This window comes from Leucopleurus acutus (assembly GCF_964270905.1).
Source record: "Leucopleurus acutus genome assembly, chromosome: 18".
Lineage (NCBI taxonomy): Eukaryota > Metazoa > Chordata > Mammalia > Artiodactyla > Delphinidae > Leucopleurus > Leucopleurus acutus.
Genome location: NC_139160.1, coordinates 78,511,278 through 78,651,007, shown reverse-complemented (window position 1 = coordinate 78,651,007; position 139,730 = coordinate 78,511,278). Strand labels below are relative to the sequence as shown.

The window sequence follows — 139,730 nt, the reverse complement described above, 5'->3', positions numbered from 1 at the left end:
TTGGGCTTTATCCGTTTCCTGTTTTGTAAAAGGGGGATTTCAAGAGAGTCAAAGTAAATAAATGAAGGATGGATTTGAAGCACAGATTCCAGGCATTTTCATGACATTTGCTAAAGAAAACAATAAATGGGGAAAAAAAGTAAGGAAAGAAAAATAAGCAGAAAACTAGAAATGAGAGCAAACATGATATGATACTTAGGTCAATAAATATAAATGGATACAACTGGGGAAAAAGGCCTCTCAGACTAGATTATGAAACAAAATTACAGCGTTCTGCTCAGAAGACACAAACCTGAAATAAAAAGACACAGAAATATTAAAATTACAGTGTTCTGCTTAGAAGACACAAACCTGAAATAAAAAGACACAGAAATATTAGAAATAAAATTGTGTCGAAAAACAAATCAGATAGATATAAACCAAAGGAGGGCTTCAGAGGAATAAACACATGAGATCCCAATAGAAAAGGGCCCTAGGACCCAGGGAAGTCAGTGAGAGACCCCATGTGATGGGCACATTCCTCGCTCTATCAGGGAGGACCTAGGAGAAGCCTTTTGTGCTGCTGGGGGTGTGAGCCACTGTAAACCTCTGGAAAGCAGTTTGTATCAAGTGTAAAGAATAGGAAAAGCTTTTGATATTACAAACTGGTGCTTTTTAAGCAATAAATTTGGGGAAAATGAACTCATATCTCAGACTTACACAACGTACAAAAATCCCATATTTATTAAATTCTATATTAATTAAAGATTTAAAGTGAATCAAGAAAACTATGAGAGAATTAAGGGAAAATATAAGAGAATATTTTTCTAATATTAGCTTGAGAGCCCTTCCTCTGTATGTCACAAGAACCAGATGCCATAAGGGAAAATAGTGACAGATTTGACGACCTAAAAATAAACTAGGTGAAATGATAAATAATAACGTGGGAAAAATATTTGTGACATTGATAATAGGAAAAAGTAAATACTAACAATACATACTAAAAACTAAAATAGACACACCAGTAGGAAATTGATCAAAGGTATGAACAGTTAATCCATAGAAGAGATCGGAAGGAAAGAGTGTGAGGAAACGGATTTCAGGTGAAGCCATTGCACGGGGACGTGCAAATTGCTGGACCCTTTTCGAGGGCAGTGTGGTAGCGTCGGAAAATTACATGCACACCTTTGGAGGGAACAGTTTCGCTTCTAGGAATATAAGTTGCAGAAATAATGTGTAAAGGTCCCTACGGGCTAGGGTGATTATCATAGTTTCATGAGGAATAGTGAAAAACTGGAAACAACCTAAATTTCTGTAGTTAGGGGGCTGATTACACAAATTAGGGCACATCTGAGAACAAATACTCTGTAACGGCTAAAAAGGAATGGAAAAGATCTTTATATACTGACACGAAACTCTTTCCATGACACGTTATTGAATGAAATGAGCAACTTACAGAAAACTGTGTAGAATGTGATCCCATTTTTGTTTAAACAAGCGAATCTATGTAAGGAGAAAAGTCAGAGCTCACAGGCAAGTTGTTGGCAGTGATCACTTCCAGGGGGTCCAGACCAAGAGAAGCGTGCCCCTTACGCACTCTGTACTGTTTTATATTTTGTTTTTTACAATAAACAAATATTTGTTTTATAATTAAAAATAAAGATTTGTGGGCTTCCCTGGTGACGCAGTGGTTGAGAGTCCGCCTGCCGATGCAGGGGACACGGGTTTGTACCCCGGTCCGGGAGGATCCCACATGCCGCGGAGCGGCTGGGCCCATGAGCCATGGCCGCTGAGCCTGCGCGTCTGGAGCCTGTGCTCTGCAACGGGAGAGGCCACAGCAGTGAGAGGCCCGCATACCGCAAAAAAATTTAAAATAAAATAAAGATTTGTAACGAATTGTTCAAGTTTTCAATGTAATTTGCAAACTAGATCTTCTGAATGCCTCAGCACCTTGTTTTATTGTACTCCACAGACACTGCGTTTTTTTACAGATTGAAGGTTTGGGGCAACTCTGCATGAAGCGAGTCCATTGGCTCCATTTTTCCAACAGCATTTGCTCACTTCGTGTCTCTGTGTCACATTTTGGTAATTCTCGCAATATTTCCAACTTTGTCGTTATTATCATATCTGTTAGGTGATCTCTGGTGTTACTACTATGACTCACTGAAGGCTTAGACGGTGGTTAGCATTTTCTAGCAATGAAGTGTTTTTTTTATTAAGGAATGTACTTTTTAAAGACATGATGCTACTGCACACTTAATAGACTACAGTATAGTGGAAACATAACTTTTAGATGTGCTGGGAAACCAAAACATTGGGTCCGTCTCGGGGTGAGGGTTGGGCACCGAGCGTTTATTCAAACTTTGATGTCTCTGCATTGTTGCCTGTGATGGACTAGATTTCAAGGGAAAGCAAGTCCCTGAAGCATAATGGCTGATATGCATACAGATCGGGGCGGTGGTGAGTGAAGATTTTACAGCTCTTCAGTCTGACTCATCGGGACAGTCATAAACAGGATAATTAATGACAAAATGAAAGTATCTTTTTTTTTCATTCGGAATTATTGTTTTTCCAGCAACAAGGACAAGATGAAGAGGGAGAGTTTAGAGTTTAAATTATCTGCTACACATGTTCAGATTATTTTCTTTGCCTTTCTGGACACAGTGTGTGACTGCCATTTCAGGATTATCACATAATTTCCCGCTGAGGTTTATCTATCCTACTCAGAAAGGTTTTCACCAAATCTTTCTCCTACGACCTATAATCAATCAGCTGAGCTCATTTTTATCTCCTTAAATCTTTTCTGGTGAGGAAATAGCGGATGAATTCATGAGTTGAGTCATTGTTCTGTGTCTTCTGTTATTAGGGTACGACCACTTGGCACACGCTTGCTGACAATAGAATAAAGTGTCCTAAAATAGCAAAGAATCAGTAAGTCCATGTGTTTGATGAATCTGATGAAGGGAATGGAAGTCTCAAACAACTGTGGGTTGGAAAGAAAAAGGAATGTGCAGCACCTTCTCGGGCGGCGGGTCTGCCCTCCTAGGGCGCCTGGCGACAGTGTCCTGGCTCTGAGCTCGACAGGATGGCCCTGAGTTTGTGATCCTCTCCAGAATGATTTTGTTTGCTCTCTGCACTCTACGAAGCTCTTGTTCTCCTTTCTCCCTGTTTAGACTCCAAAGAACAGCGTTGACGTTGAAACATGCAGAGGGTTATAGCCTGCGACAGAGTCCTCATTTCAAGAGAATGAGCTGAATGCCATCTGGGCAGGAAGCGTTCCCAGAGTGGGAGTGTCCCCCTCGTTCCTTTGTTTCACAAACATTTGGAAGCCCACCCCTCTCTAGGTGCCTGGTTGGGAGGTGCTGGGCTTTGGAGATGAACAAACGCAGCCCTGGACTCGGGGACCTTGTGGCCCCATTGGGGAGGTGACGTGTAGAGGAGACCATGCAGACGGTGGTGCTGATGCACTGGGGGCCGAGGCGGGGGACACTCAGAGCCTCCTGAGGGCAGTGGGAGGAGGCGGTGACCAGGGCAAGCGATGCTGGGACAGAGCCTGAAGGCAGAGCAGTTGTCACAGGCCAGACGGAGAGGAAGGATGTTTCAGGTGGCCTGGCGAGTCTGGAGAGGTGAGCGGGAGGTCCACAGAGGCAGGACTTGGGGTACATGCAGCTCAAGGAGTTCTGACTTGTCCTGAAGGCAGTGGCGAGCCGTCAATGGTTTCAAATCACACTCACACGTGCCTAAGAAAGATGGCTGGAGAGAGGGCGGAGGAGGAACCAGAGTGACACCGGAGGGGCACCGACTGGGAGCCCACTGCTGCAGTCCAGGTGAGAATACGAGGGCCAGAGTCAGGCGGCTGCACCCTGATGCGGGGGGTGGGGGTGCTGCCCAAGAGGAGGAACCAGGAACAGCTGGCCCTGGCTGGCTGGGGGAAGGCGGAGGAGAGGGGGTTAGGGCTGCACAGGTCCTGGGACAGGGTGACCGGCTGAACACGGGGAGAGTTGCTGACGTAGGGAGTGACAGTGGGGTGCTACGCGCACCACCGTCAGAACGTTTACTGAGTACCATCCTAAATACTTCAGACACACCGTTCCATTGACGACAGATGCCATTCACTGCTGTATGTACCACCAGAAAGAAAATTGCAGCCAGAGAAACCATGCCGTGCTCTGTAAGACGTATTCCGTCTCCAGAGCTGTTACAGAGTGTGTGTGTGTGTGTGTGTGTGTGTGTGTGTGCGTGTGCGTGTGTGTGCGTGTGCGTGTGTGCGTGCGCGTGTGCGCGCGTGTGCGTGTGTGTGTGTGTGTGTAGGGGGCGCGAGTGTGTCTTAGAATCTGTGAAATGGGATTATCTCACTCAACCCTTAGAAGCAGGCACTATCGTTAGCCCTGCTGAGGTGGAAGACGTGTCCGGGGTCACCGAGCGAATCGGTGGTGGAGCTGCAGCGCATGCCCCCGTGGGTGTGAGTCGTGTGGAACGTCGAGATGGAGTCACCTGTTCAGCTGAAGCTGTGGGTGTGAAAGGATGGGCAGCTTGGAGTGGCACTGACGTGGAGGCAGAAAGGGCACCGCTGCGTGGGGAGGTTAGGGAGACCGGAGGGCAAACCAGGGCAGATGAAGATGATGAGGCAGAAAGGAGCTGTAAGACGGGAGAAAGAGCTGGAGCTAGCAGGGAGAGGGCACTGATGTTAAACTGACATTTTTGTAGGTCAAACACAATGAAAAATCAGCAATTTCATTCAACACACACAGAGTAGAGCTGAAAAGAGTCTGCATGAAAATTTGTGCATAAAGACGTCCATTTCCACATCACTTATGACAGAGGAAATTCTCAGTTAATCTAGTGGCCTAATAAGAAGGAACTGATCGAGCAAATAAATGATGCCATTGTATTAGAACATGTGACAAACCCTCTAAATAATGTTCAAGAAAACATTTTAGAGGCTACAGGTTATAAAACGATTGAGCACTTCTGAAAAAAGCCGCCTTCATTACAATAATCCGTCACGGTCACCACGTTAAAGGACTGTGATGGAGCCAGTGAGCACATTCTGGGGTGTGTAGGGTGCAGGGCACAGAGGTTATTTACCTTGGAAAGACGGGCTTTTAGGATTCGCGACTGTCTCTAAGCATTTGCAGGGTGATTTGAAAGACTGTGGCGGCCTGCCGTCCTCCATGTCCACAGAGAACTCTGCTTTGGGTACAAACTCGGGGCTCCTAGAAGGCAGCAGCACCTGGCTGGGGGTGTGACCAGCAGAAGCAGAGGATGCAGGACACAGGAGGACATGACCCTCCAGGCTCTTCCCAGACCCTGGGCCCAGGGGTCTGCCAGCAGAAAAACGAAGCCCTACCCTGGAAAGCCTCCTGGAAATGGGACTTTCGAGAACCGCCTGGCGCAGGCCCTGGGGCACGGCCACTCCGCCAGGAGGCTGTGCTCCCCCGCCTTCTAGCTGCCGCCCCGCCGCGTTCTGTGGCTGCTGGGCCTCAGTTTCCTCATCTGTAAACCGGGAATGCAGTGGTCTCTCCGCCTCTGGGTCACTGTGAGGATTAAAGAGTCCCGGCTTTAACAGGCTCGTAAGGGTCCATGTGGACCGGCAACCCCTGGCCACAAGACCTATTGCTCGGGTCCCGGGTTTGCCATAGGAGGGGAAACAGCCCGGGTCCGGGTAAGACCTCGATTCACAGACAGGGTGCAGGTCTCTCTGGAGAGGGCAGAGGCGCCTGGCTCTGGCTCGTGGGCAGAACCTGCTCGCCCTGCACCCAGGCTCTGTGCCCACCCGGCTCTGGTGCTGCCTGTGGATGGGGGCCCCGATCTCCCGTGCACGCAGGCATCTCTGCCACAGGTCTGCACCCCAGTCCTCATGCTGCAGGAGCCCCTCCACAGCAGCAGACGGTTGTCCCTGTCGATGGCGGGCAGCCGGCCCTCCTCCAGCTGTGCAGACCCACGGGGGCTGTGCCGGGGCCACCCTGTGCACAGGTCTATCTGGAGGATCCCTTCGACCCCACCGTTCCTGGGCCTTAGGCCGCCTCCTCACGCGCCAGCCAGCGCTGCCGCAGCAGCTTCCTGTGTGATGCCGTGGGTTCCTGTGTTTCGGAACTGGGACCCATTAGGTTGGGGCCAAACTCCACATGCTCGGAGTGGAAGTAACAGTGAGGATGACGTGATTCTTCGTGAAATTAGGTCATCCTCAAAAACTCTGAGCTGTGTCAGTGAAATATAAAGGAAATCACTTTGTATTTTAAGAGATAGATTTTACACTGTCCAGAAGAAGAGATTTGAGGCCAGAGGAACCAAATGTCCTCTTGCTCTAGGGTTTAAACTGATTGATCTGTTGGTCTCCTTCTCTTTTGTTCTGCCCAGTTAGGCGGGCACCCGGCGGCACATAAAGAACACACAGCATTCTGCTTCTGGAGGCTTGACCACCAGTACAACCATGTGATTCCTGCTCTCATCAGATGGCTTACACGTCAAGAAATAAATATTCGGAGGTGGGCACAGAATGGTCTGGTTTAACGGAACGACGCTAATTAATTACTCGAGATCTGCACTGAATACCTTGCCACGCCTCCTGTTCCCGGCTTCCTGCCAGGTCAGCAGGGAGACTAGAGAAGATTTCTGGTGCAGTTACCACCACTCCTTTCCAGGCGAGACAGGCTTAACTGGTTACTTAGAGGTATTTTATTTTTGATACGTGACTTGTTTCTTCCTTACGAGAAACCTGCCTTTTCCATTTTCCTGGGTTTTAAGCTGACGTCTTCGGTGTTGTGTTAGTTATACCCGTAACAGTAACTGGAGCAGAACTGAAAGTTACCTTGACTTCCCGAGTTTCAGGCGAAGGTGGCTAAGGGTCCACGGGGCGCAGGGGTCCACCAGCGGCCGGGCCTCCTGCACCTGTGCCGAGCAGGCAGTGTGACCCAGGCACACTCTTACCAGGCAATTAACCTAGCTTTGATCGGGCAGCTCCTTGGCGGCAGGCACTGGAACGTGTATAGATCGTCATTCACGGCACCAGAGATTTCAAGTTGGCCTGGGCAGAAAGTTCTGAATGAGGCTCAGGCCTTGATTCAGAACCTGAGCAGCCCCTGGAGGCAGCCGGGCAGCCCTCGGGAACGAGCCTACGTGGTCATTTTCAAGTAGAGAATCAGGTGCATGTGGAGGGAGAGCTCATAAAACATAACTGCAGCTGACCTTCTGCTCTGCACTCTGTGGCCAAAGCGCGTTGAGACAGTGCATCATGTCCCTGAATCCACCTGACTCCAATTTCTGAGCCTCTGGCAGTGTTTTCAGAATGAGAACCTTAGCCATTAAGTGCAAAACGATCCATGCAGAGTTTCCCATCAGAAAGTGTACAAACAAGGGAAGAATTTATACTGTAAAATGTGATGGACCAAACGCACAAGGGCTGTAGGTATTACCGCTTCCAATAAGAAGGCGCCCCCACATTCTAGACACGAGCTCCCAAATCACCGGCTGACCTGGAAGCGGCAGCTCCCGCCGCGTCTGTCCAACGTGCCGGCTGAGTACCAGGCACCCGGGACCCGAGCCCACAGAGCCGCGTGGCGACGGAGCAGGCACGTGCACAGAGAGCCAGGAGATGGCCAGAGGGAAGCAGCACTTGTGTCCTGAAGTAAGGGGGCCCCTGGAGAGCAGAGGCAAGGGAGAGGTCCTCTGCCACTGCTGCGGAGCGGGACAAGACCTCACGCCGCGCGGTCACCGTGGGGACCAGGGGAGTGACCCAGGCTCCGGGCGCGAGCCTGCTGGGGGGGGGGAGGGGGAGGGGAGGGGTGGAGACGGCCCCAGGCTTACGTTAAGGAAACATCAATAGCAATTTCTGTTTTGTTATTTATTGTTTATCTTTGGCATGAATGGGTGTTGAGGTTCCGAGGCTGAGGCCCTGCTGAGACGCGGGGCTGGGGGAGGGGTCTGAATCTGCAGGTGCTGTGGGCGCAGCCCTCCTACAAGCTGCACCGAAGTCCCTTCCATCCCCATCCATGCTGATATGGAAGAAGAACCGGGGAGATATCAGGTGGTGAACCCTTCCCCACCGGCAGCTCTCTGCTGAGCGCGCACGACATGCTCTGGGGGACAGGACCAGGCCACCGCCCTCCCAGACTGGGGGACACAAACAAGAGAACCGAGCGAACGCTTTCCATCCGCTACGCAGCGACGCGAAGCAGGAGAGCAAGATGCAGAGTGAGAGGCTGCGCGCCCGTCCCTGTTCTCAGAGAGCTGGCGGGGAGGCTGCAGAACCGGAGGCCGCAGGAAGGGCAGTGAGCCCAGGACGTGGCCAAGAGGCTCCACGGGGCTCCCATTGGGACACGGGTGCAGGGCCACGTGAGGGGGCCCTGGGCCAGCCTTGCACCCAGGCGCGCAGCACCCCGGGAGGAGCGGGAATCTTGGGTTCACTCCTGGGGGGCCCCCCAGATCACCCCAGGGCACCCCGGTTCCCAGAACGGCCGCTTCTTCAGAGCGTTTCTCAGCCCTGACGGCCAGCCAGCACCCTGCACTTGGACGACTCCGCGAGGTCTCGGGGGCAGAAGACCGCCGGGCTGTTTGGGACCACAGAGCCACCTTCTCAAACGAGTTCCAAGTTTGCATCAGGTAAGTGGAAAGAATAACATGTGTCCTAACAGAGACAAAAGTCAGCTTGCAGTCCCCACTGGGGTGTGCTGTTTGGATAGGGGAAAGGGTCCCTGGGATCTCTTTGCCTTTTGGGTCATTTAGGAAAAGCTAAGTACTTTATAAACACGTGCCACGTTTGAGAAAGGATGGTCCTAAAACGTAGCACTTGAAAACCGTAGTCTGTTTAATGGAATTTTTATTGTATGGCAACATACATGACCAAGCTTTTAAGGAAATGCCATTTCAACTATTCCATCTCTGAAAAGAAAATTCGCCTTTGGCTTCCAGGGGAGCCCTGGCATCCGGGGTCCTGCTCTGCGCACCTGGCCCCTACCTTCCTCCTGAGATCCGGGTAGGCTTTCTCCCACGTGCCCTGAAGGCAGCCCCTGCCATGGGGAAGAGTCAGCCGGGGGGCTCTGGGTATCTCCCACAGCAGAGAGGAGCCCCCGGCCGTGCAGCCCTGGAGGGACTGTGTTTGCTGGGTCACATGACAGTCGTCATGGCTTCCAAGCTCTGGGGAGGGCAAGAGAGCAGAGGGTGGCCTGTGCACTTGGCAGGAAGAGCTGAACGTCCTTCCCTCCAGTGGGCATTTTCTCAGAGATGCCATTTTGAGGAGCGCCCCTCACCACCGCACACTCACGAATAAGGTAAAGAATTTCTCCCCCAGCTAACCTCTCCCCACCCCATCTCTTCCTCCCCTCCTTCCCCACATTATCCTCCCCTTCCTTAGCCCCTTCCTCTTCTGTCTTTGAATTTGATAATAATTTGGACAACTCCAGATATTTTTATTTGCAGCTTGGGTGGCAGATCTTCATTAAATTTGTTTGTTTGTTTTTATTTTTGGCTGTGTTGGGTCTTCGTTGCTGTGCGTGGGCTTTCTCTAGTTGCGGCGAGCGGAGGCTACTCCTCATTGCGGTGCGCGGGCTTCTCATTGTCGTGGCTTCTCTTGTTGCAGAGCACGGGCTCTAGGCACGCAGGTTTCAGTAGTTGTGGCTCGCGGGCTCAGTTACTCCGCGGCATGTGGGATCTTCCCGCATCAGGGATTGAACCCGTGTCCCCTGCGTTGGCAGACGGATTCTTAACCACCGCGCCACCAGGGAAGCCCCTTCGTTAAACGTTTTGGCAATGGACTTGAAGATTAGCTATAGAAAGCTTTAGCCGTTTGAGGCCATTCCTCTCTCCCTGGCTTTTTTCTGGTTGGGGTGGGTTTTCCGTGAGACAAATGAAGTAAAGTGATGATAGCATATCTGTTGAGCCATTCATCTTTGTCAAAATCATATGCTTCATTTTGGAGATGGCATGATTAGAGGAATTGGTTAATGACAAAGTAGCAGTATCGTTTTCAGAATTCTGGTCTTCATTACATTACAGAATCCATTACAAACACTTCGCAATGTGGCATTAGCGAATGGGAGCTCACTGTTCAGCTATGTGTAAGTAAAGTGTCGAAAAGAGGCATTTTATGAGGAATCGAGTTCTGCATATCAACACGACTCAGCGGCTGTCAGTCTGTGAGAGAATTAGCCAAGCTTAAGTTGAATCAGATTTGGGAAAAGTAAGATGAGAATAAAATCTGAATATGACTCTCTCCTGTCCTGCTCCAGGCGCCTGAGCTGCAACGTACTTAATTGGTTCTAATGATCTCGACATTTTGGTAGAAGACTTGGCCGGTTGGTAGAAGTGTTGATATGTGGAAAGTTTAAAAGTTATCTGAGTAGAATAAGTTATGAAAAGAACTAATTTATTTTAGTTCAGGATGGTTCACAAGTATTAACTTTAGAAAACTATACACATACAGTAGAAGACAGATGTAAGAATTACTGCCTAAAAAATACAGGCGGCACCTTAAGACATAGGCTTCGTTAAGATTTCTTAGCCTATAAAACCTGCACGTCACAGTCAGAGGAATTCTGTTAAAGTAGTTCATTGTCTTTACCCAGTTACAGTCATCGATCAAACCCGGTATCTGCCATTAATGATGATGGAAGATGGGACCGACGTTAGTCACTGAGTCCCCAGTTGGGAAGCCGAGACTTCTTGTTCCACCGTGGGTCTGGGTCTACACCACTCTTGCCTTTCGTTTCCTGAAGCCCATTGGCCTCACAGGCTGAGAGATTTTTGACGACCTCAGAGTCCTGCCAGGTGCCTGGGGGCGGAGGCCACTCTGTCCAGTTTGCTCGAGGTCGTGTGGACAGCCTGGGGATTGAGGACAAAGCAGAAACGGGACAGGATAAAGGATGTTTGAGGGCTTTTGAATATGTGCTCTTGCTGCGCACGTTGGTATGGATTCGCCCGTCCAGCTGTGTGCTGACCGTCCACCTGGGCTGGCTCTCGACTGACCAGCCACTCGATTCACGTTTGCTGTTTGATTTGACTGGAAGGCGGGACCCAGGGCAGAGGACCTGGAGAGAGTAGATGTGCCCCATGAACCAGAAAGGCCCCCATCAAGCTACCTGGCCTGGCTCCCATGTGCCTGCCCACCCAGGCTCGAGCTAAGGTTTAGTTTTCAACACGTTTTCAACAAGATCAGACAGAAAAGACAGTTAGCCAGGAGCCCCTTGGGGTTTGTCCTGAGGAAAGACTCTGAAACACTGACAAGCATTTACACACATCAAAGAATTACTCATAAAAGTGGAAGATTAGAAGGCCTGGAGTTTAATTAGTTGCAAGAGACCACGTTAGCTTCCACTGATGTTCCTTTTCTGCCCAAGACCCAATCCGTGACACCACTTTGCATTTTGTGAACTTTTAAGTAGAGAATTTTTTTTATATGGTCCTAGGTTTGAATGTTGAATATTATACAGTTTCCTCCTCTGCTCTGCAGAAAATGAACACCAAAGCCTGATTTCGACTTGATTTTTCACATGACACCTGTGTGTTCGGCTCAGCCGTAATCAGCGTTTTGGCCCAATATTGACCTGAAAATTGAGTTAATTAATAATGCCTTGAAACGTTACCCAGTGACACGATGACTGCGTGAAGCCCTTGCACGTGATTGGTTATGATGTATACACGGGGTCAAGCATTTGTGCGATAATATGTGTTACTTAAAGCCTCAAGAGTCAGAATTCCTTGTTTGTGTCCTATGACTGTAATTGGTTTTTCTGCTCCTTTACCCTCCCACGGGGGCGGCGAGAGCCACGCAGAGCAACGGGCTTCGTTCTTATTTCACAGGACACAGCAGTTTAAGAACAATCTCAAATTGCCTCAGACTCATTCACTTTTGGAGGGAAACTGGCCCACAGATGTTTGTTCTCAGAAACAAGGAGGTGGCCCCAGTGGCCACTGATGAGTGCGGGTCACTGGGAGGCTTTGGTGAAGCCACTGGGCACCTACATCCAGTAAGGGGTTGGCTGTTCCCCCAGCACTGAGAACACCTGAAAACATGGACAGTGTCTTAAATGCACCAAGGAGCTGACTTAGGGGTCAGGAGTTTCGAGGCTACAGTCAAAGAAACCAGAGTCCTGAGCCAGCCCATGGGGAGCTCTTCCTGGGGGCACTCACGGTCCCCAAAATTGGGGTCTCTGCAAGTGAGAGACATGGGGAGCCCAATAGGAGACCACGGCTGCACCCTTGGGAAAAGGTGAATCAGAAACAATCTCCAGGACTTCCCTGGTGGCACAGTGGTTAAGAATCCGCCTGCCAGTGCAGGGGACATGGGTTCAATCCCTGGTCCAGGAAGATCCCACATGCCACAGAGCGACTAAGCCCGTGCGCCACAACTACTGAGCCCGCGAGCCACGACTACTGAAGCCCCACGCCCTAGAGCCCATGCTCCGCAACAAGAGAAGGCACCACAATGAGAAGCCCGCGCCCCGCAACGAAGAGTAGCCCCCACTCGCCGCAACTAGAGAGACCCCGCGTGCAGCAACAAAGACCCAACGCAGCCAAAAAACAAAAGAAACAATCTCCAAAAGCAACTGTCAGGATCCTGCAGAGCAGGCCAGAGAGGGGGAGACCCTGCAGCCCATCTCGAGTGCCTGGCAGCCACACACCCTCACCTGGGGCACGGGCTGAAACAGCCCTGGACGGAGACGTCCCAAGATGCCGAGAAAAAGCGATGGCCTCCCTCCAAGGCCCCGAACTTTCCCAGTGTCTCCAGGGCACGACCGTCTTACAAAGTGAGTCGATGTGAGTAGATCCAGCAGAAGCCTCAGAACCGACGCCCAGAGATGACAGCTACCGAAATCATGAGACGATTATGGGACAACGGCGCTTACTGTGTTTTAAGGGGGAGAAAAAGCCGAAATTTGAAATACCTGCAGGATACAGGAAACCACAAAACTTTTCAATACAGGAGGACCATTTACAGAATTTGCAAAATTTGACCATATGCTGAGCTATAAAAATATCTCCACAAGTTTCAAAGGACCACAATCATACAGATAACATTAAAGTGAGATTGAGCTAAGAATTAACAACAGAGATCGCTAGGAATCGCGTGTATTTGGATGAGCTCTAAGGTCAGGAACAGGGGTGTTCCTGTGACCTTCGTGTGCTTTTAGGATAAACTGGATGTATTTGTTGGGTGTTTTGAAACCAAGGAATTTTAGTTGCCAGTAATTAGTGATGTTGGGCTCATTTGTAGCCTCAGTTATGCAACCACTTCTCAAGAATGTTAGTCCCAGAAAGATTCACTTAGGTCTGTTAATCCTACTCTGAAGATGGTCTTATAGGGAGTTAATCCAGAAAAAAAAGAAAAGCTAAATATACACGGACGACGAACTTCAGTGTTTCTAATTTTACTGCTAGCGGAGCGATGCGCCTGCAGTGTCCTCTGCGGGGGAAGGTCACCTGTGCACATCACATGATGGGATATAGTGCAGCCGAACTACTACGATTACAAAGATTGTAAACCCACTAAAGCAGATACACAATTGTTCCTCTTCCAGCACATAGGCGTCAGGAGAGCTCACAGAGCCTAGAGGACGTCCTGGAAAGGCTGATTTGTTATAGCTGGGAATGAAGCGAGGGTTGATATTTAAAATGGACCTATCATATGGGTGTGAGTACTTCAAAAGTCTCCTTGGGGTGCAGAGTGGGCCTTGTTGACACCATCTGCAGCCCACCCGGCTCCCTAACCCCTGCTCTCATCCACTGAGCCTGGAGAGTTCCAACCGCGGGCCACCCCCCATGACAGAGCCTCTGGTGAAGCGCACAGAATCCCCGGGGCCTCCCATCTGAACAGGGCCTCCCACCTGAACAGGGCCTCCCGTCTGAACAGGGCCTCCCTGGGGTCTCCTGTTTTCTGGTCACGCGGCCTCCCGCTGCTTTCAGGGCATTCGGCTGCCCCAGGCCCTGCAGCGGGGAGCCCACGTATGGAGGAAGAACCAAACACGGAGAAGTTTTCAGGCCACAGAGCATTCCCGGGAAGAGTGTCTGGAAGGATGTGAGGGGCACCTCCCTTCTGTGCCTTCCTGCCTCTTCCAAGCCAGGCTGAGTGAGAGTGGATTTGAATTTTCAGGCAACTGGGAAACAGGCAAAGAAGTGACGCCATGAGCGGCTCCCAGTGGGCTCCTCCAAGGCCAGGCCGGGTGCCCGGGTTTGCACCAGGAACCAGTCCTGCAGGGCCTCTACCCCGGTTCACTTTTCCATCTGGCTCGAGAGGGCTTTTGTGCAGCTAGATAATTTTGCCGCCAGTTATGGGTCCTGCGTTGTGGCCTCTGGCAAAGCCCTGCCTCTGCAGGGCAGGGATGCGGATGCTGGCGGGACCTGCAGAGCATCTGGTCCCCAGAGGACCCGTAGGACCACCTGCCGGGAGGCCCCCGGGAGAGCCTTTGACCCACCGGCGGCCGCAGACACTGTCTCAATAGCCCTGAAGTTCGGGCTCTGCAGGGGCGCAGGCTGAACAGGACGTGTGTGTTCTGGGCCCCAGGGCTGCGTCCAGGGGACCCTCCAGATGCTCGTGAGCTCGTCGGGAGCCCAGGGAAGGAGCGGGTCCCAGGTCTCAATCCCACTGTCCCTTGCTGCCATTTTAACGTAGATGCCACTGTACGATAAGAAGCCATTTCCTCCCTCATGGAAACAAGGAGACAAGGAAGCGGCTCACCAGTAGTCTTGGCAGCACGTTGAGGAAAAGGAGAAAATGCACCTGGAAAGAAAACTGCACCCCCCCCCCCCACCAACTAGGAAAGAAAACTGCACCCCCCCAACAAGAAGAAAAAGGAGACGTGAGAAGAGTGCCGTTCACCCACGCCGTAACGAAGGGCCTCGGCCTCCGTGTGGGAAAGCAGTGCTGGGGGCATCTGCTGCCCCATCCGCACCTCTGTGCGGCCACCCTGGGGGGCGGCGGGCTCGGCACACTATCAGGTGACCGGGGGAGGCCGCATCTCAGCGCAGCTGGCGAAGCCAGTTTAAGTAGTTATGTGTATGGTCTCCCTCCTTCCACACTCTCCCCCAACAGTGAGTGGATGAGTTCTTAAAGCTTGTTTCTTCTAGGACAAAATTGAGGTTAAATGCCAGAAAAGTGTCGTGTTGTCATCTTGTCCTTGGGCCAGAGGCACTCGTGAGCTACTCAATTTTTAAAAATGGAAGTGATTGCTGTCAAAATGGCAGCAGATCCAGTTAGCAGTAACAACAAGGGTTCCAACCTTACACAGTAGGCCCGGCTCCGGTGGAGACAGAGCTGGGCCCAGGGGCTCTGACTCTTGGTCCAGTGATGTCTCCTTCTGCCTAGACCTCGGTGTCTGTCGTGTCTTGGTGAAATAAGCCAGATGTGTCACTGGTAATAGCTTACCTTCTTCTACAGACATCACAGTAGCTATCTTGGTGTCAAGGACATACAAGTTAGAAGGTCTGACCAGGTCTCTCGTTGAAGATGAGCTGTTGCTTTCCTTGAGGCCACGATGTGCAGGCGAAGTGTTTTCACTCTGCAGTGTCACTGACAGTGGCCTGGAAAGGGGAGGGCAGGGGCTGGGCTGTGGTTTCCCCCGCTCCTTCCCCTGGCTCACCAGCTGCTACAAGCTGTTTCCTCTGCTGTGTGAGCTTCCAGGGCCCTTTCAATCAGGCTCCTGACCGTGAGTCTCCATGGAGACCACACCAATTAAAATCTCCAAAATCTGACCTGCTCACTGCCCAGCCCGAAGGTTCCTGTCCCGCCCCTGACCTCGCCTTGCTTCTCTCCCACCTGCTTCTGTACCACTGGTCCCTCCGCAGGAAAAATGCAAGTTCACCCTGAAGCTGCAGAAGCTGACGTCCAGAGCCTACACTGCACCCCCCGACCCCAACCCCGAGGCCTTGGGAAGAGGCTGCCATTTTCTCTTTGTAACTTTAACCCCTTTTCTTTTTGACAGACAACCTCTCCCAATGTCAAATCACATCGGCTTCAGGATCTGCCCCTACCTTTTCCTTCTCTGCAAAATGCTTCCTGTTCCCGTGTTCTCTGCCGGGTAGACGTCTCCTGAGGTGGCCCCTGAGCCACCAGAGGGGGTGAGGCTGGGAGGGCAGGACCCCGAGCGCCTTCCAAACCCAAGCAGAGCAGCTCTTCCTGAACACGCTTAAATATGTTGGTTCTGTGCTTTTGTTGGAAGAAAACGTCCTGACGCTCACAGGAACTATGAGAAACTAAAGTGATCCGTAGCTGGAATATTAAGTGTTCAAGCTAATAACTGGTGCGCGTGGCATGTGAGATTTGCCCATAAACAAGGGACAGTAATTTGCTGTGAGGTCTAATTTTAAAAGATGTCAGTGAATTGGGCAATGAATCAGCACGGTTCTTCCCAATTCAGTGGAGCTGCTGAGGTGACACACGCAGGTAAGTAGGAGACACGGTCGTAGATACTGTTTTCCCCCCTCTGTCCTCGAGTATAGGGATTTGGCCTATTAGTGAGGCCAGGAGATTTTTACCCATGCCACAAGGCACCCTCACAGAGATGAGTGGCACAGGGAGGGTTGATGGGGCCTGCGACATCCTGCAGGCCGTCCAGGAGAGCGTGACGGGTCTTCTGGGAGCGCCACACAGACCAATTCAGAACAGAGCAGGCAGAGCCCTTCCCCGTAACCCCACAGGTATGGTAGGCCCCCCTCTCCCAGCCTGGCCTTTACTAGAAAACCGATTCACCCAAAAGGTCGACATTCAATAGTGACAGAGCAGCGTCTGAAGACCCAAGTGTCCAAGCACTTCCGCACAAGCTGAACCTTAATGACCAGACAACAGGACAAAGGAAAGACGAGCGAGGGTCCTACTGTGTTGAAGGCGGATCAGCAACAGAGGTGATTCTGAAAAGATGATAACCTGCTGCAGAGTGCTGTTTCCAGGGAAAGACTAGAGACAGTAACTACCCCGTCTCAGCACTTCTCGAGCTCCTAGAAGAGTGACAGGTCAGTTTCGCTCCGCACCGGGGGTCGTGAAGTGGCAGGACGCCCCCAGACATCTGGGCCTCCCCCCGCCTCAGGCCTCACCAGCGGGGAAGGAGACACACGCAGGCAGGATGACCCCAGCGCTGCGGCGGCTGCGCTCACCCGTGGGAGGGGCCCTAGGCCCGAGGTGTGGGCGTCAAGGGGCGTGGTTTTGTGCACGAGCTCCCACGCCTGCCCCCTGCCCCCCCCAGCCCCTCGGCTCGCCCGTGGGGCAGACACCAGAGGGCCCTCCTTCAAAGACCTGGGTTGGGCTGCAGCTTCTAACCGTGTCTGTGGCCCCCCGAGTAAAGGCTTCCTTATTCCGGCTTGGGTTGGGATATGTTGGGGGTGGGGGAGGGGGATGGCCCGCCTACTGCCCAGCTGACTCCTCGCCCATCTACCCAACTAAAGCAGCAAAACCCATCTGTGGACGCACAACCCCAGCTAACCTCTCCACTTTGAGGACCCAGGGGAGCCCACAGCTGCTCTCCAGAAACAGCCTGATTCTTAACCTAGAGCCTTCCAGAAGAAAGTCAGCACAGAGGAGAGACATGAATCTCCACAGAGACGCTGACCTTGGAGCAGACAGCTAAGTAGAAAACAAAAGAGAATTAAAAGTCAAATTATTGTCCTCAGAAACGTTCCAGAAAATATTGCATGTCCATAACGTAAGAACAGGATGCTCTTTTCAAACAGGCAGAGAACAGGAAAGAAATTAAAGAATGACTGCTGAACTTAAATCCCACGGAAAAGCTGGCGGCCAGGATGGAGCTCAAATGGGGAGAGATGGGGAAACACACAAGGAGAGGAAGGGCGATCGATGATCAGCCTGGGAGCGATACGCCTGACTACTAGGGTGTCAGAGAGAAAAAAGAAGGGTGAGTACTCACTAGCACGTAACAGAGAAAACTTCCCAAGCAGGAAGAAGCCGTGGCTAAGGAGACTGACCCCACGGAGGCTGAGGACGTCAGGAGTGGGACGGGCTACCCAGACCCAGCCCGAGGGGCTCTGGGGACACCGGACCCGTCAACGCCAGTTCACAGGACGCGAGCCATCAAGCCACACAGGGTGAAACAGCAGAGGGGAGGTGATGTCCACCCCCACTTCTGGGAACAAAAATACACACAGAAAAGGAGAAGAAGAAACACATTCCACCTCCAGCGAGACAAGGAGCCAGCCGAGAGTCTGAACTACGCGGACTGGAGACATGCGAGGGGCAGGAGACTGCGGGCCACGAACCTTCGGAGTCAACGCCAGGCCCCCAGCGAGGAACAGAGCGTGGGCGTCAGGGCTCGCGGCGCGAAAAAGCAGCGGTTAGAGCCACCAGACCAGGCCTCGCGCCTCGTGCCTGCCAGCGGGCTGGGGGGTCACCCGGGCCCAGCCCTGGTCTGTGGGGGGTGCTGCCAGCTGGACAGGCCCCACCCCCGATGGAGCCCCTGTAAATAGCTGATCCAGGGAGGACTTGCTACGCACAGGTGAGTCATCATCAGAAAGGAACCAGCACAGGACCTGTGCAGAGACACGGTGAGAATAAAACACACAAAATAAAGGGAAGAGAGCAAAAGCAACACACAGCAGAAGGAGCAGAAAGAATGGCCATGAGGGGGGAGAACTGAGCAGACAGCCCCCTGGGAATAAAAAGATTGCCCTTGCAAACGAGAGCGCGCAGCAAATGAGAGGCACAGAGTGAAGTTTCTTACGGAGAGTCAATTATAACCAGAAGCTATAACAAGAAATATGATGACAAAACTAGGACCAACCGTGTCCTTGATATCAACAAATGTCCTTAGTTCAGCTCAGCTCGCCTTTTAAAAGCAGAAGGCCGTCAGGTCGAATCACAAAGCAGGAACCTGCCTAAAGCAGAGGGATTCAGGGTGTGCAATGAGAGGACGGGCAGAGGCATGCCAGGCAAGTGATCCCGAAAAGAACATCAGAACGGGGTTGCATATTTTTTAAACTATAGACAAGGTAAGGAACCAAAGATAGCCGCAAAAAATATGTGAGGAAAAAGAATCATGGTGGTGGGGTGGTGCTAGTCTATAAATGGACCAATTAACAAATTAGAAAACCCAGAACTACCCTCAAGTTTATACAAGAATCTACTGATAAAAATGGCATTTCAAATAATCAGGGAAAGGATTAGTCCTCATGTGGTCCTGAGACAAGTAAATAGCCGTCTGAAAAATTAACTTCAATCCACACCAGAATCAATCCTAGAGGAATCAGAACTTAACTGGAGGAAATGAAAGCATGAAAGTAGCAAATGAAAACATGAATGACTTTTAAAATAATATGAGAGGGGAATTTCTTTAAAGTATGATACAAAACTCCAGAAGATAAAGATTAATAAAAATAATTTTAAAAATAAAATATCAATAAATTTTATCACATAAAAATAAAATATATCTTCAACAAAACACAAGCCAAAGACAAAAATTGCAACCTATAAGCATAAACAAAAGGTTAATTTCTTTAACAAATGAGGATACCAACAAATGAGTACAAAAGACCACAGACCCAGCAGAAAAGTGAGCAGTAATTACGAACAGACATCTCACAGCAGGAAATGGGCCGGCCTTAACACTGTGAAAAGATTCACGACCCCAAGAAACACACACACGTTGCGAGGAGTGTGGGGCGGGGTCTGCTGTGGTCCTGCTGGGCGTGTGGCTGAGTGCCTCTGTGCCCCCGTTCCTCAAAGCATTTTTACACTTCTTCAGAGCCAGCCGTGCCTTCTTTGGAGTATCCTTATACATGGCAAATCTCTGTCATTGAAGGTAAGTGTGAATTTTATTTTTCAACACAGACCACAGTAATTTGGAATCATGACTTTAAGTGACGCAAGTGTCGAGGACAAGGCAGCAGCACTTCCCAGAGCTGAAGGTGCCGCGCAGTGGTTCCAGGAGATGCCGTGGCGGCTACGGCTCTGGGCTCCGCCGCTGGACGGGTCCAGACTCAGCCTGTGGCTTACTCACAAGAGCATCTGGGACAATCCCTTCGTGCCCCCAGGCCCCGTTTCCTCCCCTGCAAGATGGGGTAGCAGTGGGTGGGAGTCACGGGGTGATTACAGGGTGACTGCTGTCTCAGTTTGCCCAGGCTGAGGGGTGTCCTTGGACACTAGATGGGGGCTGTGCTGGGGGACTGTCTGATCGGCCCCAAGGAACTAGAACTGGACGTGCCTCTCGGCACGGATTTGGGGGGCACTCTGCTGGTGAGTGCCCTGCTGGTGAGTGCTCTGCTGGTTAGAGCTCTGCTGGTTAGAGCCCTGCTGGTTAGAGCCCTGCTGGTGAGCCTCTCCTTTCTCACAAGTTGCTTTGAAAGGCAATTCAGAAACCATGAAGTTTTTGTTCAGAGACTGTGGCAAACTGCTTAAGGGTTTGTGGCTGAGCACAGGTGGTCCCTTTCCATGCTGCTTCTGGGCTCGGCCAGGTGACTTGGTTCGACCGATGGGACAAAAGCAGATGCTTGAAACGTGCATGGATCTTGGGGTTGGCCACCTGTGCTGTGGGGAGCCCCTTGGTACCGAGTTAGCAAGCCCACTTTGCTGGCCTGAGAACGAGTGACCAGATGGTGGGGCCGGCCCTGCACTGGTGAGTGAGGCCCTCCTAGGCCACCAGCCTGGCCACCAGGAGAACTGCCCACCAACCCCAGAACAAGAGAGCGATGCCACTTTAAGCCACGAGATGTGTGGCGGTTGTTTTATAACCGGCGGAGAGATTTTGTTAAAAATTTAGTGGTTGAAGCTAAAGTTGCTTAGTGCATAAAATGAAGATGTGGAATGATTCTACGCGTGGACATTAGAAAAGAACATAACACTTTATAAAGTGCAGAGCTAAGACCTAAAGAAGTGAAGGATATAAAATACATCTTTAGCTTAGATGCACAATGGTCTCTGAAAGGTTTTGTACCCCCGTTTGAATGGTTACCTCTTTCAAAGTTCCTCTTTGTAAGAGAAACTTTCTTGTAAACAAATGCAGATTAGGCGTTGGGGCTTGTTCTGCTGTCTTCCTGGTGCGTTTATATCTCAGGAGAATGTCTGCCATGAACGCAACAACGTTCTGGACGATTCATTGGTACTAGAGGTAGAACTCCATCACTGGGGTGGGTGCTTAGGTCAGGGTCCCAAAGTGCCCTCCCAGGTTTGCCCCAGGATGCTCCAGTTTTAAAACTGAAGTCCCATGTCCTGAGAGCCCCCTTTGTCCCTGGCAGACCGGGACTGCTGGTTATACCTTTCCAGGAACAACAGTGAAGAATCCTTTGGGATCTGACAGAAATGCCAATTCTGGGCCTGCCTTGGACCTGCTGAGTCAGAACCTCAGGCCGTGCTGTGCAGCTAAGGGTTGTGCGCTGGCTCCAGGGGGGGCTGGGGTCCAGGTGCGTCTGGCAGGGGCCCAGGGAGGGCTGGAGTTTAGCAGAAGCACCTCAGGAGCCCAGTGGCTGGGCAAGCCGGCCGACCTGTGGTCTGACCACCGGCTCTCAGCCCTAACCTGCCAAGACTCAGGAAGCTGGGTTTTCCCGGCTGGCTCCAGGCCACCTTCCAGGCTTCCTTTTCACGTGGGGACATTGTCAATGTTTCCAGCAGGTGGCCCATGCTAATCACCCCGTCAGAAATCTGAGTAAACCCAGTGGTTGACTTGGTTGCTGAAGCATCAGGTGTCTCTATTGGCAAAGCACACGCGGTCAATCGCGCCATCAGCGGTGATGAAGAGAAACGTATAATTGGCGTAATTAGCACTGCAGCGCGGTCGTGTGTAATTACAAAGAACTCTCTCCGGCTCCAGTCAGGCTGAAACTGGTAAGCACAGATTTTTGAGGAAAAAGAATAAAGGAGGGTATTCTGAAATTCAGCCCATTTGCTCAATCACATTTTAGCTTTTACTTTGCTTTGGAGGCGATGCGCCAATGTTGCCCGGTCCTGGTAGAAACCTATGGGGCACCTTCACCAGGACAGAGAAGAAAGTAAGATGGTTTAGTGATGAGTGTGGCCAAAAATGCAATCTCTTTTTTATTTCTTAAGGAGGAAATTGGAGACAAGGTAAAGACAGTAGCTGTATAAATTTTTGTAGTGTTCCCATTACTTCACAGTTGGCTTAAAATAAAACACACATAGTATAGGTTATTTCTGTTACCTGAGAAATTGCCCCACATCACAGCGACTTCTGGTGACTGACTTCCACGAGTGACTGTCTACTGTCTTGGCGTTGGAATCTCTTGCAATGGCAGCAGAGGACGTGATCATGGGGCTGCTCTGAGCAGGACGTGAGCTGAGAGCAGCAGAGCTGATGCAACGCGATACCTGAGCTCCTAGCCCGGCCACGGCTGGTGCGGAAAACTTGGCAGGTCCCAGTAGCCCGTCGGGGCCACAGTGGAGACATAGCTGAGAACCGCAGCAACAGGTGTGCACAGAGCCTCGGCTGCCCTCATCACTGGCCAGATTTTGGGAGAAAAGTTCGCTTTGAGATCAGCAGTGACATGGGCCTCTCTGAGTTTTGAATAGAGAGTCTTGTAACTTAACCAGGGATTAAGCATTTCAGCACAGTGTCGAGTAGGTGAATATGGCTGGTTATCCTTGACGCTCTGGGTTGAGCTTTGCCAACTAGCTCTGAAAGTCTCATACAGAGATCAAGCCGTTAAGGGCACTATGAACATGGTTGGGAGTTTTTAAAAAATCTGTTAGTACAAAAGCCTTTGAATATCTAAGTCCATCTTAGGAGAGTCTCATACTGGTAATTACACAATGATGCCTATCTATATATAGTTTAGATGTTGGCGTTTAGTTTAGAGCACACAAAAAAATGAAAACAAAGATGAAACAGAAGTACCAGATCCTCTCCAAAATGAACCAAATACAGCCCTTTTGAATAAGAATTTCAAAATACCATGCAACCACCTTTTTTGTATTTCTGATTATTTTATGGGGAGACTGAGACACAGATGACGCTAACACACACCAGCAGCTGAGGATAGAGCCAGGAGTGGCTTATGTCAATGCCAGATTCTCATCTCGAGCTGGAGCAGTTGTTTCTGCTTCCTTTGCTCAGTTCTCGCTTAACCCCACTTAAGAGTTAAAGAAATTAAATCTGTATGTGTTTCCGGCCCTGGGACTTCTCAGTTGCCTTTTTAAACTCAGCACTGAGGGCTAGAAAGGAATTCGGGGAAATCCGCCAGCGAGGTGCTCTGGTTTGCTTAGCGGTCCAGAAATCATGCCGGGGGTTTCCCATCTCGACACCTGATGGGACCCACCAAACCTTAACTCCTGGCTGCTTGGGGGTCAGACAGCTGCTAAATCAGAAAACATCGTCAATCGCAACGACAAAGACGATGATGCCACACATTTTGATCCACCGTTTAAATTCCCTGTGGGCTGAGTACCACGTGTGTGGAGGGAGGTCAGACCAGGGCACAGGCCACGCACACAGTGGGAGACCTGCTCGCAGGCTTCTGGGGCCACGGGAGGCCGGGGCGGCAATGCTTCTCGTCTCCCTGGCAGGAAGCCCTCCTCCAGGGAGCAGGAAGGAAGTGACTGGAGGGCCGTGAGTCACCGACGCTGGCTGAGAATCCTCCGGTGTGGGCATGCGGAATGTTCAGGCCCTGATTAGCTCTGTAGGCCAGACGGCTGCGAGCATCCCTGAGGCTCAGTCCCTCCCGTCTTCAGATGTACACTCACCACGGTTTAGAGACGGAATGCCTGACATAAACATGGGGGGCAGATTAACTGACGCCTGGGGGTGCGGCCTGGCCCTCTTCCGACTGGGACATCACCTTTGAAGTAAACACGCGAGTCTCAGGAGGGGCCTCCGTGTCACTGTGGTAGACTTTTCAAAGTAAATTTCTATTTCACTGGCTTAGAAATTTGGGATGAATTAGAGCACGGTCACTGCGACCCAGCCAGCACAGGGATACATATCTTTTCCTCGCCTCGCAGCGAGAAAGCGACCCTCAGGAACCTGACAGCCACTGCCACTCTGTGCAGACCCCAGGCCGGCGGCCTCCGTCGAGTCTCAGGCCCTGTGTGACCAGGCACTGCTCTGGCCACCGGCCTCCGGCTCTTCCATCCAGCAGACTCATACATTTACGTCTGAGTCCCGTCCACTGTGTGAGCTGGAATTACAAAGACAATTCAGCTGGGAGCCATGAGGCTTCCTGCTACCCCGGCCCCCAAACCCGGCACCTCAGCCCGGAGGCCCCGTCTGGCCCCCTCTGGCCCCGTCTATCCCGGGGCTCCTCCAGGGGCCTCTCCCTCCTTCTGCTTCAGGAAGCTGCTCTACACGATGGGGGTGGGCGCGGGACACTGAAGGCGGGACCTTTGGGGACCTTTGGGTGGTTGGGGTCCAGGGTCATGATCTCGTTAGGGGCACACGGCGTTTGCCGCTTTCTTCGTCCAGAGGAAAAGAGGCCCCGCTAATTGCATCTGTCCTTAATCAAAGTTGGAAAAGGCAGGGAGAGAGTTGTGGTGGGAGAGGGAAATCGTGGCCTCACTTACCTCATCCCCTTCCAACGCGCAGAGCCCAGTTTCGCCGTCCATGCCAGGGAAACCCTCAGGCCGTAGTGCGCGCTCCACTGGCGTGGTGCAGGGGTCCGGTGGTCCAGGACCTTGTGAAAATACAGGCGCTCAGGGACAGGACTGCTGGAGACGGGAGGGGGGCACGTGTGGGCTCTCAGGTTTCCCGTAGCACTGCTCGTACAGCAACCGGCAGCGGACACGCAGAGAAGTGCTCTGGGCGCTGGAGTTGGACGGAGTGCGTAAGCAACACACAGCCACATGCAGCTCCCGCCGTGTGCTGTCCAGAGGGGCGGCTTGGAGGACGACCCTCCGGAAGGCTGGGCGTTCTCACTTGGTCACTGGCCTCTCCCCACGCCTCCTCCGCCAGGTGTCTTGACAGGGACAGTGAAGACGCTCCCCGAGTCAGCAGGATGGCAGGAAGCCAGGGCCCACACCTCCCCGAAGCTGATGCCCGGTCTCCACGGCAGGATTGTGGGTGTGACAGCACTGCACCCCCATCTCAAACACCAGCCAGTCCTGGGCGCCAGGCCCTCCCACACCCCTGTCAGTCCCTTCACATAAAACAGAGCTGGGCAGGCGAGGGGACCTGCCTGGAATAGGGCGTTTCAAGCAGTGGGTCATGGCCAGCGATGGGCAGGTAAGAGCTCGACAGCTGCCGGGGAGCGGGGAGAGGGGTGCGTGCAGGGCTTGTCCATTTCCATGGCATCAACCCTCTGGCCGGGAAGAGACGCAAAGGGCCCATCATATGCGGTGTTTCCACCGTGTAACAGCCAGTGAGGACTTTAAGAGCAGGGGTTTGTACAGTTTTATAAACTTATAAAGCTTCTATAATTTAACTTAAAATAATGGTCCTGTTTAACAACAAGCTGGCAGAACTCCCGAAAATGTAGCGGTTGATCTCGCGAGCTGCTCCCTCCAGGCCACCAGTGGCTCGCTGGCTCATTGAGGTCCTGAAAGCAATTTCAAACTTGTGTAAACCAGACGAGGTTAAGTGAAGCTGGAATAGAATATGAAATTTTAGAGCAGATTATATCTAGTCAGGATGTCAAGTACTTGTGTAAGTGTGTCAGGTTGTGACCTAAAGTGTATTTACTTTTGTGGGTCTTTTAACAAGAAGTGTGAGCAGTTCTGGAATCGGGACTCCAGCTGCCTTTCCGTCCAGCTTCAGAGTGACCGTCGGGAGGGCCGTGCCCATGACCTGCTGCCTGAGGGAGATGCCCCGAGAGCTTGAGGAGACAGACTCTGCGAAAGGAGACCCTGGAGGGGAAAGAAGGTGCAGAGCCGGGTTTGTCCTCGGGCGCCTGAGCCGCGGGCGCCAGTCGCCGTCCTAGGTGTAGACAGGGACCCACACGTCACCGTCTCGTGACACCAAGGGCAAGGTGAGCGGTCGTGAGGGGACCCCTCCCGGGGCGCCAGGTCTCAGACTCCCCGCAGGAGGGACCTGGGTCCTGCGGGGCTGCAGCAGGAGCACAGGAGGGACGGTGAGTGCTCACCTACCACTGTCTTGTCCTTTGCAGGAAAATTATTTGGGGCTTCCCTGGTGGCGCAGTGGTTGAGAGTCCGCCTGCCGATGCAGGGGATGCGGGTTCGTGCCCCGGTCTGGGAGGATCCCGCGTGCCGTGGAGTGGCTGGGCCCTTGAGCCATGGCCGCTGAGCCTGCGCGTCCGGAGCCTGTGCTCCACAACGGGAGAGGCCGCGGCAGTGAGAGGCCCACGTACCGCAAAGAAAAAAATTTTTGTTATTTTGAGGTCATCGTAGGTTCACGTGCGATTATAAGGCGTAGGACAGAGACCCCGTATCGCCGTCCCCAAGGCCTCGTGTGGTGACGTCCTGCGTGACCATGGTGATTGCACAGATCTCAGCAGGAGCTGGGAGAGATACAGCCCGCTGCCCGCTCGGGGTGCACTGGGGCACAAGCACGTGCGCATGTGTGTGTGTAGATCTGTGTGATTCTGTCACACGTGTACACGCGTGTGGCCACCACCACTGTCAGGGCACAGAACGCGTCCACCCCACGGGGTCCCTCCTGCTGCCTTGTTATGTCCGCAGCCGTCGCCTCCCCCTTCCCTGGGCCCTGACCCCCACTGTCCCTTCCCCGACTCTGCAGTTTGTCATTCTAAGAAATTTGTGTAGGAAGTTCCTGGTGGCCTAGTGGTTAGGATTCCAGACTCTCACTGCCAGGGCCCAGGTTCAATCCCCGGTCGGGGAACTGAGATCCCGCAAGCCTCGCGGCCAAAAAAAAGAAGAAAGAAAAGAAGTTGTGTAAGTGGCATCACGCATGAGCGCGGCAGGCTCTCCTCGGCCTCGAGGTCGCCGGGGTTACTGCGTCAGTCATCCGTTCCTTTCTGTTGCAGAGCAGAGTCAGCTTCGGCTCCTACCTGCGGAAGGGTGGGTGGAGGTCGCCTCTGGTTTGCGGCGTCAGTGAGCAGCGTGGTTTTGTGAGTGTCCTGTCTTTCGAAGGAGACTTTCTTCCTCCAGGCGGAGGGTCTGGGGAGAGCGTAAGGCCTCCCTCTGCACTGGCTACAGGCTCACCGGGGGCGGGCGGGGGGGACTGACTCCTGGGAGGAGGTGGAGGTCTGGAGGGACCTGCGGGGACCGCATCCCAAGGTCCCAGGGCAGAGTCGCCGTCGCCCACCCCCCAGCGTCTCCCAGGCCCAGCACAGGTGCTGCAGGACAGCCAGTGTCTCCTGGGCACTGGCGGGGGGGAAGCACCCCGCCCTCACCCTGGGGCTGATGAAACCGCCAAGCCGGCCCGGGTGCTGAGCGCCGCACAGCAGCACACGGGCCCCACGGCAGCCGGGTGGGTGGGCACTGCTGCTGGCCCATTTCATAGGCCAAGACACTTAGAGACAATCAGGGGGGAAGAGTTCTGTTCACCTCAAACCATGTGGAAGGAAGAGAGGTAATTTAAGTGGGGTGTCGTGGGCTACGTCTGTAGTAAAAGCAGTGTCAGCCCCTCACTTTCACACTCAAAGTTGATTGCCACGTGTTCACACCCCCAGGTGCTGTGCTCGTACAGTCTGCCAGCTGCCACCGTCCACTCCCTCCTGTGCCACCCACGGCCCTGAAGCTGGGAGTGATGGCCACATAGCTCCCGTGAAGGGGTGAGGGGAAGTCCCGGCCAGGCCGTCCCGAGGCAGCTCCCCCATCCCCAGAGTCAGCACAACCTCAGAAATGGGCTTTCCCACCATTGCAAAGCAATTATACTCCAATAAAGACGTAACAACAAAAAAGAAAGAAATGGTCTTTCCATTCTTCCTCAGTGCTGCCACTGCGTTCATAGCTTCGAGACCACGTCGGCTTCTGGGGTTGTCTCCTCTGTTTGTTTCCCTGCACCATTCCAGGTGGAACTAACTGCAGGCTGTGGGGTAGACAGTGATTTCCTGCTCTTCCCACGGGGTCTCGCGGCTTCTGGACATGTGCCCCGTGCTCAGTAAATGAATTGCTAAACAAGAGTACACACTCATTCAAACACCTTGTCCGGCCACTGTGCAAGATTGTCTATAGATATTAATAAAACCCTGAAGGAAATACAATGTAATGGTGGGCGCACAGGTATCATTTTGCCCTTTTCCAGTTTCTTTACTATTACATTGCATCTCCCAACCTAATGTTTCACAAAAGCAGCAGCTCCTACTGGCCACTGATAGAATCTGCTGCGTGGTTGTAACAGCCTGCTGAGCAGTTTGCCACCACGGCTGCCTTTGTCGCTGGGTCTCTGGAGCCTGACTCCCTGGACAGGAAGTGTCTGCGGTCAGAGCTCCTGGGTTTTCTCCTTTGCAGCTTGTGTTGTGATCCTGTTGTGAGGACTGACTGACAGCAAATCCTCGTCTCCCGTGGTGGGGATCAGTTACCTCCTCCGCTCCTTTTAGCTTCTGGGATCCTTCGATGGAGATTTTAGAAGAAAAAACACACACCATCCGTCCGTAGCTAAGAAGGCAAGACTTGGAGGCTAGTTAATTGCTGATTTCAGGGGTGTCTTCAAGGAGCTACTTGATATTTGGCTAATTATGGTCAAAAATAACAAGTTAAACTTTACTATGATGAAAACGTAGATATTTTGAGCAAATGTTCTTGATAATAAGCGATCAAGGCATTATGCGAGTGTATTCAGCAGGTGACGCCATTAGGTACCTGGGGTTATGTTTCACTATTAACTCAACCTGACAGGTATTCTGATACGGATCAATGGTGTCGCACATCAGCGGTTAGGGCTCCTGTTAGTGAGGCCGGGCCAGGCGTGGGCTGGGCCCAGGATCCCTACATCTCGTTGGCTTTACACAACAGGGGCCATTTCTCACGTTTGTTCATCAAGACGGTTCCAGGGCAGCTGTCTCTCCACAGGGACTCAGGGGTCCACTTAGCTCTGAACTTTGAAGCGAGGCCTCCCAGTCGCCGTCGATGGAGAAGAGAGAAACGAAGCTACACGGTGGCTTTTCCTAGCTTCCAACCAGATGCACTCACTTCCTAGGCACCCGGTCCCTCGGCGAGCTGCCAGGAGGGAGGCGGCGTGGTCCCTGCTCCCCCCCGCCCCCCAGCCCATCCCAGGAGGAGCTCCTGGTGCTGGCAGTGGCTCTGGCGCTGTCTCCTTGTAGGCGGGCCGAGCCGGGCCTCCTTTCCACCAGCAGCACAGAACATCTGGGCTTCGAGCATCCAACGGGAACTTCAGTGCAGGCGTCTCCCCTCTATGGCTTTTCTCCCCAGTGTGGCCCAAACGACAAATATTGGAGAAAGATTATTTGAGGGTGTTATTACTCATCTCTCTGGATTCTCCAAATGCTTTCTCTCCTAGACTCTCAGGTCACCAGAGCCACATTCCTTGACTCCTAAGGGCCTGAGTAAACTATCAGAGAATTAGGACTGAACGTTACGTTCCCAACTTTTCCATGTGACAGTAGGAGAAGCCACTATGTTCATTCAGAGAATATTAGTTGGACTTTTACCATGTGCCAGGCAGTGTTGTGAGCAGAGCAGCAGGGGTCAGTCATCTGAGAGGGAAATACCCTTCCCTGACTTGGTGAATATCCATATGAAAAATCTGTCTAAAAAATTCCTCCTGTTGCTTAGTTGGCCGAAATATTCTTTTCTGAAAAAATGGATACACTTCCTTTTATGAAGTAATATATAACATATATGGAAATATGGAAACGTGTTTCCATATTTCCCTTTTCACCTTGACTATCAGGAAACTCAGAGCTGAGCTCTACATTCATTGCAGTAGCTGTTTTCACTGCAGATGTTTGATACAATAATTTCTTCCTTCAAAAATTTTTTGAGTTCATTGTATACTGGTCATTTATTTTATGTCACTTCAGATCCTTTGAAAGTAGACTGAACAGATATGAATAATAAACTATCTAATTATGCTGTTTTAGCCAATACATAAATATCCACTGGTTGATAGATTGACGCTTCTCAATAAATATTCTTTGGGGGGGGTTGCAGAAGAGGATTCTATCAGAGAGAAAAAGACAACAGCGAGTTATAAACAAAGAGAGTATAGATCACCTTTTCCTTTAATCCCTCAGTATCTTCCTGTCTCTTATAACCACAACTCTAAGGGAACAGATTCTAATTTAGAAAAGAAGGATCAGTCCCTTTGGGCAGAACACAGATTTAAGACGGCATGGTGCCCGCACAGGGCTATAGAGGTGAGTCTTCTTAGGGAAGGAACAGAGGAAGGACGCTGTGTGGGTCTCCGTGTTGCGTGGGGGGAAAGCGAGGTGCTCACCCACATCTGGCCCCACTGATGTGTGGCCCCGCATCCTCATAAACTTATTTCCTACCCTCTGAGCACACGTATCTTATCAAACCCTCTGATGAGCTGCCAACCTCGTGCTCATTTGGTCTGATTAAAATGATGTCATCGATACGGCAAACCAGACTGATGCTTGCAGACTGTCCAGACTGTCCAGGTCTCTTTGGGCTGCATTATAACAGAGGGCAGGAAAGCCTAAGGGTGCAGTGAGATTCCAAGTGTGTGCTAGAGTCTATGCCATGTGATGTAAACGGCTTCTGCTTCTCCTCCTTATTCGGGACGGAGCAGAGGGCATTTCCCAGTTCCATGGCCATATACCATGGATCAGAGGCCACGCTGGTGTGGCCTGGAAGTGGCACTACCTCTGGCGTGGCAGCTGCGATGGGGGCTACCATGTGGTTGCGTTTTTGGTGGTTCAGTGTCATCCTCCAGAACCTATCCGGCATCAGACATGGGACTGGCGAATTATATGATCCTTTAGGTCCTTAAGGGAGGTCTTGATCTCCATGGTTCCTCCAGGATGTGTCATTGCTTTTGAGCCTTCCCTGCTGGTATGGCTGTTAACCCACATACCAAGGAACCAAGGTGGGTGTTTTGACAACTGTCACATGCATCCCTACCGGTCCCTCACCTGTAGTGCAAGGAGAAATGATCACTTGGGGGTTCCCTGTGAGCCGCTCCTAGCAGAGTTCCATGTGTTTCTTGGGCCTCACAAGTTTTGCTTTAACAGGGGCGTGACGAGCCCTCGACTCAGACCTCAGCCCAGCAGCCCTTCAAACGTCTAGGTGTTTCCCTTTCCATGTGGAATTACATGAGTAAATGGCCACAGGCCCCTCTGGGGACATCCCAGGGGCATCCTCACTGTCAACACGTGCAGTCGGGTCCTCTCCTCCAGTCAGCAGGCTCCAGGGCTGAGAACTGGCTCCCGCCTGGAAACTGGGTAAAGGGTTGTGACGTTTTATTGAAGCAACTTTCTTCAGCACCCCCGACCCCATCTACGATTTCCTTTGGCAGCATAAACTGACTTATACTGCTGCCGGCCGGCTCTCTGTCCTGCCCTGACACTGTGCTCGACTGACCATCACTACAGCCTCTGCAGGTCAGGGCGCCGGGGCTGCCGCTGCAGCCTTGCTGCACAGTAACTGCCCCTGCCTGGCTTCTGATGTTAAGTGTCACCTCTGGCCTCTATCATGTCACCACCCCATCATCCTCACGCTCTTAGGAGGCCCAGCGCTCCTTGTGACAGCGTCTCCACCCTCGGCCCAGTCCTGCATGTCCAGCCGTGGTCGAGCTCTCTCCGGCACATTCTTCATCCTAGGCACTGACTAGGTTTCCTGGTCTCGTGGAGCGTATTTACTCTCCCGTGCCATCTCTAAGCACTGGGATGCCTTCCTTGCTGTCTGCTGTGACCACAGGGCATTTCCACTTCACTTAGTGTGGGATGATGCTTTTTACAAGCTTTCAAAGGCCATACTAGGGGCCTGGGGTCCTGGCCAGTGTGCCAGATCCTGCATCGTGGTTGAATGATGCCGTACCAGTGAACTCTAACCTGGTCCCCCTTGCGTGCTGCCTCTCCTGGGTCCAGCATTCTCTGGCTCTGCTTCTGCCTTTGCTCACCCACCCCCACTGGCATGCTTCCCGGGTCTGTTTGCAGACCCAGCGCTTCCCTGGCTGGGAGTGGAGCTGGACACAGCGCTGGTGCCGTCCCGCAATCATCTCCAAGCACAGGGCAAGGGGGACACCTCTTCCGGTCCAGAAGGTTTACAGAAAGCCGCGAGTCAAGGTTTTGAGTGCATTAATTCAGATGATGCCCCCCCCCAAGCTGCTGGGCTACAGCAACCTTCCTCGCGTTGAGCCTGCAGGCAGCCCTGGAGCACCACTACCTTCATGATTAAGTTCTCGCTCTGATCTGCACCTGTTTTGGTTCTCTGGGATCGGAGATGAGGCTGTCTTTATATGGTAGCAAGAAAACCTTTTTGTCACACTTTTCTTTAAATGGGTGATCTTTTCACTGCCTTGCCCTCAGCAAGAACCACCTGATTCCAAAGTCGAGGTGATTCCTGCTTCCCAGCCTCCCCATGCCTGAGACGCTGCACCCCACTGTGTGCCCCCCACGCTCAGCACTGCTGCGTCCACCAGCCGGTGTCCTGCTCTCAAACGGAGGCTGCTCCTAGAACACTCCCGGCCCCAACCATCTTATGCCGGGTTCCTCTGGAAACAGACTCCGAAGAGACGTCTGTGTGCGGGCCTTTACTGGCAGTGTTCTCAGAAGGGAAGCCCTGTGAGGGTGTCAGGGAAGGTGGGCTGGACAGAGAAGCAGCTTGACAACAAGGCTGCTGCTACCGGGGCTCCGGCCGATCCTCTGAGAAGCTCGGGAGCTGGGGGTGCTTTTCAGTTACGTTGACGGAGGCAAAGCCTTGGTCATGCAGAGGGATGACGGCACTCGCTACAGAAGCCGCCTGAGGTCCAGGCTTGGAGACGGCAGCTCTAACTGGCTGCTTTCCTACCCTCCGTGTTAAACCTGAGTAAACACCTCCTATGAAGGTCTCGAGAAGATAAACTCAGAGGACTGAGGACCTGGAAGGAGGCGCGGGTAGTCTGGGTGAAGAAGGGTCATTAAGCTTTTTTAACACGTACCTAAGCATTTTTTTTAGGAAGTGAGGTAAAGCAATGAGAAGAACAGGCCTTTCTCTTTATTAAGCTTGTAGTCTGGTCTACACGTGCTGTGTGTGTGTGTGTGTGTGTGTGTGTGTGTGTGTGTGTGTGAGAGAGAGAGAGAGAGAGAGAGAGAGGGAGTGTGGTGTTGGGCGCTATGAAGCCAGAGGAGTAGGAAGTGGACAGGAAATCAGGAGACACAGAAAATGAGCTGAGGTTGGTGGCCTGAGGGTCAGCAAGGGCAGACAAGAGTGCACTTGGCCTGTGTGAGAAGCTAGGAGCCAGGGTGGCCCGAGGGAGGCCCGGAGACAGCAGAGGGGCAGGAGAGACTGGACAGCTTTGGAGCCTGGTCAGGATCTCACCCGGACTGCGCACCCCCCCTGACCCCAGGTGGCCGGCAGCCCCTACTCTGAGGGGGCTGAGCTGGGCCAGGGAATTCTTTTCCTTTGATACCTGTAGGTCTGAGTTTCTTAAAATCCTGTGCATGTGCCCCCCTCCCAAGCCTCCCGGCCAGGTTCCACCGCCCCCGCCTGGCCCCCACCACCACCAACCCTAGCCCGGTCGCCCCCCCCAGCAAATCTCGCCCGGTCGCCCCCGCCGCCCGACTAGGTACACAGGCACTCCCGGCCGGATCCTCCCCGTGGGGCGAGACGCCCCCTCCGGGTCCCTTCGATGCCTCCTCGGAGGCCAACCCCGCCCCGCTGCGGGCCTTGGGATGTGGGCGGAGCCGTCTTGCTCCCGCCTCCTAGCCCTCAGCCAATGGGCAGTTGGGGACGCGCTGTTGGCGGAACCGTAAGGCTCCCGCCCCTCTGCGGGCCTTGGACAATCGGGAACTGGGCAGGGCCGTGGGCGGAGCCTCCCCGCCCCCACCCGCGTCCTCGGCCAATGAGCGGGCGTGTGGGCGGAGCCGGAGGTGGAGGTACAGCGGACGCGCGGGCACGGGGTAGGGCACAGAGCTCCGGGACTGCGCCGACGCTCGGGCTCTGCTGCTCCGCGGGGCTCGGCGCGCGAATTCCGGGCAGACCCAGCATGGCGGTGGAGGAAGAGGGGCTCCGGGTTTTCCAGAGCGTGAAGATCAAGATCGGTGAGCTCTCGGGAGCTGGCGGGGGCGCTGGGGTCTTCGAGGGGGCTCGCGGTGGGCGCCCCCAGGCCCCCGACCCCTTCCCTGGGGGCCAAGGCCCTGACGCCTCCTGGCCATGTGTGCTCCCCGGTTGCGGCCCCTCCCCACCCCCTGGAGATCCCCAGCCGCGGCCCCTCCCCACCACCCCGGAGGCCGCGGGCCTCGGCCCCCTCCCCATCACAGGGAGATGATGGGCCGCGGCTCCCTCCCCATCTCCAGGAGATGCCCGGCCGCTGCCCTCTCCCCACCTCCCCCGAGGACGGACTGGGCCGAGCCGGGCTGGCGGCTCCGGGGGACGCAGCTCCCTGCGCTGCCTCCACGCCACTAGCGGCCCCAGGTCCCCGGAGGTGGGGTCGCCTGCAGCAGAGGGAGGTGCGGTGCCGGTCTTGGGTCGGGTCCCCGCTGGGAGTGTGTATCTGCGTGTGCATGAGCGCGCGCGCGGGTGCTCTCCGGATGAGTGCACTTCAGGTGCCAAAAAGACCAACCCCGGGGTTCCGAGCCTCGCTGAGTGCGGTACCCAGACGCTTCCTTCGCTGGGGACGTGGAAGCTCTTTCACATTCCCCCAGGGGCGAGGGGCCGAGCGGGCGGCTGAATAGAGCCTGGGTGTGCACGCGACTGTGTAGGTGGATGTGTGGGCATGTGTGTGTTCCTGCGTGTTTGTGTGTGTGTGTATCTGCCTGTGACTCTGTGGAACGTTCTGGCCCAGGGCTCCCTCCGGGCAGGTCGCCACAAGAGCCACCCCTCCCCCTTCCATTGAGAACTGGCTGCGGGAGCTTTTGGCCACCAGGGCCTGCCATTCAGGTCGTGTCCCCAGAGCAGTCCGCCTTTCTCACTGGACCCAGGAGCTGGGGGAGGGAAGTGCAGACTCTGGAGTGGCTGGAAAAGGCTGTATCAGGACTTCCTGGGTTCGGTTTTAACTTGGGAGGGTGATGTGCAAGTTTCTTCCCCCCAAAACAAGATCGGTTCCTGGAGTGACTGTTGCACGTTAATGCCGTAAATGCGCCAGCTGAGGGGACAGCTCCCCTTGGAGAGGGCTGCTGAGACCCTGGTGTGTTGCCCGTCCTCGGGGCCCTTCTTGCCCACTGAATGCCTGGGTCCTCCACACTCCCATGTGAAAAAGGGGCTCCGGGAACCAAGCCAGGCGCCCAGTGACTGCTGGAGTGTCAGTTGCTGGTGACATTCGATGCTGCTTAGGAATTCCAGCTACCCCAAGTCAGCGTGTTGTTTCCCGTCCGCTTTATTTTGGTTTATGGATCATCGCTGAGACGCTGTTGATATTTGGCTCAGAAGCGCTGCAGATAGGATGTGGTCGCGCTTCACCTTGAGGAGCCTGCCTGGAGAGGGTCTCTCTTGTTCACTTGGTTGAAATCTGCTGCCACTTCTGCTGAGAGGTTCAACATGGCACTCCACCTGAAGGCACAGGGAAAGTGCCTCTCAGTGCCAGGGTCCAGTGAGCATGAGGGGGATGCCAACCCAGAGGCCTTGAGGTGCTTCCTTAATCGGGGTACAGGAAGGGGTGGGGCACGGCTGTGAGGCCTGGGCCAGGCTTCTGGGTGCAGCAGGCAGGAAGGGGTCTGGGGACTTCGGGGCTCAGGCCCCGCACGGCCAGCCTGGACTCCACTCAGGAGGGCTCTGGAACGGGGGTCTGTTAAGCAGAGCGGATTGACTTCTTGCGAGAATGGCACTGAGATCTGCTGGCCTGGCGGGGCGCCCTCACGGGAGGTTCTGGACCTCACACAGGGGCCACGTGTGGAAGGAAGGGCTTTGAAGATGCTGCTCGGTTAGGCTTTCCCTCTTTTGTGCTTCAGTTTAAACAAGTGAGAGAAATGCCCAGCTCAGCTGAGGATTAGTGCAGCGACTGAACATCTGCTGGTCTAACTCCATGTGGGCACGGGGTATTATTAGAACCTTTGGAGCCCCGCCCCCACGTCTGGGGGCTGTGGCAGAGCAGATGAGCAGCAACGTCTGTGCGCAGTGGTCCACCTCCCTGGACGCGGCTCCAGCTCTCAGAAGCCCCTGTCTTCTCCCCTCTCCAAGGGTCTTCGCCTGCAGCTCGGGGCTGCAGGAGGGAGACATCTGTGTCCCACCCTGGCTGCTGGGGCTTGCAGGGAGCAAGGGCCTGCGCACAGCACAGGCATTGGAGCAAAGAGGTGTCCTGGGCTGTGCTGCCGACTTAGAGCCGGGGCCGGCCCCAGAGGTGAGCTGTGGGGACTGGCCTGGGGCTTCATCTTGTTCCGCTGTGAGTAGACAGGGCCTGGTGGGTGGTGCCCCGAGCTCTCCGTTTCTCTCCTTAGTCCTCTGCTGTGGCCAGTCTTGCCTCTGACTTGCCTGAGTGCCCCAGCCGTGAAGGTACAATGACGAGGAAGGACACCAGAGATGACCTGGAGGAGGGGCGGCTGTGCAGGAATCACAGGCATGCTCGTCTCCTTGTTCCGGGAGACCCTGGCTGGCTGGCCATTCACGCTGAGCCCTGTCTCTGGGCGGCTGGCAGCGTGCCCGTGTCTGCTGGTGGCCTGCCGGCCTGCCGGCTGGAAGACCCAGGGCAGGCGCCCCCGCCCCCCGCCCCCCTTTCATGGCCTCGTTTTTCCATTTGCGAAATGCCAGCAGTCATTGTCTGCAGCATCCGGTGGGAGCCCCTCATCCCAGAAAGAGACAGAGAGAAATTCTCCCTCCAGTTATACCCTCAGCAGTGTCACCATTCCTGTTGCTGAGGGGAAATGCGGAACATTTTGGGGGTCTGAAGAGTTTTTAGTGGGGGGGCCTTGGCCGTTAAGTCCTTAGAAAGTCTGGAACGTGTGGTGGTAGTACGTGGTCACTGAGAGGCTAACGCTGGGGAAAATGAGAAGAATCTCTTCCTTTTTTCCCTCTTCTCCTTCTTCCTTGCACCTTAAGTGCCAAATAAAAGGGGGGTATTTTTATTGTAACCATTTCAAGTCCTCGTCCTGAAGAGCTTGTGTCTTTCCCCACTTAAATCTCGCAGTTATTTTGGGCCGTTCTGCTGCACACTTGAAAATCTTACCCGCGGTCTATCTTTGGTAACAGCAGTATCTCATGTCACGTAAGACTGAACACACTTCCTGTGAGGCTGCTTGAGGAAGTGTGCTCCTCTGGCTTTCCATGAGTCAGGGCTTCAGCCCTGGAAGGGAAGCAACGTGAAGATTTGTAGGCGGCGACGGGTGAAGACTCCCGGCGAGAGCGCCTCTGCCCAGCAGGGTCGTTTTGGACTCAGCACTCCTGTAGGCCTTGCAACGTAGCTTTACTTTCTGGTGATGTTTCCCTTTTCCATGATAGTTACTCCTTGTTTTTAAAAGTGTCACCTTGATAAATATATCCAGTTAAGAGCAATGTACAAAGGTATTTCTCTCAGCCTAAAAAAAGAGAAAATCCTGGCCTTGCCCTTGAGGGTGAGAAAAGCCCTCTTGGGCTGTGAGTGGGTCTCGTCGTTGTCAGGTTCGAGGGCAGCTTGGGGATGCGTGGCGAGGCCACAGGGCAGACCTTCCTTCTTGGGCCCAGAGCAGCGGCCCCCCTGCTCTCCCCGGGCTCAGAGCACCCACTCCTGTCCCTTCTCATTCAGATTAGAACCCGTCACCAAGAAGGGCCAGGGCGGTCTGGGTGCAGCGCGAGCACAGGGGAAGCGGCGCGCCCCCATTCAGCCAGACGTGGCCACGCAGCAGCAGCTGGCTGTCGGCCCGTCTGCCCCCCAAACGTCACCCCCACGGAAGCAGGAGGCCCCTCAGGTCGGGGAAGCGGGGAGCAGGGAGGGCCCCTGGGCGGCCTGGAGAAGAAGCCCCAGACCACAGGGGCTGGGAGCTCAGGGTTCTAGGGCCATGCTGCCGAGACTGTGATATTTTTAATCCCATGTCCAATGTGGGAGGCAGTGGCGCACCAGTTCCGGGGTCTGTAAGGCTCAGGCGGGGCGGTCCAGCGTATAAGTGGCAGTGGTTGTCAGCAGCCGCGCGTCACAGGCTCCGTTAGAGGACACGCTCTGTGCACACGATGGCCGACGTCTGCGCAAGGCTGCGCGTGAGTCGGGGAGTGGGGAGCTGCGCCGGCCACGCACGGTTCTTGGTATCAGGGGCTGCGTGTTCTCCGGAGCTCTCTGATGCTAAAATTAGCCTGGATACCCTATTAACCTGGGAGCGCAGCTCGTGAGCTATTTTTGGCCCCTGAGGACCGGTGTGCAGACTGGCGCTGCCCACGGGGCCGCGAGGTCGGCCACCTGGCCGCAGCCCGCGGATCTGGGCTCCTCCGGGCAGCAGCGTGTGCTGACGTGTGAGGTGGGGAGGGTGCAGACTTAAGGGTCTGGTGTGCGCCTTCTCTCATTGCACCTAAGCTCTCACAAGCCCGCGTGGAGTCACCTGCCCAGGGTCTTGGCCTGCAGGGGGCGGGAGCTCGCCTCGCGTGCTGCCTCCTGCCCGGTAACGCACATGGACAGGAGGGGCCACCGGTGCCCCTGAGGGGAGGGCCCGGGCCACTGGCGCCTGTGGGAGGACCGGGGCGTGCGCACACGGCCCGTAGTGCAGGTGCTGGCCGGAAGCTGGAGGGGACAGAACTTGTGAAGGTGCGATTGAACAGGGCACGAGATCCAGAGGCGACCCCTCGAGCGGGGCCACCTGCAGCCCACGGAGCCCCGGGCACGCAGGGAAAAGGGTCTGCAGGTGGTGGGGCCCCGTGGACGGGTCATGGGGCTGCAAAACACCATTTGGCAGAAAACGTCTGGGTTTGTTTCTCTGAAGCTAACGAGGCACTTGTGTGTGTCAACATTCACACCTTCCGGAGAGTATTTGGGAAATCAGGACATCGGAGCATCACGCTTTAGAAACAACCACAGTGGGAGCAGCTAAGCCTGAGAAGTGAGGTTTGCAAGTCACACTGGAAGGTGGAGGCTGCAGGTGCCCCAGCTGCTTCCGAGCGAGGAGGGTCCATGCTGGGCCCAGGCGGCTCAGGAGGGGAGGCTGGGACCTGAGACTGAGTCCCGGCCACCTTTCTCGCTAACTCTGCAACTTCAGGTTCATCTGAGCCCACTCTGCTTCAGTTTCTTCCTCTGCAATAGAGGAGAGTAAGGCCCTTTCTGTGCAGCTCAGCGAGCTTGTGTGGACACAGGCAGTTGCATTGCTCCGGTCCTGATGGCAAGGTGTGACTGCTGGTACAGTTTGAAGCTACTTGTTCTCTTAATCTTGTAACGGGTTAGAGATCAGCTCAGCAAGTCGGGAGGAGTTGGTGAGGCAGCAGTGGGGAGGGCTCGCCGGTTGTTTGTCCCCTGCACCCAGTGTCAGCATGGGGGTCTGTGTTCCAGCTGTGCCCAGTCGGTGGGACGTTCAGATAGCAAAATGTGGAGACAGAGTATTGATAAACGCCAGATGAAGGGGCAGTTACATTATGGAGCTTCCACAGCCTGGAATACTATGCAGCTTTCAGAGAAATAAGTTGGAGCCCGGCCCGGCCATGTGACATGCAGGAAGCCCGTGGGGTGTGACTGGAAAGAAAGCAGCATGCGGAGCGTGTCTCCAAAGGTCCCGGAGAAGCGCAAGGCAACAGCTACGGGTGTGCAGGTGTGGGGACGAGACCCACACACGTCTGTCACTTGGACCCCGGGGCTGGGGAGAGTGGAAATGGTTTAGTAGGAAGAGGGAATAAAAGGTCTGTTTGAAAAAGCAAGAATATTACTAGGCTGTATAAGATAGGTCAGTAAAGAGTTTAGAAATCACAATCACTTAAAAAATGGAATGAACAAGTTCTGTAGGGGACACTGAGGCCCAGAAAGATAAAATGATCTCCTAGACACACACAAGGCTCACTCAGTGCAGGAGAAGTGCGGGGCTGCCGTCAGGTCCAGGAGCGAGTGAGTAGCGGGCTGAGGGCTGGCCCGGGAGGGGACCTCGAACGGACCCAGACGCGCGGGCGGCGCGGGCTGCAGCCCTGTGTTCAGGAAACGCTGACCCGGATGAGAGGGGATTTAAAGTCCCACCATCCACACAAATGACCCTGTGCTTCTCTTTAGGTGTGAGGCAACTTCCAAAATTAACAGTGAACACATTCGAGTTGCGGTGTAAATGCACGTTTCGTGACCCTCCTTAGAGATAAGCGGACGAGTGTCCCCGACCGCGCGTCCCAGCTCTCGCCGTGGGCCGGGACCCACGTGTCGTTTCCGCACGATGGCTCTTGGGTCAGACTCAGAGCTGCTCGTTATCGGAAGCTTCTTTGCCGGAAGTGAGGGATCAACTAGTGGACCGTGGGACCACAGGTCGTGACCCCAGTCCTCCGAGCGTCTGCAAACACGGGTTGTGTTTCTGCACGCAGGGCAGATCCCGGGCCAGCCCGGCCTGTCCTGAGATTTGGCCTCGCTCGTTTGCATTTTCAAATAAGCCTGCAGCCCGTGGCAGGGCCAGTCAGCATCTGGGCAAGGGCCCTGTTGGTGAGGCCACGTGTCTACGCCTGAGACCTGCCGTGGAGGCCTGGGGGAGGCTGGACCGCCCCCGCTCAGGGTTGGAGCCGAACGCTGTGCCCTTCACTCCTAAGTCAGACCAGTGCCTGTTTCCCTCTTCGCGTAGTTTCTCTTCCTGTTGTCTGAATAATTTCCAAAGTGTGAAGGAGTGCTCTGTCTCGGCCCCCATTGCCAACGGGATGAAATCCAGAGGCCGGCAAAGTCGCCGCGTCTCTCTCGGACTCAGGGTGACTCAGAGCCTGGAGCCTCGGTCGGCGGCCGCTTCCCCAGCCAGGCCGCCCCGTTGGTGCTCCGGACACAGCCTCGCTCTCGGCTTGGCGGCCACCAGCGCCGTTGGGGCCTGCGGCAGCGCCACAACCAGGGCCTGGTCGCCGGCCTCTCCTGGGACCGGCTCCCCCTTCGCGCCCCCCAGGGCTGACGGGAGCCCAGGAGTGGGCCTGGGCTTCTGGGTTTTCGGGACGTTTAACCGACTAGGGGGCTGGTAACTAGCCCGCCTTTGTCTGGAGCTTTGATTTGGACTCGACAGTGGGTCCCGTCGGGTGTGACCCGTGTGTGGAGTCAGGCCTGTCTCTCCTTCCTGTGACGCCCCTTGGCCCTCCCAGGAGCCCCCGTGGCCAGGTCCCCCGTGGTTGAGGGCAGCTACGCGTGCCCCTGGATCTTCTCTGGGGCTTTGTCTTGTGTGGTTTTTCCTCTGAGGAAAAAGTTGTCGTTTTCCTTTTTTGCTCTGTGGCACTGGTCTGATTTTGTGCACTCTGTCCGTTTCCACGACGCCGGATCCGTCGTTGCCCGCAGAGCCCTGGACACGCCGGGGAGCAGCAGGTGCCCCTGCAGAACGTGGTCCTGTCAGAGTCTGGCAACGACTCTGTGCCTTGTGCAGGCACGTGTCTTAACTGCCCCCCACCCCCCCGAGGCCTAGAGAAGCCAGGTCACTTTCCCGAAGTCACACAGCAGGAGAGGTTGTGACTGCCTCAGTTGTCCTGTAATGAACTCGAAATTACCAAGGCCCAGGCACTCCTCCTGTGGTCAGTGAGGAACGGCCTTCTTGGGTATGTTATCAAGTCACTTCCTCAGTAGACAGCTCACTTCCCACCAAGGCCTCTCCTTCCCTGAGAATCTCTGAACGAGCATTTATGGGAGAGTCTCAGGAGAGTGACACCTGCGCCTGAACCTGTGGTCCTGAGAGGCCAGGACACCCGGGGCTCAGGGCCTGCTGACCACCTCCCCGCTGAGTGTCTTGAGCTGCTGGACACCTGAGCAATTTCACCTGAGACCATGCTTTCCACAGGGGGCCAGCCTCCGAGTGGACAGACTGCAGGCTGCCCTGGGGGCGGGAGCAGCCCTGTTTCTTCCTGACGCTGCCGTCTGGCTTCTGACCATCTCTTCCTCCTGCTGGGGTGGGACCCAGGCCCAGAGGTTGCCTTACGCAGGAAAAGCCCCCGGGCCAGGCAGGCAACAGCGGGGAGGGGTGAAGTGGGGCAGTTAAACTCCAGCCGGAGGTGGTTCAGCCCCAGGCCCGGAGCCTCTGGGCCTTTGCTTGTTTGGACCCAGCCAACTGGGGACTTCCCAGAGCCGGGCTCAGATGGTGGTACAGAGCTGTCTGCAGAGATCCTGGAACCCGAGCTGGTTCCAGAAATCCCATCGGTGTGCAGATCCCAGGGGACCTGGCCAAGTGCCTTGTTGCAGAGGTCTGCAGTGGGCTGCTGTGCCGGGGCTGCTTTTCCCATGGCCTTTGGGGTGAGGGCGGACTGGGGAATTCCAGATTGTTCTGGGCTGCAGCTTGGCGAGCTCACCCTTCTCAGGGGGCCCTGCTGGCCCGTCCTGGGGCTGACGGCCACAAGCAATTTTTAGCTTAGGATCTGACGACTGGGTGTTTTATCTACTTTTTTTTATCTACTAGGAGTGAGTTTCAAGGGCAGAAGACACCGTGTATGCGATGTTCCCATGGAGGGCACACCCCACCCGTGTGTGGTGTGTCCAGGACCTTCTGGAGGAGCGAGGTGTCCCCGGGCTCCCCTGAGAAAGGCCTGCACCCCATGAGGCAGAGCGTTCAGTTGAGGGAGGGGTGGTTCGCCCTGACCTTCTCACGGGGGCGCCTCACGTCCTAGTACGGGTGTGCGCGCACACGCACACACACGCCCCCGGCCTGTCTCGGGGCAGAGGTGCGTGGTGTCGTGTCACCGCGCGGTGATGGCGGGGGAGGCCGGGAGGCCCACGGCGGCTCCTGCTGGCTCTTTCCCGTTGGCGGGACCCGTGGTGCCAGGGAACCGGCCTCGTCTGCACAGCAAGGCGCGCGGAGTTTAGAAGAGCTTCCTGTGTCTCAGGCATTCTTGCTGTCCTTTCTTCTGCCCGTCGTGGCGGAGGCTGCAGAGTCACGTGGCCCGCGTGGGCCTGACCCCGGGGGTCTGGGGGTGTGTGTTGGCGGCACCTGCCGTCTGAGAGCCCTGAGGGCGGCTTGGCCGGGTCCCCGCCCCGCCCTGGGGCCTCGCTGCTGGGACGCCTGCCTTTGCGCTTTCTGTGATTCCAGCGTCTTTTCTGCGCTTTTTGATTCTTTAATATTTTGTGCGTGCATCAGACACCTTTCACATTTTAGGCCCACAGCCGGGTTTTTCCTGTAGCTTCTTTTCCTGTGCGTCTCTGGCCCGTTCTCTCTCCTGGCTGCGCTCAGGTGGGAGCCCCCAGACTTTGAGAAGCTCCGAGGACCCCGGGCAGGGCAGGGCTGCCTGGGATCGAGCGAGAGGACGTGAAGGTGAACAGGGAAGTACTGCAAACGGGGGTGCATGAGCCATAGGGGGTGGGGGCTGCCGGGGGGCCTCCTCGCCCCCCGAGGTGTGAGGCTCTTGTTTCCTGCCCGGCTGTACGGGTGAGAGAGCCCAGCTCCCTGGAAGTGGGCGCCCTGCCTGGTGGGACCCGAGCCGCCCGAGCCAGGTGGGCTGCAGATGCCCCATGGCCCCCTGGCTCTCCTGGCCGAGCTCCCGGAGACCTTGTAGCTCCTGGGCGATGCTTCCTGGGGCGTTGGGAGGGGAAGGGCAGAGGACCCTGTGCTTCCTGAGCCCCAGCTGGCCCCGTCCATCTGGAGACCGTGGCGTTCCTTTCTCTGTTCATCATTTCCTGCTCCACTCAGCTCCGCCTCCGTATTTGGAGAAAGGATTTCTCAGCGTTTGGACCCGAGGATGTGTTTGTGCACATCCTGACCGGAAGGAAGGGTCTCGGGGACAGAAAACCCCTGGTCGCTACGGTGTTGCTCAGTCTCCTGACTTTCTGTTTATTGGTTTTGCAGAGGGTGTTCTGGCCTTCTCTTCGAGGGCTTTCCCTCGCTGCCGGTGTCCTTCCCGGACGGGCAGGCTGTCCAGTCAGGAGGGCAGAGCCTGGGTCCTGAACGAGACGCTTCCACCTCTTTTTCGCCCACACAGGATTCACTATAGTTAGTAGCAATGTAGTTCTAATTGTTACTAGACCTCCTCCTGCCTCTCCCCAGCCCAGCCCGCTTCCCTATCAGTATCTGTGTGACGACCCACCAGTTTGGTGAATAATATAAGAGTGTTGGGTTTTCTTTTTCTTTTTTTTTTTTTTTGCGGTACGCAGTCCTCTCACTGCTGTGGCCTCTCCCATTGCGGAGCACAGGCTCCGGACGCGCAGGCTCAGCGGCCACGGCTCACGGGCCCAGCCGCTCCACAGCACGTGGGATCCTCCCGGACCGGGGCACGAACCCGTGTCACCTGCATCGGCAGGCGGACTCTCAACCACTGCGCCACCAGGGAAGCCCCGAGTGTTGGGTTTTCTTAAGCAGGAATTTCTGTGGCCGGAAGGAGCTGGCTGGGGGCAGTGGGTGTTGGCCCCCAGCACACAGATCTCTTCAGCCCTTCACGTGCAGGAGGCCAGTCCAGGTTTCCTGTCACCGGGGCCTGAAAGCGGTGGAGCCACCCTTTTCGGACAGAATATTTCTGAAGAGTGTGGGAGGGCTCTGTGCATCTGACTTGGGACGTGTTGGGGGCGTGTACACACGTGCTGATTTTGTGTATCAGGGCCCGTGGAGGCCAGTGTAAGGGCCACCCTGAGGCAGCGACAGGAACTCTGAGCCTGACCTAACGTGTGAATCACAAAGACCGTTTGGGAAAAGCTAGTTTCCAAAAGCTCTCCTCCTTGCAAAAAGTGCTCCGGCGTCGTCTGGGGGGCGATTCTGCATCGCATGGGCTGACCTTTAGGTGAAGTCGGCCCGGGGGTGGGGTGGGGGGTGACCTTTGCCTCCCTGGTTGTCCCACGGCAGTTGGACGCCACCTGCAGATGCTGCACGGGGGCCCGTGGGGCCATAAATTGGGCATTTCACAGGATGCATGGGAAACGTTGGCCTTGCCTTCCAAGACTACAGATCAAAGGCTAAATAAGACAAACGATCAACATAGTCACGCTTTTATGGGAATAATAATAACTGAGATTTTCAGGTCTTGGGGAGGCGCTAAGGAAGACTGGAAGGGGTCCCCTGCTCTCTTCCTGTTCTCCCAGGAACGGGAACCTATGTGTGCACACGTGTGCACAAACATACATGCACACGCGTGCAGACGTGCGCACGCACACACTCTGCACACAATGTATTTTCCAAACCTAGAGAATTCTTAGAAGTAATAAAAACTGTATGTGCAGAATTAATTTCTGAATATGTAAAGTGACCCCCATTGAACAAGGGCAGCACTTACTCTTATCATTAAAACTAAACTAAACATTAACTTACCGTTTTCTACTCTAAGGCTTAGTCTGTCCCAGGGTGTACCTGCGCCCTGGTTAACAGCTCTGGGGAGGGGACGCCTCTACAGCGGCCCCTTGATGGTCACTGCTTCCCGCTTTTAGTAGCAGACGACAATAGTTTGTCTTGTTATGAAGGCGTCTTGGGGTCCTTGAAACATGCCGTCTTCCTTGGAAAGCAGAGGCCGGGAGGGTGGCGGACAGGACACTGTACGTCTGTTTTAGTGTGTCTGAATTTCTGGGTCGCAAACCACCTTAGGTAAAGCAGGGCCCTGGGCAGGGCGGGCCTGCTCCGGGGACCTGGCCGCCCCCTTGGGCCAGGCTCTTGGGCTGTGCCCCAGCTCGTGGTTTGGTCCGCTGTCTCTTCCTTTTCAGGGTTTTTGTAACCTGTGGGGTCCCTGTAGAGAAGGTGCAGAGCAGGGCACAGAGGAGAAGCACCATTGAGAACATGAGTTGCAGGTGAAGTGAGGGTGCAGCAGGCCCCCTTCTGCAAGGTCCCCCTGGCCCCGGGGTCTCCTGGCTCCGGGGAGCTTGCTGGGCTCTGCCCCCGAGGAGCAGAGCGGAAAACAGCAGGACGGCCCGTGGGTTCTCTAAGATGCGCTTGTTCCTGGGTGACCAGTGAGCGTAGTTCCTGCCTTGAGAGCAGACGTCCTGCGGGGGGGACAGTCTCCCCATCGGGCTCCGAAAGACCCGTCCTGAGCTCCCTGCCGCTGCGGAAGGCGTCTCCACTTTCCTCCAGTGCCCCGGTTCTAGCCAGGGAACCGCCCCCCGGGGATAGGTGGCCCTGCTCTGGGACTTGTTGTTTGTCACGCTGGGGGTGGGGAGTGCGGACCTAGTGGGCGGACCCCCCCCCCCCCCCCCCCGCCGCAGCTCAGTGCCTGACTGTGCACGGGGCGTGCCCGGGAGAGGGGGCAGCATCGGACCCCGGTGAGAACCGCGCGTGTGTCCTCTGTGCTCTCTGCCTCTCCTCAGGAGCGTGCGGGCAGGGAGCAGCTAGACCCCATGCTCGCCTGGGGGAGAGACGCGTGCGGTGTGGACCCACCATACTGCCTGACGGTTTAGGGCGTGGACGGGCCGGCAGGACCCTGGGGCAGCGGCACGGTGGCCAGCCCGCTGGCGACGCTCCCGCTCTGCAGCTAGCTTGTGGCAAGTCACTTAACCTCTCTGTGCCTTAGTTTCAGTGTCTGTAAAGTGAGGATACTGATAGCTGCTTCGCAGGGCTGTTAGAGGGCTGAGTGCAACTGTCACCGTCCTGCCAGCTCTCACTTCACGCTGGAGGAGAGTGAGCCTCAGAGGGTCTGGACCTGCTGGGGTCGCCAGGTTGGGTCCGTGAGCCGAAGCTGCTTTCGCGAGCGGTGGGAAGCAGGACCGGGTCGCGGACTCCCGGGGAGGATGTGTCTGTGCGGAAGGGCTGGGCTGGGAGGGCGTGGGCTTGTGTGGCCGCCCCTGGGGTCTGGCGGCACCCTCCCTGGCCGTGTGGTCTGAGCTGCGCTACCCGACCCCACGAGGGGACCCCGGGATGGTACCAGCTCCGCCGCGGGCTGCTTCCGAGCCCGTTCTCTTCGGAGTGTCGGTGCTCCTCTGGGCAGCCGCCGATGACTTAAAGGTGAAGTGTTAACCAAGAAGCATAATCTCGCATTCGGGTGTGGCTTTGCGGGAGCAGGGACCTGTAGCAGCGTAATTAGGGGCTGTGTTCCCCGAGAGAGGCAGGGAGGGGGGGAGCGGCAGGTGCTTCTGGCTCCCGGGCTAGCACAGAGCACTTAGCCCGGCTAAAAAGCTCACACAGGGCTGCATGGGTCTGGGAAGAAATGGGAAGAGCAGTCCCCCTTTAGATACTGTGGACGTCAGGTGACAGTTGCTTATTTACCATGTTTTGAATTCTGTAACTTTTTTCTGGATCATTCTGTGGTTTTATCTCTATGGCACAATGCTTTTATGACAGGAGGTGCATATTAATGAATCAGTTAACTATTTTGTAAATCTAGGGTGCTGTCTTGTGATGTCTTTGTAGCCCCCAAACACGGGCGCCACAGGCAGGACTTGCACAGGTGGGTAGGGACAGCTGCCCTGACCCCCCTGTGCTAACCTCACCCGGGAGATGCTTGGGGAAACTGCTCAACCTGTCACAGTGGGACAAGGGTGTAAATATTTACCCACCTCTGTGGGCTGGGAATACTGCACTGTCGCCGTGCCCCCCTGCAGCGGTGACCTCTCCATGGGCCGGGGGTGCTCTCTGCACGCAGACATTAGCCGGGGGGGGGTGGTGGGGGGAGAATCTAGCTCCCGTGTCCCCTGCTCGGGTGACGTGGATCATTTCACCATTGGTTTAGAGAGTCTGCTTCTCCCCACACATGGAAATGAGGCTGCTGAGAAACCAACACCAAACAAGTTTGGAGGATGTGTTTAACCCACTCTCAGGCTCATCCAAAAAACTTGTCCCAATTTTATTAATGGATAAGAGTGAACAAAGGTTCGGAACTTCCCTGGTGGTCCAGTGGTAAAGAATCCGCCTTCCAATGCAGGGGACGCGGGTTCGATCTCTGGTCATGGAACTAAGATCCCACATGTCGAGGGCAACTAAGCCCGCGAGCCACAACTACTGAGCTCCCGCGCCCGACTAGAGAGCCTTCGTGCTGCAAACTACAGAGCCCATGCGCTCCGGGACCCGCGCCACAGCTGCAGGCCCACACGCTGCAGTGAAGAGCCCGTATGCCACAACAAAAGATCCCGCATGCCTCAACAAAGGTCCTGCGTGCCGCAACTAAGACCCAACGCAGCCAAAAAAAAAAAAAAAAGTAAACAAAGGTTCGTGAAGAAAGACACGTTGCTTTTATAAGTAAAATCATACACATAATAATGTTCCACTCACTTTGGCCCATGCACTGTGAAGACCAGCCAAGAATAAGGCATTTTTAAAGGCAGGATGAGGTGCTGGCCCTTTGGCAGCGTGAGCAGTGTTGTGGCTGGTCCCTGAGGGCCCCAGAGCAGGGATGCGCCCACTTCCACGCCCCTCCGCAGGTTAACTGTCCTCCTCACCCCCTTACAAGTGCGAGGCCGACATGACCCAGAGTCCCTTCTGAGATAGACTTGGACTCAAGGCTAATAAAGGAAACCCCAGGAAGTCCAGAATACACAGTAGCACGTGACAGGGGAAGTTCACTTTTAAGCTCTGCAGATAAATGCGGTTTGGCCTCCTCACATCACGGCACAGGGCAGGGGCGCCGGGGCCCTCGGCGTAAACTGGGGTAAATTAAGGAACCGTGTGCGAGCTAACACGTCTCAGTCCTGAGTTCGGGTAACAAAGGCTACCGGACTGGTTTCCTTACTCGCGCGTTTCTCTCCTTCTTAGAAGTTTGCTGAAAGCAATGGTGGTTATTCCCTGTGGGGTGACGGGGATCCGCAGAGCCTTTTCACATATGTTTCTTTGATGTTTCTTTTGTTTGTTCGGAGGTTGCAGGAACGCCCGGAGCCACAGCTGCTGGTTAGGGTGTGGTGTGCAGGGGGCGGGGCCTGTCCTGGGGGAGACTCTCGGGACCAGAGGCCTGACGATGAATAAGCTTGATGAAGAGGCTGCCAGGCCCACCTGGACGTGGGAGAGGACAGGACCCTCCCCCTCCTGAGTTTCTCCCCCTCGACCCGCTGAGGGCTCTCCCTGGGGGGTCCTCTGGGGCGGGGCCTGGTGGTCTTGCTTAAGCGTCCCACGCGAAGGGGGTCCGAGGGCCCAGGTCCAAGGTCTGCTCCCTTACAGCTGAGCTGGGCACCCGCGTGCTTCCTGCGTTGTCATCCTGCACTGTCATCGGCAAGGCTGCGCTTGGCCCTGGGCCCGGCTTTCCCGGCGGGCGGGGAAATCCTCCCTGCCCTGCGGCCAGGTTCCGGCTCCCACGGGGGCCAGCGGGTTTGGCAGCTCCGGACGGACGCCCCCCCTCCCCCGCCCCCCACGTCTGCAGGAGAGGGTGGGACCCCACGGTCTGATCTGCTTTTGACTTCTGCTGCTTCCACTAAAATCCACCCCCTCCCCCGTTCTTTGGAATTAGACGGAGGGTGGAACCTGTCAGCGGGGCAGGTTTAGGATGGTGCATTCTGTGCGTGGTGACCCCGGCCACAGCTCGGGGGCGGACAGCCCCCGGAAGCGCCGGTTTCGCTCAGGTTGCACCAGGGAGGCCCCGATCGCCGGCCGTGCACGGAGACTCCACACGCTCTGCTCTCACTTCTGAGCTGCTCTGAGCAGCTTGTGTGGCTAGAGACTGTTCTGGAAGGCGATTGTCACGAATGTACTTGGAGCACCGAGGCTTTTCGTGGTGCTGTTGAGAGGCTGGCCCTGCGTGCGAGCATGGGGTATGGGACCTGGTGCTTCTTCCCTGGAGCCGCCAGCCCCCTGGAACTTTCTTTCTGCTCGTTGGTGGCATCAGCAGTGTTCTGTTCTGTAGTTCTACCTGGTTCACCTGGAGCAGCCCTGAGTGGCGGCGGTGCTGGTCCCACGTCCTCTGGGCTGACATGCCGGCAGCTTGCAGGCCCAGGTCAGGGTCTCAGCGCCGTCCCGCGTGCCGACCGGTCTCCACGGGCCCCAGACAGGCGTGAACCAGGGCTCAGCTTCTTAGTTTCCAGAGCAGCGTGTCCCTGTGCAGTGAGGTGCATGCGGGCTGATGACCGAGTGGGTGGAGGCATCCCCCAACCCATAGGAGACGCCCACGGGGCTGGGGCCTACCTCTGTGTCCCCCTGACGCCCACGGGCAGTCAGGCAGCTGTGCCCAGGCGGACCTAGAGAGCTCTAGGACAACAGCAGTGCCGGGTCCCCCCCAGGACCTGCTTCCGGGGGCTGGGCCAGGTGCCGTCCACTTTCAGAGCCCAGGGTTGGAGACAGAGAACAAGGGGAGTGCAGTGAGGGGCCGGGGGCGGGGGGCAGGGGGGATCCTGCTGCGTTGCCCTTGCCTCTCCCCTCGCGCTTCCGTCTGGGGGTCTCGGCTGCCCGCTCCCTAGGCTCGTCCCCTGAGGACTGAAGCAAGTGCCCTCTGGATGCCGTGTGTGTGTGTGTGTGTGTGTGTGTGTGTGTGTGTGTGTGTGTGTTCAGAAGTAAACATCTTCCCTGAAGAAGGTGTGGGGAACATAGAAAAGCAAAGTGAGAACGTGAACAGCTGTAATTGCACGTCGGGTGCCTCGGGCCTGGGTCACCCCAGCCCATCAGCCGGCAGCCGCGAAGCGGGGCACGTTTGCGCTCCACGTGCACACGTCCGTGTGGGTTCCGACCTGTCGGCCCGTTTCAAAGCTGGGAGACCCCTGAATCAAAGGGCGGTCCCGCACCCGGGGCCAGCTGCAGCCTCTGCTCTGGGAGCCGGAGCGGAGAGGGGCCTGCGGGCGGTGGTCAGAGGCCGAGGGCCTTTGTTTCACCCGCGTGGGTGCGTGACCCTGGTGCCCGGCGAGTGGCGCAGGCTTAGAGGCGGCCTCGGCTTGGGAGAACGTGGCTCGGCCTCTCAGCCTGTGCCGCGCAGTGGCGGGCCCGCGTCTGGAGCTGTCGGTGGTTGGGAGTCGTGACGAGACCCGGCTGTACCTGCGCCGGGCTCTGGAGGGACGTCGAGGGAGAGGCAGCCGGCAACGGGCCCCGAGGACCTGGCTGGGCTTCTGGGTTGGTGGGAAGAGCCCTGTGACAAAGTGGTGGTGGCGTTAGGACTGGGCTCTTCTATGAGCGCAGTTTATTTTAATTCATGGAAAATGGCTAATTGGCCCTTGGTTGATTAACGAACAGGCAGGCTAGGCCAGGCCAGGCCAGCCAAGGGCTCAGATTGTGGGAGCTGAAATAGGGGTGCTCTGGGGAGGGCGAGTGTCCCCAGGTGAGGTGCTGGGGCCCAGACGGCACACAGCCGACAGTGCACGCGGCCGGAGAAGTTTCTGTAGTTTTGTGTTTTGCTCAGGCACTGTAGACTGTTAAGCGGGAAGTGGATGGTTACATTCAGATTAGAATAAATTAAAGGGTAAGTGTGGAGCGTTCAGTGTTGGTTTATTAGCTGGTGTATAAGTTAGTGTGGAAATGTGATTATCACTTGGAGGGTGACAAGTGATGGGGTTGTCAGCTTGCATATATGTCACCTTTTAGTAGGCAGACATGGTCGACTCAAAAACGTTAGGTAGATATTCTTAGATTCCTAATAGACAGAAAATATCACAGAGGATACGGAAGCAGATCAAAACGTATATGGGCACCTAATCCACAATGAAGATGCGTTTTAGTCCCTGGAGAATGTGGGAGCTGCCTTCTTTGGCATCCGGCTTGAAAAAAGTTACATCCTAACTCACACCATGTAAAACAAATGCCGAATGGATTAAAGGTTACAAAGTGAAAAACTAAAGCCAGATATCAGAAACATTTTGGAGAATATTGTGAATAACCTCTGGAATGTGGGAGAACTTCTAAGCAGTCAGTAAACTAAAAAGATAGACCGATCTGATTATATAAGAATAAACATTTCTGTCTAAGTGATGACCTCACAGCGGCCGAGCGCTCATGCCCGGGACAGGCTGGCCGGGAGGTGGGGGACAGGCGGGCGGGGCCCAGGCCACGTGCTCGCAGACACTTTCCCCTGGCGGCTCGGCCTCGCCCTCAGCCCTGCCTGCATGAGGTAGCGGGTGGACGCTCCGTGTTGGTGCCACGTCCTGAGGGTGGCTGGCTCGTCCCTGGATCCATGGGTGGAAGCAGACGTGTCTCGTGGTAAAGAGAAAATCGCTCTCGCCAAGCCGTGATCAGTGATCCTGTTTCAGTGACCAAGTTAAGGCTCTCCCCCCACCCCCGACATTTCCTCCCTGTGGGGCTGTGAGGGTGCAGCACAGGGTCTGGAAGTGAACCAGCAGGGCTGGTGTAGCTCAGGGCTGTGGGGCGGGCAGAGGGAGGCTGGTGACGAACCTTATCTGTAGGTGCTTATGCAGCATTACCGGTTACAATGAATATGTATTTCTTTTGTAATAAAAAGTGTTCAAAAAGAGGACGAAAAAAGAGTTTCTCTATAAAACTCAGTTTCAAACATAGAGCTTCTAAAAGAGCCTGTGTCTGTCCTTTGGTGGCCGTGGACTGTGTGCCCCCCGTGTGCCCTGAGACGGGACAGGTGACTTCCTGGCATGTGTCACAGCTTGGACCCAGCTGGTTCAGGACTTAAGCAGAAAACACTTAATAAGATTAAGTGATTAATTTACCATCTGCCAGGGACTCAGCCTCTGGAGCTGGAAGCTCTCGGCCTCAGTGGGGTTTGTGAGTGAATTTCTAGTTTGGAGTTAATAAAGGGGGCATTTGTTCACAAAGCCCTGAGTTACACTCTGTCATTTTACATTTAAACTTACTTATCAGAAATGGCTGTTATCATGACACATAATAAATTGACTCTGTCAGTGTTTAATGTAGAAGGAAGGAATAGCTGGCGAAAGAGAGATTAGACCTAAAATTTAGATTTAAAATAAATCTCAGATGCGGTTGAATTTAGAAGCATTTCTGTTCAAACAGTGCAGGATCTATAGAAATTTTAGAAAACCTAGTTCTTAAGTTTTCAGGGTTGAGAAAAAGGTGACTCATTTCCCCGCTGAAAGCTGTGGCACTGTTAGCGTGTTGGTTCTTCTGTTATTTCCTCTCCATTTCTGTTTTTCATATGGAGATATATTGTGTGTGCACATATACTTATTAGATATTAAATACACACATATATACGTGTGTATTACGTATGCCCCTTAAATTTCCCCTTCAAACATTTCTGTGTGTTACTGGAAGTTCTACTGCTCTTGTGAACGGACCTGCCCCTCGTGGTTCACACAGCTTGGGGCGCAGGCCTGTCAGGCAGCGGGGGTCCCTCTGCCCCGCCCAGGACCACCCACTGCCTCCTCTCTGCGCACTGTGGGCGGGGCCTCCTGCCCCGGGGCGGCGGGAAGCCTTGGGTTGGGAGAAGGTGGGCCACCCGTGTGCACCCGGGTGGGCCGCAGGTTTGCCGCGGCTGTGATTCAGGAGCGAAGGGACAAACACAGCACCGTGTCTCTGACGTGGAACCTGATCTCGCTCCTGGCCGCTCTTTTCAGTAATGAATGAGGAAGGAAAAACCAGTCTTAATTTTGCCGTTTCCTCCTGTCCTAAAGTTGCCACGAAGACTCAGATCCAGAGGCCAGCGCGGCCTTTAGGCTGCGGTTCTCTGCAGGGACAGCGGATTAGAGGCCGTCTTTGTAGCGGGTTCACGGAAGCGGGCTGAGGCTCTCCGCGGTCACCCACACCCGACGACCAGGCCTGAGGTGGCGCTCCTGGGGGGCTCACGGCCTATGCTCGCGGACCCCAGGGGCCGCGCTGTGGCTGGCTTGTGCGGGCCCTGGGCCCAGCTTCCAGTGTGGCTGCACCTGGCAGTTGGCCACCTCGTGGCAGTAGCCCCCCAGGCCCGGGTCCGTGCGCCGTGAGACGGGGCTCCCTTTGGGGCGCCGAAGTCTGGGGTGCTGGGCACAGACCCAGCGTGCCTGGGATCCTGAGATTCTGTGTTTGCTGGCGTCTCCGAGCCTCTCAGACCCTCGTGCTTTGATGGGGCCGGGATTGCCCTGAGGGGGTTCCGAGTGGCGGACCGCAGTACAGTCGGCGCCAGGCAACGGCGCGCGTGCCAAGATCTGAGGCCTGGGGTCTTGCCGCGTCTGAGCTGGTCAGCCTGCCTCTCCTCCTGCCAGACCCCACAGAGTGTGGGCACCGCCGAGCTGGCGAGCTCAGAGGGGCCCTGCCTCGGCCGCTTGCTGCTCTGGGCCGGGCCGTCTACCCCTCGAGACCCTGGAGCTGCGCACACCTTCTGGGGAAGCCAGTCCGCAGACTGACCCTCTGCTGTTTGCTTGTTCTACGTGACCTCTGGTCACTCACCGAGACTCTGCCCCCAGACCCGGAAGGGATGACGGCGGGGCTCCCTCGGGGGTGGGTCCCTGTCTCCGGCCTCCAGGGCGCGGCCTGTGCGCTGCGTGGAGCCCTGCGGGTGAGGGGTGAGGCCGCGACCAGCGTGGGCATCTCTGGCACGCTTTGGTCCCCGCTCAGGCCGGTGCCCGTCTGCTCCCTGCGACCTGATGAGTCTGCAGCGGGAATGGCTGGGCAGGAGCCCGACCCTGGAGGCCCACGTCCTGGCGTGGAGGTCCCCCCGCTGGCCGGTCGGGGTGGTGGCCGCAGGGAGAAGGGCCGCAGCGATGCCGCGCCGACGCGGCCGCCGGGATCAGGGCCATTGTGGATCGCACTTTCGCAGCATCTCGTGCCCGGGCGGGTCCTGGGCTCTTCCTCGGCGCGGTCCTCCAGCAGCCGGAGAGCAGGCCGTTGCCGCGGACGGTGGAGTCGAGTCGCGAAGCCTGGGGCGCGGCAGTTGTTTCCGGGAGGACGCTGCGCACACAGCCCTCGGGCTCAGGCAGAGGCAGGCTCGGGCAGTGTGGGGGCAGCCCAGGCGCCCCCTGGATCGCATCTGCCGGTGCCTCCGGGCCTCAGTTCCCCGTGGAGTGGGTGCTGGGGGCTGTGCCTGGCGAGGCCCAGCTGTCGAGCCCGTCGCTGCTGCAGGTCCTGGTGGCCCCTCCCTCCTCCTCCACACAACAGGAGGTGTGTCTAGCGGCCGAGGCGGTAAACTTGGTGGTGTTTCGTGCCTCCTTAGACAGACAGCGGTGTTGAAAATGACTTTGGCGTTTTAAACAGCTCTTGAGATGCAGAGCCCCGGGGGCTGCCGTGGGGCTGGGTCTGCAGCCGTATTCAGGCCCCGAGGGTGGGGAGTGCAGGCTGCAGAGGCCTGAGTCACCCGGGGACACATGGTCCTGGCCTGCAGGGTGGGCCTGAGATCCTTCCCACCCAGAGACACTCGTGCATATGAATCACAGCTGAGCACAGCCCACAGCCCTTTAGAAATCGTTCTGAAGCTTTTATTACTTCACTCTCGGAACCCCTGGCAGGGTCCCGCCTCCCCCCACCCCACCCGCGTGCCTTCCAGCTGCCTCTCTCCTGGGCCCCAGGCTCAAGGAAGCCTGTGTTCCGGAATGTTCCTGGGGCGTCACGCCTTCTCTGACTCAAGCCAGCCTCCACTGTGCCTGCCCTTCCCGCGTCCCCTTGTCACCCCCAGGGGCGGCCACCCCCAGCCTCCACCTTCCAGACTCCTGCCCACCTTTCTGCCTCCACGGGGCCTGCCCTTCCCGCGTCCCCTTGTCACCCCCTTCGCCCGCGAGGCGGGCGCCCTCGCCTGGCCCTGGCTTCCTCTGTGTGGTGGTGCGTGTGGTCAGCCGCATGGCTGCTGCTCCGCTGAGAGAAGGCGGGTGACGAGCCAAGGTCATCCTCCCCTCTGGGCAGGTCCCTGTTAGCGCCAAGCGCGCTCCTTGTTCCCGCGTTTGCCGAGAACCGCCCAGCGACTTGAACGGGGAGGCCTGGCCCCTGCAGGCGCGACCCTCCTGTGGGACCGCGTGGGACGGAAAGGAAGCACCATGGCCTCCGCGGAAATGGCAGAGCACTGGGGGCAGGGGGTGGGCCTCAGGGTGGGAGGTGGGCGACGCGGGGGTCTGGACGCAGGGACGCACTGGCAGCAGGAACCATGGGGGCCTCAGGGGCCCAGCTGAGGGCTGTGCCTCGTTCAGGGGAAGTAGGTGGCTTTGGAGGGGTGGGGCGGGAGGGGTTGTCAGGGAGGTGACAGGCACGCCCACGTGAGCCACCGGGGAGGCCCCTGAGCATCCGTGACCGGGAGAAGCGTGCTTCCCGGGACAGCTAGAACGCTGTGGAATGTCCTGGAATACAGCGCGAGGCATGGGCAGGGAGGCGCCGGCCTTGGGACTGTAAGCGGTTCTCAAACGTGGGCCGGCTCCTGAGGCCGCGGGACCGGTGGGCATGGGAGTCTGCTTTTCCAACCAGGCGCCCGGTGATGCCACTGCTGCCGGTCTGACCCCCGGCTCAGAGCTGCCGGGTGGATGGACACGGGGAGCCGCTTGTCCTGACAACCAGCCTCGCACCGGTCACCTGGCGGCTGTCCCGGTGAAGCCGTGCCCACACCCTAGAGATGCCGCCTGACACGGGCCACACGCGGGGGAGCCTGGAGCCGAGGCCAGGGCCACGCTGCCGTCGCACGAGACGTCCAGGGAAGGCAGGCCTGGTGGGCGCGTGGACGTGGGGCTGGGGCAGGAGTGCTCACGGGACTGCGCTTCTGCTTCAGGTGATGAAGGTCCTGGGCATTAGTGCTGATGGCCGTGCAACTCTGTACTAAAAAGCACTGAATCGTACGTTTCCAAAGGTTGCATTTTATGCTGTATAAATTACATCTCAATAAAAAACAAAGGTTGCAAAAAAATTACAAAAAACTCAAATTATCCACCTTCTGAGGGCAACAGGGAGCTAATTCATCCTTTGAAAACTTGGTAAATAAAAGGCAGTTACCAAGTGTTTGCCCTTGGTGTGTGGACCTCAGCAGTGGGTCAGCAAACGGCAGAAGAGGGGCGCTCTCTCATAAAATTACTTCAGCTTATAAACCAGAATCAAAGACTATTACCATTTGCAACCCCGAACGGGTTAGTGGATTTGGCTCCATTTTTATGAGGTACAGAGTGGGCAAAACCGATGATTCTGTGGAATTCCGAGAGGGCCAGGCTCTGGGTGGGGAGGGGCCTGAGGATGTGCTGAGCGCCGGAGATGTTCCCCATCGTACCCGGCCGTGCACGTAGGGAAGCTCGTGGAGCTCTGTTTACCGAGTGTGCGTTGTACCCCAACAAAAAAGTACAAATGAAAAACAGCAGAATCAAATGCATACTCCAAAAGAGGTATTTATTTATTCCCACCCTTTCTCTCTCCAGAAAAGGGTCTGGGGAGGTGCGTGGCCGTGAATGACACACGGTCACACTGAACAACCACTGCTCTGTCCACACCCGTAACCAGCTTTTCTGCGTTTTGCTTAAGATGTGGTAAAGTGCACATAACATAGAATTCAGCAGCCCAGCCGTTCCTAAGCATACAGTTCAGGGGCATTTGGTACGTTTACATGTGGTGCCACTACGTGGTCTAGTTCTAGAGCTTTTGAGTCACCTATAAGGACGTGTCTCATCCCACCCCCCTGGCAACACGGAGGATACACCGTGTGTTATCAGCATGAATAGAGTTGTTGTGAACATTCACGTACATGTGTGTTTTTTTGTTTTTTTAAAAATAAATTTATTTATTTATTTTTGGCTGCATTGGGTCTTCGTTGCTGCGCACAGGCTTTCTCTAGTTGCGGCAAGCGGGGGCTACTCTTCGTTGTGGTGCACGGGCTTCTCATTGCGGTGGCTTCTCTTGTTGCAGAGCACGGGCTCTAGGCACGCGGGCTTCAGTAGTTGTGGCTTGTGGGCTCAGTAGTTGTGGCTCACGGGCTCTAGAGCGCAGGCTCAGTAGCTGTGGCGCACGGGCTTAGTTGCTCCGCGGCATGTGGGATCTTCCCGGACCAGGGCTCGAACCCATGTCCCCTGCGTTGGCAGGCGGATTCTTAACCGCTGCGCCACGAGGGAAGTCTTCAAGTATTTGTCTGAGCACCTGTTTTCACTTCTTTCCAGTGGAATTGCTGGGCTGGTTGGTGACTCTGTGCTTAAGTTTTTCTTCCCACCCTGGCTGCACCGCTTTGTGTTTTCTTCCTCAAGTTCAAGACAGGACTCTTTCAGAGAAAGGTGTGGGAAAAAGAAAAGCAAGAATAGTCCCAAAATGTACAGGGTGGGGTCGTATGTGGATGGTTTCTGGAAAATGAACCTGGGTCTTTCCTCTGCCAGTGGAGTGGGGGTCTTTGGAGGCCAGCGGCTTCCTTTGCTCATCGAGACCAGCGGGGCTCGTGGCTGCGCCACACTTGGCGACTTTCCCCAGATTCATATTTCCCAGATTGTCTTTCCTCCTTGAATTCGAAATAACACTAATGCAAGCTGTGAAGAATGTCTTGCTGTCAGAATCCAGAAACCCGGGCTGCAGCGGAGCCAGGCAGCCCTTCGCCCGGGGTGAGGGTCCTTGGCCTTCACCGGGGGACCTGCTGGAGGGCGGGCAGACGCCCTGCCGCGTCAGCCGTGCGGGGGTCCCAGCCCCTCCAGTCAGTGCACCACAGGATACTGTAGGGCTAGTCGGGAGGGTGGATCTAGACACAGCTGGAAAATCAGAATGTGACAGCAAAGGAGGTCTCGGCTCCCTAACCCTTGCTTTCACAGCCTCCGTCAGAGCTGGGTGTGCTAACCCTTGTCAGGACTGGTTTTGGGGCCCTTGTCCTCGGAGGACAGAGAAGAGGGACAGGAGAGGCTGGGAGCGGCTTCAACTCCCAAATAAATGGAATGGAATCAGGTCCTTCAAAAAGAGCCCTTCTTAGCAAACGGAGGGCAAAGCACACACAGCATTTTTACCTCTCAGACGCAGAGATGCATGATTTCGACGACTCAGTTCTAGCAAGGATCTGGGAAAGAGTGTTTTCAAACGCGGTGGTGGGCCTGCGAATCGGTGCTCCCGACGAGAGCTGTTTGGCAACGCGGTACATGCGTATGAAAGTTACAAGCTGCCCTTCTGCCAGAAAGTCTGAGTCTGGGCACTCGTTGTTGCTGCCTTCTCGGTCCCAGGAAGGGACCTGTCACTCAGTGGGAGGCAGAGCAGCCCCCCCCCCCCCGGCAGAGGGGGTTCTGCCCGGTCCTCACGCGCGGCGCTCACGCGGCCTGGTGGTCGCTGCTGCCTGGGTGCTCTGCTAGCTCCTGTCTACCCTGAATCTCCAGCGGGAGCAGGACCCGGCACGTTGCAGCCCGTGAAGGAGGCCGAGGATGGGACTGAAATGTGGACCATTCAATGCGCACGAGCTGCTCCCACGGCTGGGATGGGGCCCTGCAGGCGTGAGGGGAAACAGCTTGAACCCTGAATTGACACTTGGTCAAACCATGAGGCCCCTCGGGCGGAACGAAGTTGCCAGGGCCTGGGAGTGGGTGTGGGGTGTGAGGGGTGAGTTGCACAATGCTGTGAGTGTGCTAAAAGCACTGAATTGTGCACTTAAATGGGTGAACTTCATGGTCCCCCGATCCTACTGCGATAAATCTGTGAAAAAACAGAGATCAAAACATGCACGTAGGGCTTCCCTGGGGGCGCAGCGGTTGAGAGTCTGCCTGCCGATGCAGGGGACACGGGTTCGTGCCCCGGTCCGGGAGGATCCCACATGCCGCGGAGCGGCTGGGCCCGTGAGCCATGGCCGCTGAGCCTGCGCGTCTGGAGCCTGTGCTCCGCAACGGGAGAGGCCACAACAGTGAGAGGCCCGCGTACCGCAAAAAAAAAAAAAAAAAAAAAAAAAAAAACCATGCACGTACACACCTGTCCATGCCAGGCACGTGCAGCATGGCTGTCTGGCCATATGCCCACTGCCAGGTGTCGGCCCGGGTGTCCCCACCTCTCCTGGCTCTCTTCTGGGTCCCTCCCTCACCCCTCACATCTGGGTCTCGTAGCGCGGAAACGTCCCAAGGGTTGTGTTCTGTTCTGTGTCGTCTGTGCTCACGGGCACCTCTGGATCGCTGCCCACATGTGCAGGGATGCTAGGGGTGGCCTCCCTGCCCTTGCGGAGCTCGTATCCAGGGATCCTCACTCTTCCCGAAGTTTCCACAATATCCTCACCTTAGTTTGTTTCATTAAAAAGAAAAAATCTAGTCATATCCCTGCCACCTGTTTCCTTTTTCTCCTTCACCCTCTCAGCTACCTTGAAATTCTCACCCCACCCTTTTGCTGATAACCTCCTAGAGATTCCCGTGCAGTTAGTGAAAGCAAAGCACAGAGGAGCAGAGGACGGGGTCGCGCAGCCGAGCGGGGAGTGGGGGGCCTTGCCGACAGTCTTCAGCTGCTGCTTTAGTCGTCACGATGCCGCACGTAATGATATTCTTGGTCCCTGTTTATTTCTTAGGTGTTTTCCCTACTTGGTTTTCCAGAAGCTTCTTCATTGATCTTAGTAACCAGCTAACCAACATCTTCTCGTGTGAAAGTTAATCGGGAGATTTGCAGTTTACAAATGTATTCAAATGTGTCAAACGGCGGTTCTCGGGAGGACCCCGGCTTCCTCAGACTCTGCTCCTGTTCTCGAGGGGCTCGCAGTCAAGAGGAGAGACGGGTGGGAACTTCCACCCAGACGAGGCGCGGGTGCCCAGAGCTCGGGTGGGGAGGGTCCCGAGGCTGGTCGCAGGCCGGGGGCGAGAGCAGAGGCACAGCTGCTCGGGGTACCCGGCACACGGGGCAGTGGCGACCGGCACGTTGGTCAGATGCTGTGTCTCAGTCGTGGGGCCTTTGACCGTGCTGTTGATGGAGTGAGCGTGTATGTCACGGAGCACTCCTCCCTCCTGTCCTGCCCCAGAGGGAGCCCTGGAGGGGGGGCCGTGTGCCCCCGAGTGCCCGCTGGGGCGCCCGCTGCCCCGTTGCCAGTGTCCCCGAGGCCCCTCAGGTGTGTCCCCAGGGTTGGGGGGCAGAGTAAGTGCCGCTTGTTCTTTTCTGGCCTTAGCAGCCCTTAGGAATGCAGCATTAGGGGAAGAAGGACGTCCTAAACAGAGGCACAAAGTTTCAGATTCCAAGGAATCGGAAATACCCCTTCACCACAGCATTCGGAAATTAAAGGAAGCAAGTGGCTTCTTTTTCCCTGGGCTTAATTGTGCGGCTTTTATCTCAGGATTGGGTTGTTGTCCAAGAGCAGTATTTTCATCTCTAGCTTAATTGGAAAAGCACAAGAGAATAGCACTTGCTTTTTTTCCCGATGGGAAGAGACCAGCCTCTAAGTAAAAGCAAAGTTAGCTAATATTTTGTGCGTTTTTAGGTGCTGAATAGGTTGAGTTCAGTTCAGATGGAAGATCTAAACGATCCTGGGGCTGCGCCGTCGTCCACAAAATCCGCCGGAACGTGGGGAAATGGACGACTTTCCACCTGCTGTTCTTCGTGCCATAGGCGTTCCTTCTTGCCCAGGAGCCTAAACTGCACTTTTCTTTAGATTCTAAGGCCTTCTCAGTTCAAGCAGATAAGTGTGTAGGGTTCTCCACGCCCCCTTGCCTTAGGGGGTCTGCCGGGCTCTGCATGAAGGAGCTCTGAGGGCGGGGGGACAGCCCAGGGTGGAGGAGGCGCCCACCCGCCCCCTGCAGCCCCGACATTTTCCACCGGCTCGGAAGCTGGGGCGTTCCCACGGGTGTCGGGGCACCGGGCCGAGCAGCCCGGCAGGTGTTGCCAGCCCTGCATTTTATGGTTGCAGGAGTGCCACAGATCTGTGCCCCAGAGGACCCCCGCAAGCCGTGCAGGGCCGTCCAGCCAGCCAGAAATTCCCGTCCCTCCAGGTGACCGGTGCTCGGGCCACGGGGAGAGACGGAAGCTTCCAGGGGCGGGTGGAGGCCTCAGGCGGGAGGAGGAGACCCTCATGTAGCTGGGGGTCCCGTCAGTACTTCTTTCCACAAGTCTTCTGGGCGGCGACAAGATAGAATCTGACAGTCACAGCACATGAGGAGGGCGGACAGGTGCCCCTGGGAGGGGCTGCCCCGACCCGGCCAGGGACTGTTAAGACAGGGCCGTGGCCCAGCACCGCTGGATCTTCTGAGTTTTCTCAAGGAGCGGCAGTCCTGGCTTAGGAAAACGTGAAATCACCAGTTTTAAATGGCGTCAACTTACTCGGAATTGAAAAATCCCCGTGTAGGGAGAGCATTGCCTTCACCGCCAGCCCCCAGCTGAGACCTGAGGGGCAGCTCCCAGCCCGGAAGGCCCTTGGTCATCACCGCACTCGCCCAGCTGTCGACGGTGCTGCTGGAGCCCGGGTGTCCCCCGGCTGCACGGCTGCCGCACTTCATCATTATTCTCACTAGAGTTGGAGGTACTTTGAGTCAGAGTCAGAAGGCAGCAGGGGTGCAGGGCAGGGTCTCCTCACCTGGAGGGACTCTGGGTGTCTCCTGGGCTCTCCACTGCTGGGTTAGTCACACCTTTAAGTCCTCACCGTGTGCAGGGAGGGGACCGGTGAAGAGCTGCTTCGCCTAGAGCCCCGTGAGCGTCTGACAGCTGTGCTATCACATCTCACAACGTTGGGGCCAAGGGATTCGGGCTGGACGTGAGGCCTGGTTGGAGCCATGGTGGGCAGCTGGTGGGCGGGCTGCCCCGCAGGCACGAGACGCGTCCGTCACCCATGTGGGGCGCTGGGAAGCTAGGCTGGCCCGGGTTGTCCAGGCAGCTGCGCTGCCCCCCCAGCGGTGGCCTCCGGGGCCTGGCCTGTGGCTCAGGGGCAGAAGGTGTCCAGTGGCCAGGGTGGAAGCACATGGCTCTGACATCTCTCAGGGAGCCGGCAGTCACTGCTGGTCAGTCAGGGCCCTGAGGCCAGCCCAGACCAAAGGGAGGGACACGGGAGTCCCCCTCGGAGGAGCAGAGTAGGAGCTGTGACTGCCCCCACGTCGTGTCTCTGGCGACTGTCTTCAGAAGCTGCCGTGTGTGGTCATTTCATCACAGACTTTCTCCTTTAATCCCTGGGACCAACATTTCAGGGACGCTCGTCATCTGCCCGGCGCTGCTGGGGTGCTGGACGCAGAGAGGAGACGAGACCAGGCGCGGCCGTGGGGTCCACAGAGAGGAGGGGGTGACCAGAGGCTCCTCCAGGGTCCCTCCGCCCCGCGGTCCCCGGGCCTGAGGGGCGGCCCTGTCGTGTCTGCGTGCGGAGTGGGGCCTCACCGGGCTCTTCCTGGGACTCCTGGCCGCCCAGCGCCCTCGGCCCCCGTCGGCGTGCCCCTTGTGCCAAGCGATTCTCACAGGTTGTCACTCGAGTCCCCACCTGCTGAGGACAGAAAAGAGCCTTGAGCATGTTTCTGCCTCTTTTGTCAGATTTTCTCGGAAGCCATGCCAGCCCCTCTTTTCATGGTGTTTCCTCCTGGAGAGCTGGTGTGTTTCATTTTTAGGTAAATCGTGAGAAGTGTGTGTTCCGCCATATTTCCATTTGTTCCTTAGCTACCGGGAAACTCAGGACCACTCACGGTGGGGTTGGATAGGTGTAACTTTCCTCCCCCTCACCATATGTTAAACGTTTAATTTCCATTTTAACAGCCTTATTTTAAACTTGTCTTTCATGGTGTCACCTATTCCTTCTGGAAATTGGAGGAAACCTGCGACGCATGTTAGTAAATCTTCCTGTGTCCTGGTCATGCCCCTCCCCGGGCGCAGACATCAGCCGAGCCCTGCGGGGTCTGGCAGCTCAGCCTGGAGGTCTCCCGACTTGTAACTCAGCGTGCAGTAGAGGAGGCTGTTGGTAACTTGACTATAAAATCCAATCTCGTCAGGTTTTACGGACTTTTGTTCTATTTAATATCTAGTGCTAGAGTCACCTAGCAAGGCCGTCAACAACATATTCATGGAAATAGGCTGTTTTAGTCATGAAAGTGATCTTCTGAGACCAATAGGCTTCTGTGTGGGTATCATGAGCTGTGCTGGCTGCCAGACTTTGTAGACCATTAGGTGTTTAGAATGACCAGAAAGCCCATGGAAAGACGGGAGCGCCGGGGGCTCTAATTCCTCCACGTGTCCTGCCTCTGTGCACAGAGGCCCTGGGCCGGGGAGGTTCGCTTTTACAGGGCTAGTGCACTGGGCTCGAGTACCTGTTTAGGTGTCATTTGCAGAGGTTGGCCTGTAGTTGAGGTGAAAACCAACACACTGAGTAGGAAAGAGCCAAGTTCCAACGCTCCGTGGATGTGGCAGACTCGAGGCCCCAGCTCACGGCTGGGAGTCTCTCTTGGGGTGGCTGAGGACACTTCTCGAGGGCAGCAGACAGACAGAGCCCCTCGGAGGTGAGCTGGCTGACGTGCGGTGCCCAGGCCGGTTAGACCTCCAACACCCCTCCTGGGGTGCAGACAGCGTTGTTGCCCCACAAGGGCAGTGGGCTTCCTCGTCAGGGCAGGACCTAGCGGTGCCGCAAAGACCGCTCACAGCCCTGCGGGAGGCGTGGACAGCCACACGTGGCCCTTCCCTCCACCGGGTCAGGTGCCTGTGGGTCTGGGGCTCTCTGGCCGTGATCACCCCGAGTGTGACGCCTGTGATCAGGAACAGGTTTGCTGTTTCAGTGCTGTTTCATCACCGAGTTTTAAGTGCTGCCTTTTGCTTCCGTGTAAATTCAGGGTTCAGAGGTGGCACCGGGCGCCAATGTACTGTCTTTATCAAATCCACCAGCAGACAGTTCTGGTGGGTGGACAGTGTACGTTTTGGAGACGTGGATAAGGAGGGAGGCGTATGAAATGTGACTTGGCTCGTAGACTGAAACCAGAGTTTACTTCCCTTTTTCCTTGCAGGCGTTTATCCATCCAGTCACTCAACAAATGTATACGAGGCGTGGCTCTACCTTCTTAGGCAAACGCCTCCACATGCTGGAGAAAGGGTCATGGCTCTTCTCCTTTGACGGAGACGAAAGGCCCCTAATCTGCCTCCAGGGAGGGGAGCGGCCTCCGGCCTTTGGCACAAGTAACATGCATGGAGGAGATGTCATCTGCTCTGAGTGTGGCTGGGACACGCCCCGCCCAGCCCCCTGGGCCACGGTGGGGTCCCCAGCTGGAGGACCCTGGGCAGACGACATGGCCAGGACCGGGTGCCGGCCCACTCCCAACCCTGCTGGCCTGAGCCGCTCCTTAATGTTGGCTCCGCTCTGCCTGCCGGTGCTCTGGTGTCGCCACTGTCATAGCAACCGGGATGTTTCTGTAACTGGTGGGGTTGGGCAGGGCCAGGGCTGGGAGGTGGGGAGCCAGGCCACGTTCACAGCCACACAAGGTAGTTCGGTATCTCGCAGCTGTTAACCCGATTGTTCAGGGGAGGCGCGTCCGTCTCTTCTGTCCTTGAAGAGAAGTGTCAGCTGCCGCTGCTTGTGTTCTGAGGTTCTTCCGAGAATAAACAGAAAAAAATCCCAGTTCTGTGTTTTCCACCAATGGCCATCTCCAATAAGACTTTCAAAAAAAAAGGTTTTTTTTTTCTACTTTTAAGAAACACAGGAATTTGCAGCTAAATATCTCATTTGTTGCCCAAAAAGTTCCAGCAGGAAATAGGGTCACATCCTAGAGGTGTCAGCTGGAAAGTCAGCAGAGCCGGGCTGTGTTAGGGGGAAGATTTGTGAACGTAAATCAGTTTGGAAAGTGGGCGGGGAGCCGCTGGGCCCCTTCGGATGTGGGTCGTCACGCCCCCCGCACGCACCTGTGTGTGCCCACGTGACTGCTCACATCTGCCAGGAGCCGTCGGAAAGTCTGTCTTTGGACACTTAAGAGCGGGCTCGGAGCCGGGCGGGATCACGCGCCTCTTCTCAGATGGTCCGTGGTTCTGTGCCTGACGCTTGTGGACGCGCTTCCCGGAGCCTTGCGGCGTGAGGTGCCGTGAGGATAGCCGCACCCCTAGGAAAACACTCATTGGTTATTTCTTTTTCTTCACCATCTGAGAGTCACTGACGATTCCCAAAAGAAAACTTCCTAGAACCTTTTGAGTTAGAGGAGGCTGGGAGACGTGTGCTGTCGTGCTTTTACGGTCGGGGAAGCCGAGGCCCGGAGGAGAGGCCTGGTGTCCCGGCCGCGTGTGCGGCAGACCCGCCTGTGCAGAGTACAGCGGGGGCTGCTAGGAAGCCTCAGAACACTCGATTTATTGGCCCAGTTACTGAGCCACTTCTGTTCATTGCTGCTCTCCTCCGTCCCGAGCAATAAGGCCAATCAGAAGTTTGAGAGAAAGACTTCGGCCCGTCAAGCTCACCTCCACCCTTGGCAGCAGGAAGTTGCCGCCTGCGTGTTTCCCCGAGAGCGGCGTCAAGTGTTTGTGGAGTGCGGGCGCGGCTCCTCTGGGGACTGAGCTCTGAGGTTTTGGTTTGCTTTCTGTTGTTGCTGCTTTTCCTTCAGTTTTAACCAGAAGCGGTAGCGCGGCCCTGGGTGGTACTAACAGGTGTCGGCCGTGAGGTAGCGTGGCCCTGGGTGCTACTAACAGGTGTCGGCCGGGACTGGGCTGTGTTGGTGGGTGCTGGGTGCTCAGCCCCGGCCCCCTTCCTGGCCCTGGGTCTGGTTCCTGAAAACAGCCAGCTGGGGGACAGGAGGCCCCTGGGAGGCGGGAGCTCGTCAGTGGGGGTTCCTTCCAGGGAGGGGGCTTCTCCTCCCTGGTGGCAAGCCCCTCTGCTCCCTATCAGTCCACAAACAAAGGGGCTGCTCACATTTGCAGCCCAGGTGCACTCCCAGCTTCTGGCAGAGGGTCCAGTGGCTGCGGCTTCACTAATGGTCTTCGGTCAGACCCAAGATCAAAGGCGACGTGGCGTCCAAGATTCCACGGGGCCGTTGGCAGCTCCTCCCTTTTCTCCAGCGTATGTCGGGGAGGCATGGCCCGTGGCTGGTCTCCCCACCCCAGACTTCTCCTCACCGGCTTCTAAACAGCTGGAGTTCGTAGCTTACTCATCAGTAAAAAAAGAGTCCTTCTCCTTAATTATTGCCCCAACTTTGACCTAATACTATCAAATTAAATTCAAAATGAAAAGGGACCCGGGGGATGAATAGATAAGCAAAACGTTAGCCTTGGAAAAGAAGCAAATCCTGTCTCGGGCCGTGACGTGGATGAGCCTTGAGGTCATTGTGCTCAGTGACATCAACCGGGCCCAGAAGGACAGGCAGTGTGTGGTTCCACTTCTGCGAGGTGCCTGGGCAGCAGGTGGGCGGCAGGGGCTGGTGGTGGCGGGGACACGGGGCTTGTTGTTTAGCGGGTGCAGTTTCAGCTTTACGAGGTAAAGGAGTTCTGTAGGTTGATTGTGCAGCAGTGTGAATAGAGTTAACTGCGGTGCCGCTGAGCTGTATGTGTGAAGGTGGGTGAGAGGATACCTTTTAATTTCTGTGTATCTTACCATAATTTAAACATTAAAAATATTAAAGGGACCAATGTGGGTAAAACGAAACAATCCTTAATTCCTAGGCCATGGATTACTACTTTTATAGGAATCCATTGCTTTAGAGGTTAACGTATATGTTACCTTACACTGTAACAGTACAGATGGTTTTCTCATCAACACTTTGGAGGCAAGAAAACCGAGACCTCGTGAAGAGCTAATGAAAGTACAGAAGTGAGCGGTGCCTTGCTGTGAGATAAATCCATCATTGGGAAGGCGTCTGTGGTTATCAAGGAGACTGAATAATTCCATGCTAAACTGATGATAGATTTACGTTTGCTTTTTAGGTGAAGCCAAAAATCTTCCCACTTACCCGGGGCCAAACAAGATGCGAGATTGTTATTGCACCGTGAACCTAGACCAGGAGGAGGTTTTCAGGACCCAGATCGTGGAGAAATCACTCTGGTAACGTCTGCTGCCGCTTTATTTGCTGCTGACAGTTGCTTCTGTGCGGAGGGTGTCCTCACTCCATCCTTATCCTCTCTCTCTGCCTGAGAGAGGAACGGGCTCCCGGGGCGGTGACGGGCTCATGGTCCCTAAATGCCCGTAATGACCGGGGCAGGGCGGGAAGGACAGAGCGCGTAGACTTATTAGTCGGCTGAGAGGTGGGTGAGGACTTTCTAAGTCGAGATGAGCTGGGCAGTATATAGTGCAACGCAAGAGTACAAAGCAAGGATTTCAGAGCAGAAATACTTGGGGAGCTTTTTTTTAACCATCTTCCTTTTTCTGAAGAGGCTCAAGACGGGGGTGGAGGTAACTGTTCACAGAGATCAGAGACCTGGAAAGCATTGTTGCTAGACTTGAGGAACAGAGGGGTCAGGTGAGAGAGGCTAGCATTTAAGCCTTAAGACTGAGAGGTTTTCAGCCTAAGAAACACGTCCGTGCCCCTCACCCCCAGCTTGTGTAGGAACCGTTCGGAGAGCCTGTTAAAGCCCGGGTGTCGCCCCAGGCGGGTAGGGTAGGGTGGTGATTTGCATTTCCCACCAGCTCCAGGCCTGCTGGCCCCGGACCCTGCCCTGGGGTAGGAAGTGGTGGTACCTGTGGTCACAGTATGTCTCCGGGAGAGGGAGTGGGTAGGTGAGGGGGGCCTCTGCCGCCCTGGCAGGCGGGCGGGGACGGTGGTGTGAGCCTGGGGGAAGCACAGCAAAGCCGGTGGAGTCCCAACCAGAGTAAGTGGTTCTGGAGCCCGTGCTGACAGTGGGCCACCCTTGGGCTTAGAACTGTGGGCTGTATGGGTCCATCCAAAGAGCTGTCTTGGGCTTGAGAACATTTTTAGCAGATGAATCATATCCTTGCATATTGCTGCTTCTAAGTGGGAACAAACAGCACGTTCTGGTGACTTAATGAATTTAACTTTTAGAAACTGTTAAGATCTCCTGCCCCCGAAACATGGAGACACTTCCCTTCTCCGTGTGCCCCGTTGTCGCCCAGACTGGCAGGGCTGCTCCTGAGGCCCTGTGTTATTTGAATGCGCCCTCCGGATTCTCTGAAGTAATTTGTTGAAGGAGAACGAGAAGACTGAGGAGTTTGTCAGGAGTCGCGTGTGGCTTTGGCGCTAATGTTGAAGGTGCTACCGTCGCCCTCAGGGCTATTTCCGTGAGCTCCCCAGGAGAAGAGTCCACGTTAGAGGGTCTCTGCAGAGCTGGGCTCCCCGCAGACCTGCCGGGTGAGGGTCTCTGGGAAGGGAATTTGGGAACCTCTGCTTTAGTTGAGGCCGAGAAATAGGGACCATTCCTGAAAATATTTCTTACACGTTTAGAGATAGAAATCATAGTTTCTGGTTTTGATGGCATAAGAAAATGAGCTTTTGGAGCAGAAAAGGGAGGCTGAGAGCGAAATAAAAAGAGTGGTGTAGTAATATTGTCTCTTCTGGGAAGTCGGCTACCTGTGATACAGCCAGAATCGGGCAGCCCCCAAACACTGTCACCAGGAGCCAGTTAACTCTAGTGAGTGTGCCGAGGTGATTCTCCCACCTCGTCAGAGCGTCTGACCCTTCACAGACCGTTCCTGCTTTCCTCAGACAGTTTTAATAAGCTTAGTTTTTGAAAGGTTAATTTATTCATTAGCTCAATTAATATTTATTGAGTGCTTATCTAATATGCCAGATAAGTCAGGGAGCGCTGTAAGCAGAAAGTTAAAGCTGACAGCAAATAAAGAGACAAACCTACATGAAATAATTCCAAGAGGTTAAAAAAATATGAGACAAGAAACAAATGGGACCTAATTAAACCTGAAAGCTTTGCACAGCAAAGGAAACCGTAAACAAAGTGAAAAGACAACCTGCGGAATGGGGGAAAGCATTTATAAATGATACTACTGACAAGGGATTAATTTCCAAAATATACAAACAGCTCATACAGCTTAATAACAAAAACTCAAACAACCCAATAAAAAAATGGGCAGAAAACCTAAATAGACATTTCTCCAAAGAAGACGTACAAATGGCCAACAAACACATGAAAAGATGTGCAACATCGCTAATTATTAGAGAAATGCAAATCCAAACCTCACTGTAATGAGGTACCACCTTACACAGGTCAGAATAGCCATCATTAAAGAGTCTACAAATAATAAATGCTGGAGCGGGTGTGGAGAAAATGGAACCCTCCTACGTGGTTGGTGGGAATGTAAACTGGTGCAGCCACTATGGAGAACAGTATGGAGCTTCCTTAAAAAACTAAAAACAGAGCTACCATATGATCCACTAGTCCCATTCCTGGGTGTATATCCAGAGAAAACCATAATTTGTAAAGATGCATGCACCCCAATGCTCATAGCAGCACTATTGACAATAGCCAAGACATGGAAGCAACCTAGATGTCCATCACCAGGTGAATGGATAAAGAAGATGTGGTAATATATATATAATGGAATATTACTCAGCCATAAAAAAGATGAAATAGTGCCATTTGCAGCAACACAGATGGACCTAGAGATGATCATACTAAATGAAGTAAGTCAGACAGAGAAGGACAAATATACGATATCGCTTGTATGTGGAATCTAAAAAAATGATACGAGTGAACTTATTTACAAAACAGAAACAGACTCAGACCTAGAAAACAAACACAGTTACCAAAGGGCATAGCAGGGGAGGGGAGAGGGATAAATTAGGAGTTTGGGATTAACCATACACAATACTATATATAAAATAGATAAACAGCAAAGCCCTACTGTACAGCACAGGGAACTATATTCAATATCTTGCAAGAACCTATAATGGAAAAAAAGAACATATAGATATATTCTGAATATATATTCCTGGATCACTTTGCTGTACACCTGAAACTAATATACATTGTAAATTGACTATACTTTAATTTTAAAAATGATTTAAAAACATGGGTGTGTGTGACCATTTAGTATTGAGGCAAAACCTCTATTTATGCTGGTGAGGGGCAAGCTGGCCACCCCAGACCTTGACTCTGCAGTGTAAGGGCAAAAGCAGGTAACCTGCGGCATAAGAGAAGTGAGCGAGGAAGTTGTGCCTCCGCTTGGTGCTGAGTACTTGAAATCACAAGCTGGCTCTTGGAGTGTGTAGCCTGAGTCTGCACCACATCCGTGCTTCAAAAACCACTATCCATACACATACGTTAATGCAATCTTGGGTTAGTAGTTTGTACCTCCTGCTGAGGCAATGACAGGGCAGTCGAAAGCAAATCCACTCCTCTCCTTCAATCTAGGTCTCAGGATTCTCCAGTATAACGTTTCAGGGAGCTTGAGCTCAGAGGAGAAAATGCACAGAGAACACAGAAATAAAGCGTCATGTGCATTTTCCAAGAGAAACAACAGACAGCAGAATCAGGCCTGCAGTGTTTGCAGAATGTCAGCTAACAAAGTTTAGTGAACTTAAAAGTAATGAGACAAGATTGAAAACATGAGCAGGATAAGGAACGACGAAGAATGCCTGCACCAATTTGAAAAAGAATCTAACAGAATTTCTAAAAGTGCAGATCACAAGAATTTAGATGAAAAACTCAGTGAATGAACTAAATAGTTGATTAGACATAGCTGAAAGGAAAATTGGTAAAGTGGAAGGTACATTTGAAATATACCCCAGAGGGACTTCCCTGGTGGTCCAGTGGTTAAGACTTTGCCTTCCAATGCAGGAGGTGCAGGTTCAATCCCTGGTCAGGGAGTTAAGATCCCACATGCCTCGTGGCCATAAAACCAAAACATAAAACAGAAGCAATATTGTAACAAATTCAATAAAGATTTTAAAAATGGTCCACATCAAAAAAAATCTTAAAAAAAAACCGAAATCTACCCCAGAGACACAAAGGAATGGAAAGTGTGAGAGAGGTTTAGAGACACAGAAGGTAGAGGGATGTCTGAACACGTCCTGTGGGAAGTCCTAAGGCCAGAGACCACGGGTGGAGGTCACAGGAGGTGGTGTCTTAATGCAGCTCAGTTCTTGAGGGGCCGAACGTGGGGGGCAGAGCCCAGTGGCACAAGACCCAGACCCAGATGGCAGCTGCGAGGGTGGAGGGAAGGGGGCATGCCTGGGTGACAAGGAGGGCACTGCACCCTGGACAGGCCACCGGCACCGGCAGCCGTCAGGGTTCAGTGTTGCCCGCACAGAGCAGCTGCACACCTTGCTGTGTTATGGCCCTAACTCCCGCATCGTCCTCCAGGCTCAGCATCGCCTGTGAGGGCTGATCATTTGTTTGGCAACGTTGCTGTAGGAAACAAAGAGCCTACGTCTGATCTCTGGACCTGAGGGAGCCGGCAGGACCTGGTGCCCTGTCTGGGGCTCATAGCCAGAGGGGCCTCGGTGGCCACAGAGGGTCAGTGCCACCCAGCGTGGTCTGTCCTCCCTCAGGCTGGAGTGCAGATGGAGCGTGAGGGTGAGAGGGAGGACACACACCCCCTTCCCTCCTTTCTCCAGGGGAAGGGGGTCCAGGAGTCGGGCTGCGGCCTGGCTCTGTGGGTGTCCCCACGCCCTGGGTCTGCAGAATGTCGCTCACCCGTGAGCAGGTGTCACCGTCCCTGCCTTCCTTTCCTGCGTGTCTGGCGTGGGACAGTGGGCACTGAGAGGGGACTGCTGTTGCAAATTTACTGGGGGAACCCCCCTGGTCAGACCCTTCGGGGAGAAGGAGGCTTTTCCGGACCGTCTCTCCTCCAGGACGGTGATTCGGGGAAAGTTCTGTCCTCCTGAGAACGGTATCTTCCTGATGGTGCAAGTGGACGGTGTTCACATTTAACTTTTTACAGCTATAATTTTTAATCATTTAAATGGCAAGTCATCATTTCTTTACCATTTATTTAAACAGAAAGGCTCTATGAAACTGTGTTGTCAAGGTCCGGGCGGGTTAGCTGCCTGCCTGGGGCCACAGTGCATCTGCGGAGGGCATCCTGGGGTCCCCGGGAGGGCAAAGCGGAGCTGAAGGCTGCCTGTGGAGAAAACCACCGTCCTATCCAGTAAAGGGAGCACGTTCGTGCTACAGTTAAAAAAAGGAACTCTTAGGAGCTGGGTTGGCCCAATCGTTTGCAGGCGTATCCCATGAAGTGCTAGTTTTTCATTTCCTTTTGTCCATGTAAGTGATTATTTTGAGGATGACATTGCCCGCCTCTCCCCTCGACAGGCAGGAAGCGGCTCCTACTCTGACCCTCACTTTCCCCCAGGGCAGCTCTGTTGAGACTGTGCTGAGCCTCCTGCCTGGACGCCCGCCCCCCCATATCCAGCCCAGAAGCCCCTCCCTCCCGCCCCCGTGGGCCTCTGGACCCGACGGCCCTGACCCCGCGACTGTGCCTCCTTGCCTCCCGCAGAGTTTGGTTGTGTCTGTCAAGCGATAAAGGCAAGTTAGAAAGTTGTGTTCACAGTAAGATTCCTTTTTGTTTAAAAAACTGGCATAGCTCTAAAAATGGTCTGGCATGTGAGGACTTAAACGCCAATGTGGTTATTTTTTCTGGGTAGTGGGATTATGGGCAGTATTTTTGTTCTTTTGTTGGTAGGTTTTTTTTGTTTGTTTTTGTATTTTACATAACATCAGAAGTTAGTAAAATAACCGCTTTCTGGAGCAAGTGAGGAAGGAGCTAGCTCATCACCACGCTTATAGATTTGGGTGTCATTACAGAATCTCTAATCCCGTCACTCTCGCCAAGAATTTTCCCGAATGAAAGGCTGTTCCCCTGCGGGTGGCTTCCGGTTTGGAATCAGAAGGAGCCTGTGGGTCAGTGACTTGAGAGGGTCTCTCTGTTCCTCCGAGAGATGCAAATTGCTCAGAAAATAGAGCTTTGTGTGGTGGCCTCCGCGGTCTTCGTCTCCGGGAGGGAGAAGTTGTTTGGGGTTAGGGTGTGACAGCACAAGAGGGAGTCCGTGGTTTGGGAAGAAAGACGTCATTTTCTCAGATGTTCTTAATGAGAACCAAGTTGTTGACTAGAAAACACCAACTTTGAGATTATGAGACTGTACGATAGCATCATCTCTCCTTATGTTTCTTTTCTCTCTAATTTCTCAAGTTAAAGCTTAACAAGTAAGTCTTTTTGACATAAATGCAGGTCTCAGGCCCAGACGTTCCACACCACCCTTCGCCCCAACGGTCCTGGGGAGCTCCAGGCGGGGACCCTTCCACTCCCCCGGTCATGGGGAGCTCCAGGCCGGGGGACCCTTCCCCTCAGTCCTGGGGCACTCCAGGCGGGACCCTTCCAACCCCCAGTCCTGGGGAGCTCCAGGTGGGGACCCTTCCACCCCCCCGGTCCTGGGGAGCTCCAGGCGGGGACCCTTCCACCCTCCCGGTCCTGGGGAGCTCCAGGCGGGGACCCTTCCCCTCGGTCCTGGGGAGCTCCAGGCGGGGACCCTTCCCCTCGGTCCTGGGGAGCTCCAGGCAGGGACCCTTCCCCTCAGTCCTGGGGAGCTCCAGGCGGGGACCCTTCCCCTCAGTCCTGGGGAAATCCAGGCGTGGACCCTTCCCCCCCGGTCCTGGGGAGCTCCAGGTGGGGACCCTTCCCCTCGGTCCTGGGGAGCTCCAGGCGGGGACCCTTCCCCCCGGTCCTGGGGAGCTCTCTGGTCCAGGGTGGGCCTTCAGCTCAGAGCATCCCCCCGACATCGGGCTCCAGTCCTCACTGAGCCCCTGAAGCTCAGGATGTGGGGCTTCTCACAGGGCTTCCCAGATGCCCAGCTGACCGCCGTGCCCAGGCCCAGGTAAGGCTGGGACCCTGCAGGGAGAGACCACCCTGCAGGGAGAGACCCTGGGCCCACCCTGTCCACTCTCCCTGAGTAGACAGTCAGTCCCCGTGGAGCTGTGGGCTGGGCAGTTTGGGTGTCAGGATGCTGTGGTTAATGGGTTCCTTTGGGGTCCCCAAAAGCTCCCCAGGCTGCCGGCCCCCTCATGCCCCCAGGCTTCTCCCTGACACCCTCCTTCCCTTGGGGCCTTTCTGAAGGTTCTGGAGTCCGGGGGCTTCAGTTACCTTAAGAAGCGTGGCCAGGCCTTAAAAGGACAGTCCGGGTTTGAGTTTTTGGTGAGGACACGTGATTTCTCTGGGGAGGGTGGGGGAAGGGGAGGCGCTGCATGTGGGAGTCCCGTGTGGGGTGCACCCCATGTGAGCAGATGGGGAAACTGAGTCTGGAAGAAGTGAGGAACCCGCCAAGGCCACGTGGCCGTCCGCCTTGGGCTGCTTAGGCAACGGGCTGCAGGTCACCCATGAGGCCGGGCTCCGGCACAGACACCCGGCTGTGCTTCTGGAAGAGCGTGTTGCTGGCCCTGTAGGCGGGCGCCCTGGGTGCCCTTGTGCCCTGTGATCCAGCCTTGTCCTGCGGGCCAAGACTGGCCCAGGTGGGGTCCAGGTGGGGTGCTTCTTCCCCAGCATTTGGAGGAAACTGTGATCTGACCTCCAAGGCTCCTTCCCCGGGAGGGTCAGCTGCATCCCTCCGTCCACATCTGCATGAAGCTGGGGGCAGGCCCTTGTTTCTCCATCCGTCCTTCACGTGGACGGAGCGCCTTTCTCTCCTGGGAGCCGCCCCTCCCTGTGTTCAGGCCATGACCCGCGGCTTGGGGGGAGGCTTCAGCTGAGCACCCGGCCTCCCAGTGAGCTGCAGTAGCTTATCGAAGCCTCAGAGACAAGCTCTCGGGTGCCGAGGGCCGCGCTGCTTTAAAATCGCCATTTAGAGGAAGTGAGGGAGAAACCAGACAGGGTTCCTCCTGCTTCTGGGAGCCATGGGCGCTTCGCGCCTGGGGCGCGGGCCCTCCCAGTGCCGGGGTCCCGCGAGCACCAGCCCGTGCAGGGTGCAGGCTGCACGAGTCCCCTCCCTTCCCGACTCTTCTGTGGACGTCTGAATACAGTATTTGGTCTCATGAATTTTAATCCAGGTTTTAGTGAATGGTTTAACCACCTGCACATTTATTAGCCGAACGCAGAGCTGTTCAGAGCCGGCCGGCACCCTTTTCGGAGAACGGGCCCTGCCTGCCTGGCTTCCAGCTCTCTCTGGGCCTCGGCGTGGGCCCCGGGTCCCCGCTTCTGGGCACCTGGGCTCCGCCAGGGCTGCCCTGTGGCGCATCCGGGGCTTGCGGGGAGGCTCCCCTCTGTCCCCGTGGCTCCCGCGCTCCCCTCCCCCAGATGCTGGGAAACGGATGCTGGCGTTTGCAACATAGGACACAGCACACAGCACAGGGAGAGCCTCGCGTCTGGCCCCGGCGGGGGCAGGGCAGTGCCGGCCGGGCTCTGGGGGGCCCGGGGAAGGACTCTGCGGTCCTGCGGGGGGGGGGGGGGGGCGGCGCCCTGCCGGGACCTCTCGCCTGCACATCTGGGCTCGCGGAGCCAGAGGCCAACAGCTTCCCGTCGGAGGCTTTTTCTCTTTTCCCAATTCTGTGAAACTGCATTAAACTTCTCCCTGTAATTAGCGAGGAAAGCGCTCTGGCCGGCCTCAGAAGCCAGAGGCCGCGTTTTAATTCCCTTGTCAGATAGTGGTAGTTAAGGCCGTCCAGTCCTTTGGGTGGCATTTTCCCTTTCCCTGGACAAGCCTGCAACCGTGCAGGGCATGAATCCTGCCTCTGCTGCTGCTGAGCTGTGTGCAGAGATGCCCAGGCAGAGGCACCAGCTGGGGGAGCTGGGGTTGTGCAGCCCCTCTCAGTGCCCCAGAAAGGAGAGTCTGTGTTGCAGGCACGTGGGGGGACCTCACCCCACTCCCCACCATCCACAGCTTCCTTTTCTTTTGGAAATATGCTTCCAACTCTGCCCCCTTGAAGAAACACTGCAGGCTTTCCCATCGACCAAGAAGGGGGTGGCCTGGCCGCATGCGGGCACCAGGGGGCACGCCTCTTCCACCCCCAGGATGTCTGCCCTGCTCCCTCACGCCCCTGTGGGCCCTGCTGATGCCAGCCCCGACCTGAGAGATGCCACGATTGGGCTGAGGAGGCCTTTGTGCAGGGACCCCCTGGGCTTCTGGTGGGGACAGCCGGGTCGCCTGCCTGTCCCTGTTCGTGGACGACAAACATATCCCTTGTATGTTGGGCGTCAGGTACTTGTCTTTTACTTTGCAACATAAATTTAAAAGTTCTCAGTGGATTAGTATCCTGAACTTGAAAAGAATGTGGAAAGATGGCCATTTGACAGACAATGAGCCAGACATTTCAGCACAAAGCGAAACGAAAGGCGCCCACACGCGACAGACACGCGACAGACACGCGACAGACATCCAGCCTCACCAACAAGGCAAACTCCTCAAATGGAAGCAGTAGGTTTGGTCACCAGCTTAGCAGAGTTTGTAAACAGTGATGGAGACCTTCCTGGAAGGTCCGTGGCCCCAGAGCCCGGGATGGAGGACGCCCTCCCACCAAGCAGGCCACCTCGGGGACTGTCCTGAGGACACCAGGGCTAGGGACGCTCCGGTGGTGGACGTGGGGGAGGACTTGCTGTCCGCGTGTTGGAAGGTGTGAGGCCTGCGGTTGTGGCCACTCAGATCTCAGGTGCCGTTTGGCCTTTACTTACTTGGGAAGTGGTCCATGGCCTCATGTTAAAGGAAGAAGCCGACTGTGTACCAGGTTGAAGAATGTAGCCCCACTTTTATTTAAAAACATGTGTCTTTATTTTTATTCTATATCCATATATCTTTAGAGAAAAAAACCTTAAGCATGATATACCCTAGGATGTTAATTCTGTTACTCACGTGCTGACATCTTTATGTATTTTTTAAATTTTTGGTTTTTGAAAAATAGCTTCGCTGAGATATAATTCACATAGCATATAATTTACCCATTTAAGATGTGCAGTTCTGTGGTTTTCATTATATTCAGAGTTGTGTGGCCATCACCACAGTCAATGTTAGAACATTTTCATCTCCCTAAAGAGAAAGCCATTCCCTTCCCCTGCTCCCCAGCCCCTGGCCACCAGGAGTCCACTTTGTCTCCACAGATGAGCCAGTTCTGGTCATTTCACGTACAGGGAACGGCACCCTGTGTGGCCACTTGCGTTGGCTTCTCTCGTTGAGCCTCAGCGTCAGAGCTGAAGGCGCCAGTGGGTCAGGGGCTCCGTTCGGTGTGTCCGTCCTCTGTTGATGGACGCTTGGGTTGTTTCTGCTTGCACGTACCGGTTTTTGTGTGGATGTGTTTTCATTGCTCCCGGACATACCCCTGGGGGTGGGCTGTTGGGCTATAATGGTTACTCCGGGTTTACCGTTTTGGAAGAGTGGTGGCCCCATTTTACATTCCTACGAGCAGCTCAGTTTCTGCACGTCCTCACCTGGGAAAGTGAATTCTGGGTGCAGGACCACCCTGTCCCGGGGCTCCTGTGCCTCCAGGGGCCGGGGGTGAGATTTGTGTCCCCCATGTGTAACCGGCTGGTGTCACGGCTCTGTGTCAGGAGGTGGCAGGTGTGGGACTGAAGGTGCTACCCTGTGACCCCCCCATGAAGAGGGTCCTCTGAGTGGGGCCTGGGCAGTGTGTTTTCTAGAAACCTCTCCAGGTGATCCTGATTGCAGCCGAGAGTGGGGACAGTCCCCCGAGATAAAGCCGGGATGGGGGCCAGGCCGTGGGCAGGGACACTGGAGGCAGGACTCGCGTGTGTGGCCGTCTCGGGGGCAGCCCTGGAAACACCTGCTGTACGCGTGCGCCTTCTCGCGAGGCCTCGGCCGCAGCTCTGACTCTGGGGGGACATGCCTTCGGGGCTCTGGCCCCCAGGACATGGCGGGGGAGAGCAGCTGCCTTCTCTGCACGCCTGGGCCTCAGGCCAGCACGGCCCCTCTTCCTGCTCCGGGTCTGAGCTGGTCAGTAAAACAAGCGACACCTGTTGGGTGCTTCTGACGGCTGCACCACAGGTGGGCTCGTCCCCTCCCGAGGGGAGGCTCTGAGGCAGCTCCTGCGTACAGGTCCTTCCATGTCTGTCACCTGCCATCGCCTCCCTCGCCCCCCCCCCCCGCCTCCCTCGGCCCGCCGGGACCACCAGCTCCCAATTTCGTGTCCCCCACGTGAGGTCACAGGTGCATGCCTGAGGCAGGCGCTTGGAAGCCGCCCCCCCAGGACTGACCTCCCCTCAGGACTGATCACCCCCCAGGACTGACCCCCCAGGACTGAACCACCTTCAGGACTGATTCCCCCAGGACTGACCCCCCAGGACTGACCCCCCCTAAAGAATGATCCCCACAGGACTGATTCCCCACAGGACGGATCGCCCCCAGGACTGACCCCCCCTCAGGACTGATCACCCCCCCAGGACTGACCCCCCCTCAGGACTGATGACCCCCCAGGACTGACCCCCCCCAGGACTGATCCCCCCCAGGACTGACCACCCCTCAGGACTGATCCACACCCCAGGACTGAGTCCCCCCTCAGGACTGATTCCCCCCAGGACTGACCCCCCCCAGGACTGAACCACCCTCAGGACTGATCACCCCCCAGACTGACCCCCGCCTCAGGTCTGATTCCCCACAGGACTGATCCCTGCCCCAGGACGGATCCCCCCAGGACGGATCCCCCCAGGACAGATACCCCCCAGGACCGATCCCCCCAGGACGGATCCCCCCTCAGGACTGATCCCCCCAGGACGGATCCCCCCAGGACTGATTGCCCCCAGGGCAGGGGACGCCGCCTCGTAGAATCTAACGGTGCCCCTTCTGTCTGTGTCCAGCCCCTTCTACGGAGAGGACTTCTACTGCGAGATTCCGCGGAGTTTCCGTCACCTGTCCTTTTACATTTTCGATAGAGACGTTTTCCGGAGGGATTCAATCATAGGTAGGTACCGACCGACCAGGGTTTTCTTCATTTTCTCCGCCTCTTCTGAGCGGGGCTCATTCTGGCAGAACTCCCGGGCACGCCGTCTGAGCCGGTGAGCCACACCAGCATCTCGCCTGCCCTTGCTGGCCGTCCCGGAGCTGCCCTGTCACTGTGTTCTGGGGCGACACACCACGAGCTCACGCGGGGACACGGGGACATGCGGCAAAGGCAAACCATCCTTCAAGGCGAGAGTGGCGTCCCCCCAAACGACTCCCGAAGCCTTCTCCAACCATCCCACCACCCCAGACCTTGCCCATCCCTGAACCCAGCACCCATGTATGGGGGACTGCGATGGTATTAGGGTGCACTCATAAGTATTAGGGGCTCTCGGAGGCACTGGGATGCTGTCAGAGGTACTGGGGGTCTCAGGTATTGAGGGTCCCAGAGGCACCAGCGTCCTGGAGAGAGTGAGACCCACCTTGAACGTGGAGCCCAGAGCCGCCCGTTTGGTGGGCGCCTCTGTCCCGGGAAACCTGTCAGCTCCCCGTGGCACCAGAATTAGACCCGAGCTGCCCAACGTGGGCTCAGCTGTGGCCATGGGACCCCAGCTGATCGTCGCTGGCCCGGCTGCTCCTGGCAGGAGGCGACTCAGTGCTTCGCTCCTGGACAGAGCAGTTGAATCTGGCGGGCCCGTGACACTGCAGTCTCCCGCCCGCTCCTGGGGCGTCTGACCAGCTCCACGCACTGCCCATACGTGACTGGTCAGGGGTGTTTGCGCCCAGGCCAGCAGCCCTCAAAAAAAACAAAGTCTGGGGCTTCCCGGGTGGCGCAGTGGTTGGGAGTCCGCCTGCCGATGCAGGGGACGCGGGTTCCTGCCCCGGTCCAGGAAGATCCCACATGCCACGGAGCGGCTGGGCCCGTGAGCCGTGGCCGCTGAGCCTGCGCGTCCGGAGCCTGTGCTCCGCAACGGGAGAGGCCACAGCAGAGAGGCCCGCGTACCGCCAGAAAAAAAAGAAAGAAAAAAAAAGTCTGAAGGCAGCTCTGGAGCTGAGGTCCTTTGAAGAAGCATCTGGCAGTGTTTCCAGCACATGGATCAGAGCTTCCCACACTCGTCAAAATGCAGATGCTGGGTATTGGGTCTGGGGCAGGGCCCAGGGTCTGCATTTCCAACAAATAGCGTTCTTGGAGACTGCTGTGTAGAAATCACCAGTTTGTTCAGGAAGTACACGGCCTAGATGACACAGCAACTCAGATAATTCACACTTGACTTCATTTAAGATGGAGCCGTGATGGGGCCCCTCAGCAGCCCTTTACCTCTGAAGCGAGGATGTTCGCGTTTGCGGGACCACTTCTGTGCTGGGCCTGCGGGCCTGCCTGCTTTGCCCTCAGGATGGCGCCCGAACCTTAGCTTGGCGTCCCGCTCTGGGGACTCCTCCTCCAGCCCAGACATAGGCTCTGGCCCTCCCGGCCCCTCTCCCGGTGCCTCGCAGCCTGACGCCCACCTCAGGCCCTTCTCCGATGCCCGCGTGGCTGCCGCTGTCGGCCCGAGACCCTGGTCAGCTGGAGGCTGCCCCTCGGTGTGTGTTATTCTCACCGTCGCCTGTGGGAGCATTTCTTTTGTGTCCACTGGCCCGTACTTCCTGTGGCCTGGGGCTGTCAGAGCAGGGCCCGGGGGTGTCTCCGTCTGGCGCCTGCTGCATGCACCAAGGTTTGTTCGAGGAGGAGAGGAGGGGGGCAGAGTGGTGGGTCGGAAGTTTACACGTTACTTGATGGAGCTCACCTGGGCGACAGGTGCGACCCACAGGGAGATGCAGTACCACCGGGGCAGTTGGCTCAGACTATACCAGAATGAAGAGGAGTTTGACTAATCCCTGGAGCTACACGGGAGCTTCTTTGAGTGGTAATCCTAAGGAAAAAGAAATTTTAAAATATCTTTGCCCATTTGAATCAGAGAACCTGATCTAGCTGGTTTTGGGGTTATTTCCGCTCATAAAACCCAAATAAGATGTTTATCAATCATTCTGTTTAAGGTGCCTGCTGTTTTTAAAGGGAACCAGCAGAACCATGGTTTAGCAATTCCTGGTGGCTTTAAAATGGGGATGTGGCAGGGTGCAGCCAGATTTAGATGTTTTCAACATTGTTCTCACAGCCGTAAAAATAAGAGGCTGTCTGGATCTCCAAGGATAATTTGAAGTTATGACTAGCAATTATGTTGTTACCAGGATGAGAAACCAAGTTCTAGGGTATAAATTTGTGTCGCGGAAACGAGCATAGTGTCACCGGCTTCTCACGTCTGCCATGTGATCTGATGGTGCCGCGCCAGGTTCTCCGGGTGCAGCAGCGCGTGGGCCCCCCGCGGGCCGAGTCCAGGGGTGGGGTTTGTCCCAGGGAGGGTGTGGAGGTGCAGTGCGGGTGTGGTCGAGGCAGTGCTGGCTCAGGGCCACCGGCTCCACTTCCAGTGTGGGGCGAGGGCTGGTGGGGCTCTGGGGGCCCAGCCAGGCCTCCCCCTCTGCCCCACTCCGGCTGTGGGCCTGTCATCCCAGCATCTCCCCGCTTGGTCCCTCCAGCCCCGCTGGCAGGGGCTTCCTGCAGGTTCTCTATTAAGGGTGGGGGTGTGAAGTGAGACCGTGATCCTTTTGTTTATAAGCCAGGGTTATCGAGGTGTAATTTGCACAGCGCGCCCGCTGCGGGCGCGCTCGTCATTCGACGGAGGTGGGGTTGTGTCCTGCTTTTAGTGATCGTGAGCAAAGCTGCCGTAAACATTCTTGCCTAGGTCTCTGTGTTGGCAAATGTGTTCATTTCTCTTAGAAAACACCTAAGAGTGAGATTGCTGGGGCGTACTGTAGGTTTTAAAGGACGGCAGAATTTGCCATCCCAAATAGGCCACGGTGGCATAACGATTTGTTTGAGCTGCAGGCAGCTGGGAAGAAGCAGACACAAGGAAATCTCTCTACCCTAGAAGCAGAACATAAATTCGTCCAAATCCGAGACGACCCTAGACCCTTGGTGGCCCAGAGGCTACACCGAGGAACCCACACAACGAGCCTTCCGGGCCATTGGTTCCCACATGCATTTGCCTTCCTTGAAACTCAGAGTCCTTTCCTTGGTCTTGTCACTTCTCTGAAAATTGGTGGTGGTTGTTCTAGGTTAAGATGCTACGAGTTCCAGCCACCGCCTTGCGATACTCGTCACCGAGTTTCCCCCACGTATATCTGAGATACACATGTTGATCAACTTCTGTTTGTTTTTCTCTTGTTAATCTTTCTTTTGTTACAGTTCTCTTTGTCCAGAGAACCTAAAAGAGTAGAAGGAAAAAGAGTTTTCCTCCCCTGCAGTGTGTTTACCTTTATTAGAAACTGGCAAGCTGCTTTCCTGAGTGCAGCATTTTGAATTCTCTCCAGCACTTGTATCATCAACTTTTATTTTTGATTCATTTTTGCCCTTCTAATATGTGTGCAGTATTTTATTGTAGCTTTTACTGCTTTTTCATGATGAAGAATGATGTTGGGCACCTTTTCATGTGTTTATTTACCATCTGTATCTCTTCTTTGGTAAATCATTCAAATCTTTTGCCCTTTTAATTGGATTTTCTTATTGAGTTTTTGAAGTTTTTAAAATATATTCTGGATACAAGTCCTTTATCAGATGTATGTTTTGCAAACATTTTCTTCTAGCTTGTGGCTCGTCTTTTCATTTTCATCAAACATTGTTGTTTTTTTTTTTTTTTTTGCGGTACGCGGGCCTCTCACTGTTGGGGCTTCTCCCGTTGCGGAGCACAGGCTCCGGACACGCAGGCTCAGCGGCCATGGCTCACGGGCCCAGCCGCCCCGCGGCATGTGGGATCCTCCGGGACCGGGGCACGAGCCCGCGTCCCCTGCATCGGCAGGCGGACTCCCAACCGCTGTGCCACCAGGGAAGCCCCCCATTTTTTTCTTTTATAGTTTGTATTTTTGATGTCATGTCTAAGAAATCTTTGCCTACCACAGGGTTGTGAAGATTTTCTTCTGTCTTTTCTTCTAGAAAGCTTTGGGTTTTAGCTCTCATGTTGCGATCCATTTCAAGTGAATTTTACATATGACAGGCTTCGTTTTTCTTCTTACAGGTGTCCAGTTGAATTACCTTAGCACCTTTTGAAAGTCAACTGACTTCATATGCATGGGTCTATCTATGGCTTTTGTGTTCTGTTCCACTGACCTGTATTCCTCTCCTCACACCGACACCAAACTGTCTTAATTCCTGTATCTTCACAGCAAGTCTTAAGTCAGTCGTGTGAGCTCACCAACTTTATTCTTTTCCAAACTTGTTTTGCCATTCTAGGTCCTTTGAATTGTCATTTACATCTTCAGTCATCTTCTCAATTTCCGAAGTGACTGAGATTACACTGATCTATAGATTAATTTGGGGAGAATTAGCGTCTTAACGAAACTGAGTCTTCAGACCCTCCAGCGTGGCTTATCTCTCCACGTACTTGGGTCTTTTCTTTTTTTTTTTTTTTTTGCGGTACGCGGGCCTCTCACTGCTGTGGCCTCTCCCGCTGCGGAGCACAGGCTCCGGACGCGCAGGCCCAGCCGCTCCGCGGCACGTGGGATCCTCCGGGACCGGGGCGCGAACCCGCGTCCCCTGCGTCGGCAGACGGACTCCCGACCGCGGCGCCACCAGGGGAGCCTGTACTTGGGTCTTTAATTTCTCTCACCAGGGTTTTGTGGCGTGTTTTCGGCACACACGTGTGTGCGTGTGCGTGCGTGCGTGTGTGCACATATAATGTGTCCCTATATTTTAAGATTTCGGTAGAGTAGACGAAGACTTCTGGGCTAGCACACCAAAAGCTGAAGGCGTAAAGGCATCCTGTGGTGGGTGTGCTGTGGTGTCTTTTCAGTTTCAGCCTCCATCCTCATTGCTCGCGCGCAAATACAACTGATTTTATGTATTGACCTTTATTCTAGACACACCCACTCTGCCGGCTTTTCTTGTAGCTTTTCCTATAGAGTCTGTGAATAAAGACTTATTTCTTCACTTCAAGTCTACAGGCCCTTGTTTCTCTCTCTTGCCTCTGTGCACTTGCTGGGCACCAGGGTGAACAGGAGCGATGAGAAAGACATCTCTGCCCCCTGCCAGGCCCGGGCAGCAGGGCGCATCCGGCTGTCCCTCCTTAGTCACCACCCTGCAGGGGTCACCCCTGGCTGCCCACCTTCCCGCACCCTCTGACCTACGTACCTGGTTCCCCAAGTCACATGCTGCCTCTTGAACTACCTGACGTGCTTCTCTCTTCTGAACAGACCCTGGCAGGTACAGCACCCACCAGAGGAAGTAATACACGGGGCTTTTAGTGGCGGAAAGGCTGCCACACCACCTCTGTCCTCATCAGAGGGTGAGGCCCAGGGGGCATAGTGACCTGATGTCACTCAGATCGATGGGGACAGCTGTGGATTATGACACATCAGGCACGTTTCAGTGGGAATTGTGGTCTGCAGGTCAGGTGCTCCCCAGGACAGCCCGTGGGAACACCTACCTCTCACGTGTAAAGAGTGCATGTTCATGTGTTCTTGATGTGGTCGGTCTCTAGAAGGACAGACTGGCAGCTGGTGACAGAGGTGACCCTGAGGTGGGACCCTTGTAGCAGGGGAGAGAGAAAGTTATTCTTGGCTGTATTTTATATCCTTTCTAATGTTTCAGACTTTGTTCTATGTTCTGGTATTACCCGTTTAAAATTAAGTACTTCCAAAAATAAAGAATAATGATGATGTGTAAGTTGTAGGGGTCACATGAGCATTAAACATGTGTCTCCTCCTATTCCAACCAAAGCTCATAAAAACATTGTAGTTACTTAAAATTTCCAACTTCAAATGGAACCCTCCTATCCAGCTGAACTAATCGTGGAGTCTGCAAGTTTCTTTATCCCTTTTTAGTGGAATATTATTGCCCAATTTAGTTCCAAGAAATGTTTTTTTCTTGTGGCTTTATTCCTGCAAGACTCAAAATTATATTCCCATCAGGGAAGGGGGTGGAGTTTTGCAGGAGCCAAGCAGAGAGAAAGCCAGGGGCTCTGCCTGGTGACAGGTGGTTGGAGGTGGCAGCACCCACGTCGGGATGTCAGCGGGATGCCCCCAAGGCCAGGAGCGGTGGGAGGGGCTGGGCTGGGCCGGGCCGGGGTTAGTCCTTGTGACTTGATGCTGGCTGGAGAGAGGCCTGTGTGGCCGGTAGCTCCGGTTCTCTGAATCGCTGTGGAGCCCCTCTTTCTGCAGCCTGTGCGCTCTGTCTTCTGTCCTCTGCCCCTGCCCAGCACCTACGGGCTCTGCGTGCCGTGGCCTCGGTGCCCTGTGAGGCCTGTGGCTGGGCAGGACTTGGCCGCAGACGGGTCTGCGTGGCCAGAGCTGAGCCAGTGAGGTTGATGTGGGCAGCGTGTTGACCCTTGCAGCCAGCTGTGCTGCGCCCACCTTGCAAGTGGACAGAAGGGCTGGCCTTTCCCGAGGCTGTGTGACGGTGGGAGGTGAGCGTGCTGAGGTGCTGCGGGGACAGTGGGCAGGGAGACGGGGCTGCCGCAGGTGATGGTGGGGAGTAAACAGACCCGACTCCGCCGCGCTCAGCCCGTGGCACTCGGGCCGGCGTGTCCCTGCTTCATTTCCAGCTTCCCGTCTGTGCCCGGCGGGTGTGCCTGTCGGGTCTGGAGACCAGGCGTGAAGACTGCAGGGCGAGACCCTTCTCTCACCCACCTGGGTTCCCCGGCTGGACCCCTACAAAACTAGACGGAAGATGGGCTAACAAGAGAGAAGCAGGCATTTCTAACGCCTTTCAAACGCACGTCTCGGGAGGAACCTCGGCGTCGAGTAGCTGGGCGCTGGCGACACGTGGGCCCGCAGTGCATCTTAGCAAAGGGCCAGCACATTCAGAGGAGGCGAGGGGTGCAGGCTCCTGGGGCACCGCGCGCTGGAAGGGACCATGGAGGCTGCCTGGCGGGGTGCGCGCACGGGTCTCTGGGCCGACGCCCCCTCCTCACGTCTGAGCCGCCCTCACCTCTCGCTCACCTCGAGACGCGCCGCGTGTACGTTGGGTGATGGTCTGAGCTCCCCCAGGAGCCAACTGCAGAGTGTCCTTTCCCTTAAGCCTACCAACCAGCAGGCGCTGGGCCCCAGCGAGGCCTCGTGTGAGCCCCTGGGAGCAGAGTGGAGGCTGCCCTGCGGGCCCCAGGGGAGGCCGGAGAGGAGGTGACGTCACAGGAGGGCCTCGTGGGACGGGGGCGTTTGGGGAGAAGAAGTGGTAGGAGAAGCACAGAGGGCAGAGCTGCAGCGACGAGGCCCGAAGCCCATGGGCGGGACGCCTGCCACGTCTGTGACCAGCACCCGCCGCCTCGTGCTGGGGTTGCTACAGGGCGACGTGAGGGGAGGGTGCAAGGGGCTGGCGGGCAGCATGTGTGGGCAACCCCAGGATCAGCTGGGGCGTCCGGCCCCACTGTGAGGCCGCCGGGTGCTTCTCCTCAGAAGCACAAGTCTTTGAGGAAACAGGAAACGGAGAGCAGTCCCTTTGCGGAGAGGACTCTGCGTCCTAGGTGAGGGCAGGGTGGGCCAGCCAGCTCGGGGCTCTGCAGGGTGGCCACAGGGGCCTGGGGAGCGTCCCAAGCAGCCGATGACGTGGGGTGAGACGGCGCCAGGGGCCCAAAACGTCTCCTTTGGTAACTGGACTGCGATCCCGAGTTAGGCAGTGTGTCCTGGGCTGTACGCCAGGAACACCTGAACTTCAAAAATGTTTACTTTCATGTTGTCCTTTATCGTTCCTATTTCCGTGTGTGATTTACAGTGTACGTAAGACATTATGTGTGTGTACGTGTGTATTGCACGCATATACACGTGTACGCAGGGTTGCTCACGTGGGCAAGCACCCGACTCCCCCATCCTGGTGGACAGCACGGTCCCCGTGCCCGAGGCCACGGGGTGTGGGGACAGGAGGACAGCCAGTGCCCGGCGCCCTCTGCCCTCCCGGGCGGTGGGGTGTGTGCTTGCTGGCCGCCACGTACGTCTTTGGAATAAACAAGGTGAATGAACAATGCATGACGGTGGTAGATGGATATTTAAGTACTATAAATCTATGTCAGTGATGTACATCACACACGTATGTTTACATGTGTATTTTCGTTGAAATTCTAGCTCCTAAGTACCCAGCCTATGTCAGGAATGTAAAACTATTGAGAGCAGACGTCCTTAAACTTTGGGACCCACAGAAGTTCCCTGGGGACCTCGTGAAAATGAAGATTCCAAGGCCCCACCCCAGAGATTGTTTTCTCACCCAGGATGGGGCCGGGGAACTTGCATTTAGGAAACTCTCCAGCTGTTTTGATGCAGGTGGCCTGTGATTACACTTGGAGAGACACTGATTCATAGACCCAAGCAGGCGATAACCCGGCTTATTCCACGGGCCCGACAGGAACACATGTGCACACATGCTACATAAGCTAGATGTGCACGCACACGCACGTGCACACTCTGTGTGAGCCGGCTGTGCACATTGCCTGTGAGCTAGACGTGCACACATGTGAATTCTAAGCCACAGCTCATACGGGCACACGCGCACTTCCAGGGACTCTGCAGCAAAGCCCTCCTGGCAGACGCCGCCCTGCCTCGCTCTGCAGCTCGGGCATCGGGGCAGGGGATGGCCGGGACGTGGCTGCCCGGGGTGCCTGCTGCCTCACCCCATCCCACACGCCGCCCTCCGGGCCCTGAGCAGTGCACCTGGCGTAGCCGCTCCCTGATCTGTAGGGTCTGCGCCAGGTGCCCTCATCTCCGGCAGCCTGGTGGCGGGGAGAGGCTCCCGTCCACGCCCAGGCTGTGGACACCGTGGCAGTGACCTCGGGACGGGCGGGCTCTGCTCAGGGTGGACGTGGCACCTCCGAGATGCAAAGTGGCATCTGTTGCTCTTACTGCGTCGTCTCTTTCCCAATGATCTGTTCTGGATTTCCCATCTGGAGTGACTGGCAGAGGTAGTGGAGACTGCTCCCAGCCCTGCTGGGTGGGTGGGTTGGTGCCCTGGTGACTGGTCTCCTCTGCATTGATCTTCCAGGGAAGGTGGCCATCCGGAAGGAAGACCTGCAGAAGTACCACAACCGGGACACGTGGTTCCAGCTGCAGCACGTGGACGCCGACTCCGAGGTGCAGGTGAGGCCTTGCGGGGCCCGTGGGACATGGGGGCCTTGGCGGAGGAGGCCTGATTGTGGCTAGAGACATAGACGCTGGACTCTGGTCTTCAGAGGGAGTGAGGCGTAGCAAGCTGTCCCCTGCATCTGTCCTCCTGGGCTTATGCATTAGGTTGGTTCCATCGGTTACTGTCGGACTTAGTCGTGCAGCTTAAAAAATGTAACACGCGAAAGAATGCAACGCGTAACTGAAGGTAAAGAGAGAATAGGTGAGAAGACGTAAGGCTGTGGGCCTTGCCCACTGGAGGTGCCCGTGTGTGTTCCGGGCTCCCTGCCCTCAGCAAGGCGGGGCTGGAGCTGAAGGGAGTGACCGGAGTGATGACGGCCCCTGGCCTGAGCGTCCCTGGGGCTCGCCCAGTGCCCTGGCGATGTGTTAACTGGAAGTGACCCCTTGACCAGTGCAAGGTGCCCCCACCCCGGGACTGGGGGTTTCTCCCCCAGCTGGGCCGCTCCCCATGCCCAGGGTCCAGGAGACGCCCGTCGGGGGGGCCGCCTGCATCTTCTCTTCTCTGGTGACCCTGGCATGAGTTTCCGGTCAAGCCCGTCCCCGAGCCCGGGCCATGCCTGGAATTCCGGGGCCAGCGCCGAGCCAGGCCTGCTCTGAGCTCAGCAGAGTGTGTGGCTCTGGTGCTCTCTGAGCCTCGGTTTCCTCCCCTGTAAAGCGGGGTTTTGTGAACAGCAGGGTCAAACAGCAGGTGTCGCAGACAAAATCCCCAAGTGGGCACCTCGCGAGGCCTTCCCCGGGCTCCCGGCCCAGCATCAGCACGCCTCCTCGTGGACCTGGGGCCTTGGCCGGGCTTGGAACTGCACGCCGGCGGCTCAGGGTGTCCACTGCCGAGGCCCCTGGTGGCCGCCGGGGCCGATGCTCAAACTTCGACAGAGAGGCAGCCAGAGGGACGCCTTGAGAAGCCCAGCCCAAGGGGCATCGTAAGGGTGCTTCACGCTCAGTTAATTCCGACCGAGGGGCCCACACGTGCTGTGGAAATTGGGGGACTGCTCAGAACTAGTCACGGAGCCCCAAATCCAGGAGGACAGCGGCCACTGCTGCTCAGGTGACCAGGAAATCGCCTCCTTAGGAAGAAGTTTCCGGCCCCCTGTGCCGTGTGTGCTTTACGCCTGGGCCCCGCCTGCCTCCATCGCCGTCGTTCTTGAGAGATTCTGCCTGTGGCCGCGATGGGCCCAGATTTAAGTTCTGTTTTGTTGGCAAGTGTAGCTTTTCCCTTTTCTTGCCTTTAAAAAAAAAAAAAACCAACTTTTAATTTTGAAATGGTTACAGAGTCATAGGAAGCCACAGGAAATCCTGCACAGGGAGTGATGGTTAGCAAGCCGTGTGTTCTGTTTACACTCAAAGACTGAAAATAGGAGCAGGGCCATGTCCCTTCCCGGGTCCCGCACAGTGACATCCGCATAACTGGTACAGGGTCCCCGACTCCATTCAGGTCTCACCAGCCCCGCGTGTGCCTGCATGTCCCCGTGGGTGCGTTTCACGCGTGTGGCTGTGTAACCACCACTGTCCAGATCCGGAGCCGCTGGGTCACCGCAGCCTTGGGAACGTGACGCGTGTGTCCACCTGCAGCCTGAGGACGTCCGGGCCATTCCCTGATGGTCCCCGTGACATGGGTCCCGACCCACTGGTGATTCCACGGAAGCGGGACTGGGCGGTGGCGGCCGCTGAGTTCCAGGCACCGAGCAGGTGCTCTCCAGAGGCGACCTGTCAGGTGCCAGGGCAGCAGCCTATAAAGGGGCAGTTACACACCCTCTGCAGCCACGAAGGTCAGGGGACACATACGGTTTCTCCAGCTATCTGCTCAGCGATTCACAAAGACAGCAGAAAGGGAATGTCACAAAGCCGGGGCCCACGAGAGACCAGCAAGTCATGGCATTGGGGGAAGAGAGGAGTGAAGGGGCGTCTGGCTTCCCTCTGGAGCTGATGCTTGTTAAGGCCTCTGCTCAATCACTTCATTAAAAAGGACCCGTCGCTCTGCTCCTTCCCTGTCCCCGGCTGGGCACCTTCTGGATGAGGCGGTCGGCAGGGACGGCCCTACCCGTGGTCCGCGCCAGGCAGGGTGGCCAGATGCACGCTCACGTCCGCGAGGGCCCCTGCCGATCCTCCGAGGACGCCAGCAGCCGCGAGCTCTGCATTGAGCGGCTTCTGGGAAACTTGTTCTTGGAGCACATGTTCCGAAAAGGCAGAGGCAGAGGGGCTGCCCCAGCAGAGCCGCAGCCCCCCAGCCTGTGGCCTCCTCTTGCACCTTTAGCGACAGGGCAGTAACTTTGGCCCCGTAGTGGACGCCCTGGGAACGTCCTCTGTGTGTCTGCCGTCCTGTCTGAGGGCTTCCCCAACAGTCAGCGCCTGCAGCCGTACACCTGCGAGGACCCGAGTCTTTCTAAGGTTCGGGAGTGTCAGAAGGAGAGGATGGGGTGGCCCGCGCCTCCCCCCGAGGACGGGGCTGCTTCTCTTGGCCGCCCTCGCGTCCCTGCCCCTTCCCGATGCTCTCAGCTCCAGCGGGGCCGCAGGGCCGGCACTCAGTCACCTGCACCTGCATTTGCTCTGCGCTGACCCCCGCCTGGCCTCGCAGGCCCTGTGCAGAACGAGGACGGGGCAGTGATGGCTTGTGTGCTGCTGGGCCCCTGCCTGCAGACCAGGGGCCAACGCCTTCCTGAGAAAATTGCACAGCAAACACCAGTGCTTTCCTCTCGTAATTAATAAACTTAATTTTTCGAGCAGTTTTATCTCTGCAGAAAAGTTGAGGCGAGTGTGTGAAGAACCCCGTGTACTCCTCCCCCAACCATTGCTAGCGTCCTGGGTGCATTTGCTATGGCTGACACCTTATATTCGCTGAAGCCCCCGGCTTACAGTGGGGTCCACCCTGGGCTCTGGGCCCCCCTGGCCGACAGGTGGGTGACATTTCGGATCCCCTGTCGGAACCACTGCTGGTTTTCTGCAGCCAGGAGTGACGGCCCTGCTTGCATTTCTGTTTCTTCTTAGCTAGAACTTTACCAATTGTATTGATCTTTTCAGAAAAGCAGATTTGGTTTGTTTATTTTCTGTATTGATTTCGCTTCCATTTTCATTGATTTCTGCTCTAGCTTTTATTATTTCTTTTCTGCTCACTTTGGATTTAATTTGCTCTTCTTTTTCTAGCTTCCTAAGGTTAGAAACTTACATTATTGATTTTTGCCTTTCGTCTTTCCCAATATATGCATTCACTGCTTTAAATTTCCCTCTAAGCATTGCTTTTGCTGCATTTCACAAATTTTGATGTTTTATTTCATTTTCACTTATGAAAAGAAATGAATTCAAAGTATTTTTCAGTTTCTCCTGAAACTTCTTCTCTGGCCTGCTTGTTATTTGGAAGTGTGTTCTTTAACCTCCACGCATTTGGGGATTTTCTAGCTATCTCTCTGTCACTGAGTTCTAGTTTAATTTCCACTGCGGTCTGAGAGCAGCTGTGATGTAATTTTTATTTTCCTAGACTTGCTGACGTGTTTAAGGCCAGGTCGGTCGATCCCAGTGGATGTTCCGTGAGGGTGGGTGATGCTGTTCAGTCCCAGCTGTTTTTTTAAACAACTTCTTATCCTTATTCTCCTTAACTGAGACTGGGAACGGCTATGAAGTCAGCATTCTCAGTGCTCTGTCCTGAGGTTTCTCTTCTCATCTCATACACCAACGTAAGTGCGAGAACTCCGGCCAAGTCTCAGCATGTCCTGCCTGGGCTAATTGTTAACGAGCACGATTCAGCTGGACCCCCCCTCCGGGGTTCCAGCCCCTATGGGAGGCATGGCCACCTCTGCCCTCCGCCTGCCAGGTGGGCCTGTGACCACCTCCCTGGGGAGAGGGCTCCCGCTGGGGTCAGAACAAGCGGAGGGGAAGTTGTGTGTGTAGCTGTGCGTCCATGGAAGGTCGCGTGCCCTGCAGAGGCCGAGCCTGGGAAACCACACTTCCTGCCTGCCCTGTGCAGGGTGTGGCCCGCACCACCCCGGGCGTTGGTGTTTGCGGTGAGATTGTTTGTGCAGTGAGGATGGGTGTGAACTTCCGAGCTGCAGATCCTGGGCTGTTCTGCAGGGGTTTCTCTCCGAGATGTGTGTGTTTGTGTTTTATTTACCTCATACCCCCCTCCCCCAAAGCCCCCGAACTGTAACAGCATGAGTCGGCTGACAGCACTGCCCCTCCTGGAGGACGCGCTGCCCCAGGAGAGGAGCGCCAGCGGTCACAGCCCGCGCCCGTCCCCCACTGGGGGTGCGTCGGTCTGAGGGGCCGTGGCCCACCGTCTGCCTCAGAGCGGGCGCCCGTGCACCTGGGGTGCGACGAAGGCCACCAGGCTGACCGGGCCATCGGTGACAGTTGAGCTTCCTGCTGGGCTGGTCTCCAGGCCGTCAGTCTGTGCGTTCTTGTTCGATTGTAAGGACGGCGGTGCCCGCGCCGGGGACGGTGCTGAGGATCGGGTCGCTCAGGATGCGCCACTGGCCTTTGGGGACTTTGTTTCTTCCACCCGCACAGGGAGGCTGCCCACCCCCCCGCCTCTGCCACCCCAGTTACCGGCCTCAAGGATTTGCTGTCGGACCAGCCTGCCGCGTGCGAGGGTTGCGGTGCGCCGTGGACCCTGTGTCCGCGCCTGGTGGGTGAAGGGCGCTCGGGCGGATGCCCCGAGCCGCTGTGGGAAGAGCTGCTGCTCTAGGCGAGCGCGTCCCCGCGAGGGGCGGGCCCTGTCGGAGCCTCCGCAGATACAGACGTGACTCCGGGTCGGGATGCTGGTGTCACCCAGGCGCGCGGCTGTGACGCCTGCGGGCTGGTCCCACCTCGCGGGACTTGTCACGGGTTGCCTGCCCGCAGGTGAGGGCAAGGCCGGGAAGGCGGCACCCAGCCCTGCCCGCGGCCGGGGGGCCTGGATGCGTGTGCGGCCGTGAGCGCCGCCCCGCGGCCTGGGCTCCCCACAGGGAGGCATCCGTGTCGTCGGGCGCCCGTGTCAGTGTCGTGGGCGAGGTGTCTGGTGCGTGAGGCCGCCCCCCCCTCCCCCCCACCACGCTGCTGCGGCCCGGGGCACCTGCTCGCTTCCAAGCTCGCGATCCCGGAGCTGGTTTGCTCTGAGTGGGAGACGCTATCATGGGGAGCTCGTGTCACCTGCCAGTGCGGGGCCCGAGAGGTGTGTAGGAGACAAGAGGGCCTGGGGTGATGGAGGTATCGCCCTTGACCCTTCTCATGGCCAGACCCTGGTTTCTTGTTTATTTTCTCTTGTCTGGCGGCGGGGCTCTAGCTGGGGGTGCTCCCCGCGCCCCCATCCTCAGGCTGCGTGTCCGGGTCCAGCCTCTCCCTTTCTCATAATCGGTGCTGCCGGCATTTTGTCGAAACGCTTCTCTGGTGGCTCCGGTCAAGCTGAGAAGCAGCAGGTGGGAAGGTCTGGCCGCGGTTGGAGCGGGCTTCCCTGGGGCGGAAGGAGCAGCAAGGATCCCGGGCCCAGGAGCTGCTGGCCAGGTCTGCACATGCCCCGTGCCGACGGCCCGGAGCGCCGGATGCTCCCGCGTGGGCTCGGGGTCCCGCGCTGCAGTGGGCGACTGTCGGGGCTGAGCGCCCCACACCGACCCCCCAGCTGGTGAGCCATCCCCACCGCGTCCTGGGCTCTCCTGAGACGTGGCGGCCCTCACAGGCTCTCCCCAGGCTGCAGGGTCCGGGGGTTTCAGCTGGAAAGGACCTTGGAGACAGTGGATCCAGTTCACCTCCGCGTCTAAGGAGAGTCAGTTTAATTTAACCGAACGCTCGCTCACGGAAACACGCGCATCGTGCATCTTCCTGGTGGACTTTTCGGGAGCTCGTCTCCCCGCTGCTCCTCGTGGCCCTCATGATGCCCTGGGGCCGTGTCCGCCCCGCCCACTCGCCGTCCTCAGCCGGCGCCCTTTGCACAGCCAGACGGGTGGAAGCACAGCCTCAGCTGCTCCATTACCCCAGCTGCTCTGCCCCTCCTCCCAGAGCGCGCGTGAGCGTCCGCTTCCTTCCTAAAGAGCGGGGCTGAGGTTCCTGGCCTCCGACCCTGCCTGTCGCAGACGCAGAAGCACTGAGACGCCTGGGCAGAGCTGCCCACGCCTGCCCGGGGCCTGCGGCGCATGAGCGAACACAGCCCAGAGCAAACAGTCAGGCCCATTTGGGACGCTGCTCCCTCCAGTACCTTTTCCTTTTCTTTCTTCTGAAACAGTGCCTGCTGTCAGCGTCGTGCCCGATGGGCTGGAAGCTTCTTTAACTCTCTGGGACCTGAGCCGGGCGGCTGGACACGTGTGGATGCCACGCAGGGTCACGTGTCACCAGCCTGTGATCGGAGCCCAAGAGCTCCCGCCGCTTGTGGCCCCCCGTGACCCCCTGTCATTGTCACTTTCAGGGCAAGGTCCACCTGGCGCTGAGGCTGAGTGAGGTCATCACCGACTCGGGTGTCGTCTGCCACAAGCTAGCCACGCGGTAAGACGCGGGACGGCCGCCACGGCCTGTCTGCCCAGGGCTGTCTAACCCCAGGGAGCGGGGCGGCCCATGCTTTATAAACAAATGACTCAGGAGACCCAGACTTGGGCATTCCCCAGACGACTTTCTTAACATCCTTGCTCACCCTGGAGGTGACGCGTTTGGCTTTTGCAAATAACCAGTTACTCAGGGCGACGTTTAGGCAAAGAGGTTGGGGTTGTGGAAACGGTGAGATGGGGGCAGAGCTGGGGCCTGACCTCAGACCTCGACCCCGAAATCGGAGCTCCTTCTACCCTGTATGCTTGCTGAGTGTGCACATGTGAGTGTGTGCAGGTGTGAGTGTGAGTGTGCCCGTGTGTGTATGGGATCGGCTTAGACAAATGCCTGGGGTGTGAATATACCTTTTCCAGTGAAATAGGCTCTGGTCGGATGTGATGCAAGCAGCCGTGACCCCCAGATTGTACAGCTGAGCCGTGACCCCCAGGTTGTACAGCTGAGCCATGACCCCCAGGTTGTGCAGCTGGTGAAGTGACGTCTGAGGGAGGAGGGTGCGATGTGCCCATGACACCTGTTTTCCTGTTGTGCGTTTTGCATCCAGGTGTCAGCGTGTCAGTTTTTCTTTTTCTCCGGGATGTGTAACTGCAGTTGGGGCCAGTCAGCGTGTTGGTTAGCGCCTTCCTCACGGTGGTCTGTGAGGAGTGGCAGTGACGTTGACGGGCGGCTGCTGCCCTTCATCTGGCAGCGCTTCTCCAAGACGCCAGCTGCGGGAAGAACTGCTCCCCCTGTCTGAGCTGCTGCCGGGAAAACCGTTATCTCTGCGGATCCAAAATGCACCACTGTCCCAACCTTCCTGATCAACAGCTGAATGTGATAAAAATGCATTTGCCTTGAACTCTGGGCTTTGGTGCAGGGAGGGGACGAGTGAGCCCCTTCTCATGCTTCCAGCCCCAGAGGCAGCAGCCCCCCAACTGAGGGCGGGTCGGTCTTGTCCTGAGACCTCCTCCCACCTGCCCACCCGACGGGTCGCCCTGTGTGTTCCTCCCATGCGTGACCCACCCGCTGTCCCTCTGGCTGCCAGGACCCCGAGCCCCCGGGGGCTTCTCAGGGTGTCAGCCCCTTGTACAAGCTCTTGGCTGGCTCAGGGCTCTGTGCCTGTCCCTGGAAATGTGCCTGAAGATACTTGTTTAGTGACGAGTTAGTTCACAGAGGGAGGAAGATGACCCAAGACCAGGTTATAGAGGGAGAGAAGTGCAGAAATTCCAGAAAGAAGAGTGAAAGGGGAAAGAGTTGAAAAGATGCACTAAAGTCCCTGAGGGCCAGCCTGTGTAGCGGGGCGGAACACAGTGGTGGAGAAATGGAGAGAGAAGGGGCCACACGCTCCAGGGAGCAGGAACGGAGGAGACGGGCCCTCGGCCCGAGAGAAGAGGCCCCGTAACGCGTCAGGACCACCAGGCTCCCAAGAGGGGCGGCAGCCGCCCGGGCCAGCCGGCGTGCAGGAGTGAGCGAGGAGGCAGGGCACGTAGATCCTCGACATCCGAGTGTGGGGTTAGGGCTCTGCTTCTGGCCAGGACGGGACAGGGGGCCTCACCCCTCTCCCGCCACAAAGGACTAAGGAGCCGACGCCGTGTGAGCCAGCCGTGCGGGCGGAGGGCGATTGGCCCCCAAGTGGGGAAACAGACAAGGTCGCCGCAGGCCAGCTTTCATCCTGGAGGTGCATCGGCGACACGGCCAGCAAGGCGTCCCCAGCAGGGCCCAAGGCGGGTTAGGCAATGGGAGCTGGGGCGTCAAGGCCACCGTGGGCACGTTCTGCAGGGGAGGGGACCTCGTGGCACTCCCCAGACCTGCGCCAACGAGCAAGGTGGAGTCCCTCAGGGCTGGGCAGGCGAGGGGGCAAAGGGGCGACGGGACCATAGAGCTGGGGGTCATTCGAGTTTCCACCAGCCCAGTGGAGAGCCTGTGCTCACTCCGACCCTCAGCATGGACTCCAGGGGCCACACCGGGCGGTCGGGCCGCGCTGTCCCCGAACAAGGCTGCTGACGCCTCCCGGACAGAGCCGCAGACGAGAATTGCTCTCCAGACAAGAGACCCCGACCACTGACGGCACGGATGAGCCCAGAATCCGGGCACCAGCGACGTGAAGTTCACAGCGCCCAGCGTCCAGCCAGAAGCAGGAGCAGGAGCTGTCCAGCGACAGCCCAGGGTGACAGGCGCAGGAGTGGCAAGGGCGGTCCAAGAGCTGGAGTGACTGCGGTCCAGAACCCAAAGGGGGCCAGGCGCCGGGGCGGTCGGCAGAGTGAAGCCTGAGACGGGGTCTCCCGGCCCGAGAGGTGCGTTGCAGGCAACGCCCGGCCTAGGGCTCTAAGCCCCTGGGGTGCCAGGCGCTCAGGTCCCCACCGATAACACGGACTTCAGCACAGTTCCTACCTGGCAGGCCGGGCCAGGCGGACCTCTCTCGAGCTCCCAGGAAGGGAGGGCAGGGTCTTCGCTCAGGAAATCTCCACTGTGGATGAAGAATGTCAGCTGCGGGATCAGGAGACAGGGTGTTGCGGCCCCCAAGCCTGCAGCCGCTGCAGCTGTCCCCACGGCGCCCCTGAGGGGACTCCGTCTGGGAAGGCACAGGACGCCGGCCCCAGAGAGCTGAGGTGCACGTCAAAGGAACGATTCCAGCGAGCCCAGACTCCCGTACCTCACCACACATGGAGAAGCGCTACATTCCTTAACTGGAGATGTCGGGTTTTCTTTCATTAACAGTAATCTTTTGATGTTCTGACTACCTGGTCTTTGTTGCAGAAGCTCCTGTATATCCTGGCTTCCCCCCGACCTCTTCAGGGGAGTCCCTCCGAGCCTTCTGAGAGGCTGCGTCCCGGGCTTGAATCCTCAGAAAGTCCACCAAATAAAACAAGTGTCAACATTATTTGTTGTGCGTTTTTTTGCAGTCGACACCAGCAACATGTCCTCCGCAGCCGGGCTGCTTTTCCCTTTTCCCTGGTTGCACGCACACCTTCTCCTGCCTCCAGATGTCTCATGACTGCTGACCCGCGCGTCCATCTCTGTTTATTAGACGGGAGCCCCTGGGAAGCACTTTGCAGGGACTCGGAGCTTTTGGCCTGAGAGCTGTTGAGACAGCTGCCCTCCCGGACCCCAGGGTGGCCTCGAGAGATGGCCCGCTGGCCTTGGGTCCCCTCCTGACCTCCCACTTCCTTCCTCAGCATCCTCGAGTGCCAGGGCCTCCCCATCGTGAACGGGCAGTGTGACCCCTACGCCACGGTGACCCTGGCGGGACCGTGCAGGCAAGTACAGCCTCGGCTGGGAGGGAGGGCGAGGTCGGATTCCCCACCCCCCCCACCCCCCGGGAGAGCAGGTGAGCCAGACGAGGGTGTGCGATTTTAACGTCCTTTTGTTTCCTTTACTGCCTAGAGTTGCTTTGTAAAAAGAGCGTTTCTGAGCTTCACGTGGGGTATCTTTGGCTCAGTAAAGGGCCCTGATTTGCATACCATCTGGGGTTAGAGACAAACAGACACGCCCGTAGGCCACGTGACGTGCGTGCTGGGTGGCCCAGCCTCAGACGAGAGATTCGGCGTCAACAGTGTTTGTTTTCCACCCCGATCTTCCCCCTCGGATTACAGGTCGGAAGCAAAGAAGACGAAAGTGAAAAAGAAGACAAACAACCCCCAGTTTGACGAAGTGTTTTACTTTGAGGTTGGTGTTTCAGTGGCACAAATGCAGTTGAAGCGCACACCCCAGGGTCTTTGGCACAAAGACCCTCAGTCGCTTACTTCTGAGAGCTCTGGGGTGCTGTCCCCCCACGTGAAGACCCCCTCCTGCCCTGCAGCTCGAATTCCTAGGAACTGTCCTTCCTTCCCTGGGCAGAAAGGCTGTTTGTTGCTTCCAGCATGACCCGGTTTTGAGTTGAATGCTGACAAATTAATACTTGCCAGATTATCAAGACGTTGATTTTTGGTTTGGTTGGTTTGGTTTGGGGTTTCTTGGGTTTTGCCCGCGCCACCCAGTCTTCCCTGAGCAGTGGAGGGAGGATTGTTTCACCGGAAGTAGTGAGGGTCTTAAGGCAGAAGGGGAAGTGCATGCAGATGAGAGCCCCCGGCTGCCCCTCAGAACGCGAACCACCAGCAGGACGGCGGCATGGGGGCCGCGGCCCCGGTGACGCGCAGGTGGCCGTTCTCGCCCCGCAAGGGCCGGCACAGATGAGCACGAGGGGGCCTGGCTCCCAGTGCAGGGAGAGCGGGCAGCCAGAGGCAGCAGAGGCCTGACGCTCTCCCTCCGGCCCCCAGGTGACCAGGCCTTGCAGCTACAACCGCAAGTCCCACTTCGACTTCGAGGACGAGGACGTGGACAAGCTGGAAATCCGGTGAGCGCGGGAGGCGCTCGGGGTCGAGGCTCCGGCTCGGCGGGGCGGCCTGACTTCCTCTAACACTGGGGAGTGGATGGAAAGGAACTTCCGTTTTCTGGATTATTTTAACGCGAGGATGTTGGGTGGTGGCGAAAGGGCAAAGGTGGCGTGTGTTCGCTTTGCAGTATCTTCCGCCGGCTTGAAGGGCGAAGGCTCCGAGCCCCTCTGCGTGTGCAAGGCCTGGCCTGGCTCGCGGTCCCGCTGCTGCGGGGGCCTCGTTGGGCCAGGTCGCAGCGTCCGCTGGGGGACTCACCAGCCCTCTTGCCGCGCTGGCCGCAGCACCGCCCCCATGTCAGGGGACAGGTCATGAGCCTGAGGCTGGGGTGACCGCATTAGGTCCGATGGGCCCTGCTCACGAGAACCCTAGGGATTCTCCGGATTTGACATCACTTAAAATCCGCTTTCCTGTGGGTCAGGGTTGCCCGAGGCGCCTGAGGTTCGGAAGCTCAGAGGGGGCAGAATCGGGTCCCTCCCGCAAGCCCGGCCTCGAGCAGTGACAGGCATGGGGGTGGGGCTCCGGGCAGGCGGGCTTGTCCCTCCAAGGGCCTGCGCTGCCCGACCTCACGCTCCAGCCGTGCTCAGTGTGGCCTTCATGCCCCGTCCCGTCCTGCCCCGGGTTCTCTGGGGAGAGCTCGGGGGCGCAGGGACCCCGCCCCTCCTCACCGCCCGGTAAGAGACCCCGCACAACTGCTGTTTTCTAGGGTGGACCTCTGGAACGCCAGCAACCTGAAGTTTGGGGACGAGTTTCTGGGGGAGCTGAGGGTCCCGCTAAAGGTGCTGCGGCAGTCCAGCCCCCACGAGGCCTGGTGAGGGCACCCGGGGCCCCGCAGCGGCCTCCGCACGGAAGGGGGCCGTGCCAGCCGTGCCCGCCGCACTCAAAGCCCTCGCGTGTCCCGGAGACCACCGTCCTGCGCCCCGTCTCCCTCCCTCGTCTCCAGGGCGCCCGGTTCCCTTTCACCAGGGCTTCCAGGTCACATCGCGTGACAGGGAGCAGGTGCCAGTCTCGGCCGCTCCGGCCCCAGGCTGGCTTCACTCCCCACGGCCCCGCAACAGACGCTTGGGCGGGGACAGGTGCCCGCACCCCACGCCACACACCAGAGCCCTGCATGCCTGCAGACCCGGGTGGGTAAAATTTGAGTTGTGCCCTGGGGAAACTGAAATTCTTGATTCAGTGCCCCAGGCGACCCTGCTCAGCCAGCAGCCTGGCCTCGTGACGGGGCTGTGACGGGCGGCCCCAGTGGCCAGTGCCTCAGCCCGCAGTGCACCGCCTGGCATGTGCGCTCAGAGCAGCCGGCTGCGCCTCCGTCAGGAGGACCACTGGGTGCTTGTGTGCCCGGGGCCGCCCGCCCTGCAGCACAAGCCCAGCCCCCGGCGTGCACTTAGGGTGATTCCACCCGGGCTCTGCTCAGGGCTGGCCGCTGTCGGGTGTCAGTCTTCAGGGGTAAATTATTTCACCGCAGTTTCCTAAACTGCTCGTGACCCCCTCCCCCGTCCTACCTGTTCCCCCCACCCTCCCGCTCCCCACCCCAGCATCTGAGTCTGTGGCTCAGTGTGACCAGCGCAAAGTACACAATGTGGGGGACCCCCCAGGTGCAGGGACCCTGCGGGGGTGTCAGATGGGGGATGCCCGTGCAGACGCTGCGGGGGTGTCAGATGGGGGACGCCCCAGGTGCGGGGACCCTGCGGGGGTGTCAGATGGGGGACGCCCCAGGTGCAGGGACCCTGCGGGGGTATCAGATGGGGGACGCCCCAGGTGCAGGGACCCTGCGGGGGTGTCAGATGGGGGATGCCCGTGCAGACGCTGCGGGGGTGTCAGATGGGGGACGCCCCAGGTGCGGGGACCCTGCGGGGGTGTCAGATGGGGGATGCCCGTGCAGACGCTGCGGGGGTGTCAGATGGGGGACGCCCCAGGTGCGGGGACCCTGCGGGGGTGTCAGATGGGGGACCCCCCAGGTGCAGGGACCCTGCGGGGGTGTCAGGTTGGGGCCACTGAGGCAGAGGGACTTAAGCAGGGTGTCCTGCAGAATCTCCCGAGTCCCCTTGCCTCAGACCCCGACACAGCCTGTGACGGGAGGACCACCCAAGCGGGGTCCCTGGGGGAGCTGCTGCCTCAAACTGCCTTGTTTGTCTGTGTCCTGCACCAGGTACTTCCTTCAGCCCCGGGACAACGGCAGTAAGAGCCTGAAGCCGGAAGACCTGGGGTCGCTGCGCTTGAACGTGGTTTACACGGAAGACCACGTCTTCTCCTCCGACTACTACAGCCCCCTGCGGGACCTGCTTCTGCGGTCGGCGGACGTGGAGGTACCTGCGTGGCTCGCGCACCGTAGCCCCCACCTTGGGCCTGCCGTGTGTTCGGGACCATCTGGGTCTCCCTCTGCTGGGGAAGGGAGCCCTCACGTCCCCCGCAGCGAGAGCCACGGGACCCGGCATGGCCCACGCCTGGCGCTCTGTCTGACAGTGACCCCAGGGTCATGGCCCTCTGCTCACCGGCCCCGGTGCTGTGTGTGGGTGCGGGGGGGAGGCGCAGACCCGCCGGGCGCACGCAAAGCGGGGGGCTGGGTCTGGGACTCGCCTCCTTCACGCCCTGTCTCCCCAGCCCGTCTCAGCGTCTGCGGCCCACATCCTGGGCGAGGTCTGCAGGGAGAAGCAGGAGGCGGCCGTCCCGCTGGTGCGGCTCTTCCTGCACTACGGCCGGGTGGTGCCCTTCATCAGTGCCATCGCCAGTGCCGAGGTCCGGAGGACCCAGTGAGTGCCAAGCGCGCCCCGAGACCCTCTGGGGGTCCGGCCTGTTCAGGGGCTGGACGGGGGTCCGGGCGGCCAGAGGAAGCCACACGGTCAGGGTTCCTTCAGAGACACACTTGCGCTTCTAAAAATGCGCCTTTTCTCCTGGGAACTGGGAGGCACGTGGCACGGAGCGGTGAGCGGGGCACCGGGTGCCTCGGGGGCGGCTCCGTTCCTGAGGCTGGGCCCGCGGGCCTTCCGGGGAGGTGGGTTCTGCTGGGAGTGGCTCCCTGGGACCGTTGGCTCAGAAAGATCCAGAGCGTGACCTGCTGGAGGTGTCGTTGGGCCTTGCCTCCCGTGCTGACCCGAGGCCCTCAAAGCGCAGGGTGGGGGCGCACGGCTGCTGCGCCCTGGGGACCCGGCGGTGGCCGCGGTGGGTTTGTTACACGGCAGGCAGGCCCAGGGCTCAGGCCCCCACTCAAGGCTTCGGTCAGGTGGCCTCCCTGCCCCCCTGGACGCCTCCCTATCCGACACTGTTTTCCAGGGATCCCAATACCATCTTCCGAGGAAACTCGCTAACGTCCAAGTGCATTGACGAGACGATGAAGCTGGCGGGGATGCACTACCTGCACGTCACCCTGAAGCCCACCATAGAGGAGGTGAGGGGGGCGCTGCTGGCGGGCCAGAGAATTCCGAGGGAAGGGCAGGTGACACAGAGCCCGCAGCCCCAGGCCCCGCCTAAGCCCAGAACTGTGGCTTCCGTGTCAGCTTCTCTCCGGCTTCCCAAGGGGATCTTCTGAGCATCCCAGAAGCTTCCTTGTTTTCTCAAATTAGAAAAATACTTAAGCAAGTCCATCATTCCGCTAAGACAGAATGACACGCAAGAGAAAAACTGGTTCTTCCGAGGACGCCTCCTCCCCCGAATCCGCGAGGCCAGAGAGACAGCCCTGCTGCTGTCCCCCCCACCCCAAACCCCTGCCCCGGTCAGACACCCTGGGAGGAGTGACCCTCCATCTCTTACTGACACCTTCCTGGGAGGGGGTGTTTCCCCCAGAACAGTTTCACCAAAAAGCAGGTCCTTTGCGGTCCTTGCGGTCCTTTGAGGGAATTGAGAGTAGATTCTGGTTTGATCTGTGAGCCAAACCCCGAGAGCACTTTGAGGTAAAACGTTAATAAACTGGTGAAGCCTCATCCCGTGTCAGCCGCCGCGCTGCAGTCTCGAGAAGGACCGCCCCTCCTAGGCCAGGCCTCAAGCTGCCCCTCCTGGACCAGGCCCGCCTCGCCTGCCGTGACCCCGCCCACCTGGGCTCCAGGCTCCACTCACGCACTGCGTGTCTCCAACGCTCTCCGCAGATCTGTCAGAGTCACAAGTCCTGTGAGATCGACCCCGTGAGGCTGAAGGACGGTGAGAGCCTGGAGAGCAACACGGTGAGGCCCGGCTCGCCCTCCAGCGCCTTGGACGCTGCGACCCCCGGATGGTGGGCGGTGGCAGGCGCCTGAGCTGCAGCGGCCTCGGGGGGCCACCCCCCCCCCGCCCCCGGCGCCAGCCACCACCTCCCCTGCTCTGTGCCCGGCCTGCGCCTCCCGCCACCCATACCCGGGAGCCTCCCATGGTTGGGGGCGTCTCCCTCAGCTCAGCAAACACGGCCCCCAGCCTGGGCCACCTGTTGCTGCTCCTGGAGCTCTGCCCCAGTTTTTAAAACAGCCAAGTCCCTGTTTCCACCTTTCCGCCAAGTCTTTGCCTCTAAAGAGCAGAGCCCGGTCCTGGCACTCGGGAGGCCCCGTCGCCGCGGGCACGGCCTCTAGGCTGCCGGTCGATGTGGGGGCACAGCGTGCTACCTCCACCCGCGTCCCTGGCTGGTTGCGTGGGTCACTGTGATTGCAGCGTGCTGCTCCTGGCCCACGACGGGAAGTCTGTCTTTGCTGCTCTGGGACCCCAGCCTCGCCCTCGCCCCTCCTGGCGGCCGCGGGGCACGGTAGCCCAGGGGAGTCTGGAGCAGACGGCACTGAGCCCCCACCCTTGCAGGAGAACCTACGGCAGTACGTGGACCGCGTCTTCAGCGTCATCACCACGTCGGGGCTGAGCTGCCCCACCGTCATGTGTGACATCTTCTTCTCCCTGCGAGAAGCGGCCGCCAAGCGCTTCCAAGGCAAGTGCGCGTGGCGCCCACACCGTGGGGACACCCGCACCCCTCACTGAGCGGAGGCCTCCAGGCAGAGACGGACGTTCAGGGCCCCGTAGCGAGGGTTCTGACCCCCACACCGTGGGGACACCCGCACCCCTCACTGGACGGAGGCCTCCAGGCAGAGACGGACGTTCAGGGCTCCGTAACGAGGGTTCTGACCCCGTAGCCAGTGGGCAGCATCAGGCACCAGCATGGGGGCTGCATGGCGGGCAGGGCCCCTGGCTCCTGTCTGCACTCGCCCCTGTGTGAGTTGGGCCCCAGCCCCACCCGGAGGCCACAGCCTAGTGGTTCCCAGTTTCTTCCTGGCCCCCGGTTATTCCCTGCGGCTCCAGCAGCCCCGGTGAGTCGCTGTCTGTGTCCTGGCCGCAGATGACCTGGACGTGAGGTACACGGCCGTGAGCAGCTTCATCTTCCTGAGGTTCTTTGCTCCAGCCATCCTGTCCCCCAACCTCTTCCAGCTCACACCCCACCACACGGTAAGTGAGCACCTGTCCCGGAAACTAGTCAACCAGACCTCCTGACCTTCCGGCCCCCTGGGCCAGCAGGTGGCCGGGGCAGTTCCCGTGAGCCGAGCCGGGGAGGTGCAGGTGGGTCGGCCCCAGGTGGTGGCTGGGTTGTGAACGTGCCACATGCCCTTACGTCTTTGTCTCAGGAAGGTTTCAAGACGTTCTAATCAAAGTTGTGTTGTTAAAACCGCTGGATGGTGTGACCAGGGCTTCCTCTGTGGGCTTTTGTTATGACGTTACCCACTGCCCACACACAGGAGGATGGAGCGTGGATATCAGTCATCATTCAGGCCACGTGGTCCGCAGATGATTTCTGAGCTCCCACCGTGAAAAGGCCCGAGGCCCGAGCCCTTGCAGAGAGAGTGCCAGGGGGCCACAGTGCCAGGCGGAAAGCCCAGGGTGATGGGCCCATTCCTGGTTTTGCTGGTTTTAAATTAAGCCTGCGAACCGTGTGGAGGGTGAGAGGCCCCCAGGCTGGGTTCCCGGGAGACTCAGGCCCAGGGTTGCCAGGGGGATCCGCTCCTTTGCTGGAAGCGTGGGGTCTGGGGTCAGGGGTGGCCCGAGAGCCCGCATTTCAGCAGCTCGCAGCCACCTGGGTTGGAGGGCCCACAGGGACCGCCGACTCCAGCGCCAGTGGGTTCACCTGCTCACTCACGGACGATGCTCGCTCCGTGCAGCTGTTAGGGGTGTCGTTCGTTCTGTCGGCGGCGGTTCTGGGCTCATTCACGACTCAACTGTGAGACCGTCCCCTTCCCGTCTCCGGCAGGACCCGCAGACATCGAGGACGCTGACGCTCGTCTCAAAGACCATTCAGACTCTCGGCAGCCTGTCCAAGTCCAAGTCCGTGAGTCACTGACTTGAGTTCTCTTTTCAACACGAAGGAGGAGGAAGGAGTGGTAGGACGAGGAGCAGGCACTGCCCAGAGTCCCCGCGGGGCCATGGGGGGGGGCCTCACCGCATGGAGGCGTCCCCTGTGGGCAGTGACCGTCCCCTGTGGGCAGAGATGTCCCCTGTGGGCGATGACCATCCCCTGTGGGCGGTGACTGTCCCCTGTGGGTGGAGACGTCCCCTGTGGGCGGTGATGTCCCCTGTGGTCAGTGACCATCCCCTGTGGTCAGTGACCGTCCCCTGTGGGTGGTGACTGTCCCCTGTGGGCGATGACCGTCCCCTGTGGGCAGAGATGTCCCCTGTGGGTGGTGACCATCCCCTGTGGGTGGAGACGTCCCCTGTGGGCGGTGATGTCCCCTGTGGTCAGTGACCGTCCCCTGTGGGCAGAGATGTCCCCTGTGGGCGATGACTGTCCCCCATGGGCGATGACTGTCCCCTGTGGGCAGAGGCGTCCCCTGTGGTCAGTGACCGTCCCCTGTGGGCGATGACCGTCCCCCGTGGGCGGTGATGTCCCCTGTGGTCAGTGACCATCCCCTGTGGGTGGAGACGTCCCCTGTGGGCGGTGATGTCCCCTGTGGTCAGTGACCGTCCCCTGTGCGTCCCCCGTGGGCAGCTAACACTCCCGCTGCCATGTCTGGATCCACAAACCATGTCCCCTTGGCTGTAGGGACTGCGTAGCCCTGCCACACAGCCGGGCGTCCTCGGCCTGAGCACCTTAAGGAAGTCGGGGTGCTGCCTGGTGACCGAGGGCTCGTCTACGTGGGGCCAGCGAGAGCCCCTCCTTCCCTGGGTCTGAGCTCATTTTACCCCATTTGGTGACAAATCTGCGTCTCCCCTTCACGGGGGCGTCCTGGAGACTGACGACGTGCCAGGGCCCCGGGGGTCCACCCCGTGACAGCAGCAGCAGTGTGGGCTCTGGGTTCCCCGCACACAGGCGGTGACGTGGCCTGTTCCTCAGGGACGGGCCTGTCAGGCTCTGTCTGGAAAGGGTTGAGCCATGACCTACAGGATCACCCCAGCTCTCCCCACTCTGTTCTTTGTGGGGCGGAGTGACCCAGGCTCTCAGCACTGCAGACAAGCAGCCCCCTGCAGGGCAAACGCTCGGCTTTCTCTGAATCCGAGGGACACAAAGCCGTGGGCCAACGCTCTCCTCCATCCGTCAGCCCCAGCGTTTGTCGGCTGGAAGCCCAGATAAACAGGCACCTGCTGGGCTGAGGTCTGCACAGACTAGCTCGTTTTCACACCCAGGGTAGCAAAGTGCCGTCATGCGGACACAGGTCCCCCCGGGCCCCTCTTGCCGCTGCCCCAGCTCCTGGAGGTGAGGACCCCTCCCATCCCAGCAACCGCGTCTGGGAGCCACGCGCCCGCAAAAGGTGTTGAGTCGTGCATGACGAAGGTCTCACCAAGGACCCCGTGTGGTTCGCTTTTTGAACACGGCTTGAGTGGAACCCACCCTGCAGCGTTTGGCCCCTCCCTGCGGCTGGGGCCGGGTACTCGGCACCCGGGACAGCATCCACCCCTGCGTGTTTTGCTGTTCAGCGCCCGTGGCCGCACTCCAGAGCTTTCAGGTTCGGGCCAGGAGACCTCAGGCCTCCATTAAGTGACCTGTTTCATTTTAGGCCAGTTTTAAGGAATCCTACATGGCTGCTTTCTATGAATTTTTCAACGAGCAGAAGTACGCTGATGCAGTGAAAAACGTAAGCATCGGCGTCGATGAACGCAGACTCGCGGCAGCAGAGGCGGCTGACTCGGTGGGAGGGATCCGGACGGTCGTAGGTGGTTGAACTGAGCGGGGAGGCCCCGTGGGGGCAAAACCCGGGGCGGGGGCCAGGGAGGGGAGCCGCGATGGCTTCCAGCTCCACGAGGGGAGCAGGTGGACCTCCAGGTGTTACCTGAGGCCTGGCGGCCTCTCAGGAGCAGTAACAGCTGTGGGTGCGGCCAGCCCTTCCCGGGAGGGGCCGGGGTTCAGCTAGGGCTGGAAGCGGCTCAGTCTCAACAGAGACAAGACCCCATGGTCCTCTCAGAGGGATCTCCGCCCGACCACTTGCTTCTCAGAGTCTCCTCTCTCCTCTGGTTCCAGAAGGAGATGCAGGGCACCCAGGCACTGTTCCTACGAAGGTTCACCTTTTAACCATCCGGTTTCTTTCCCACTTCAGTTCTTAGATTTGATTTCGTCCTCCGGGAGAAGAGACCCCAAGAGTGTGCAGCAGCCTATCCTGCTTAAGGAAGGGTAGGGCTGGCGGGAGAGAGGCAGGGTGGGGCTCCCAGGCTGGCTCAGCGCCTAGCAGGCATCCCTGCCCGTGGGGCCAGAGGGCATCCAGACCCGTCTGGGGCCTTGGTCCGTCTGGGAGAGATGCCCCAGGGCTGCGCCATGGCGTGTCTTCAGTCCTGTGCCTGTTCTCTGCTGAGGCTGCGAGTGGAGGAATGCCCATCTGGGAGCAGAGTTTGAAGGCGGGGGAGACTGAACAGCCCCCAGATAATCAGAGGCTTCTGCCCGGGTGGCTCCCTCACCCGAGTCCAAGGCCCCCCTGCCCTCCATCAGCCCCTCGCTCAGAAGTGTCCCCCGTCAGGGGCTCAGAATACAGGACGCAGCAGAGAGCAGCTACCTCTCGCCTCCTGTCTTTGCTTCCAGAGCACACCTGCGGGGCTGGGAGCCTGCCGCCGGCACTTTCTTTGGGAGCATCTCTTGTCCATGTTTTCAGGGTGGGGGTGAGGGGGGTGCCCTTTGTGGGAGCTCAGATAGACCCATGGTCATCACCAACTTGTAACTTGAAGTTGACACCAGCATAGGAGCTAAACTTTTCCAAAGTAGAGACCTTTGCCTTTTGATTTTTAAATCCTGTCACTTGGAAATAAAATGATAAGATACTGAAATCCCACAGTCTGCTTCGAGTATCGCAGGTACGGCAGTGGCGACCTGTTGTGATTCTGCAGGCTTTGACCTTGTGACTTTGGGCTGCCGGAGCTGGCGGGCAGGGGGGACGTGCACCCCGCCCTAAGCCGCTCACCCACCAGCCTGTGCCGTTCACGACAGGTTCATGATTAAGAGAGCACAAGGGCGAAAACGCTTTGGGATGAAGAATTTTAAGAAAAGATGGTTTCGCCTGACAAACCATGAATTTACCTACCAGAAAAGCAGAGGTACCAAGAACAGTTCACTTTCTATTTGTTCTCACACATCGCATTCCGAGGGACCAGAGCCTTGCCTCAGCCCCCGCGGCGCTTTTCTGGGGTGGGCGGGTCCTTACCCAGGAGGGGGGCACCGAGAGGACGGCCTGGGCATCGTGGAGAGCAGGGTCTCGGGGTGGACGCTCTTGTCCTGCGTGGGTGGCTCTGATCTAGATCACAGGATGTCCCCATGGAAACGTGGGGTTGGCTTCTCAGGGACCCGGGTCCTGTGGGGGGTGAGCGCGTGAGGCCGGCGTCACCTGCCTTCGAGGGGAGACCGGCCCCTCCTGGCGGCTCACGGGCACACTCTGCCACAGGGGACCCGCCTCTCTACAGCATCCCCATCGAGAATATCCTGGCGGTGGAGCCGCTGGAAGAGGAGTCCTTCAAGATGAAGAACGTGAGTGCCACCCCATCCCCTCGACCTCGCCGCCGCCCGCGTCCCGCACCTGCTCCCAGACCCTTGTGAGCTGGCAGCCGCAAGGCGCTGCCGCGGGGCAGAGAGCCCGACCCTGCCCGCTGGGTTGGCAGGACCCGCGGGGTTTCTCTAAGACTTTAAGTTTAGATTGAGTCTTGCATCTACAAGCTCCAAACATAGAGCGAGGGCTGCAGCCCCTCACCGCGAGCCCCTCACCGCGAGCAGTTGCTCGTCTGCACTTGTCCTGTCGGCTGAGCTGAGTCCCCGGCCCCCTCCCGTCTCTCTCCGTGTACATGTGTGTATGGCTTCTGAAGCATGTGTATCTTCAGTGTGTTTCTTAAAAACAAGGACATCCTTTATGTAACTCTGCAGCCAGCATCAGGACACCCAACCCGCACGCAGCGTCACTGCTGAACCGCCGCCCAGCTGCCCAGTGACATTCCCTAAGCCGTTGTGTGTCCCAGGCCAACACCGGTACTTGGTTCTCTGCTGTCTCCTTAATCCGGGACATTGCTCAGCCTTTCTCTGTGTTCTGTGGCCTCGGCATTTTTGAAGCAGAAAGGCCAGTGTTTGGAGACGGCCCTTGGTTTGGGTGTGTCAGGGGGTCAGTGTGGCAGCTTCAAGTGATGCGTTTTGTAGGGACTCCCTCGGATGTGGCACAAGTGCTGGTGACTTGTATCAGGGACCCATGGCCCGGGGTCTGTTGGGGACTCGTGGCCTGGGGTCGGTCGGGGACCTGTGGCCTGGGGTCAGTCGGGGACATGTGGCCCGGGGTGAGTCAGGGACATGTGGCCGGGGGTCTGTCGGGGACATGTGGCACGGGGTCAGCCGGGGGCCCACGGCCCGGGGTCGGTCGGGGACCTGTGGCCCGGGATCGGCCGGCGGCCCGTGGCCGGGGTCGGTCGGGGACACGTGGCCCCACTGGACGCATCAGCTCTGCCCCGTCTTGCTCGGCCTCATGCTTTTTGCTTCTCTTGTCCCTTCGCCGCATCCTGTCGCTTCCTTCTGCCGAGGGCCTTTCTCTCTCCCTGGTGTGTTTTGGGCTGTGCGGCCCCGCAGGGCCCCGTTTCATTCAGGCCGGAGCCCCTCATTGGTGAGACCACGTGGGTGCTCATGTGGCCCGGATCTGGCCGTGGGAATGGCACGGTTTTCGCTGCCCCTGTAGCTCCCCCCCTCCGGGTACATGCCATCCATGCTGTCGGGCCCCACGGAGGTGTCCGCGTCTGCAGGAGCCCACGCACGGCCTGACCGGCAGGAGTGAGCAGCTGCCACTGGTCATTTCGAAGCCAGACTTTGGGCGGAGGCTCTGGGGGACCCTCCCATGAGGTCCGCCTCTGCTGACCATTCAGATGCTTGCAGACAGCTTGGGGAACCCCCGCTTTGCGTTCACTTCCCGACACTGTGGGCACCATGGTGGAGGGGGGCTGGGGGGACGGTGCCTGAGTTCTCGTTGCCGAGCACCTCCGAACGCTGGGGAGGAGAAAACACTCCTGCCCACCCCCCGCCATCACCGCCGTGTCCCCTCCTGTCCCCTCCGAGGGGGAGCACGGGGCTCCCACCGGGTGCCAGGACGACTCTGCTCTCCAAGGGGTGGTCTCGTGGGGAAGTCCCCTGCAGCCTCGCGCGGCCACTGGGGGGCGATGGCCTTGCGTCCCACCTCCCCAGGCCACCAGCCCGTAGCCCGATCTGAGGGCTTTTCTGGGTTGTCTGTTTTCATTAGAAAATCTGTGCGCTTAGGTCCTGTTTCTCCCAAGTCTGTTCCCATTTCTGCTCCTAATTTTCTAAATATTTTTTATATTTTTTAGTTTCGTTAGATATATTTTGTATAAGTCACATGCGGTCTTTTTTGAAGGAAGGTGGGGCTGTAAATAATAACTAAGAGTTAAAACTTCAAATCCTCCAAATTCTTCCCTAGTCTTCCAGCTTTAAAGAGACCCCAGCCTGTGGCCGGGGCCGAGGGTGACTGGCGGCATGGGCTGCACACCCAGGGGCCGTGGGCGGAGCCTCCGCCGGGCAGCTCCCCAGCGTCCCAGACTGGCCACCTCTTCTCTGTGGCTCTCCCTCCTGTCCTGAGGCTGCAGTGGTTGGAGGGATGGCCCCACCGGCCGGGGTCTCCCTGAGGGTGATGGTGGCGGGGACGTCCCTTCCACAGATAGGCAGAGCAGGTGGGACCCTCGCGGCTGGGCGGTCAGCCCCTCAAGCCCTCCGCTGCAGACGGCGGCAGTCCCCGGGGTGGTTGCCGGGCGAGGCAAATGGAAGATGAGGCTCCACGCGGTTCATTCCCCTTGTGGCGCGTTGACTTGGACTGTTTTATTCGGGGGAAGGTCCAGTCGGGCAGAACCCTGCAGAAGCCTAACCGAGGGTAGTAATTTGGAATCCTTTGCACAAAGGACACCTTGCTTTAAGGAGGAGGGAGGTGTTCTCGGGAGATCAACCCTGTTTAAGGCTCTTCACTTCAACGTTCAGACAAATTACTGCCCTTACTCTTAAGAGCCGTGGCTGGGGGCCTTAGTGGTGTCCAGGCCCTGGGCGTCCGCGCTCTCCCGAGGTCACTGAGAGCCGTCTCCCCCCATGGCCGTCCTGAGGAGGGGTCACGATGCTGACCCAGAGCTCACACCCGTGCGTGGGGGCAGAGCCCGGCCCAGACCGTGCGGCCCCAGAGCCTGGACGTGCTCCACGCAGCCACAGACCCGGCCTCCCCTCCCGTGTTTCATGTCGCCACCCCGCCCTGCTGCCCTCGAGCCCCCTCCCGGCCCCGGGAGCCCCGGTGTCTCTGTGGGTCACGCGCTCCCGGCTCACGGACCCCCGAAGAGTCGGGCTTGCCCCCGGGACCCGACCAGCCGCCAGCCTCCTTCCCCGTCTTCGCGTCCGTCTGCCTTGCGCTTCCGGTTTCAGTAGGTGCCCACGGCCGCACTGGGTCTGTCTGTCCGGCCTCCGTCTGGTCTGAGGCCGGCCCCACGGCCTCAGAGGGTTAGGATGCTCGCTGGACGGGTGGTCGGAGATGGCAGCTGCGCTCGCCCCGCGCTGGCTCCCGACCTTGGCTCCTGGTCCTGCCCCAGGACAACTTGAGGCCATGTTTTGGGCCGCAGATGGCCCCGTGGCAGGTGCGGGCGGGTTTCTGGACCTGAGGGAGGTTAGCACCCTCGACCTGCCCCCTTGGTGGGCAGCGTCCTGCCGTGTGTGTCTGCACGGTACCTCCCACCCCTCCCCCGGATGGGGCTGGGGACGCTGTGCTCTCAGCCGGGGGCCTTCCCGACGACCACAGAGGGACAGAGTGTGGAAAATACCCTGGAAGCCGCCGTGAGCTGCTTCGTTCCGTCAGGGCGACAATGATTCCCTAATTTCCGGATCCTTTTCTCATCGGCCTGTGCTTTCCCGCTGCCTTCCCCAGAGGCGGCTTCCACGCGCTAACTACCAGGCCAACGTCCTCTTCCATTTGTGAGACGTCTTTGAAGGCCTGTGGTGTGCCGGGCCCTGGCGGAGGGGCCAGCCTGTGAGGACGATCAGAGCAGAGCGCTCCCTCCAGGGCCTTCCCTCTGTCGGGGATCGCAGCCACGTACAGATCATGCAGCCTGAGGCCTGTGCGACGGTGCTCGTGTGGGTGGGGTGGGGCTGGGGGGAGCCGTGGCTGTTCACTCCGGAACTTGGGCCCAGGCCCCTCCCAGAATCCTTCGAAGCCTGTTCGTCCTCCGGGCACACCGCCCCACCTTGCAGAAGGCCTCCGTGGACTTTGACGTCCCGACTCCTGGCCTCCCACATGCCCTCTGCCAAGTCCAGCCTGACAGCCTCCCAGGGCTCAGGGCTGCCGACCTCCCTGCCCTTCTGTGTGCAGCCGGGCCTGCGTCTGCTGGGAGCACCTGCCCCTCGCTGCCCCCAGGGCCTTTGCACCTCCCGTCCCCTGCTGCCTTCTTTCCCCACTGAGCTTAATTAACTCTGCGTCGCCCGTCTGATCGCAGCTGGGGGATCGTCTGTCTCAAGGGCTCCCTCCTGACCCTCCTTTTGGCCTCCTCCTCCCCCCTCACAGCCCCCGTGCTTTGTGTTCACTCTTGTCTTTCTTGCTGGCTGGGAGCTCACGAGAGCAGAAACTATGTTTGGGCCACTGTGTCCCCAGGACCTAGGACAGTGCCTGGTACTCAGGAATGTTTGTTGAGTGAATAATAAATAGGAAAGGCAGTGGAGGCTCCGAGAAGCCTCACGGGGGAAGTAACTTCTGCCTGGAAGAAGGAGGGGTCCCTGGAGTGGTCAGTCTTGCAGCGGGAGTACATTTCAGATGGACAGCAGCACATGCAAAGGCCCCGAGGCAAGTCTGGGGATGCGGACGGGAGAGTGGGCAGGGTGTGCTGTGGCGTCTTGTACGAAGCCCATCCCGCCCAAAGACGAAGGAGGCCGAGGAGCCAGCGCGTCTGTGTGACGGCCACGTCCCAGTTCACGTGTCCTGGTGCAAGCGGTGCAGCGCCTTTGCTTTTCCAGGGGGACCCCAAGGCCCCCGAAAGGCAGCGCCCTGGCCCGGGTGACCGGGGCTGACCCCGCTGAGCCGCGCAGCCTCCTGTGTCCCCGCTCTGCCCCCACTCGGCCCCAGGCTGGTTGGCGTGGACAAGAGTGGCCCTCGCGGTTCAGGCAGGAGCCCTGCCGTGGAGCCCCCTGAGCCCGCCCTTGCCCCTCAGATGTTCCAGGTCATCCAGCCCGAGCGGGCACTGTACATCCAGGCCAACAACTGCGTGGAGGCCAAGGCCTGGATCGACATCCTCACCAAGGTGAGCCAGTGCAACCAGAAGCGCCTGGCCGTCTACCACCCGTCCGCCTACCTGAACGGCCACTGGCTGTGCTGCAGGGCCTCCTCGGACACGGCCGCCGGCTGCTCCCCCTGCACCAGGTAGGTGGTGACTGGTACCCCAGCCCGGGGCGGGGATAAGTGCGGGCTGGGGCCCCCGTGTTTAGTGACCTTCAAATAACCACCGCCACAACTGACCCCTCCCCCTCTCCGCCCGCTCGCGCGGCGTCTGGGCAGCGGCCTCCCAGCAAACATCCAGCTGGACATCGACGGGGACCGAGAGACCGAGCGCATCTACTCTCTCTTCAGCTCGTGCATGAGCAAACTCGAGAAGATGCAAGGTGAGGCGGGCGGACGGCGGCGAGCCCGGGGCGCCAGGGCTGCGGGCGGCGCCATCGTTTATGGCGCCGACGGGGAAAACGTTCTGCAGGTTGGGTGGCTGTTGGGGGCAGTTACTTGGATAACAGGTTCGATGGATAATTTTAAGATGGAGTTTGGCTTGCAACCTCTGAACTGCCAGATTCTTGAGAAGATCCTATATCTTAATAACCTCCCATGCCTCCAAACAAGGAGTTTCATTCTTGTGTGTTTTCCAGAGGGACGTGTGCGCGTGTGCGTGTGTGCACGTGTGTGAGTGTGCGTGTGCTCGTGCCCCCGCCCGGCAGCTCCAGGCGTGTCTACGCAACTTGGTTTTCCTGCATTCCGTTGCTCTCCGTGCCCTGCAGAATGAAGCGGTGTAGGTGGGGCAAGTCAGGAGACCAGGGGGGCGCTTGGGCTGTAGCAGGAGAGGCAGATGCAAGGCGAGCTGGGGGCGGTGGGCTGTGTGACCCTGCACTGGGGCTGGCACTCCTCAGAGCTGCTGTTAGAGATTCTGCGGTGGGCCCTGCAGCCCCCTCAGAAGGTGCCCGGAAACAAGCCTGTTGGACTCTTTTCCTTTTCGTCTCCTGGTCAGCTGTGGGCCGCAGCCTGGAGGGTACTTTAGCCATGCCTTGGTGAGCACGCAGCTGCCCGCCCATGTTCTCCAGATCCCCCGCCTCCCTCTCTGCCCCAGCAGCACGCGGCAGACCCCTGTGCCTTTGCCCCCGATGCGCCCCTCATCTGGCTGACGCCGTGTGTCCTGTGGGGGCCCCTACCGAGCTTATCCTGCCCCCCTGCGGACAGCCTGTGCTGATCTCTGTCATTACGATGATACCCTCTCAGATCTGTTCACCAGCGACACACATGACCTTGAGAGGAGAGGCAGGTGTCATTCATCCCGGTGCCTAGCACACAGGAGGGACTCAGTACCTGTTTGCTGGATGCGTGGATGGATGGGTGGATGGATGGGTGGGTGGGTGGGTGGGTGGGTAGATGGATGGACAGTCAAATGGAAAGGGGTCTTGAACACCCAGCCTCCCTCCCAGGATAGCAGTGATCTTGACAACAAGGGTTCACAGAAGGTCAGCCGAATTGGAGGCCTTACCGCTCACTTCACGGAGGCACCAAAGCACTGAGTCACTTTCCACAGTCTTCAGGCCTCTGCCTGGAACCTCAGTGCTTTCTTGAGGCCGATACTCTGCTGTCAGGGGCTCTCATCTCCTTGAGACCCTCGTTTACGTCGGCCAAACTGCCCTGAGCGCTCAGCCCGTGGGCTGACGACATACCACGGCCTCTCCTCCGGGCACAGCAGCCTTTCCGTGCTGGGAGGCGGCTGTGTCCCGGTTGCCTGTGAGTCTGTCCCCCCACCTCCCTCACGGCAGTGTCCCCCTGGAGTTCGGTGCCCAGTGCTGCAGGTGGCGCAGGGCCAGTGCAGGGCTGGGCGGGACCGTGTGCTGAAGGGCTGCCGGACCGAGGCCACGCGGCCAAGGTCTCGGTGATGGCGGCCGGCCACCCCGTCTGTGCCCTGGAAGGCAACCTGCACCCACACCTTCCCGCAGGCATGGCGAGGGGGCCTGGGAAGGTCTCGGGGTGACTTCCACAGACACGGAGCCGTGCTGCACGCGTGCCTGTTAAATCAGCATGAAGGCTTTTCGCCCTCCCCCCCCCCCCCCCCCCCCCCGCAGCTCAGCCAGCACCTCGGTGCAGCCCATCAGCTACGGGCCACCGTCTGCCCTTAGGAGGGACCAGGACGCACTTTTAGTCTCGCCCTTCCCACCTCGGGGCACGGACATTGGGCTCACTGTCAGGGCCTCTGTGTCCTGTGTCACCAGGCTGTTGGGTGTCCTCCCGACATAGATATCTGCCCCCCCAGTGTCACCGGCAGGGGCCATGCTTGCCGTCCTCCAGTCCTTGTCGGTCAGCAAGTCCGCCTTTGCACTGTCCCGCGTCTGCCCTGTGCTCTTCCTCGTTCCCAGGGCCGTGTTAGAAACGTGTACCGCCGCCAGCCGGCCCCAGCGCGTGCTCCAGCGTTGCCCAGGCTTGGTTTGGGGAGCCCCGTTAAAGAGGAGCGGAGGGCGAGCTTGCCGCCGGCCCCGTGGATGCTCCGGGTCTGTTTCGGGTCCAGTCGCGAATCTCGCGTCTGACGTTGGGCCCAGAATTAAGAGCTGCTCCCCAGCCTGGTCCCGGGACCTCCTCCCGGGTCCGTCCCAGCTCCCGCCACTGCGGCCACACCCCTTGGCGCCCTAGCAGGGGGTTCCCCGCGACGCACAGGCCTCGGTGCGGAGCTGCCTTGGCATCCGCTGCGAGACCAGCTGGGCACACAGCCCCCTCCTCTGGGAAATGTCAGCGACGGGCCCCACCCGCCAGGCTGGCCCAGGGGCCGCGTGAAACAACCCCTGTGAAGCGGTTCACACAGCCCCCAAGCTGAGGAGGCTGGGCGTCCCTGCCTGTGTCCCGACCCCGCCACCGCCCGGCCCCCCGCGTGGGATCGTGGTCCTTCGGTGATTCCCATCCTACTCCTAAGCTGCCCTGTTTCCCAGCAGGGTTCACTGAGGCTCGGGAGCCTGAGGGACTTGCTCAAGGCCAAGCAGGCACAGCCAGAGGGGACTCGGGGGGACGTGCAGGCAGCCGGCTCCAGGGACTCATCGGTGCGGCTCACCGCGCCCTGGGCGCTCCCGCCCGCGTCTCTGCCCCTTTATCCCTCGCGTGCGCAACCCTTATGTCTTTCTCACGTCGTGTTCCCATTTCCTTTGAAATTTTGAATCTTCCCAGGTTCCCTTTGCACAGACTTGTGGTTTTTCAGTAAGAATTAAGAGGTTTCCCTTGAGTTGGGAGTGAAGGCAGTAAATCTTTCTGTGACGGTGAGCCGGCAGCACATCACAGGCCGCGCCGAAGGGGCCTGCTGCCAGCTCACCTGGGCCGGGCACCGGTCTCTCTGTGGCCCTGGAGTGCAGGACGCAGCTCGGGTGTTTGTGGGCAGGTGGGGGGCCCGGAGGCCACAGCGTGGTCTTCAGCAGGAGTTCGGTGGTCGGATGAGAAAGGTACCTGTTGAGCAGGTGGGGCGATGGAGGCCCTAAGCAGCTGCTAGCACAGACTGGCCGACAGGTGACGGCCGAGAGGATGGCTTCTCGTCCGCCCTGCACCCTGCAGGTCCCTGCCGTGGCACGTCCCAGGAGCAGCCGTCTGGGAGCCCGGGCCAGGCTGCACAGAGCCCGGTCACCCTGGAGAGGGGTTGGGCCCTGGTGCTCGGCGTTGGACCCTCGGGTCTGTGGTTGCGGCGCCACAGGCTTCTTCGGGGTTCAGGGTCGGCCCCGCTCTTAGCGGCTCCTGGTTCGTGTGCGTTTGCGTGAGCGGTCGGCGCTTCCCGTGCGCTCGGGGGGCAGCCTGTCCGCTTGCCCCAAGCTGACCTCGGCCCCTGCCCCCGATGCGGCAGAGGCCTGCGGGAGCAGGTCTGTGTACGATGGTCCAGAGCGCGAGGAGTACTCTACATTCGTCATCGACGACCCCCAGGAGACCTACAAGACGCTGAAGCAGGTCATCACCGGGGTCGGGGCCCTGGAGCTGGAGCACGCCCAGCACAGAAGGGACAAGTTCAAGAGGACCAAGTACGGGAGCCAGTGAGTCCGGGGTCTCGGAGGCGTGGGGGCTGGGGAGGGGCCGCCTCGGGCTGCCTGCCTGTGGGGCGCGGCGGGCCCCCATCTGGCTTCACCCCCAGCGCCCTCTGCACCGGGTCCCCAGAGGCGCCTCCTGCTCCCGCCTCGCGACCCATGTGCTTCTGAAATTAGGCTTCCATCGTGGGCCAGCGGCCCTGCCCCTGGGAAGCACGTTTTGCCTCTCCGGGCTGGCTCTGGACCACCCCCCGCCCCCCCACCCCCGCATCCTGGGAGGGAGGGGTCGGCCGCAGAGGGGCAGGCGCAGCCGGGCCACCCGCGCTCTGTGCCAGGGGCTGCAGCTCCGGCTCTGGTCAGGCAACCAGGCGGCGCCCTCCTCCTGCACGAAGGGTGTGGGTGACGAGAGCCTATGAGCACTTGGAGCCCACGGACCCACGGCAGAGCCCGCCCTGACACCTGAGGCGGGAGCCCTGCGTGGGCCCAGCCCCCTCCCTGCTGGCTGCTTCCTTCCAGGGAAGACGTGGCTTGGGTCTGGGAAGGGAAGGGGGGCTCTGGGAGAGACCCCGACTCTGGCCAGGCTGCAAGGGTGCCCAGCACCCCTGGGGATGCCGACCATGCCTGCTGCCGGCTCCACGGACGTTCACATCACATTCCAGACCCTTTAACACCCTCTGTCAGAACCCACGTCGACCGTCTAAAAACGCCTTTTCTTAGACACGGCAGAGCCCGTGACTCACAGCTGTGCCAGCATCTATCAGCTAACAGGGCGCAGCGCCACGGTGCTCACTCCAGGAGGCCACGGTCTCCCCACGCATGAGCACACGCGCCCCGCACGTTGAGGCCGGGGTCACGGGCTGTGCTTCCACAGGCAGTTTTGGGCTAACTTCTTCCTTTGCTGGTCCATACTTCTCATATGTATTATGATGAACACGCACCACAAGCAAAGGTAGGGAAAGGTGATGAGAACAGCACACACAGGAAAGAGTGCTTAGCGTCACTAATTATTAGAGAGAAATGCAGATCTCACCACTACGGTGAGGTACCACCTCACAGCGGTCAGAACGGCCACCGTCAGAAAATCTACAAACAATAAATGCTGGAGAGGGTGTGGCGAAAAGGGAACCCTCCTGCACTGTTGGTGGGAATGTAAATTGATACAGCCACTATGGAGAACAGTATGGAGGTTCCTTAAAAAACTAAAAATAGAACTACCATACGACCCAGCAATCCCACTACTGGGCATATACCCAGAGAAAACCATAATTCAAAAGGGTCATGTACCACAATGTTCACTGCAGCACTATTTACAGTAGCCATGTCATGGAAGCAACCTAAATGCCCATTGACAGATGAATGGGTAAAGAAGGTGTGTCACATATATACAGTGGAATACTACTCAGCCATAAAAAAGAACGAAATTGAGTTATTTGTAGTGAAGTGGATGGACCTAGAGACTGTCATACAGAGTGAAGTAAGTCAGAAAGAGAAAGACAATACCATATGCTAACACACATATATGGTATCTTAAAAAAAAAAAAAAACGGTTCTGAAGAACCTAGGGGCAGGACAGGAAGAATAAACACGCAGATGTAGAGAATGGACTTGAGGCCACAGGGAGGGGGAAGGGTAAGCTGGGACAAAGTGAGAGAGTGGCATGGACATATATCCACTCCCAAACGTAAAATAGATAGCTAGTGGGAACCAGGCACATAGCACAGGGAGATCAGCTCGGTGCTCTGTGACCACCTAGAGGGGTAGGATAGGGAGAGTGGGAGGGAGACGCAAGAGGGAGGGGCTATGGGGATATATGTATACGTATAGCTGATTCACTTTGTTATACGGCAGCAACTAACACACCATTTTAAAGCAATTCTACCCCAATAAAAATTAAAAACAAAAAACAGGCGGTGGCAGTTCGGAGGCACACCAGCCACAGGGCGGCCCACGCTCACGCTGCTCCCCCTACACCCCCGCAGGGAGCACCCCATCGGAGACAAGAGCTTCCAAAGCTACATCAGGCAGCAGTCTGAGACCCCCGCCCATTCCATGTGAAGCCCGCGGGACCCCCTGTCCCAGGATGGTGCCCTGAGCTGTGCCGGGTGAGCCCGTGTCCAGGAAGGAGAGAACACCAGACCAGAGGGCAGCTCCTCAGCTTGCAAGCCGACAGGGGTCGAGCTTGTGAACTTCTGAGGCTCCCGGGCCATTTCCGGGTGGCTGTGCACTTGATCACGCCAGTGGCAGGCAACCTGAGCTGGCCTTTCGGGAACAGGGTGCCGGCGACATCGCGGCCTGCGGAGCGTGTGCCCTGTGCCGCGTGCACGTTTGTCTCTGCTGGTCTGTGACGCCCGCACCGTGGAGCCTCTGGCACTAACGTTCTGCTTCGACTCAGCGGGGGTGTTGTGGGCGTTATTCTTCTCCTATGAGCCAGACGTCCAGGCGGCCACCAGCACGAAGCCTCCTGGCTTTGACATTTGTATCGGTCCTGGCCAGAGGGTCGGAACCGCACGGAGATCCCAGTTTGAGGATGCCCTCGCTCTTTGGGGACATGGGGTCCTTTTGCAGAGAGATTTCCTAGGGGTCCCAGCCTTCGTTCCCGGGGTGGGAGCCCCCCTGCCTGCTGCTGATATGCGTCCACGCAGCCGCCACGTCAAGCGAAGTTGTGTTGTTTGCTGTCAGTGGGGCTGAAAGTAGAATCCACGTTTGCCACCCTGGTGGGAGTTTGGGGAAGGTTGTAAAAATAGAAATGTGCATTATTTTCAAGCTGTTTTTCTTAATGTTTTTAAAGGACTGTTTTTAATTAGCTCTTTGATACAAAGTAACTCAGAACATCCAGGCCTCTATGTGCCTCCAGACGACAGAAAAGGGAGTGGTTGTGTCTCATGGCAGCCAAGTAAAGGTCCCCGAGAGAGAACAGGGAGGGAGGCAGGGGGAAACCTGGGCCCGCGCTGGAGGCTTGGGAGCGGACGCCGGGCCAGCGGCAGAGCTCGCCGTCTCTGAGGCCCCGGGGGCTGCCAGGGCTGCCGTGCGTCTGGGGCTGGGGGTCCCGACGAGCTTCTGCTGACTCCCCCGAAGGCCTCGGCTGTGTTCAGACTCGAGATCTAGACGGCAGATGGTAACATTGCCTGTTGTCGCAGAAATGGTGGAGGAAAATGTTGCAAAAAAAAAGCTCCGTATCCGCAGCTCTGAGGCTGCTCCAAACCGCAGTTTTCAATGTGGATTTGTAACAGTGTCTCTGTTTATACGATACTAATGATTGGGATGCATTTTACTGGCCAATTAAAACAGCCCTTTTATTCTTTCTGAGACTGGCGTGGTTTCACAGGAGCGCCCGCTGATAAGGCACACGTGGAGATGGGGGTGTGGTGGAGTGGGGCAGGAGGGAGCTGGACGACATACCTGTGATGACAGGTGAGGTACCTTGACAACAAATGTGGTCCCTCTGATGATAGAGGGTGTCCCCCTGATGATAGGACAGGTCCCCCTTATGACAAGTGTGATCCCCCTGATGACAGGTGAGGTCCCCCTAGCAACAGGTGAGGTCCCCCTAGCGACAGGGTCCCTTTGACGACATGTGGGATCCACCTGACAACAGGTTTGGTCTCCTGACAACAGGTAAGGTTCCCCTGACGACAGGTGGGGTCCCCCTAACGACAGGTGAGGTCCCTCTGATGACAGATGTGATCCCCCTGATGACAGGTGTAGTCCCCCTGATGACAGGTGAGGTCCCTCAGATGACAGGTGAGGTCCCTTTGACAACAGGTGGGATCACTCTGACAACACATTTTGTCCTCTGATGACAGATGAGGTCCCCCTGATGACAGGTGTAGACCCCCTGATGACAGGTGTGGCCCCTCTGACGACAGGTGAGGTCCCTCTGATGACAGGTGTGATCCCCCTGATGACAGCTGTGGTCCCCCTGACGACAGGTGAGTTCCCTCTGACAACAGGTGTGGTACCCCTGATGACAGATGTCCATTTGACGACAGGTGGGATCCCCTGATGACAGATGAGGTCCCCCTTAATGACAGGTGGGGTCCCCGTGATGACAGGTGAGGTGCTTCTGATGACAGGTGAGGTCCCTATGATGATAGGTGAGGCCCTCAGGACGACAGGTGAGGCTCCTTGGATGACAGGTGAGATCCCTCTAGTGACAGGTGAGGTCTAGTTGTGGGGCTTTGGGTTGTGCTGGAAACCACAATGCTTCTGGGATGGAAAGGTGTGGAGTGGGGCCCTGTGAGGGCCATGGGGACCTCAGGGCGGACAGAGACGGCGTCAAGCTCAAGGAGGGTGGGAAAGGCAGGGCCCCTCGTGTCTCCGAGGACTCAGCAGCGGGGTGTGTGCTCGAGGGCCAGACACAGGTCAGTGTCCCGAGGGAGGGGGGACAGGAGGCCGGTGGCCCGAGGGGAGACAGAGGGAGCTCAGTGCCGTTGAGCAGATATGGCTACTCCCCTTCGAAAGGGGGGAAGGAGCTGGGTGCACAACATGGGGACCCGCCCCGCCCCCCGGGGAAAAATGCCTCTTCTCCTTTCTCCTGTCTTTTCTCCATTTGGTTTCCACTCAGTTGTCTTTTTACTTCCAGCCCCGGTCGGCCGCCTGGTATGAGAGAGTCGTGGGGGGAGGGGGTGGGGTCTGGCTCTGGGGAAGCCGGGTCAGGCCTTCAGGGGTGCCGCGGCCCTGAACCGAGGACAGTGGCGATGAGCGTCCTTCCCAGGTGCACGTGTACTGGGGAGGAAAGCGCTGTTCTGCTGCTCTCCGGCTCCCCCTGTCTGCTCTGGGTGGGGGCCAAGGGGTTCAGACGCCCCAAACACGAGCGTCCACGGCAGGGCCGCAGGGCAGCTCCCAGGGGCCTGTGCAACACAGATTCACACACAGGACCAGGCCCAGTGGAGAGAGTTGGGGCTGGCGGGGGCAGGTAACGAGCTCTGCCCACGTCGGGGTATGTGGGAGGACTGAAAAGAGAACACCTGGGAGAATGAGGACCCAAAGCCCCGCTCCGAGGACCCCAATCTTTTGCGACCCCAGTCTGTGCCCACTGACTTTCTCCAGCCCACCTGTTACCCCAAGAGGGAGCTGGTTCAGCTGCCCGCCTCCATCCGTGTCCCCCTGAGGCACAGAGCCTCTGAGCAGCCTCCAGGGCGGCCCCTGCACTGGCCCCCGGCTGGCGGACCCGAGGCCTCCCGGGAGCTAAGACGCGTGAGCTTGTTTAGGGAATGGAAGTGCACGTGCAAAAAGGGAGCTCGTCACTTGTACTTCATTCGGAACGTTGCGACACACTTAGTGCTGTCGGCTGGGTCCTCAGGAAACACCTGCTCTGATTTCCCCCCGTGGTCCCAGGTGAGAAGAAAAAATTGTGTTGAATCGATTATCAGAAACTTTCTGTTAGGCTGTGTTATAGGCTGAACTGTGTCACCCCAAAATTCATGTGTGAAGTCCTGGTCCCCAGGACCTCAGAAAGTGACTGCCTTTGGAGATGGGCCTTTAAAGAGGTGATTAAGGTTACATGAGGTCACTAGGGTGGCCCTGATCCAGTCTGACTGCTCTCCTTTTAAGAAGAGGAGGTCAGGACACAGACACGCACAGAGGACGACCCCGTGAGGACACGGAGGAGACGGGCATCTACGCACCGGGGAGAGAAGCCTCAGGAGGCCAGCCCTGCCCACGCCTGGCTCCTGACCCAGAAAGCGAATGTCTACTGTGGAAGCCGCCGAGTGAGCCTTTGGTCACGGCAGTGTCAGCAAACAGCTCAACTGAAAACGCAGAGAAGTTTCCTCGGCACAGTCAGAGGTGCCTGTCCGCAGACGGCTGCCTTCCGAAGCTGTGTTTGCGTGACTCTCCCCTCGTCTGGAGGGGAGGACGCAGGGCGCCACCCAGGGCCCAGGCCGCCAAGTGGACTCCCCGCCGCGACCGCCGAGTCCTTCGTCCCTGCTAGGGATCGAGAGATTCGCCTGAAGGCTCAGCAGACCCAACACCAGAAGCGTCTGCAGAGCCGCATGAAGGCCCCCGGCCGCCTGGCCCTTTGCCGTCTCTGCTGAGAGGCAGGAGGCCCTGGGAGGAGGCCACTCCGACCTAGGGCCGCGGGAAGGGCCAGTGGGCTGGCCTCTGCCTCTGCAGTGATGTCACAGGGGCCACCTAGCAACGGGGCCCAGGAACACAAGGGCAGCTCCCCGTGGAGGGAGTGGAAGCCATGCGCTCCGTCTGAGGGCTGCGTGAGAGCCAGCGTCCTTCTTCTTTCCCGTGGCCCGAAGGCAGGGAGGATGGAGAAGGACACCACGGCCGCACATAGGAGGCACCAGCTGGGCCCCGGGGCCCCTCCCTCGGCCGTGAGCCCCGGACACCTCAAGGCGGCCAGCGGGATGGCTGAGCTCCAGAGGAGCCGATGTGTGGGCGGCCTGCACCAGAAAGGGGACCCCCCGAGCTGCATCAAGACGCTGTGCAAGAAGCTAGGTAGGGCCGGGGGCAAGGCGGGGCAGACCGCTCTCCCGGGGCCAGCGAGGGCCACACACCCACCCCCCACCCCGGACCCACTGCCCCTGCCTAAGATCCTAAAGGCCAGGGTGGGGCGTGTCGGGCACTGAGGTCTGAGGGGGCAGAGCCAGCCTGGGACTGTGTGGGGACACCCCGGGGTCCAGCACGGGAAGGGTCTCAGGTTGATGAGGAGGCCCTGGGGTGAGCCCCAGTCCCGCTGCCAGAGCCAGGGCCCTCGCGGCCAGGGGCAGCAGTGAACCCACGGGGCTGGGGGCCGCCCGTCTGCTCATCACTAATGTGGCCTTTACGTTGTAAAGTGTGCAAACTTACACCTTGTGTCAGCCACGTGTCCCACATGTTTCTAACCCTGCGAGCGGGCCATGGTGTGGCCAGAGTGGGGATGGGTGCCCGAAACGCCCTGGTCCTTACGTGGACCTGCCCCTGGAAGGTCAGCTACCCCAGGGCAGCGGGCCCGAGTTGGCGGAGAGACGGGGTGACTGCCAGTCGCCGGCAGGACCCCAGCAGTTGTGGTTCACACCAGCAAGTGCCCTGTGCTATGGCCGTCGTGTAGGAAGCCTAAGTGACGCTCTTAGGAGGCAAAGCACAGTAGGTGGGAAATGCGGTTTGCCTGTTCAAGCCCTAGGAGCGATTTCAAGAGGTCATTGTATAAAAATATTTGTTCTTCTCTCAGCTTAAAAATCCAAAGCTGTGTTATCTCTGGAGGAGGAGGGGAAGGGGGAGCCGGCGGTCACAGCACAGGGGCCGCTGCATCTCCACTACCTCCGACCGATGAAAGTCCGAGCACAGGGCTTCCCTGCTGGCGCAGTGAGAGTCCGCCTGCCGATGCAGGGGACGCGGGATCGTGCCCCGGTCCGGGAAGATCCCACATGCCGCGGAGCGGCTGGGCCCGTGAGCCATGGCCGCTGAGCCTGCGCGTCCGGAGCCTGTGCTCCGCAACGGGAGAGGCCACAGCAGTGAGAGGCCCGCGTACCGCAAAAAAAAAAAAAAAAAAAAAAGTCCGATTACAGCCACTCTTTCTCAGGCTCTCGGGAGGGCCGAGCTCCCCAGAGAGGAAACCAACCTATAACCTGCTCAGGAAATATTGCAAGTAGCCACAGTGTGTCCCCAGTAGTGCCGGCCACGGACCTTCCCACCCAGCACCGATGGGTTTGCCGAGGCAGGATGGAGGGCAGGGACGCACCGAGCGCTGCACTGCCAGCCGCCGTGCACACACTCGCCCCAGGCGCCAGGCCCGGTGGGGCTCCCGGACAGCATTGAGGGGATGCGCCGCCCGGAGCCGGAGCCACGCGGAACACTGTCTACATGGTAAAATGAGACGAGGCGCGGCCTCCCGAGTGAGGGCGGGGCACCCGCCAGGCCTGGGCGCTCACACTTGGAAGCAGAGCCAGCAGGCTGGTGCCGCCGGGCCCGCAAGCGCCGAGGTGACGTGGACGCAGGAGGCGGGGCCGAGCGCCTGTGGGACACGCCCCCCAGCCGGGCGGGAGAGGAGTCCGCGCACGGAGGGTCCGCGCGAACCCGCGGATCCACGGCTGAGCTCGCGCCCGGGCCCTGAGCCTTTGCCTGGGACGCCAGACCGCAGCCGCCGGCCTCGCTGCCGCAGAGCCTCCGGGCCAGGCGCCCCAACGACGCCCCCACTGCAGGGGTGCGTCCAGGGCAAGGAGGGGGCTGCTCCCCGGAGGGGCTCCAGGCATCGGCGAACTGGGCCTGCTGAAATCCGCAAGGCGGAGGAGGGGGCGAGGGGCGCCCTGGCCGCGAGGTGGCGTCAGGCCGGTCGTGCAGCGGCTTCCCGCCCGTGTCGGCCCCGCCCCGGCCCGCGCCTGTCCCGCCCTCCGCTCCCACCGGCGCGAACCCCGACTTCCGGGGGCGGCTCGCGGTCCAGACAGTGACCTGTGAGTGGTTTGGCGATCACTTAGAGGCCAGCTGAAGAAAGGCAGCAAAGGAAATAGTCTCTTCGCGTGCGGGGGCAGCTTCTGCCCGGCCTGCTACTCCTCCGGGAGCCACGCACGAGCCCAGCCTGGAGCCTTACGGGCTGAGCCCTGCAGGTGCGCCCAGAGCCCCGAAGAAAGCAGGGCCTTTCTTAGAAAGCGGACAAAGGGGCAACCCGCGAACACACTGATATTTTTACTTTATGATAACGAGGCACTGGGGGCAGGTGTGTGTTTCTCATTCCACAGCTGCTTTGGAGCAAAGAAAAACCAGGCTCTTTTTACTGATTCTTTCCTTCCTGCCAAATACACGTTATAGGAAGGAGCAGGTTTGAAGATCTATCTGGAGCGGCCCTGTGTCTTCTAAAAACGGACACACTTGCACACATACACAGACATGCACAAGCACACACGTGTGCACACACGTAGGGGCTGCTGAAGATTTTCCGGAAGAAGCCCACCGTAGATCCCTGCCAGAAAACCACTGAGCCGAACCATCCGGGCCCTTCCATCTGAGGTCGACGCAGCGTCCTTCCCGCTGAGAGCTGCCAAGTTCTGAAGTCTCTGAAGACTCAAGGTCGCCTCAGCCTTGGCCTTCAGGGCTTTGTCTGTAGGTGGCCAGGGCCAGCCTGGGGGTGGCGGCACAGCCGCAGGTCAGCAGACGTCCCGGAGCCCGTGTGCGAAGAGGATGCACAGCACCTAATTCTCACCCACAGGGAACTCAGACCAGAGACAAGGAAAGTGTGCGGACGACCCGGCCCAGGGCGGGGGCCGAGTGCCGGGGAGAATGGGCGTGACGGAAAGCTCCCTCCAAGGAAGGTTGCTTAACACTGGGCAGGGGGCCCAGGTCCCCATGAAGGATGGCGCTGGAGGACGGCAGGGGTCGGGGGACACGGTCCAGGGGAGGGACAGCGTGCAAGACAGCGAGGACCAGCGAAAAAGCAGGAACAGAAAGCGGGGCACCTGCCGGAGCCGGGCCCTCACCCCCTCTGTCCGGCAGGTATCCCCGGCCCCCAGGCCTGTGAGCTGAAAGGATCCCGAGTAGCTGATCTGGCCACCAAATTCTGTAGGAGGTCCTCCGGGATGGCGGCTTGCAGAGGCATCCTGCTGGGTCTCCTGTCAAAAACACTATTTAAAGCTTGGAGTCTCCCTGGGGCGGTGTTTTCATCGGGGCCAGGGGTCCAGGCTGTGTCAGGCTGGGGGGTGGAAACCCGGCAGCTCTGGGGAGAGTCTGGGGGGACCGTCATCTCAGGCATCTTGGGCTCAGAGGTGACTGCACAGAAACGGGACCTGGAGCGTCTGTGACCTCGAGACCCCTCCCTCGGGGGCCTTCTCTCAGGTCCCAAAGGGATAGGAAACCCCCTTGAGGTCTGCGACCTGCGAGAAGCAGAAGCCTGCGTTTCACCAGGAAACCCCAGTGTCCTGCTCAGAGCTCACAGCTCCCGAGGCTCACGCTGTCTCGCCAAGGTCACCAAAATGCAGCTTCCCGTAATTGTTTACTGACAACCGCTCCATGCATGAGCCCGGGGCTGGATCCTGTGCCCCTTTCTCCTCACCGGACAAAGACCTTTCCCAGCCAGAGGACTCCCACCGCTGGCAACGCCCCTCAGAGGAGCCAGGAGGAGCGTCCTGGAGGGTGTGGTGTGGTTCAGATCTCACCTCCGGGGCTGGGTCGCCGCCGCCCCCTGACACCGGCCCTCAGCTCCTGCTGCTTCCAACCCCACCTGCTGCCACCAGGAGGACGCAAGGGGTCCCTGCGCCTGGCACAGTGACAGTAGAGGCAACGCCAAGGCCTCCCGCTGCGTGCCACGGAGCGGGCAGAGGCCCTGCGGGGAACCTTTGGGGGGCAGGGGGCCTTCGACGCCCTGCACCGGCCTGCAGAGGGCTGATGTGAAGAGTCGGGGCGGGCGGCCTCCTGGGCCCGGGATGCGTGAGAACGCCGGTCAGAACTGGGGCGGCAGCGCCCACACCCCGCAGGTGGCCCGTCAGCATCCTCGCAGGCTGACGACAGACCCGCTGCTTCCTCCTCAGAGCCTGAAGGTCATGGGAAGGACCTCAGAAGCGACACGGAAGATGCCCGCTGGTGAGTGGCCTTGTCCAGCGGAGGCAGCTGTGCAGAGACATGCGGAGAACACGGCAGTCCGGGGTGGGAGTGGGCGCCAGGGTAAAGACCTGGCGGGGGGGGGGGGGCGGGTGCTGAGGAAGGCCAGGGCGTCCGGAGAAGACCTCAAGGCTCAGACGGGAGGGTCGGGGGCCGGTGACCCAGGGGGCTCGCAGGGCCTCAAGCAGCCCCCCACCGGCATCCCCCCGGCCCAGCATCTTGGGGCCGGAGCCTATCGCTGCAGACCTTCCCCCTCGGATCCCCGGGCATCTCGCCCGAGAGCCTGCCAGGGCTGCCGGCGTCCCTTGTGTTGGGGCAGGTTGGGGTGACGGCTCCTCAGGGAGGTCAGCTCAGCAGCACTGCCAAGTCCTTCTCCGCTCTGCCCACCGCCCGCCAGCCCCGCCCTGCTGACCCAGGGGCGCCGGTGCCCAGGAGGGAGGAAGGTGTCGTCTCAAAGCCCCGCTTGCACCCGCTGCAGCCAGGCAAACCCGGAGGAGCAGCGCCAGGACGCCGCTGGGCAGGTGCGGGGGCGTTGGAAGGAGGCAGAGCCCGAGGCCAGCGGCCAGGAGGAGCCGGACAGCAGGGAGGGCGCAGACAAGCGCACCCTGGAGGCCAAGGTCAGGCCGTGGTCCTTTCATGTGCACGCGCTGCCGGCCCTGCGCCTTGGAGTCCTGCCTCTGTTTATCCGTTCGGTGTCTTCTTACAGGAAGGGGAGCCAGAGTCCGTACAGCTGGGTGACCTCCTGGAAAAAGAGGCAAGAGCTTTTCACTTTAGTAACAGAAGTCAGAGGGGAGGCCTGTCAGGCACAGTCCTGCCGAGGACACGCGGGCTGGGCCAGGCCCCACCTGAGCTGCCTCAGCGCCCAGCCTGTGCTCCTGGCTGGCGCCGGGGCACCTTAACGCCGGCTTGCCAAACAGCACAGCTGCTGAGGGAGCGGGGGTCCCGACAGGGGGTGACCCTCAGCTTGCCCTTGTCAGGGAGCCCCAGCCCCGGCCCGCCGCAGCCCAGGGGCAGCGGTGCTCACAGGACCCTGTCCAAGAGAGGCTTTCCTTCCCCTTCCCCATCCGCGTGCAGGGGAGCTGGGCTTGGCCTGCATCCAGGGCCCCTGGGGTCCCCTCCACTCCCCAAAACACTTCTTCCATTGTTGACTAAACTGCTACCACTGGGCCAAGCCAAGGTGCCTGGTCAGAGACCTGGGGGCCACTGCACCTGAGCCCCCCAGGCCTTCCCAGCTCACTGTGTGTCTCTGCAGCTCGGGCAGCGGGGCAGGGGGTCTGCAGAGGCAGAGCTTGGGCGCTGCCCAGATGAGCAGGCCTGCAGTGGGCCTGGAGGGTCCACCCAGCTCTGGGCATCACCGGCCCTGATTCTCAGGGGGCAAAGCCGGGGGAGACCCTCTGAGTTCTCAGGGACCTGATGGGAGGTGAGCAGGGAGGGTTGGGAGGCCACATCCCTCCTCTCCCTGTGCCAGAGGGCACCTTACCAACCACAGTGTCAGCAGGTCCCACCACACACTGCCAGTGTCTGGTGGGCTCAGTGTAACGCCCAGACCCTGGCCACCACTGGCCCAGAGCCCACGCTCCCTCCCAGGAATCTGTGTGCCTTCCTGGCTCCCCCAAGCCCACCAGCCACGCCTCTTTGGTTTCCATCCACAGAAGCCATCTGTGTTTGTGGAGGTTGATCTGGGAGACGGATCAGAGGAGGTAAAAAGAACCCAAAGTTCGCAAAGCCAAACCAGCCACCGGGAAACGCCTTGCTTGGAGGCGTGCGGCATTCCCAGGAGCCCCGTCACCATCGCCACAAGCACGGGTGTGCTGGAGGCTGAGGCAGAGATGGGGCCCTGGCCGGGGGGCCAGGGAGCACCTCACTTCTTTCTCATTTTCCCTCACGCCAACCCACACACACTCCTGCACCTCCATAGATTCCAGGGCCTGGGTCAACCCTCGAGGCACCCAGGGGCCCTGAGAACCTCTTGTGAGATTGTGCTGGGGTGGTGAAGGGCGCAAGCTGAGGAGCTGGGAGACCCAGCCTCCACGGCTCTCCAGTGAATGCTCAGACAAGTCACCATACCTCTCCAGGCCTCAGTTTTCTCATCTGCAAAATGGGGGTCTTAGTAGCACCCACAGTCCAGCGTTGTTTTGTGACACCCTCAGAACACTGCCTGGTACCCAGGAAGTCCCAGCATTAGATATCATCTTCACCACCTACACCACCACCACCATCATCACTATCTTCACCACCATCAGCGTCATCAAAACTACCACCCCAATCATCATCTTCATCGCCATCAGCATCACTATCCCCGTAATCTTCATCACTATCACCATCGCCTACACCACCACGGTCATCATCACCATCATCACCGCCATCATCACATCTTCACCATCATCACCATCATCATCACCATCATCATCACATCATCATCACATCATCACATCACCACCATCACCACCACCATCATCACCATCACCATCATCACCACCATCATCACATCTTCACCATCATCACATCACCACCATCATCACCATTATCACCATCATCATCACCATCATCATCACATCATCATCACATCATCACATCACCACCATCATCATCACCATCACCACCACCATCATCACCATCATCACCACCATCATCACCATCATCACCATCACCATCATCACCACCATCATCACATCTTCACCATCATCACCACCATCATCACCACCATCATCACCATCATCACCATCATCATCACCATCATCATCACATCACCACCATCATCATCACCACCATCACCATCATCATCACCATCACCACCATCATCATCATCACGTCTTCACCATCATCACCACCACTGTCACCACCTACACCACCATCACCATCATCATCACCATCATCACCATCACCACATCACCATCACCATCGTCACCACCATCATCACATCTTCACCATCATCGTCACCATTGTCACATCATCATCACCATTACCACCATTTTCTGTAAAAGGAAGTGGTTAACCCCATGGCCTGATTGGGCCTTTCCCACACAGATATTCTCCATTTCTCTGCTCTAGTGAGCAGCCATCTCTTTGGAAGTTTTTTGAAATCCTCTCCTGGCAAATGGAAGCCCCTACCCGGGGGTTGCTTTTTTCCTGATCGCACCTTCTATATCTGCCCTCAGAACATGCTGTACGATGAAGAGAGCTGGTTATTGACCGCCTCCACACACAAGGCTACCTCGGGGCACCACAGGCTTCAAGGACTCATGAAGAATCAGTCAGGGGCAGAGCTGGGACTTAGGGTCCAGGTCTTCTGACCTACAGTCCAGGGGTCATGGTAGCTCACATCCAGGCACAGTTCCTTGGTCAGGGTCCCCTAGTTAGAAATTCCCACTTGACGGTGCCCCGTCTCGTGGGAGGATGCTCACTGCAGTCTCCACGCCCCACCTCGTCCTTGGGCAGGTTCAGCAGGTCCGGCCCTGGTCCCTGTCATGACCCCCTCGCCTGTCCCCTCAACTACTCCCACCACATCCCACAGGTGATCACATGTGCCATGAAAGAAGAGAAGCAGTCCCAGATGGACATGGGGGATTTGTCAGAGGACGAGTGAGTGAGGGGTTCACACTGGGGAAGGTGGGAGGCTTTTCCTCCATCAGGGTTTCTGGTGGGCAGAGCGAGCCCCGGGCTTTCGATTCCTCCTGGGCACACGCAGAGACCCAGGCGTTTACTGCAGCTAGGGGGGGTGAGGCAGGATCCCCGTGAGTCCCACCTCACCCCTAGCTAGACCCCTCTCCCCACCCTGTCAGCCAACAAAAGGGCCAGAGTAGGAGGGAGGGAAAGGTGGGAAGAAGAAGAGGGGGTGAGAGTGGGAGGGTCTCCTCTCTGTGCAGCTCCGAGGTCGCAGCCCTTGGTCCCGCAGGCAGTGGGGGGACCCATCACACGTGGCTGCTGGCTCAGCAGGGCAGAGGGCCCTGGGGGCGGGGGCGGGAGATGTTTGTCCTGACCGCCTCCACCCTGTGGGCAGAGATTGTGAGGCTGCGAGCGCCTGGGAGCAGGTGAGACGCTCGCCCAGGGCCGTGGCTCTGTGGTATTTTAAACAATACAGAGAAACACAAAGGAGAAAACAGCAATTTGTCCCCTTTCCAGCAGAGTCGGAATTAACAACCACGTCAGTGTCTTGGCTAATTTTCTTGCACGGTTTTTAAAAGAAAAATTTCTCTATTTACTTTGTAAAACCGATACGCGGTCATTTAAAATAAATGAAAATGTGAGATAGCCCAACACAGAGGAAAACTTTTAAATCTGCGAGTGCCACCTCGGAAACAGTGGGGACTTCATGGGAGCACGTGGCCCCAAAGGAAGATCCGGACCGCGGGAGAACAGGGCCTTCGGGCCATTGTGGGTTGCCAGCTGTGAACGTTTATAGCATCACAGCCCTTTGCTTACTTGGCAGTCGCTGTTACTGCCTTTCCCCAGGTTGTATGTTTTGGGGGAGAGCGTTCCTGTTAGGAAGTGTCACCCCACGTCTCTCCTGATCTCTGCTCACACAGCCGGCCGGCCGTGTGGCTTTCACCAAGATGTCAGGACTGGCTGGCACGCCCCCAAATCTATGCTTGGGGAATTCCCTGGTGGTCCAGCGGTTAGGTATCCGCGCTTTCACTGCCAAGGGCTCAGGTTCAATACCTGGTTGGGGAACTAAGATCCCGCAAGGTGCGTGGCATGGCCCAAAATAAAATTTTTTTTTAATTTAAAATTAAGAAAAAAATTAAACCAAATCTATGCTTGACATGGGAAGGTCTTTCCTAAGCAGACGTCTGTTTTTCTCATCAATTCTGGATAGATGTGGTAATGGATTCGGACACACCGGACACAGCCTGGCAGCTCCTTTTCTGCCCCAGGCCAGGCGGGCCCAGGCCCACCCTCTCAGCCTCTTGGTCCGGCTCCCCACCCCCCGTGCTCAGTTGCCCCAGAGAACCTGCAGACGGGCCGTGCCCAGGAGCCAAGCCTCAGCTGCTGGAGGCTGCTTGGCCAGCAGGACAGGGTCTGCTCCACAGGGGCCTGGCCTGGACATTTGCCGGGCAGGGCCACCTGTCTGCCCTGCTCACCTGCAGCCTCAGTTTCCCTCAGAGCTAAGCCGCCTCTATCCAGCCAGCCCCCTAGGGCACCCAGGCACTAGCAGCCCGTTAGCCGCCCGCTGGGGGGCTTTGGCACTGAGCCGTGGAGGTCCCTGCGAAGGGAAGGGGGCCACCTCGTCCCAGAGCCTCGGTTGCAAGCGGAACCCCCAGAGCCCACGCACAGGGACAGGCACGGGCTGCGACGCTCGGGAAACGCTGGGCTGGGCATCGTCCACCTGCAACGCCTCTTCGGAGCCGGGCAGGGGAGGGAGGGCAGCTCGGCTCTGCTGACCTTCAAGGTCTGCTGTGCTCAAGGGGTCCCTTCTGGGCTGGAGACACAGGGGTGGTGGTGGGAGGGCAAAGCCCGGCTCTGCACCGGCCGGGAGCCCCACTGGCCTTGGCAGGATGGGACGGGGGCAGTTCTCTCACCCGCCCACCCCACCCCACTCTGTCTCCAGGATCGGGACCAGCTGGGTGTGCTGCATCCCGTACTCCACCAGGAAGAAGGTGGAGGAGAGCTCATAGCAGCCGGAGAAGGTAGTTCACACTCAGAGATGGGCCGGGGCCGACGTGGGCGCCTGGAGGGGCAGGAAGCAGAAAGGGGGTGGGGACCACCCTAGCCCTGCCCCCTCTGGCCAGGGGTCTAACCGAGGTCTCCACTTGTCTCCTAGGGTCGGCCAGGCCGGGAGGGGCGAGGGACGAAGCCAGCGGCCCTGAGAGACGCCACGCAGACCTGGTGCCGTGACCACCCCACATGTGACGTCCCCACCACCGCGAAGTGATGACGCCACCTTTAAAAAGGGCTCAGTAAAGCGCGAACGGAAGACGTTGTCCCTCTCCAGGGGCCCTGTCCCTTCTTTCCACACACCCTGTCCTGTGAAATGTAAGTTGGGGGGAGATGCAGCTCAGGGATGGACGGCACGGGTGGCCGCACCTCCCAGGTCAGTGGTCGCGCAGCCCCGCACTCAGCCCCAACGAGGGCTGCCACCAGGGCACGGTGGGACCCCAGGCATTGGTCCCCAAGCACCGGGGGCAGGCGTCCTTGCAGCTGGAACTGGGAGCCTCGAGGGCCACGTGGAGGAGACGAAGCCGCAGGGAGGTGCTGCTTGTGGGAGCGGGGAGGGGCGTCAGGGGTCGGGGAGCCGCACCAGGGAGACCCGACGGGCTTCGAGGCTCCTCTGTTCAACCAGCTGAGGTTCTGCAGCCTGTCCCAGGCCATTCCTGTGGTTCAGCCCAAGACTAAGGACGCGGTGGCCCCCAGGCCCCCAGCAGCAGGCACAGCCTCCTAAGCAAGTGCTCCCTGTCCCTGCCCTCTGGGTGGCAGCTCCTGGCTCCGGCACCGGCCCCCGAGTAAGGCAGAGAGGAGCTTCCGGAGAGTCCGCGGAGGAGGCTGTCTGGGCTGCAGTCATTTTACTGGTCCCTCTGCTCCCGGGGCTCAGCCACAGCAGGCCAGGAGGGGGACCGGCCCCGGCCAGCCCTCGCCCTGGTCTGTCCGTGTCCACCTCTGGCCGCCGCGGACAGCTGGCCTCGTTCAGAGCCACGTGCCGCCTGTCCGGCCATGGAGGGGCCCCGGGGGGGCAGGGCGGCCTCACACGTGTGCACAACCCGGCTGGCTTGGCGGTGACCTTTCACCTCCCGTGTCGGCTGGGGTGCCTGCGGGGAGCCGGTCCGGGCAGCGCCATGGGAACCTGCAGGGCCGGCCGCAGGTGTGGAGGTGGCGGCTCCTGTCTCCTGCCCGCGGGCCAGGCTCCAGCCCGGCAGGTGGACGCGGCCCTGGGGGCCTCCGCTCTGGCGCCCCCAGGCCCGCCGAGGCCCATAGAGCAGGCGCTACCCATGGAGCCCGGCCACAGCCCTGCGTCGCCCACCTCTGCATCCTGCCAGGGAGCACGCCAGTCCCAGGGGTGACGAGGGCGTGACACGGGCCTTGCGGATTTAAAAAGAGCCGACGACCTGGAGGGAAGCTGTACGATCTAGGGCAGTAGGAACCATTAGCTCGCCGTTGGCAACTCAATGCGCTCATGTCAGACCAGGAGGGAAGCCGGAGCCTCCAGCCTGAGCCGCCCTGGTGGCCGTCGGAGCTGCTTCTGCCCATCGCGCTGCTTGGAGCTCGGCAGGGGGCCAGCCTGGCCTTTGTGGTGTTTACATTTAGGGAGGGTTGCCCCCAGCCTCCCCCTGCTCGGAGGCCCCGGTCCTCAGGGTCCCCCGACTCAGCCTGCAGGGGCGCCTATGCAAGCTCACAGAGGCTGGGCCCCCTGTCGCCTGACCCAGCTTCCTCCTCCGTCCCTGCTGGCTCCCCAGCTACTCAGACACCAGTGAATGAGAGGCTGCAGGGCCCCCCCCAACCCGGGGCAGGGACAGCCCCGACACCTCTGGTGGACGCCAGCCGCACGCTGGCGCCCGTCCTGCCTGGGCCCCGGAGCACCACGCCAGTGCCTCCTGCCTGCTTCTCCCATTAGTATTCTCCCCCGAATCACATATGCGTTTTCACTGTGGGAAACGTGGGAACCAGCAAAAAGCATTTAGCCTGTCATCTCGTCAGATTACCTCCCGATTATCGCTGTTAGAATTTCCGTCTATTTCTCGAGTGTTTCCTCTCTCTCGATGTATGTAGAGCGACCTATATATGGAGATGGGTAAATAAAGCTTTTGTACAAAATTGGCGTCACACTGCACCAGTTTTTTTTTTTTTTTACAGGTTTTCCTTATGTCATAAGCCCTTTCCCCAATATCACCGTAAATGTTTGCTGAAAGCCTACCACGTGCCAGGCACCGTTCCAAGTGCCGGGGACATGGCGACGGTTGAACGAATCCTGGCCTCGCGGAGCTTCCATTCCAAGGGGGAAACGAGAGTGGGCGTCCGGTGCGTCTTGCTTTATCTGCACGCAGCCCCACAAAAATGCGCTCCATCGGGCTTCCCTGGTGGCGCAGTGGTTGGGAGTCCACCTGCCGATGCAGGGGACAAGGGTTCGTGCCCCGGTCTGGGAAGATCCCACATGCCGCGGAGCGGCTGGGCCCGTGAGCCATGGCCGCTGAGCCTGCGCGTCCGGAGCCTGTGCTCCGCAGCGGAAGAGGCCACAACGGTGAGAGGCCCGCGTACCGCAAAAAAAAAAAATTAGCTCCATCATCTGAAAAGTGATGCTCCAGGGCCACACCTCCCAGGGCACGGTGCACACCTGCTAATGAGCACGCAGAGTAATGTGAAACGTGGATGGCGGGCTGGGCGAGGAAGGGGCTCGGGGAGCGTGCGGCGAGCAGCGGTGGCCACGTGACACCTCGAGCCGTTTGGCGAGTCTCACTTCACTGATTCTGCAAGGTGGGCCCTATTATGGTCCCGATTTGGCAGCAGGAAGGCCGGGTGTTGCGTGTGGAGAAGGGTCAATAGCATGGCGCCGCCCACCGGCTGCTGCCCTCAGAGGCCGCCGTGCCCACGTGCCAACCAGCGTGTGCTGTTGTTGCTGCTGCCGTCGATTCCTGGTCTTTTCCTGCTGCTCCAAGGACTTGGACGTGAAAGAGAGGCGTCCCCGCCCTCCCTGATCCCGCCTAGAACGGCAGCCGCGCTTGCCTCGCACGCCTCCTGGTGGCGGGATGGCGCCCTCACAGCCTCTCTCTGTTTTTCAGTAGGGACGTCATCCTCCCAGACCTTTCACCAGGAGGCGGCCCATCTGAAGCAGCAGCCAGAATGTGAACGCGGTGGTGGCCGTCTGTTGTCGGGCAGAGTGAGGCCTGACCCAGGCCCCGTGTGCATGGCCACCGCGCCCTCCAGTCCAAGGCATGTAGCTTACACGCAGCCCGGCGGTCAAGTGTCCTGGCCACTGACCCTCCCTGCACCATGACCTCGCGACCCATGACCCCACGAGCTCTGTAGGACAAACAGACCTGCACCTCTGTCTAGAGTCCTGGTCGCCTCCGAGGGTGGACGACATGGCTCGTGTGGAAACCCGCCCCCCAAATAGATGCTTCCCGTGATGCCCTGACGTACTTCACCCAGCAAAACACAAACACAAAGGTCACTCATACGGCAGCATCCTGAGGCCCCTGTGCCCAGTATCCCTCCAGTGTCCCCATGTCCCCAGGTGCCCCCGTGTCCCCAGGTCCCCATGTCCCCAGGTGCCCTGAGTGTCTCTGGACTCCCTGGTGTCCCTGGTGACATCCAGCATGGAGGGCGCACTTGTAGGAGGATGGAGCTGAGTAAGGACGGCCTGGCCGCCCGGGGGAGGGGGGCACTTGCTAAGGCCTTTGGAGGTGAGAGGCTCACCAGAGCAACACGCAGAACTTGTCAGGACCAGCCCGGGCCGTGCAGTGGGAAATCATCCCCTCCTGTCCCATGAGTTGTCCCTTCCCAGAGTGCAACCTGCCTGAGGACTCTACCAGCTGCCTGGGAGAGGGGCGGGCAGGGGGCAGCCCTGAGGGCAGGAGAGGAGGGGAGCCCTGTCCTGGGCAGGGTTTGGGGGTGGGGGGACTTCAGCATTTACATCAAAGAGACAGTTATGTGCACTGGGCTGCAGGAAGCCCAGCGAGGTCTGGCTAGACTCCCCCTCGGTCCCCCTCCATCTGCATGGACTTGGGATGCATCTTCAGAGGACTGTGATGCTCACCACGCAGGACGTTTCCTCCGTGGACCCGGCCCGCTGTGACAGTCTGTGGGCAAAGGGCTTTCCGGTCCTGTAAGCATGACTGTGGAGCAGGGTCTTCTGTGTGGAGCAGGTGCTCGGGAGCAGGTGCTCGGGAGCAGGTGCTCGGGATTCGGGAGCAGGTGCTCGGGAGCAGGTGCTCGGGAGGAGGTGCTCGGGATTCGGGAGTAGGTGCTCGGGAGCAGGTGCTCGGGATTCGGGAGCAGGTGCTCGGGAGCAGATGCTCGGGAGCAGGTGCTCGGGATTCGGGAGCAGGTGCTCGGGAGCAGGTGCTCGGGATTCGGGAGCAGGTGCTCGGGAGGAGGTGGTCGGGATTCGGGAGCAGGTGCTCGGGAGCGGGTGCTCGGGAGCGGGTGCTCGGGATTCGGGAGTAGGTGCTCGGGAGCAGGTGCTCGGGAGGAGGTGCTCGGGATTCGGGAGTAGGTGCTCGGGAGCAGGTGCTCGGGATTCGGGAGCAGGTGCTCGGGAGCGGGTGCTCGGGATTCGGGAGTAGGTGCTCGGGAGCAGGTGCTCGGGATTCGGGAGCAGGTGCTCGGGAGCAGGTGCTCGGGATTCGGGAGCAGGTGCTCGGGAGGAGGTGGTCGGGATTCGGGAGCAGGTGCTCGGGAGCGGGTGCTCGGGATTCGGGAGCAGGTGCTCGGGAGGAGGTGGTCGGGATTCGGGAGCAGGTGCTCGGGAGCGGGTGCTCGGGATTCGGGAGCAGGTGCTCGGGAGGAGGTGGTCGGGATTCGGGAGCAGGTGCTCGGGAGCGGGTGCTCGGGAGCGGGTGCTCGGGATTCGGGAGTAGGTGCTCGGGAGCAGGTGCTCGGGAGGAGGTGCTCGGGATTCGGGAGTAGGTGCTCGGGAGCAGGTGCTCGGGATTCGGGAGCAGGTGCTCGGGAGCGGGTGCTCGGGATTCGGGAGTAGGTGCTCGGGAGCAGGTGCTCGGGAGGAGGTGCTCGGGATTCGGGAGTAGGTGCTCGGGAGCAGGTGCTCGGGATTCGGGAGCAGGTGCTCGGGAGCAGGTGCTCGGGATTCGGGAGCAGGTGCTCGGGAGGAGGTGGTCGGGATTCGGGAGCAGGTGCTCGGGAGCGGGTGCTCGGGATTCGGGAGCAGGTGCTCGGGAGGAGGTGGTCGGGATTCGGGAGCAGGTGCTCGGGAGCGGGTGCTCGGGAGCGGGTGCTCGGGATTCGGGAGTAGGTGCTCGGGAGCAGGTGCTCGGGAGGAGGTGCTCGGGATTCGGGAGTAGGTGCTCGGGAGCAGGTGCTCGGGATTCGGGAGCAGGTGCTCGGGAGCGGGTGCTCGGGATTCGGGAGTAGGTGCTCGGGAGCAGGTGCTCGGGATTCGGGAGCAGGTGCTCGGGAGCAGGTGCTCGGGATTCGGGAGCAGGTGCTCGGGAGGAGGTGGTCGGGATTCGGGAGCAGGTGCTCGGGAGCGGGTGCTCGGGAGCGGGTGCTCGGGATTCGGGAGTAGGTGCTCGGGAGCAGGTGCTCGGGAGCCGGGGGGCGCGCCCTCGGGGCGACAACAGCAGCGCTTAGCTGGATGCCACTCTGATGGCGCCTGAGACCAGCCAGGGAGTGGAATGATCCCACTCTACAGACAGGAGCACTGAGGCTCACAGAGGCAGGGACGGAGGTTCCAAGGGTGCCGGGCAGTCGTCCTGCCCCACAGGCGGGAGCCCTGGCCGGTGTCAGGGCACATCCCACCCAGGGGGC

The 139,730-nt window shown here is 58.0% G+C and overlaps 1 protein-coding gene across 1 annotated transcript; it reads left to right on the top strand.

Annotated features, from left to right (window-relative positions):
* The first annotated feature begins 33,820 nt into the window (after nucleotides 1–33,820).
* On the top strand, nucleotides 33,821–120,142 carry RASA3 (RAS p21 protein activator 3). Its single transcript, XM_082859204.1, has 24 exons — nucleotides 33,821–33,939; nucleotides 67,285–67,402; nucleotides 79,058–79,161; nucleotides 88,192–88,286; nucleotides 94,693–94,769; nucleotides 97,979–98,059; nucleotides 98,396–98,468; nucleotides 99,059–99,135; nucleotides 99,879–99,983; nucleotides 101,322–101,478; nucleotides 101,774–101,922; nucleotides 102,443–102,557; nucleotides 103,252–103,326; nucleotides 103,925–104,048; nucleotides 104,454–104,560; nucleotides 105,357–105,434; nucleotides 107,098–107,175; nucleotides 107,635–107,708; nucleotides 108,513–108,619; nucleotides 108,964–109,046; nucleotides 113,729–113,937; nucleotides 114,073–114,176; nucleotides 117,626–117,809; nucleotides 119,780–120,142. The coding sequence occupies exons 1-24, from the start codon at nucleotides 33,885–33,887 to the stop codon at nucleotides 119,853–119,855; spliced, it is 2,505 nt and encodes an 834-aa protein (XP_082715330.1). The 5' UTR covers nucleotides 33,821–33,884; the 3' UTR covers nucleotides 119,856–120,142.
* Nucleotides 120,143–139,730: the final 19,588 nt, after the last annotated feature.

Bases quoted from the DNA above. Each gene is read 5' to 3' on its own strand.
- RASA3 (XM_082859204.1), top strand. From the start codon at position 33,885: ATGGCGGTGGAGGAAGAGGGGCTCCGGGTTTTCCAGAGCGTGAAGATC. The intron at 101,479-101,773 runs GTACCTGCGTGG...CTGTCTCCCCAG, and splicing joins TGCGGTCGGCGGACGTGGAG to CCCGTCTCAGCGTCTGCGGC. The intron at 108,620-108,963 runs GTACCAAGAACA...ACTCTGCCACAG, and splicing joins TACCTACCAGAAAAGCAGAG to GGGACCCGCCTCTCTACAGC.